Genomic DNA, 144,179 nt, shown 5'->3' with positions numbered 1-144,179 from the left:
AACTCCTCAGAGGGGGTGTGTGTGTGTGTGTGTGTGTGTGTGTGTGTGTGTGTGTGTGTGTGTGTGTGTGTGTGAGTGAGAGAGAGAAACCCTTCTAACCTTGGCAGTGTCATTCCTAAGTTGTACTCTGCAGGCCTGCTACTGCAAAGTTATCACTTTGCTGCCATCTAGTGGTTAGCCTGGGTAGCACTACCTTCTTGAAATTGAGTCGGTGCATATTTAGGGCCCGAGCACTGACAGTGCGAAGGCCCTATTGTAATTGCTCTGTTTATTATTATTATTATTATTATTATTATTATTATTATTATTATTATTATTATTCCGGCAAATGAATTGGCCGTTTGAGGGCCTAAACATTCTCGAAAACTCATGAAATTTTGCACACGCGTCAGGTCTGGTGAAAATTTACGTATTTTAATGTTCTCAGACATGGCCAGGGAAAATTAGCTCAGTAGCGCCACCTAGAAAAATGAAAAACGCGAGCCCCCGGTATGGGTATGGCCTACAAGTTTGAAAGTCGGTACACCTATATAACGTTCAGAGTCGAACAAAAAAGTCTATTATGGCAATGTCCTAAACCCAACAGGAAGTCCGCCATTTTGGATTGAAGGTGACATTTTGGCTCTGATTTTACCGTTTCCATGCCTTGTACTTTAACTGAAACCTGGTAAGCTTATAGGAGATATCAAGATGTACAAAAAAGTCTCTTGGAGCAATATCCCAAATCCAACAGGAAGTCAGCCATTTTAAAATTAATGTGTAATTTTTGTGACATTTTCCCCTCTTTCCAGGCACCGTTCTTTGACGAACTCCTCCAAGGGATTTCATCATATTGAACCAATCTCCAGTGTGTGGAATCTAAAGACCTTTGTGATGTTAAATTGCGAAGGTTTTTACGTTCAGGGAAACGGGGTGGTCATGGCGGCATGTGGAGTTTCAGTCACTCGCCAAAAAGCAGTAATCTGCTGTCACTCAAAATCAAAATGTCCAATATGTCCCAAAGGTCGCAGGCGTGATGAGACTCGAGCTCGGAAATGTTTGTTATGCCATTTGTCAGTAATGGTTAGAGCGCCACCTAGTGGGACGACTATAATCATGATTGAATGAGATGAAATGTTAGCTGGTGATTAAATGCATGAATTTCATCAATGTGACATCAGATCGGATGTGCTGGTTGTAGGTGTTGGGCGTAGCTCGACGCGCCGGGGGTGCGAGGGCCCTCATAACGCTGCTTGCAGCTTTAATTTCCTTTTGCTTTGCAGTGCAGTTTGTAGCATTAAATCAGTTTCTAATGTAAATGGGTTTTTCCATTTTTATCTCCTCAGTAACAAGAGTTTCAGTTCAATCCTCTCAACCTCCGCCTGGCATTGTTGAACTGGACGGGGAGAAGTTTACACTGCAGTGGTGAGATGAATGTATTCCTAGTCGTGCACAGTCTTAATTTGAATAAAGGAAAAACAGAGTTTAGTGTGAGGAAGGAGCTGCTGTGTCTCCCTGCTTTAAACCCTCTCCGTTGATGCTCTCTGCTTCTTCCAAACAGGCTAAATGCACACTTTGAGACGAACCCAGAGGGCTCCGTGTCTCGATCTGAAATGTACTCAGAGTACCTGGCCACATGCAGTAAAATGGGCCGCAGCAACATCTTGAACTCCACCGGCTTTCTCAAATGCCTGCGGTCAGTCCTGATTCCTCCTCCTGTCTGATCCTTTCTATGTTGCTCCAGTGTAAAACACCACTTAATGTCTGTGTTCTGAACAGAGATGAGCCACAACAGATTCTCTAGTTTTCTCATTTTATAGAGCAACTTTAATAAATCAGTTTAAGTAATAATTACATGCATCCTCCAGCTTTGTAGGACACAAGTTTCTTGAAGGTTTGAAGGACCAGAAAATGTGAAAATTGTATGCTTTAAATGTCTGATTTAGTCAAATATGGATGTGTAGATACACAAATCAAGTATTAGAATTCTATGGGTGTCTTTACTCCTGCCACCACAGGACTGTGTTCCCCAACCACACGATGCGGAGGCAAGAAGAGCCAAAGGCCAACGGGCAAGTTCAGATCCTCCTGGTGGGGCTAAGGCGGCGGTCGATCCCCCTGCCCATCCAGCTGTACTACCAGCAGCCTCAGCAGCAGCAACAGCCGGTTCCAGCAGCAGCAGCATCGGCGCCGCCACCTCCAGCAGCCCGACACGATGCACCTGGAGACCCTCAGGCCCCACCCCCAGGTAAAGCTATAACAGTGAATCACTTTCACATAAAAGCTACACATAAACCTGTACACAGAGCCAGCTTTTGCTTTCTCACTTTACATGCTGACCTTATGATTTGTTTGCCTGTGGCTCAGACTTGATGGGATTCAGAGAGGGGAAAAAATAGAAAAAGGTTTTGGTCAACAACTCAGAAAACATCTAAATGTCATAGGAGCTATAACACACACCAGAATAGTGATAGTGCAGAGGTGGATGCTGGCGGGGTTGTAGAGAGCAGAGCTGGTACCGCTGGGACTGAGATGGCTGAACTAATTACAAAAGCAAATATATTGAGGAAACGATCAAAGGAAAAGAAGTTACTTGGAGGACCTGGCTAGTGAAATTGAGAGAGTGCAGCTTTGCTGCGTCAGGTCATGAAATGAACAGTGAAGACATTATTTAGAGCTAGTCTTTTACACTCTTGCTGATAACTATTGTAACGTGTCAGTCTGTTTCTTTAACTGTTTGCCTGATCCACATCCAGCTTGGCAGATTTATTGAGGGCCTGCATTAGCGCAATGCTAACTTTGAGGCTGTTTGGATGAGCAGCTCTCATCTTTTGGCTAAAAGTTGATTTGTAAGCAGTGTGTCTGCTGCTCTACTGATGCATTCCCAACGTTCTGTTTGACTGAGTTGTATTTTATTTCATTTTATTTATTTATTTTTTCCTTCCCACTGTTGCCAAGCGCTTGCCCAAAAGTGGTCGTCTGATTGTTTTCTCCGTATGACTCATTTGACGCTAAATGAATAACGGATTTAACTGATTTGAATTACATTCGTAGCGTAGAGTCTTATATCTAAGTTTGAAGTCTTTACACTAACTTAAACTTACTTCGAGCTTTAACCCAAGAACCAAGATGATCCTGAAACGAGCCTTGTGAGGGTTGTAAAAAAAAAAAAAAAACCCTGACATTTAATCATTTTAATTGTGTAACACTCAAACTGGTTTTCTAAAGATAGCTGGACATATTTTTCTTCCTTGTAATTCTTATTTGTCAGTGGTTTGTGCTAACTAAACACTTGCATCACTGTTCTTTGTGTAAGTGCTTCTTGAGAATGCTGCAACTCACAAACTGCCTGTTTTGAACTGGCCCTAGCAAAATGACACACACATGCTGTGTGTGTGTGTGTGTGTGTGTGTGTGTGTGTGAGTGTGAGTGATGCATTTAGGACATGTCTTTTAAGTTGTCCCTGAACAGGCACTGCACTGCTGTTTTCTCTTTTGCAGGTGCAAAACCTGCCCAAATGACCAAAACTACACTTTCCCATTTTGTTGAAATTGTGGGGCGCTTCTGAACATCACAGACACTACAGCTGGTGCTGAATGGGGAAACTTTAATCACAAAATATGGCTTACGGGGTGATTAATCAAACGATGATGTGTGTTGAACAGAAATGTCTTCCTTGCGTTAATTGGAGGTCATGGGAGGCAGTTTATTTACTGATTTATACTGTAAGTAAATAGGACACGAGTTTCACCCTGTTCCTCAATGTTTTTGTATTTCTCTGTTCATTTGTTACCAGGCTTACCTCCCGGGCCCCAGTTCGTCCGGCCTCCAGGCCCCAGCCTCAACCTCGGTGTTTCCACCCCATCCATGGCCTCCACAGCACAGGAACCTCCTGCCGCAAGCCACCCGACTGTTCCCCGACACCCGGTGCCCCCGCAGGTGCCTCCACAGATGCCACCAAATCCTCTGGCAGCACTGCAGCCACAGCAGGTCCGGCCTGGTCCAGTGGTCCAGGTTCCAACATCAGCACCGGCCACCCAGAACCACGCCCCTCAAAGCCCCGCCCCTCCAGGAGCGGCCCAGCAACAACAGCAGCAGCAACACTCCCCCATGCTCCCCACTGGGGCACCTGTCACGCTATTTCAGCAGGTACCACAGGGCCATATCCTCACCGCCAGGGTACAAGGCGTGACTCAGCACCCACCCCTGCCTCAAACACCTCCTCTGTCTGGGCCTCAGGGTGGAGCTCCCCAGGTAGAACCTCAGTCTGCTGCTGCAGCTGCATCCACACCCGCCTCTTCCATCCAGGTGGGAGCTGCTCAGGGGTTGAGTATTACAAGCGTGCCCAATTCCCAGGGGTCACGAGTCACATTTCAGAATATCGCCCCCAAACCAGCTCCAAACCAGTCAGGTGGACCAGCAGCTACGATAGCTACTCCCAACCAGCAGCCTCAGCAGCAAGCGCAGAGTGTAGTAATAGTCAGTCCCAACCCCCAGCAGAGCCCAGCCTACACCCCTGCCATCCACCAGATTGTTCTCGCCAACCCCTCTGCCATCCCTGGCACCCAAACTATCCAGCTAGCAGGGCAACCCGGGGCTTCTTCCAATCCATGCCCACCTCCCACCTCTCACTCCAATACCCAGGTCCAGCCCAGTCAAACTGTCAGCCACGCACTGTCCATGAAACGGCTTCAGCAGCAGCAACAGCATCAACAGCAGCACCAACAACAGCCACCTCTCCAGCTTATTTCCCAGCCTCCTTCCTCTCAGCCTACCTCCACTGAGTCCAGCTTGATCAAACAGCTACTGCTTCCAAAGCGGGGACCTTCTACTCCAGGAGGAAAGCTAATCCTACCTGCTCCACAGGTGCCCCCTCCCAACAACACGATAACCCCCAGTTCACCGGTCATCTATCAGACAAGCTACACCACCCAAAATCCTTCGCCTCAACCTCAGCAGCTCAATGTTCAGCTAGTTCCAGGTCAGCTTCCAGCTGCTGGAGCTCCGGGCCTCCAGACGGTTCAGCTTTTGCCAGGCCAGCTTATTTCTGCAAGCAGTTCAGGGGGAGCTACTATCATTCAGGGCCCTGCCCCTCCTGGACAAGTCACATTCACCGTGGTCCCCAACACTGGCTTCACCACTTCTACTGCTGCTGTTGCTGCTGTCAGCCAGGGAGCTGGGGCCCCAGGTGTCCCTCCTCCTCCATTCTCAACTGGAACTGTGCCCCAACATGCCCCGGCAGCTCCTCCACCTCCGCCACCGCCACCGCCACTGCCAGCTCCACTCAGAGGAGACAAAATCATTTGTCAAAAGGAGGAGGAGGCCAAAGATGCCACAGGGCTGCACGTCCATGAGAGGAAGATAGAGGTGATGGAGAACTCCTCGTTGGCAGAAGGAGACGCCTCCAAGGGCAAAACCAGTAACGGTGACGTTGCGGAAGGTGCCAAGCTGCTAAATGGTCGGAAGTGCATGGAGTCGAATCTACCTCCATACCACTCAGGGAACAGCCAGGGAGCACTCAATGGCCCCGCTACGGAGAGTCACCCTGCTAACGGGAAGCAGGCTCTCTCTCCAGGCCCAAACACCCCTCCCGAGGGAATCCCCGACCCCAAAAAGACTCTTGTCAATGGGGTGTGTGACTTTGATCGGAGTGACAGTGGCGACAACTTTAACAAAAACATTCCAAATCACATCGCTTCCAAACAGTACTGGGGGAATGGGGAGGTGGGCCCCTCTGAGAAAGCCAACAGCTCAGATCCCCCTCTTCCTAGTCCTCCTCCACCGCAGCAGGACACTGCCAAAGCCCAGCAGGCTGAGCGCCTGGCCAACGGACCCCAGGCAATAGGCAACAGGCCCCCCTCGGAATTAACCAACGGACCTTTGGGGCCGGCCCATGCTGCGCCTGTGCTAAGACAGCAACTGCTCCCCAATTCATCTCTCCCTCCTTCTGTTACTGTTACCTCCCAGAGTCTTGCAGGCTCTCCTGCTAATGGGGTGGCCCCCGAGGCTCGAGGCCTCAAGAGGCCGGCCGAGAACGAGGACCGCAGCGCAACAACGGCATCCTCGGGGATCCCCAACAAAGTGGGAGTGCGCATCATCACCATCAGCGACCCCAACAACGCCGGCAGCAGTGCCACGATGGTGGCGGTGCCAGCAGGAACAGACCCAAGCACAGTAGCCAAAGTAGCAATAGAGAACGCCACTCAGCAGAGGAACTGCTCACCCACACAGGCAGCTGGCACAGCGGTGAGTCATTTGTAGGGTTAGTGTCGCCACAAACCGCTTTTATCCGCGCCGTCTTCTCGTAGTGTGACTGTGTTAGGTCTGCCACAAAAATGTGTCTTGATTTTTCTGTCACGCTAAGTAAATACTAAAGCATTTGTATCAGCAAGTCTTGTAAGTAGCTTGTCTTTTGTTAAATCCTGTGTCAGCTTTACTTAAGTTACATTTACTCTTTAAAATCTCCTGCTCCAAAACATGGTACAGATGGGCAGAGAAAGTGACTGGAAGAACATTTGCTTTTTATTCTGCATTGCTTTCTTTCTTGCCAAATACATGATACCAGATGCCTCTGCTGGATGACAAATGAGCCTGAAATGCATGAAATTATGTTTGTTCTTGATCTCTGTGACTGTGAAGTACTATAAGACGCTTCAATGACTGTCATGTAAAACATTGTAGGGCGATGTGACCAAAATCTCATATCCCGATATAAGACATCTATCGTCCCGATAACGACATAAATTGATTGATTGATTGATCATACTTTATTCATCCCGAGGGAAATTGGGTTGAGGCTGCCAGCCGTGCCAGCGCCATCTTTAACATTTTCTGTAAATTCTGTGAATCTCGGGCAGCTCGACTTGCGTGAAGTGTTTCCAACTGGGCGTCCTTTATCTAGAGTTGAGTGTTTTTAACTGATGCATGAAACGATACATTTTAGACATAAGTTGTAACGGCTGCCGTTTTCTTTGAGTATTTATTACACAGCGTGCTGCGGGGAAATGTTCTGTTCTAACGTTTGAGTCTAAGGTTTATTTTTTAGCACCTGACGGCTGTTTTTTGCCGTAAATACTCTGCATACTCTTTCACATGATTCAGTTTATTCTGAAAAGTCTCAACAGGATCTTGAGCTTTACGTGGAAGGTTTACGTGGAAAATAAGCAAGCGGACACACGATGGTTTTACCGTCATTGTTGCTAACGACAACGCATAAAAACAGGCGCTTGTCCGTCCGTATTATATTGGTTATATTAAAATATAAGAGAAAGAGAGAACTCTAAGAAATTAATATAGCCACTACTGTGACTATCAAAAGGATGAAAAAAATATTGCTGTAAACAGTTTATTTTGCGACACCACGAAACAAACGATAGCGTAAAATTAAACGATAGATGTTTTTATATCGTCATCCGATATATATCGTTATATCAAACAGCCCTAGAACACTGTAAAAAGGTTCCCTCGTTATGTTCTTGCTAGTAGCTTAAGATTTTTTATTTTTTATTTTTTTTTAAGTTGGCGCTGTAACTGTATGTATACAATTTGAGTGCACATTACATTAGGATAAGAGTAATGTCTGACAGTAGTAGCAGCAGGTGGATACAGGTTACCCTGCTCGTTTAAGCTGCTGCTCAGTGTAAAGCTTCTCATAGTTTCATAGACCAGAAAACCCAATTCTGAAAGCGCAGAGTTTTTGGAGGTTAAGAAGGTGAGGCCAGTTAAGACCATGTGGCTCTCGCTGATACCCACCTCCCACAGCAAAGCGGCTGAGAGAACAACTCCTGCCATTAGCCGGCCGTGGTTACATCTCAGCCAACAATCGCGACGCCTTCGTTTCTTTCTCGCTGAAATGAGCTGCTGTCTGTGATGCTGCCCGCAGCATTCTTCTAATGGAGCAGCTTTTCTGAAACCCTCTCTCTTCCGCAGCCTGCTGTTATCCCGTCCCCGCCCCCCACGTCCCAGCCTGCACCAGCAGGTAACCACAGCCCTCACCTCCCAGCACAGCAAGCCTCCGCAGTGCCGCCAGAGCAAAGCCGGAAAGCAGGGCAGAACTTTAAGTGTCTGTGGCAGTCCTGTAAACGGTACGGGCATTCACACTCTTGTTAACTTTCACTGAGCTTTTTTCAGGCTTCTCCTCATTTATTCCCAATTTCTCCTATTCAGGTGGTTTGAAACACCTTCCCAAGTGTTTTACCACGCAGCAACGCAACACGGGGGGAAAGATGTGTATGGAGGGCAGTGTCTGTGGGAAGGGTGTGAACCTTTTCCCCGGCAGAGACTGTCCTTCATCACACATCTGCAGGTAAATTTCCTTACTTTCTATTTCTTGCACTTTTTAGCTGTTACTTATTTGATAGTGGCTTTAAAAAAAAAAGAAAAAAAGAAATTAAGCTTCTGCTCCTTGTGTTCCCAGGATAAGCACTGTTCTCGAGAGGCTTTGCTAGCCGGACTCAAGCTAGAGGAGCAGCAGGCGCAAAGTCCCAATCAGACTTCTTCCCAGTATGTACACCCGTCTCTGTTTATCATAATGTGTAAGACTAAAAGACAAATCATGTTCAACATAGAAGGAAATGTCACGCTGCTCGAAAAATATTAATGCCTGATGTGTTGTGAAGGACCCCGCCAGCGGCAGGCAGCACTCCGGCACCACGAGCACCGAAAGCAATCGTCAATCATCCGAGCGCAGCTCTCATGGCCCTACGCAGAGGCTCTCGAAACCTGGTCTTCAGGGACTTCACTGTGAGTAGAACAAGGCTGACGCCTACCTTCATCTCTCCCTGCATATATGCGCGCGCACGCACGCACGCACGCGCGCACACACACACACACACACACACACACACACACACACACACACACTCTTATGTTTGACTGAGGAGGGCTTAAGCTGCTCTGAAGCTTCCATCATCTTGCTGCTTATGATTGACTGGAAATCTGAGGCTAAAGGAATTTGGTAGTTTTCTATTCTGTGAGGGGTTGGAGAAGCTCAAGTTGACACTTGTTTTCTTTTAGTCATGATTGAGGTATTTGAGGTAGTTTTAGTCGATTAAACGTCATAAGATTATAATAGACTAAATCTGAACTTATTCACCAACTAAGATGAGAGTTCTTATTTGCTCTTCTCTTCCTGTTGATATTTTGTCATGTTTTCATGAGCCAGGTGTACTGATCCTGAGGGCAGACTTCTGATTGGATCACTTCCAAACTTGTCCCGCCTTTCTAGACAACTTACTAGTTCTGATTGGATCTCGTCCGTTCCGAAAATTTTGTATCTAATTTTTATTTGCTGGCAAAAGTGTCAGCATACTTGATCATAATTTATGTCCTAGTGTATAAGTACGTGACTCTATTTCTTAACCGTTTCCTCCCCTAGGATGAGAAAGAGGGACCAGTGACCAAACACATACGACTTACTGCTGCCTTAACGTTAAAGAACATCGCCAAGCACTCTGACTGTGGTCGCACGTGAGTAACCTGCTGCATTAAGTGAATTTAGCATAACACCCCCCCCCAAAAAAAAAAAATAAAGCTGAAGGCTTTTCTTCTTTGTTTCAGGTTGTTAAAGAGGCATGAGACTCACCTCTCCGTACTCGCGCTAAGTAACATGGAGGTTTCCACCACGCTCGCCAAATGCCTTTACGAACTGATGCGCTCGCTCCAGGCTTGACGGCAAAAGAACAACCTCTACAACTCTCTGATCCCCCACCGACCCACCCGTCCCTCTCCTGTGACGAGAGGAGCAAGCCGCCGGTGAGCCGTAGCGGGTCCGCAGGGGGAGAGCAGAGGGTGGGAAGCGGAACAAGGAACCCTCCTTCTGCCACGTCTGCCGGCCCCCCCCCCCCGCCCCAAACCACGCCCCTCCCCTCCTTGCTGAACCTGTGTTTCACAACCCCCGCCCTCCATCTCCACACATGCAAACACACACACACACACAAAGGGGGGTGAAAAAAAAAAAAAAAAACTGCCATGGGGTCTTCCACCAGCTGTCCACCAGGGGGAGCTCATTAAGACTGCTTCACCGACGGGACTCCACCGACGAAACCCCAAACACGAGCACATTCTGTTCAAGTTTTATTTTTCTTAATTCTTTTTTTTTTTTTTCTCTGTCACGTGAGCTCATGTGTGGCGTGAGCGGCGGTTGACTGAAGATTACGGGTGGGCGGGGAGTCGAGCAAGGGGCAGGGCTACTGAAGGTGTCCCACTGGGTCGGGTGGAGGAGGACTCGGCTGGCAACTGGCGCAGAGAATTTTTTTTATTTGTTTTTTTGTTTGTTTGTTTGTTTGTTTTTCCTTTAGACACTTGGTAGCTTGGTTTTCTTACTTGAGTCAATATATTTTCACTTATTTATTATTGAAATAAATACCATTACAATTAATGAAAAAGAATCTTGTAAATATGTTGTGAATATATATAAAGAAGATCCTCTTTCATGCCGATGCAGCCACTGGAGATCTTGCTCTGTGGAGTAATAGAAGCATTACTTTGGCAGGATTGAATAAAGTAGTATGTTTTTGTTTTGTTTTTTGCTTTTTTTATGATCCCTGGTCACTTGTATCTAATGTGATTCTATACTCAGCAGTGGATGAATGTACTTAAAAACCTGTAAATAATTCTGCAAAGGTACTGATGCTGTAAAGCTTAGGGAGGGGGAAAACAGTTTTTTGTGGAACTGTGACATTTTTTGTATTATAATACCTTGTAGAACTCATTTTGCTGGCTGAAAGAGTATGGAATAATATATCTCATGTCATTTTGTAGAAGAAAAAAAAATATTGAAGTTATTCTCCTCCCTTCCTCTTCCCTCGCACACCCTCCCCTCAACGCACACAGGCACACACACACAGACACACAAACAAGTAACATATATCCACTGTAAGCGTTTTGTCATTGTACGGGCACAGTGCGCGTACCAAAATTTTTTTGTATTTGTAAATTGGTTTAAATACATGGAGTTTTTATACAGGTTTTCTCCTGTGTTCTTTGCTTTATGTGCAGGTATGATATTTTCTTCACTACTTTTTTCTATCTTAATATAGTGTGGAGTTTTATTGTACTATTTTTTCATTCTTAATACCATGCCACATTCCGGCTCACGTCCTCAGACTGTCCTCTCTACCGTGTGTTGTGTAACATTTATGACTGCCTGTCGTATTAGCATCTGACCGGGGCAACCCAACCATCCTCATTTCTGCAGTGTCAGTAGGATGTGTGACTATACATAGACCTAACAGTCTGTTAGAGATTGGCTTTATTTACTTTGGTGACTGTTTATAGTTTTTAAATAAAACACTGAACATTTTGTTTTGTTTTACTCTTGTTTCTTGCTTCATTTTCTCCCACTTTAGCACTGATTGCCACGATTAGCACCACGTATACTTCCTGTGTTCGGTGTGTTACGGATGTGGAGTAAATTGAACAACAATTATTTAAATTTAATAAAATTATATATATTTTTATAATACCATTTATTGAGGTGGTTCTAGTACTGTGATTGAGCATGTGTAAAGACTGTTGGCGAGTCTACATTTAGTTACTAGTGAGTAAAGGATTTAATTGCTGAAAACTGTATGTAAACATTTAAAATACTAAAACAATACTGAGGCTACGTACACAGGTATTTTTTGAAACCGGAGATTTTCCGTTTTCGTTTTAAAAAATAATCCCGTCCACACGTAAACGCAGAAATGAAGGAAAACGCTGCTTGGAACATGCCAAAGCAACAGGTGGCGATATATTCCTAACAGTGTAGAAATGTTGGCCAATCAGAAGTCTAGAAGCCTCCTTGGGAAATAATAAACAAGGATGGGGCCTAGAAGTACCACTGATTTCCTTTCTAATCCGATACCAAGTAAAATTCAGGGTGGTATCGACGATACTGATCTGTTACCGATACTTTGTACAAAAACGTATTTTATTTACTGTATCTCAAATTATAGCGTCATAATGATTACAGGTCATCAGATTACTTGTTCTCATCACTTAATAATGCAGAATTCATCATATAGAAATAAAAAAAAATGAAATTGTGCGCTATTTGAACATATCGCCTGCCTGCCGCACTAAATGACTCCGTGAGAGACGTCTGTCTCGCCCTAGCAGCACCTGTCCCTGTCCTCCTCTTCACTTCGCCTCAACATACGCTCGTCATATTCTGTGATATGATTTACTCTGAGGTGTTTGACAAATTTGTGGTGTTGCCACAACACCTCACTTTCTTGCCACATGTATCACAAACCATGTGTGTGGAGGTAAAATGCGTCAGCACATGACTCCAATTACGCTCAGCCATTGTTGTGAGTGCGCACGCAGTAATTTACACTAACTTTATCCGTAAGGTAGCTAAAATTAACTGACAGTGAATAAACTAAATATGAAATGCTTTTAATAAAGTGTGAAAATTATACTTAAGCGGACAGCCAAGAGTAGTGGATAACAATAAAGAGAGTAAATTGTTGAACCAGACTAGCAAAAGTCTAGAAGGTCGTTTCCAATATTGAAAATTCTGACACTTGGGTAGCTCTGCTGTTTTTGTTTTTTGTCAGGGTCACACAAAGCCTTTCTTGTAAGACTCATGGATAAACGGTTAAAGTGGTTACCCATAGCGGGTACTCCACATCTTTGATGGGGAACATTTCTCATGCTGCTTGCCCAAACAAATTTGTCTCCATCACAGCTTATTGAAAGAGACTACCAAGTGTTCTAAGTATATATCGTTAGCTTATGGTTATGAATAACTACTGGATAAATAGTGGATAAACTGAATGCTAAAAGTTAGCAATGAGTAGTTAAGAAATTGGGTAATCCTAAATATATATATTTTAACCAAGCCTCAATGGGGAAAAAATATAATTGATAAATGAACAAAGTAATGTTCTTCTTAACATGTATTCAATTCATTTCTCAATCTGCACTCGAATCAATAAAGGCAAAATAAAACCTGCACTGTTATTTGTTTTGTTAATTGAATTTATATCAATATGAGCTGTTTTGACATTCTTATTAGCTCCTTGAGTCTACCTGTGCCTAATGTCAAGCACTAGATGGAAAAGGCCACACACACACACACACACACACACACACACACACACACACACACACACACACACACACACACACACACACACACACACGTCTATCAGGTCTCAGTTAGTGGGAAAGGCATGAGGTCAAATGAATTGTCTGTAGATTTGGAAACAAGCTTATGCCAAGGAACAAACTGGAGATACAAAGGAATACAGAAAATACCCAAGAGCTCACTGGCCTCCATTATTCTGAAACGGATGAAGTCTGGAGCCTTCCAATTATCATTACATTTTTGCTGTCAAATACCAGTTTCCCCAGATCTGGCTGCCCAGCCAAACTGAGTGCTTGGGACAAAGAGCCTTTTTTTCAGACAGGTAACCCAGAACCTGAACGAACAGCATAGTCACTGAGTTCCTTTGTAGGCATGAGGGAACACCAGTGCAGTGTTTCACCAAAGTGACCTTTACAGTAATGTCCCAGTTGAAAGAATTTTTCACTAAAAGGCACGTGACAGGCTGCTAAGAGATAGCAAAAAAGCCCACGAACCAGCATGAAGAGTACAATCCTCCATTCTGATGAAACAAAGATTGAACTATTTGACCACAATTGCCAGTGGCGTACAGAAAACAAACAACCAAACAACAGACACTGAGCAGGAAATAGCATCCTTATAGTAAGACACAGTGGTAGCAGGATCATGGTGATGATGGCTTCCTGCAGCTGTGGCAGGGAGCTGTCAGGGGAGAGGAAAAGAGGAATCTTCAGGAAACTTCCACAGGCTTTGGGAAAAATGCTGAGTATGAGCACTTCCCATCCAACCTGACTGAGCTTGAACACATCCATCAAAAAAAATAGTTGTGAATGTCATTATATATGTAGAATAATGAAAGGAAAAGTATATCAGTCGACTGAGTGGTAACTGCATACTGAAACAAGAAACAGAAAAGGCTGAAAAATTCACACAACCACAGATAATTTTCAAAGGAATGACTTCAAACAGATGCAATTCAAAGATGTAACCAGTGAGAGGGAGGAGAATAGTAATGAATGAATGAGTGGGGAAAAAACATAAAAGAATCAAAGAGTGGAAGGATCCTGCTCCTGTTACTCCAAACCCATCTAAATGATCTACAATGAGGGACATGACAGTCTGTTAAAAACAGGTCTAAACAATTGGTAACACCGTGAACCTCAGACGACTCCTTCCCTGGGCCTGTCTCTCTGTTCAGAGAGATCTGAACAGATGCCAGTGCTTTTAATATTCAACCCTCTGTTTTCATGCTTGGTTGCTGGGACTTCAAACAGCACTCTTTTCTGATACAACCCAACAACCTCCATTTGCTGGTGAGCTCAACCTTTTGTTCCGTTTAACCACCGGACACTTTCTCTTGGCTCGATCCTTTTGACATAATTGAATAGTTAATGACTTTGCTCAGCGCTCCACTTCCCACAGCTCCCAAAACATCTTTTGTGCATAATGTGACACTGCAGAAAGCTTTCAGGATTCATCAAAAGTCACACTGTGTTGGGGCATTCAGCAGTAATCTGACACTTTGTGTTGGTTTTTGATTCTGCTCAGTGCCCAGCTGAGGCGCTAACCTGATTGCCGTCCTTATGATATTTGTGTGGGCAACAAGAAAAATGTTTGTTTTAGATTACATAAATGTAGGTTTAGTTTAGCAACAGGCAATGCAACTGTGCCACTAATCTTGTGGTTTGGATCTTTGGTAGGTTTCAGTAGTTCCTCTAGCAATTCAGTTCAATTTTCTAAAAGTAATGCCAAGTCACAACAACAGCGATCTCAAGGTGTTTTATATTGTAAGGTAAAGACCCTAAAACAATACAGAGAAAACCTTTACAATCAGACAACATCCTGCGAGCAAGCACTTGGCAACAGTGGGAAAGAAACCTCCAAAAGAACTAGGCTCAGGGGGAAGAAGTTACTACTATAACTACTGCCACACACCCAAAAACAAAATAAATAGAACAATATCAAGACTTCTTTATGAAGTTTATGTGTACGTTTAGTAAAGAAGATCTGTAGTCGCACATCTGTCTGCTTACCAGGTGTTTGGTGGCTAATCTAAGCTTTACATCACTTCTAATTCCTCGCGTGGTCAAGCTCATTGTGACATCACTGGTCTAGTCCAATCGTCTTCAGGCCAGTCAGCCTGGTGTAATGGTGCAGAGGATATCTTCTTACTTACTTTCTTACTGACAATTGAGCACGGTATAGACACCACAGCCTATCTGAGTACTGTTGCTGACTATGACCGTAACTTTATGACAGTGTACCCATCTTCTGATGGCTTCTTCCAGCAGGATAACGCACCATATCACAAATCTCAAACTGATTTCTTGAACCTTTCCAGGTTCAAGACACCGTTCTGGTTTCAGAATCTTTCCAGCATCTAGCTGAATCTATACCATGAAAAATGAAGTCAGTACTTGAAAACAGTAAAGTCCATTGTGTGTAAATCTACCTCTCCTGCCCTTGAAAAGCCACACTAGTGGATACATTTATCTACTTTATACCTGTATGGGTAGAAATGGACTTTTAATACCCTTATTTATAATAGCCATGTGTGTGGGGATCGTGAAACGGAAATGCCAAACTGATTAAGCACACTAAAACTTTAAAATGGCAAATAGAACTTTTGTTGGTTTTTCTAGTCCAAAGACAAAATGACAGATGAGACTGTAATTTATTTTCAGAAGTTTCAGTGGGTGGGCAGATGTTTCCTCGGAGTGTGCAGCCACACCCCAGCTCATCCTTAAACACACCTCTGCTCCCTGCTATAAAGTTTCAGTCGGTTAGAAAGTGCTGGCAGTGTTTTGACTGTTGTGGTCTTTGTTCCAAACAAATAATCTCATTTCAGTCAAGGTTGCGTGATTATAAGCACAGAATTTGTGGTTGTTTAAAATATCTGGCTTGTTTTTACTACTAGCACATGCTCTGCCTCAGGTAACATTAAGCGAGTAAGCGATGGTTTGTGTAGATGTGTGTTTTTCTAAAGTAGGCGGGAAGAGAAATAGACTACTGTGTAAAAACAGACATCTGTACACTGCTATTATGTTGTTTTCATCAGACTGGATAGAGTCAGTATAAAATGTATCTTTGATAGGACCTGGGACTTTGGACTAACTCCACCACACACTAAACTTCAGCTCTCTGTTTACTGCATCATGACTTATCATGTGTGCTTGATTGTATGTAAGTTTCATATGTATTTATTCACGTTTTAAATTACAGTAAGAGTTTTATTATAATTGTGTACTGATTTATTTGGCTTAATCATTTGGAGTTATTGGATTAATGAGATAAATCGGCAATATAGGCGAAAGCCCCTATAACTTCGAAGAAAGCGTAAGTGAATGCTGAAAAAAGTCTGCTTTCTCATCCACTTGTTGCTGCTTCTCTTTCCATGTAAATAAATGCCAGATAGAAGGTATTCGCTTTGTAATATTCGGCGGTTCCCATAGGGGGCGCCAACGGCACCAACTCGCAGCCCGACTGCAAGACATGTGGCTGGGACTTTCGGAAAGCTACACTCGCTCTTTAGTCCTAAACAATTCCCAGATTGTGTGACTGGTCAGCATTCCCTAGCAGGAGTTTGCACGCTAAAAAGCCGTTTACTAGGCGCAAACCAGCCGCAGCTGCGCTCAAACGGTGAGTAACGACACCTGACGTTAGCTAAGCGGAGCTAGCTGCTAGGAGGCTAAAAGCAACGTAAGCAGGTGCTGTTGTTCAAAGCCGCTAGTTAGCTCTCAGCTAAACTTGCTAGCTAACTTGTGACCTTCAGTACAATCATCGTGGCTGATATTAAACGGTAGTTAGCCTTATTTACCGCCGTGCTAACAGTCTGCTAGCTCCAAATGTAGTTGTGTTTTTAGCTAGCAGTAGCTCGCTAGCTAACCAACAACAACCGTGTTGTGGCCGTCGTGTTGGCACTGGTTGAACAAGTTGGAGCTAATTTTGTGTCTCCAGCAGCCAGGCCGTACTGGCAAAAACACGCAACAAGCTTTTCAAATACCCCACATTTTACTGATGCAGTATGACTTTTAGACTAAGTTAGCATTTACATTTAAAAGACTGACTTTCAAGCTGCCTTCGGGCTTCGCAGTTAACCGGTGTTCCGAGTAGAAACACTTGAAATGGCCTGTGTTGACTTCGTTTGTTTGACTTGTTCAGTAATGCGGCTGTGTTCTTAGTCCGTTGCAGGAGCTTTAGCTAAACAAATTAGAAGTGTTCATATTTGGAGGATAGGAATTTCCAGACTGATTCGGGGTCAGTTATGGGAGACTCTCAGAAGTGTGGTGGCCTGGCGGAGTTGGGTTTGTTCACAGTGACTCAGGCTGTTAGTTACTCAAGTGTGCGTTCAGGCTACAAACATTCCTTCAACTGATAGACGCTAGAACATGGACTTGGTCAAAAATCTTGTCTGTACCTGTTTGTATTGGTTTTAGGCAACTGTTACCCAACCAAGCGTGCCGGAATAAATCAAATCTAAACCATTTCACTTTCACTTCCTGGTCTGAGTGCAACACAATCTATAGTGGTGATTGTAACTAACAGTAGTAGGTTTGTAATAGTAAAGTAGTGAAAAATTCCCTCATCAGTTCCAAAAATACATCTACCACGCCAAGATATCAGACCAAATGAGCACAACACAGACGAATATTATGGAGTAATTTAAAAAAAAGAGGGGGGGGGGGATTCCTTGTTGCTTTAATTGTGTCTGTGGGGCCTTTAATGAACCTTTCACTCTCTCTCCCCTGTTGTGGCAAAAAAGTGATTTCCGGTATTTGCTCCCCCCCCCAAAAGAAAAAAGAAAGAAAGAAAGATTGCTTGTATTCAGACAGTTGTCACTGACTTGTTGTCCTATAATTTGTGAAACCTGTCAAACCCTATGTCATGAATGATACCAAGTCATTTCGAGCCACAAACAACATTCCTGTCACAAGGTAGAAGCTGCAGTTATTTTTTTTGAAAGTGGGTTTTATACATCCTTCATTCACCTAAACAGTCTTATTTACATTAAAAAAAATGTATTTTATAAGAGTGATCTGACCAAGAGGGCAGCAGAAATTGCAACAAATATAACATAATAGTTGTATAAACATATTTTAAGTGATATATTATCCCTCCATGAACCCTGATGACTACAGTCTTTTTTACTAATATAAGAAAAGACATTACACATAAAAACAGAAATCACTTTTTGGCACAAGGCCTTTCTCACTAGAACGGTAACAATGAAACTTACGAGAAATACAAATCTGTACCGTGTCACAACTGATAAAACACATTTAGCTTTTGACAGTCCCACCGATATGTTGTTATTGCATTTTTGGGTATCATATTGTTATTGACTGAGTTTTGATTGGTTAGTTCTTACAACACTTATTAGAATTTCTGATTTTACATTGTTAGATAGATTATTGCTTTAATACACATCTTATTTAAAAATAGATGTGAATTGCAAAAGTAGTTTTTTTCCACTTGACAGGTGTGACTAAGCTACAATCTTTTTGCAATAGATACTCAGTTCTTTAATGGTACTCCACCTTTTTTTTTTTTTTTTTTTTTTTTAAAGTTCTATTACAGCAGTAGAGGGGTGTATTATCTGTGATTAGGTCATATTGCACAGTGGCTATTTTTCTTCTGATAAATTATTTATTCAGGGATTTCAGCGAAAGTATCGTATTCTCTGCATCTGAGGCTTATCGCTTTGTTATTTCAAAAGAAATAAAGGAGATAAAATCTGGGGTAGATTGTGGCCCCAATAAAGTGCAAGATAACTTCATAATCTGTAGCCAAGTTGAGAGCAGCCGAGAAATGGGGTCACTACTGTTTATTGATGGTGTGACTTGCTGATAGAAGTGGCAGGAGGAGTTGGGAGTGTACAGATCTGTACGCTCTGCTCAGATTGCGTCAAATGCTGTAAAACTGATGAGGCAGTGCTTCACAGTGCAAATGAATAATGACCCAAAGCACACTGCAAAAGCAACCCAAGAGTTTGTCAAGACAAAGAAATGGGATATTCTTCAATTTCATTTAATCACCTTAACGCAACAGTTTACTGATGACAAAAATGAAGGCAGAGAGACCCACAAACACACAGCAGCTGAAGGTGGCTATAGTAAAAGCCTGACAGAATATCTGGGAAGTATTAGGACTATGTATAAAAATGGTTGTAATTCCTGAACAGTTAATCCAGTACTTCTGCTAAACCCCTTGAACTCAAGCTGAAAGTCAGCACTTCAGTCACGTCTTGATTGTATTGTTAAGACTTTAGCAACTTTACTTCTCCTACTTTACTGCTTCCAATCCAGTACTCTAACTGTACTCTTAAAAACTACTTGTGCTATTATTTGAGAGAATCAACTCTCTCAAACTCAAAGTTTTAATCAATAAGACAGTCAAACAAGTTTTGATCATCTCAGTAAAAAAAACAAACTCAAAAGTTCACAGAAAGTGTCACCATTCACTCAGTCTCTACAGTTATTAGTGGGATGCATTTAACTTCCACTCCTTATAAATACACCTTGGCTTTGGGATCTGCTCATACAAAGTACGGATCCCTCAGTGTTAGATCAACAAACTTTTTTCTTTACTGAGAGGAATAGATGGTGAATCATTCTTTAATCTGCAAGGCAACATCTGCCTCCGCAGGCATGTTTCATTCTGGACTGCTTTATGCTTTATACTTATGCTTAGCATTAAGATTCCTTATTCCCTTATGCTGTTTTTTTATGGTCATGCTTGATTCTCCTTTTTCTGCCGTCTGTTTTGATTAAATATTAAAGGTACAGCCCTTAAATGGTTCCAGTATTTTTTGTCAGATAGGAGTTTCTCTGGCCAGGCTGTGTTTATTCGTGTTTTAGTATTTATTGGTTGCTGATTTAGCGATTTAGCACACCTGCTCATGCACGAAGAGTTGAGCTGATACATGAGAAGCAATGATGATGTTAACTGAATTGAATCCAGCTAAGTCAAAGCTTTGTGTTAAGTGTTAAACCTGTGATAATATGATGAGAGAGTGAGAGGGAAAGAGCCATTGACTGAGTTTTTCAGTCTTGTTAACTCTCTTGAACACAGTGTTCATTCACAAATTTGCTGTGAAGACACAAAGAAATGTTTTTGTTGTGTGATGCAAACTCTGCATGCAAACATTTGGAGGCACCGTTCTCAGACACGGATCGATGCAGAGCAGTGAAAGATGCCAACCTCAAATGAGCCAGTGAAAATCGTGGTTGTTGTTGGTTCTTGTCAGTCTCATTATAAAGTGCTTTTAGTCCTTGTTTTTTTTTTTTTTTCTTTTCTTCTTTTTTTCCTTCCCTCCTCTGTAAAATAGGACAGTGTTAAAGCATTCTCTCTCTCTCTCTCTCTCTCTCTCTCTCTCTCTCTCTCTCTCTCTCTCTCTCTCTCTCTCTCTCTCTCTCTCTCTCTCTCTCTCTCTCTCTCTCTCTCTCTCTCTCTCTCTCTCTCTCTCTCTCTCTCTCTCTCTCTCTCTCTCTCTCTCTCTCTCTCTCTCTCTCTCTCTCTCTCTCTCTCTCTCTCTCTCTCTCTCTCTCTCTCTCTCTCTCAGTCCTGGAACCAGCTAATGGGCCCTAAAAATATATACAGAACTTTGCAAAAATATGATGGCAGTGTAAATCACACAAGCTCAGGTTGAAACTTGTCATAAAGATTTCTACTTTAGTGTTGCTTATTCTGCAGAATATGTGTTTTGTGAAAGTGGCAGTTTGATGACTCGCTGTATTTCCACTAAGCTGATGTTGCATTGACAGATTTTGTTTTTGTGTAAGACTGAATAAATGTGGATTTAAAAGTGAATGTACCTCTTCCAGAAAGGACAGTATCCTTTAATTGTATTGTGCAAATTCATGTGCAGGATGTTGATCCAGCATAATGTAATCATCCTAAAACGTAAATATACCTGCATGTCTCTATTCTACAGCATGAACCAGGTTTGATGTGCACAGTTGATTCCCAGAGAAAACTGAGCTTGGACATCATTGCTTATTTCTAAAATAAGAAAGAGGTTTACCTCAATCTTGTCTTATATTGTTTAGAGCCAGGTGGGAGTTTTCCTCTGCAGTTCATTTGTATTTTTCACTATTTATTTGTCAAAATTCAAGGGACCTGCTAGTAGGAAGTGTCTGACAGGTTTGTTCAGAGGATTTGATAAAAATGCAAATCTTTAACAAAGACGCTTCATAGTAAACTGATAACTAAGGCTGTTTATCTACCATTAACCTTCTGAGGGGGAAAAAAAGAGATTGTTTTGTTACATGCTACATTCAGTATCTTGCAGTATCTAACCAACTCTTCATTTCTGTCACCTTCCCTCTGTTGTAGTGGGGATCACGACAGCCAGGGGCCGGACATGATTGGAGCTGGAAGCGGTGAGAAATTCTAACCTTCGTTTAGCTGCATGTTGCATAAACATAGCAGACTCTATTTTTTTAAGACTGATTGGTGTAAGTAAATATTTTTCATACTTGTGTGTATCCTCTGCGGCGTATACAGGCGGCCAGGGCCCGCCTGATGGGGCAGACGGCGAGGAGGCGGAGAGGTGTCCTATCTGCCTGGGCGTCCTGGCTGGAGGCGAACTCGCCATGCCTGATAGCTGCTGCCATGTCTTCTGCCTCAGATGCCTCCTCACATGGGCAGAGGTGACACTCAGATAACGCTAATATAGTAGTGGCACTAAGTGGAAGTGATTTTTAGGTCATGTCATGTGTAGTGAACAATTATATATCTGGTCTGTCTGTGAATTAATCACTATATTCTGTCTTAGATCCAGAATGATATTTTAATTAGTATTAGTGCATTGACAACAAAGGTGACTTGGGATGTGAGAAAGCAACCAATGCCATCAAAGCCCGGTTTGATGTGCTAAAACTGGCTTTCTGTTTGTTAATGTTGGCTAACGTTACCTGCTAGCAAAGACACATATCAGTGTAACAGCTAGCAGGCTAACCGTAGTTTACTTCCTCACTAAAGTTGTTGCAGACAAGATGTTACCTGTAGCTCCTTATAAAAAGTTTTTGTTGTGCTGGGTGTTGGTTGACATTAGTGATTAGTGGATTTTTGAGCTACATTTAGCTAGTGTTGCTCACCTTTGACACTGGGCCCCGGTCCACATGCTGTTGGAGGAAACCAGGGAAGTTGGGGAAGGTCGGATCATTTTAGTTATGTTTATTCTCTTTAAACTTGGCAGTAAAAAGCCTTGAGTACAGAGGGAAAAGTTCAAAGGCGTTAGCAATGATATTCTTGTGCCAGTACTCATGCCAAAAATAGCATCTAGTGATTTCCCTCATGTCAGACTGGAAAAGCCCGTAAGCCTTTAAGCATTCATGCCTTTCATTCGTATTAGTGTACTAATGATGTTTTGTTTGCTTTAATTTGAAGCTGCAGATGGCTCCTTCCTGCCCCGTGGATAGAAGACCTTTCAGTCATGTTTACAGATGGGACAGGATTCTCGGCTGTGTGCAGGTCAATGTGCTGTTTTCTCTGTTTACTGCTGTTGTTTTAAGCTTTGTTGAAATTTCCTGTGCTGTAAAGCTGAGACACCCGCTGCCTGCTGTTAACGAGAAATACGGAGCGTTATTTTCCCATGATGTCAGTTTATTTGAAGTGTATTTAAGAAGAATTTTAACAGCTGAAAAAAAATTTGGTTGAAGTGGTTTTGAGTTAGCCTGGGATTGACCTAGAACAGGGGTGCCCAATCCCGGTCCTCGAGAGCTACCGTCCTGCAGCTTTTAGATGCATCCCTACTCCAACACAGCTGAATCAAATGGTTTGATCTCTTCAGCATGCCATCATGTTTGGCAAAGGCCTGATAACAAGCCATTCATTTGATTCAGGTGTGTGGGAACAAGGATGCATCTAAAAGCTGCAGGACGGTAGCTCTCGAGGACTGGGATTGGGCACCCCTGACCTAGAAGGTAAAGCCAGCAGTCAAAATTAGTTTTGTTTCCAAGTCACATGTAGGCCAGCTGTCAAGCCACCACACTGCCTCACATGACTTTTGTCTTTATATGTACTTAAAAAATAAATAAATAAATATGCTTCTATCCTCAAAGGTCCCTGTGAGGAAGCGACTGTCTCAAAGCGATGCTGAGAACTGCTGCTGTAGAAACCCTGAACAAAAAGTCTGTCTCAAGTGAGTGTTAGACTGTTTCTTTCTTAACATTACTGGGTCGCCTCTTAGGCCGGCCCTTGACATTTGACTGTGAGTGCAACCAAGAACTGATAAAATGGTTATCTTTTCAGAAGCAAGCCCACAAGAAGGTTGAGACGGCAAAAGGTGGAGAGGACGGCAGGCGCTAAAACAAAAGGACTTGTGAGGAAATGTATGTTAGAGCGCTTCTGCCCCAGAAATGTGGCTAGCCTTTTCTCGCATTGTGTCAGCAATCTCACGTCTTTAAATGTGTTTATAGGTAACGATGAGGATCCCTCCTCACTGAGCAGAAAAAAGGTAACTGCTTTGTTTTTTTTGTTTTTTATCTGTCCCACACACGTTTCACTGTTAGGTTTGATGTCACTGTTGATTCTTTGCATTTCTTTCTTCAGGTGAGAGGAACAGACTGCTGTACGTGGTCACCTCCTCCCTGTGTTTCATTAGTTACGTCAGCACAGGACGTGTAAGTGACACTGATTTAATGAAATAATATGTTAGTAGTTTTTTTTGTAGTTTGTACTCTTTGTCAGGATTTTTTTTTAAAGTGCTTACAGCGATCATGTTTAAAGTGCGCTCAGTCGATCAGTTGGAGAAGTCAAAAAATTGGGTTGAATTCTAAACATAGTAGGTGGATCTTTAAAAAGTTTTATGGTATTAAACACATTAACATTAAAATTTATTAGTGGAGTCACTGCACAAAACTCCAGCACACAGTGCCTCTTTGACATATTGCATGCATTAACGTCTTGCTGTTTTAGAAACAGGCCAGACTATGGTAAATGGTAAATGGCCTGCATTTGTATAGCGCTTTTCTAGTCCCTAAGGACCCCAAAGCGCTTCACACTACATTCAGTCATTCACCCATTCACACACACATTCACACACTGGCGATGGCAAGCTACATTGTAGCCACAGCTGCCCTGAGGCGCACTGACAGAGGCGAGGCTGCCGGACACTGGCGCCACCGGGCCCTCTGACCACCACCAGTAGGCAAACACGGGGTTAGGAAACATCTTGGGCAAGACTATGTTTCACATCCTATGTCAGTAAGGCTTTATTGATAGGACAGCTCTGAATCATGGTTAACTTCATTCACGTGCAGTGATGAATTATTGTGCTAACTGTGCACTATTAACATGTCACCTAAACAACCAAAGGTTGACTTTTTATGTGTAAGCAGGATTAACTGTAAGAGTAGACTGATACATTGTAGCTTAACAGTTTTAGCTCATGTCTTTAAAAATAGAAAAAATAAAAAACTTACAAAATTCTCGATGCTGGCAGAGGGTCTCCTGAGGCTGCAGTGTATAGACAGAAACTCTGAAAACGATAAAGAAAACATCCTTACCAACTCCGTCAGTGGAACTGTTTTATTCCCGTGGTTTTCAACCCACTGGGGATAGAGCAACTGAAGATGGAAACATCAGGGAAACTAAGATGAATAAACATTGATTTTGTAATGTGCTGACCTTCAGTTCACTCAAATTTGACTTCAGGCAGACATGCCAGAAAAAGTTGGTGTTTGGATATGGAAAGGTGCAAGTTTAATGACACTCCTGAAGAAAACCACAACTCGTGGTGGTTAAAACTGGTGCCTGAAAGCGTTTCTGAAACTCCCCACACTGTGTGTGGAAGATGTTTCGGTTCGGATATCGTTTGGAGTGGCAGTGATTTTTTTTTTCTTTTCACACTGATAAACAAGTTGGAAAAATGTTGTAAATTTAACCACATACTTTAGCTTCTTGCTTTTATTTTTGAACTATCATCAGTGTATTACATGAAAATTAGACAGATGTTTTTACATTTGTGTTTCCATGGTGATCTTGGTCATCACTGCATCATAAAGTGGTATTGAGGAGCACTTAAAAAGTAACTTGTAAAATTAGCTGTAAGTATAGACCTTTTTATAGATATAAAGTCTGCTTCTTCTAAGAATAGGTAACATCAAATAATTGACAGATTACAGTTTAGACCTATTTTAACTGTAGAAACCAAAAAATATCTCATGTTCAGAAGCTGGACGGCAGGGCAGATGGGTAAATCTACTTCTGAACATGAGATATTTTGGGTACCTGGGAACCATTTATTTTGGACTATAACTTTACATTTGAAATTCAAATTAGTGCTGTGTAGAAAGCACTTTTGTAACTCTTACCCTGCTTTCACTGTCCTTCAGTGCAGATCCTGAGTGGCTGGCAGAAGATATACCATATGACACTGGACTCAAGCAGTGCAAGCCCCAGGTGCAGCACTGTCCCTGGCTCTCTCCTGCTGCTCCCATCCCTGCTAATGGCACCTCAAGGTAATAAAATTCCCACTGCTGTGACCGTTTTCACAAACTGACAACATCTTTCATTAGATCCTATCCACAGCCTCAGTTTGACACTCGTGGTTTAGTCTGTCAGTCAGGACTATAGAACAGCGCACACAAGGAATTGTCCTGAGTATAAAACACAGGAGCTTTAAAACTGCACACTGAAATGTTTCACTTGGTAAATTCTTGAAAAGTTTGTTTTGGTAACATTGATTGGGGTCCATTCAAACAGGACATTAGAATGAGTTCTTCTTTGGGTTTTTGGGACTTTAAAATTGTGGAAAAGTAGGAATGAAGAACGCACTGAGATAAAATCTGACCTCTAGCTGTTTGTTGGTTTTACAGGCAGAGTTTCCATGGAACCAGTTGGAATCACAACACGTTTCCATTTGGATTTGGCTCATTTCCATTTACCTCCAGCTCACCGTTCACCCCGAGCAACTTTGGTGAGACACATTCGACACAGTTGACTTTTTTCTATGATCACAAAGCAAGAAAGCACGAGACGAGGCTAATCGAAACGTATTGGCTGAAGCATATGCTTATTACGCCAACCAGACAATCCTCATAGGGGATTGTCTGGTTGTTGGGGTTTTCTGTTTCATGTTGTATGGTCTCTAGGTGACTGTAGTGACTGTATGGATGGATGAAATGTAGAAGAACCATTAAAGTCTTGAACTAGATATCAATAAGAAGTAAAATCAAATGACTGTATTCAAACGGCAGCTGCTGTTCATAGGAAACACTGGACCAAAATAATAGTGAATCACAGGCTTCTATAACCAGTCTCTCTGCCGTGTAGTGTTTCAGGGTGTTGTCTGCGCCATCACGTGTCCCAAAGGAGGAGAGAAGAGAGGTGGCCGAGCTTCAACCTCCAAAGCCCCCACCAAAGAGACAGAGTCTCTACCGTCGAGACGATCAGGACGCAACAGCAGCAAAACTCAAGAAGAGACTCCTGCATCTGACCCTTCAACACCTCCACAGTCCAGTTTGTCAGACTCCGACTCATCTGCTAGCCAGTCCACAAGGCCTGGCAAGGCTTCTCAGGTGCCGGCCAAGAGGAAAGGGAAACGAGTGACAAACCGAAAGGCTAGCGGCAAACGGAAAGCCACAACGAGAAAAAAAAGCTCTCCGGAAGTTGTTAACAGTCCAGCAGCTAGCGAGGAGGAAGCACAGGAGGACGCAGTGGAAGAGGCATGTGAGGAAGTGCAGGAGGAAGCACAGGTAGAGGCACAGGAAGCATCACAGGAGGAGGAAAATGACGTGAGTCAAAACAGGGAGGAGGTGGAGGAAGAAGAAGAGGAAGATAAAACTGAACAGGAGCAGGATGGAAGTCACTCAGAACAGCAGCAGTCTGACGCTGAAGATGGTCTCAATGAGGAACAGGATGGTTTCAATTCCTCTGATGAGCAGCGAGCCGGAGGAGCTATGAATGATGTGGGACAGGAGAGTGAGGAAGCTCAGGAACAAAGTGATGAGCACGAGCAAGAAGAGAAAGCCGACGAAGGTGAGAGTGACGTCTCATGTCCCTCAGGATCAGCTGTTAGCAGCCCTGGTTTGTGCTCTGAAGGAGTCGAGAGCAAAAAAGAGAAGGAAGAGCAGGCCAGTCCAGTTTCCTCTGGAGAAAAGCATCCAGAGGAAAGGACTTCGCCATCCCCATCCCACTCCTCCACACAGAATGCTCTGGAAGATGTAGTGTCTCCACAGTGTGACGAGCAGGTGGAGCAGGATGATGAAATGGACATTTGTGCAGAGTCAGAAGATGCCAACAATGAAGAATCTTCAAAGAAAGTGAAGGCTGAATCATGTGGGAGTTTAGCACAACCTGGTTCTCCCTCTGCTCGAGAGGAAAATGTAGCTGACCAAGAAGCGAAAGTTTCAGAGGTCATTGAGGCAGAAATGCTGGCATCAATAGAGCATTCGGGAGTCGACAACTCTGTGGAAGAATCCAAGGATGACACAAGTGTTGTCCCCATGGACTGCAGTTCACCCACGAGCGAGCATGGGAACAGCCCCGTTTTGGAACCTCCGAGTGAGACTGCTTCCCCTGGTCCTGTAGAACCACCTCCTACAACTTCTGAAAGCCACGTCACCAAAGATGAAGGCGCCAAGGACAAAAGGGAGAGAGACAGGAGCCAAGAGAGGAAGAATGGCAAGCAGCGGAGATCTCGCTTCCACTCTCCAACTTCCACGTGGTCACCTAAGAGGGACTCAAAGAGAGAAACATGCAGGCGTTCACGTTCACGGTCTAGAGAACGTGACAGCAGCCCTTCCCCGAGGCGCTCTTCACGGGCTCGCAGCAGAGAAAGAGACAGGGACCGGGATGGAGACAGAGACTATTCTAGGAGAGATCGTAGTCGGGACAGAAGGAGGCGACGGTCCCGCTCAAGATCCCGGTCAAGGTCCCGGTCTAGATCTCGATCTAGAACAAGATCACACAGACGAGGGCCCAGCCCTGAATGGTCGACATCTAGAGAGCAGTCTCCTCAGAGGAAGGAGCGTAGAAGCTGGAGATCTGGAGCCGGTGGTGGGTCTGGCAGTGAAGGACGGAGGTATCACGGCAGCGCTGGCCACTTTGAAAATGGTGTCCCTGCAGAAAGTTCTCCTGATCGCCAGAGCTCAGACAATCCCGATTGGGTTACAGAAAAGATTCGAGGAGATGCTGATGGAAGGAACCGGGACTTCGGGTACAGCAGCAGCTCACGCTGGGAAGACCATCGTGGAAGTGGTGGGAACAGAGGAGAACAACGAAGTCGAGGGGGCCCTGGAGGGTTTGAACGTGGCCGGGGCGGAGGACGTGGTGGTGGCAACCGCAACTTTTACAACCAACAGGAAGAAATGTCTGACAGCCGCTGGCAGTCGAGGAACAACTTCTCAGGTACAGGCAACAATTCAGGGAACGACGCATACAGCCGATTCAATGAAAACCGAGGTGGCGGGCGCAGGAAAGAGCCTGAGCCAGGCGAGCCTATGGTTGACCGCTCAGGCTGGTCCTCTGCATCCAGCTGGGCTGTCAGGAGGACACTGCCTGCAGATGTTCAAGACTATTACTCAAAAAGGGAGAGAGGCCCGGGCACGTGGAGCCGGCAGGAGGAAGAGCAGCAGCCACCAGCTGCAGCAGGTGAGACCTCTTTATTTTGTCGATACACCTCCAAAAAATCAGGCATCACTGTGTTGTCTGCACTGCAGAGTTGAAAAGTAAAGAAGCATGTTATACATTATGGTGGTATGTGTTGAATATTCTCTTTGAGCCAACGAGAAGAAGATAATTTTAGTTCATGTGTGAGGAGAGAACAACTAGAAATTACCCCCAGGTATCTGCACTCCATTCGATTTAGAGGAAACTGTGATTTCTTTGAAGTTAATTTATTCCTTTGAAAGTCTCACAACATCTATTTTTGATATAAGGCGGCTCTTTTCATTCTGCCTTCTGCGAATCCTGTCCTGCACTTTTTTATATAAACCTACGTGAATAAGCACAGACAGAGTTTTATTTAGCCTCTCACATTCACTGTCCCCTCACATTTTTTCATTATTATTTGTGGTCCTTGTTCTCCAGATCCTCCAAAAAGCGATCCTCCTCTCCAGGCAGTCCCCGGTAATGCTCCGGTGCCTCTGATGAACGTGATTCCACCTCATCCTCCGCAGCTTAATGTTATTCATCACTACCCCATGCAGGCCCCACGAGGAGCCCTGCCGGTCAGCTTGCAGCCTGCAGCACCCTATGCCATGCCTCCTCAGGTCCCCATGCATCTCCACCCTGCTGTGCCGCTGCTGCAGGTGCCCGCTGTGGGTGCTCAGGGCCTCCCACCTCCTCCACCACCACCTCCACCAATGCAGCAAGGCAGCCAGACAGCAGCGGTTCAGCCAGACGGCCACGCTGCACAGGTATGGTAGTCTTGGCAGGATTAGTTTCCAATTCCTGAATGTCTAATGTTTTTATTTATTTATTTTATAAATGGGCACAATAACTGTCTCCAAGCAGTTCTTCCCATAATTCTCTCTGTGATTTTTCCATTTTGCATTAGATGGCCAATACCAAGGTGAGTTTTGTGAAACCAGCATTGCTTCCAACCCCAACCAAAGCTGGGGTTGTAGCAGTGACACAAGGCCAGCCGGCACCAAGCCAGGCGCTGCCATCCTCTACAACTCAGCCCGGCCAGCATAACAAGGCCCAGGCTGACAGCTCCAAAAAAGAAAAGGTAACTGATCTGTCACTCCATCAAAGGTCATTCAGTAAAGTTTTTTTCTTCTCTGCCCTTTTCTGTTTGTTGTCTTTTGGATAATCCAAGTTCCTCTTACTGTTGCAGAAACAACAGATCCAAGAGAAAGCTATAAATGAAGTGAAGACAGCCATCAAACCATTTTACCAAAAGAAGGAGATTACAAAGGAGGAGTACAAGGAGATTGTGCGCAAGGCAGTAGAGAAGGTAAACCCTCAGATTTCTTTTACTGTCATCTGCATTTTTAATGCAATCAGAGCCCAATACACGGCCTTTAAATTATATTGAATACAGACACCTAGCTGTGTGGTAGCCAGGTGTAATGTTCACACAAACTCTGAGAGCAGCTAGCTTATTATTGTTCTCATTATTGAGTGTATTTGCCAACAGTTGCTGCTAACATTAGATATTTTTGGTTTTGTGAAGGCCAAATAAAAGCCCGCTGCTTTTTAAAACAACCACATACAGACTGTTACATTTAGGGATCGGTATTTCCTGACTTTATGTGTTTGGCTTTTCTTCCACTTCAGGTGTGTCACAGCAAGAGTGGGGAGGTGAACTCTGGTAAGGTGGCCAACCTGGTGAAGGCCTACGTGGACAAATACAAGCATGCCCGCAAGAAATGAAACGTCGCCCTGCTGCTGAGGTGGCAAAAACCCTCAAAGACCCATTGAGCTGCTCAAGTGCAATTTCTTCTCCTTGGAATTTGGCCTCCGAGCTGAAAGATGATGGAGAGCCAGCTTTTTTTTTCCCCTTTTCTTTTCTTTTTTTGATATCTCTACCTTTTATTGAATGATGAAGATTTTTTTCTATAGATTTTCATATTTTGTCAGAAAAGAACAACCCAATCAGAAATTGTAATGCAAGAGCCCTTTATTTTGCATAGATCATGTGACTTGGGAACTACTGTAAAGAGCGCAGGCTAGTGTGGGGAGAGGGGGTGGGTGGGGTGGATGATGTTAAAGATGCACCACTCAGTGAAAGACATTTCCAGGGTGCCAGCTGGTACAACGAATTTCTCTGTTAGGGCATCCTGATCGCTTCTGAACTGAATATTGTCAGTGTCCTTTTTTAAATGTTAAATAATATTTCAGATGAGATCCTAGTTTATTGCCTTTATCAATCTGTGTGGCCCAGTGATGGGCTGGAATCTAATGAACGTGATTGTAATCAGGGCCCTGATTGGACCCAAACTGGGTTAACCAATCAGCAGTGAGTGTATAATGTGAGCTGTAGCTCCTGGGTGGGAGGGGGTAGTTTAGAAACTCCACCCCCTTGCTTGAATGTGTAATAAGTGTCTGAGTATACATGAACTGTGGAAGCTATCCAGAGAGTAGTTGAATAAATTAGCTGCCTCCTAACGTGCTTCTGTGTGTGTTGTGACAGGAGTTGCATGAAAGACTTCCTGTTAGAGCGCCGGGTCACTGTAAGATTTAATTGCAGGCTACACGGTGTGACATGAATCTAATAAACAATATCAAGGTAGATATATGTAGAGTGACCAACAGCGTTGGTGCGTTCATGGTCGTTGGAGAACAGCGTGACATGAAGAGAAATGCTCTTTTTCTTAGGTTTCTTTTATGGTACTGTGCAAAAGTCTAGAGCCAACAATGTATTGAAACGTGTAGACATACATGGATACATACTGGGTCTAAACAAAAAAGCTGACTGAGTCTGACTGTTCCAGTGTCTTTTTCTGTCTTTGCTTTTACTGTATTAGCAGTGTGTTTGGGATCATCATCATGATGGAACAGGAACATCACCAACACCACTGGCTGACAAGCACCCCAAAACCAAAGCCTCCCCCGTGTTTTACACGTGGTTGTAGACACTCACTGTTTTATCCTGTCTGCGCTTAGTGACAATAATTTAAAGCAGGAATGTGGAATTAACATCTCAATAAGACCTGATTTTCAGTCCAGCTCTTGAGTAATTTGGCATACCCTCAGTCTTTTCTCCGTTTCCCTTCCCTGTTTCTAATGAGGTGTAAGTGAACAGTAGACGGATGGATTTTTCTTTTAAAGACATGACTTTCAGAATACTGTTCCTCTGCTGTAGATCAGTTTTTAGGCTTTCCTTAAGTCTTCTTTGGCCACTTTTGTTTGTCAAATTTCCTCAAATTTGTAGAAGGACACACTAAACGTCTGTGTGTCCTTATATCGACTGGGATTTGCCAATTTTTCAGCTACTAGCGATACTATTTTTCCTGGGGTTTTTTTGTTTGTTTTGTTTTGGGGTTTTTTTTGGGCTGTCAAATGGTTTCATCTTTTCAGCTTTATAGATACACTAAAGAAATTTGGGGAAAATGTCTTTTTGCAACAGGCTGCAAGTATCTAAGTGCTTAAAGAAGTTAAAATGGGTTCTTTGCCAAGTTGTCTGTTACTCTGTAGACACAACACTAGTTCGTCCCTTGAGTTATGCTTGAATAATTCATAAGTCAGTGTTAAAGCATTCCTCTGAAAATGGTCAGGCACAAGGACTGGACTGACCTCTGCAGTGCTGTTGCTAATGACTGCTTTTAACAAAATTACAATGCAGTCTGGCTCTTTGGAAACAGGATTCTTGCAAAGTACTGTAAAACAGTCACACATTAGATTAGATAAAACTTTATTAATCCCTCGGGTGGGTTCCTCCGGGAAATTTGGTTTCCAATAGCACAGCACCGACAGAAGTTACAGAATGTGAGCAGAAATGTACCATATATACACACACAATACAGAGACATATATAAATACAGAGTATACAAAAGGGATAAATAGGAATAAGAATACAAGGGAATTGCACATTTCACAGTATTGTGAGTCTATTGCACCGTTGGATATTAACAAAAAGTATTGCACAGTGAAAAGGCACTACAGCTCTCCCTCCTCCTTTGTCCTCCTGTTTCCCCTCCCTCTCCCCTCCAGAGAGGAGTTAAACAGTTTGATAGTGTGTGGAACAAAGGAGTTTTTAAGTCTGTTGGTTCTTGTCTTTGGGAGAAGCAACCTGTCACTGAACAGACTCCTCTGGTTGTTTATGGCCGTGTGCAGAGGATGCCCAGCATTGTCCATAATGTCCAGCAGTTTCTTTTGTCCTTTTCTCTGCCACTATCACCAGAGTGTGCAGCTCCATGCTGACCACAGAGCCAGCCTGGATGAGTCCTCCTTTGCTGTGCTGCTCACCCAGCACACCACAGCATAGAACAGTACTCCAGCAACCACAGACTGGTAAAACATCCTCAGGAGCTTCCTGCAGATGTTGAAGGACCTCCGCCTCCTGAGGAAGTACAGTCTGCTTTGGCCTTTTTTATACAAGTGCTCTGTGTTGCATGACCAGTCCATCTTGTTGTCCACCCACAGCCCGAGGTACTTGTATGCGTTGACCACCTCCTCTCTCTCTGTCTGAACTGGCAGTGGACCTGATCTGGACCTCCCGAAGTCCACAACCAGTTCCTTGGTCTTTGAAGTGTAGAGTTGGAGGTGGTTTATGTGACGAACTCCACATTACCGTCGTGTTAAACCCACTATTCTTTCACATTAGTGTTCATGTTTTAGATTAAACATCCCAGTTTGCACGATTATGACACATTTTTGTTTCCCATCCAGACATAAACATGTTGAAGATGCACCTCTTTCACTTAGACATGCAAACAAATTGAGTCTTAACTCTGCTATCATCCAATTCATGTGTTAGGCACAGACTCATATTAAAGTCGACTCGTCCCCAAAAAGAACAAGAAGAAAGCATGTGGAGGACAAGGACCAGCCTGAGATAAGAGTCCTGCTGATGATAGGGCATCTGTTCATTGAAAGATGTTTGTTTTTTTCAGGCCGACATCATTTGTGTACCTAAAATTGTTACGAATTCACAAATTCAGGTAAGAAAATAATCATGAAATCTGCATTTGTGGGTGAGCTTCCGTGAACTCTGAGCCCATGTTTGAAGGAGGGAGGAGTATCTACAACTATGAACTACAACTCTGGTCTCCCCCCCCCCCAATTTGTGCTTAAAAAATGGCAGTCAAACCCTGCAAATATCAGAAACGTAACCTCTGGACTTTCAGTTACGATGGCAGATTGACCAGCTGTTAAAGGTATTCCTGCATCAGAATGAAGTTTCATTTTGACCTGCCCCTTAAAACTATTCAGGGTACACACCACACAAATCCTGAAATGAAGTCTCAACACACTTGCATAGCTTCAGTAAAACAAGTTGCAGTGAAAAACTCATCTTCCTTGGCCTAAACACACACACACAGAGCGCTTAAGCCAACTGAATTGGTGCCATGGATGAACCTCGGTGTCTGATCCTTGGAGCACAATGTCAACCTCCGTCAGCTTGGGGGCAGCATTGTCAAGCTGGTGTTTCAGCTCTGCAGAAATCTTTCTCTGGAGAAATAAACTAAAACTCAAAATTATCTGAGCCCACTGCTTCATTTTTAAAAGACAGTGGAGTTGAAGTTGTCTCCATGTGAACAAACACTCACTTTGTTAAATACTAAAGAATCTGAAAGACGTGTGTGTTTTAACTTTTCTTTTATTTGAATTAAACACTGCCTCCTACAGGCATTGATTGGCTTACATTTCTAAAACAAAGCCCTCAAAGGTACTTTTTGCAAATTGCAACTAAAACTTCATCCACCAGTGGGCAGTGTTTTTAATTTTTAAAAGGGCTGTTGCTGGTTTTTTTTTTTTTTTTTTTGACAGCTTGTTTTTTTAACTGCACCTTTCCCCTCATGAAGCTTTTCCTTTTCTCACACTGTTGTAAATAAAATTTTATTTTCATTGATAATAAATTTTACATTAACCTGCTGCACCATCTTATGGTACAGAATGGTATTACAGCAAAATATGGCCTGGGTCTATCTAAGCTGAACTTGGTCTCTCTCTTTAGCACGGTGCATAGGTGTTTTGGAGATTAAAAAAAAAACAACTAAACATAGTAGTTCTTCCACATTCTGTTGTTGGCTTTAGCTTGGAGGTTTTTTTTTCTTTGCTGCTGAGGTCAAGAGTTGGTTGACGTACTCTCAAGCGGAGATGTGCAGAAACAACATTTTCTGCACATCTCCGGTCTTCCATAAATAGATGACAACATTTCGGTGACGTGTGAATGTTGGAAGCACAGTGTGCCATCTACGACGGGCTCTCCACTCGGTGGGAAGGAATCCGCGTCGAGCTCTCTTGTTCGTTATTGTTTGGTTGAAGGTGTTCAAGAGTGCAACCTGTTTTTAGTTGTTTCTTAGGTTGTTTTTTTTTTTTTTTTTTTGCATGTTTAACAGGTATCACGGCATGTGGTCAAAATTCAAAGTATTCTCCCATAAAGAAAAAATTTCAAGTTTCCCACAACCCCTGAGTGGGGGAAGTGGAACCGGGAGGCTCGCAGGCCTTCTCAAAGCAGTAGTGTTGTCGCTGCGCAGACCTTCAGCAGGTTATAAAGACTAAATACAGTTTCAGGAGAGACCTCGCTTGTGGCGTTCTTGATCCAGTCCAGAATGATGAGGATCATGCTGCTGGACATGACCGTGATACAGATGAGGAGGAAGAGGCATGCCTAGAGAGCAAAATAAGATCACAGTTAGCTAATGTGTTCATTCACACCAAGTTAAATGAAACCTTTCACAGTTTAAGACGTGTAATTTGTTGTCTTTGGTTCAGTATAAAGCTAATTATCTTACTTTAGCTTAGCAATGCAGAAGATATAGTATTAGTTTGTTGCACTGTACTGTTTTGTAATTAAAAATATGATAATTAATGAAAAAACAAAACATAAGATTGTTTGCTTAATATGAAGTTAAACTAAAGGGCTAATTACTGCAGCTACAACCGTGTCGAATCCTTGGCAAGGAAACAAATAAGTGTAAAGTTCAAAAACGGTTCATTTCATCGAACTCCATCTTACCCCGATCTTTTGCCCAGACTTCATGGACTCTTTCTTGACCAGTCTGATGTAGAAAGCTGAAGGCAGGATGAAGATGAGCATGGCAGCAGCAGAAATGTCTGACATTGTAAAGACATTTGGCATTTTAGTCACAATCCTTTCTTTTACTGTTGCTCTTTAAGACGTTATTACAATATCTTGCATGCAGACATATACCTATAAGTCTAAAGATGGTGGGAACGAAAATAACCAGGGCATTTGTGCCAGCCAGCAAGAACACAGTGATGGTAGTGTGACGAACCCAGCTGAATCCCTTAGAAGGGCACAGGAGGTGGTTGACAGTGGTACGAATCTGCACAATGAGAAAGACACAGGGAGGTTATTCCACACGACCTATTATTTGTAGTAATTCATATTTTACAGTCCCTAACATTTTTTTCAAACTTACAGGGAAGAACAACATTTTTTCGTTACATGTATATTTAAGCAAAAGAGGTTTGCTTCCACACACACCACCTAAATTCTCTGGTGGCTTCTATGTTGTTTTAGGAGTATTTAAGTGGGTCAAACTAATATCATTTTGCAATGTCGACTCATCCCGACTACAAACTGGCAGGGTCGTTGAACTCTTCGTGAAGTTAACAACCATCTCTTTAGTCTTCTGAACATTTAGAGACAGGTTATTATTCTGACACCAGTCCACCAGGTCTTGTACCTCCTCTCTGTTTTCAGACTCACCGTTGCTGGAGATGAGACACACCACTGTTGTGTCATCTGCAAACTTGATGATGTGATTTGAGAATTACTGTGCAATACAGTCATGTGTTAGCAGGGTGAACAGCAGTGGACTAAGCACACAGCCCTGCGGCGAACCTGTACTCAGTCTGAGGACTTTGGAAGTATTATTTCCTATGAAGACAGACTGGGGCCTGTCAGTTAGGAAGTCCAAGATCCAATTGCAGAGAGTGATATCTATTGTCAGTAGGTCCAACTTCTTTACAAGCTTCTGGAGAATGACTGTGTTGAATGCTGAACTGAAGTCAATAAACAGCATTCTGACAAAAGTGTCCTTTTTGTCGAGGTGGGAGAGAGAAAGGTGAAGAGGAGACAAGATGGCATCATCTGTGGAACGGTTTGGGCGGTAAGCAAACTGTAGCGGGTCCAGATTCTTTGGAAGCTGAGTTTTCATGTGCCTCAATAGCAGCCTCTCAAAGCACTTTGTGATGATGGGTGTAAGTTCCACTGGTCAGTAGTGATTGAGGCAGATCACAGTGGACTTCTTTGGCCCTGGGATGAATGTTGTGGTTTTGAGGCATGCAGGTACCAGAGCTGAGCTCAGTGATGTATTCAAGATGTCCGTGAAGATGCCTGTGAACTGGTCAGCACGCTCCCAAAGCACCTGGTCAGTTATGTTGTCAGGTCCAGAAGCCTTTCATGGTTTTACTCTGCAAAGAAGCATTCAGTTTCTCTGGCAAAGAGGGATCACTGCTGCATGCCGGAGGTGTTGGCTTGTAGCACATGATTGTTTGAACGCCCTACCACATGCGCCGAGTGTCCTTTGAACCTGTGAAGTGTGTGTTGATTTTTTCTGCATACTCTCGCTTTGCCTGGTCTGCTCTGGCTGTAGTGTAAGCTTCCCTATTGTTGGACTTAAAGGCAGAGTCTTTGATTTTCATCAGGCTATGTAGCTTTGCAGAAAACCAGGGTTTATGGTTTGCACGTTTGATGACGATCTTGGAGACAGTGACATGCTCTATGCACTTCCTGATGTAGCTGGTCACTGAAGTTGTGTACTCCTCAGTTCAATTCAATTCAATTCAATTTTATTTATATAGCACCAAATCACAACAACAGTCGCCTCAAGGCGCTTTATATTGCACAGTAGATCGTACAATAATAGATACAGAGAAAAACCCAACAATCATATGACCCCCTATGAGCAAGCACTTTGGAGACAGTAGGAAGGAAAAACTCCCTTTTAACAGGAAGAAACCTCTGGCAGAACCAGGCTCAGGGAGGGGCGGGGCCATCTGCTGCGACTGGTTGGGGTGAGAGAAAAAAGACAGGATGAAAGACATGAGACTAATAACAGATATGATTCAATGCAGAGAGGTCTAGTAACACATAGTGAGTGAGAAAGGTGAGGAAAGAAAGGGAGGATTCAGGGTCACCTGGTCCAGCCCTAACTATATGCTTTAGCAAAAAGGAAAGTTTTAAGCCTAATCTTAAAAGTAGAGATAGTGTCTGTCTCCTGAATCCAAACTGGAAGCTGGTTCCACAGAAGAGGGGCCTGAAAACTGAAGGCTCTGCCTCCCATTCTACTTTTAAATAATCTAAGAACAACAAGTAGGCCTGCAGAGCGAGAGCGAAGTGCTCTAATAGGGTGATATGGTACTACAAGGTCATTAAGATAAGATGGGGCCTGATTATTTAAGATCTTGTATCTGAGGAGCAAGATTTTGAATTCAATTCTGGATTTAACAGGAAGCCAATGAAGGGAAGCCAAAACAGGAGAAATATGCTCTCTCTTTCTAGTCCCTGTCAGGACTCTTGCTGCAGCATTTTGGATTAGTTGAAGGCTTTTCAGCGAGTTTTTTGGACATCCTGATAATAATGAGTTACATTAGTCCAGCCTGGAAGTAATAAATGCATGAACTAGTTTTTCAGTGTCACTCTGAGACAGGATATTTCTAATTTTAGAGATTTTGCACAAATGGAAGAAATCAGTCTTACATACTTGTTTAATATGTGCGTTGAAGGACTTGTCTTGGTCAAAAATGACTCCAAGTTTCCTCACAGCGTTACTGGAGGCCAAGGTAATGCCATCCAGAGTAAGAATCTGGTTAGATACCATATTTCTAAGATTTTCAGGGCCGAGTCCAATAACCTCAGTTTTATCTGAATTAAGAAGCAGAAAGTTAGCGGCCATCCAGGTCTTTATGTCTTTAAGACATTCCTGCAGTTTAACTAATTGGTGTGTGTTACCTGGCTTCATGGACAGATAGAGTTGGGTGTCATCTGCATAGCAGTGAAAATGTATGCTATGTCTTCTAATGATACTGCCAAGGGGAAGCATGTATAATGTAAACAGAATTGGTCCTAGCACTGAACCCTGTGGAACTCCATAATTAACCTTGGTGTGTGTCAATGGAAAATTGTACTTAGTAGTCATTATAAGCTTTTAATGATATAAGTTTGCATATGATAGAATACTGCATTATGACCTTTTAGATGTGTTAGACTGTTGTTCACTACAAAAACTTGTTCTGTTCTCTTTCTTAGTTTCTTCCCACAGCGATAATAAGAGCTGAACCACTCTTGTCTCCACTCCCTTCTGAGTCCCACAACACACACACACACACACACACACACACACACACACACACACACACACACACACACACACACACACACCTGCATATGCACTAACATTCCTCTGTCTATGAACAGATGTATTCACTATTGTATTACTTTCTGTATATAAATAAAGACCAGAGTGGTAACAAAGCGCACTTCACAGGGCCCCCACTCTGATGTGAGCGCTCTGTGACCGCCCTTGCAACGTGTGTGTCTCCACTCTCTGACTCTCAGCTGAAGAAGTGTCATTTAGAATAAATCTCTTGACATTTATTTTGGTCCTTCGTAGCCGGGGCAGAAACATCAGAACTGTTATCTGTGACTCTGTTCCAGGATCCAGCACTGATTCCTGACGCCGTGGGAAGCCAGCACCGAAGTCTGTGCACAGCCCTCTTAGACGAGGACGAAAGCCCTGGGACGTGAATTCAGGTCCGGGCCGGTGTTTATAGTCTGGTCCACAGCGGTGGGATTTAGTCTGATGATCCGAAACACCACTGAGATGTCTGAGGGTGAGAAAACACTATTTTGGTCTAACCCGCCGTAAGGGTTTAAAGAAACGTGTAAAATAGGTTTAAGTTCACCAAAAGGACCTAAGTGTAGGCTGGTTTTAGAGGTAGCCGAAATTACTTCGTGACCAAATAGGTTTAAGTTAAATAAGCGCGCAAATGTCTATATGTGTGTATGTGTCTGGAAGTAAGTTGATTTTACAGCACAATACGCTGCTGAACTACTTCCATTTTTTGTTTTCTTTGCTGAGGCTCACGTACTGGTGACAAAGGAGAACAGTTGAGTTTCATCTCATAAAACTGATAGCGCTTCACCTTTAGGGTGAAGTCGAAGGCCGTATCAGTAAACCACTCTGAAGTCAAGTGTGCCAGTGACGGCCCAGCAAAATCTATGAAAATGGAGAATAAACAAGAAAAATTAACACTTGATTAGAAATGTTTAGAAAAACAACAAGCTGGAGCAGGAATAATCCAAAAGAAAGGGACTGTAAGACAGAGAACGCCCGACACGGAATGATTAGCTGCAACCACTGTGGCTGCCACCACCCAGACAGATGAAAGGGAGAGACAGACAAAAAAGTAAAAGCATTAAAAAAACGTAAGGAAGAGTATAGACTTTTCCAAGCATGAGAAATCGAAACTGAAGGGAGAACTGAAAATTAGAGATCAAAGTAGAGATCACAAAAACAGGATTGTATTATCAGCCGACTGAAGTTTAAAAAGGGTTGGAAACAGACCCGACTGAATAAATATAAATACAAGAGGAATAAAGTAAAATAAACAAAAGGCTAAATTACATTAGAGCTTATCTTTAATGTATTCAAACTAATAATAGCAAGGATAACAACCTGTAAACTGGTGTTAACAATGAAACATAGTTAGGATGAAGACCATGCCCAGAATGAATAGAATGAAAGAAAGCAGATAATTCACACAAACACATATTAAATGAAATAGAGAGATGCATAAAGTATATTAAGGTTGTGTCATTGTTCAGCCAAGGAAAGTGTGTGAAAAGGAAAATGTCTCCAGCTTGGGAAAGGGTGAAACTGCAGATCACCCACAGCCATTGGTGGATGCAAAATAAAATATAAATAAAATATTGTAATATACTATTGCTGTTATATGAAAAGATAATAGCATTAATAATGAAATAATATTAATATGATGTGAGGTGGATAATTGTTAAAAGTAGTCTGCATCAAGCTTAAGGTTTGCTCAAATTCAGTACAATGACATATGAGATGACGGTAATACAGAAAATATCTAAACTAATTAAGTGCATAGAGGCACTTGACCTGCTTGAAAACCTGTCATCCAAGATGAGACATTGCTGAAATATAGAGCACACCTATACTAACAACTAATAAGCTAAACCCTGTATGCAACAGCTAAAGCTACAAAATTGAGAAGCTGAATTAAATATGTGGTCACTGCTAAGCTGATGAGCAAGTAACACGTTTTTTAGAGCAGGAGCTGCATGCTATTAAACTCAAACATGCAGCTGTCTGTGAGCTCAGTTTTTCCCCTCATACTTCTGATTTGTTTTTGGCAGCATCCTTTATTTGCATCCTGACTGATGTGTGTAAAGCGTTCATGCCATCAGCAATTTGTTTTTGTTTTTTTGTTTGTTTGTTTTGTTGGATTGAAAAATAAGTAAATTTGTGATCACACTCGTGGATCACAGTGACATATAATGATTAGGCATATGATTTACTATTGCAGATGTAATAAGTTTATTCTAAAGTTCAAGGAGGACAAACAAGAACAGCATTTCCAGTTGTGTCTTGGCTGTTGTTCTCTGTGTAGTGTGCTGAGTTTAGTTTTTTTTTTTTTTTTTTTTTGAAATGTTGAAATGTGAGGAGTACTGTGACTTCTGAAGTGGCTCTCACCATGCGACCTTGATGATGATAAGTTCAGAGCCAGCTGGGAGATGGGTTGTCTGCTTTGCTTTAGGTGATAAGGCAGAAAAGTTAAAACTTAGTTTCTTGTCTCGAAAGAAAAAACAAAAAAAACAAAAGGAGGTTTTATGTTTCTCAGCCAAGAACAACTACAATTTCATTTTCTGTTTTTGAGAAAGGAGAATTTAAATAATAATAATAATAATAATAATAATAATAATAATAATAATAATAATAATAAAACAAAGACTGATGTTTTGTTTAAGTGGTGAAGAAAGCTAATACTGCAAAATACCGTCTAGTGCATGATCTGCGAGCAATAAATGAAATCACTGAAATGATGCCACCAGAATTAGCAAATCCCCACACTATACTGAATCAAGTCACTCCAAAAGAACAATGGTTCTCAGTGATAGACTTATCAAATGCCTTGAGGCGACTTTTTTTGTGATTTGGCGCCATATAAATAAAATTGAATTGAATTGAATTGCCTTTCCACCCCGACCCACAACACCTGTTTGGCTTCACTTTTGAGGGGCAGAGACAGTTTCTACTCTACGTAGATGACATTTTATTGACTGGCCACACAGAGGAAGGGTGTAAGCAAAATACTATGGCTATGTTACGTCACTTGGCTGAGTTAGGGCCACAAGGTATCTTTAAATAAACTCTAATTATGGAGACCCGAAGGCACATACCTAGGGCACACCCTCTCAGGTGAAGGCAGAAAGCTACTAAACAAAAGAAAAGAAGCTATACAAAATGCGCCACAGCCACAAACCAAGCATTCACATTCTTTCTAACTGTCAGTAAGCCTGAGTTATGACCTTGGCTCCCTGTTTTTCTGCTTCCAACAAAAGGTGGGTGTTGTTGCGAAATCAGTTTTACCCCGGTTCTTTTATTCGTCAAAACTTCCAGAGACGGCACCGGAACTCAGTCATTTCACAAAACCTTTATTCATCTTTATTCATCTTCATTTAAGCATGCACTTCTAGAAGGGAAGACGAGGCCGGTGTGTCCCTCTGCAAAAAATCTTCACCCCTTTGTTCGTTACAGCCAGCTTTATAGAGGCGTCCCCATCATAAAACCCCCACGGCGTGCTGCAAACTCTGTCTGTGTCTATGTGCACGAGCACATGAATGCCTACATGTGCGCGTTCCCGCGTGTCTATGGCTACGTTCACACTGCAGGTCTTGATGCTCAATTCCGATTTTTTGATCAAATCCGATTTTTTTGTCTGCTCGTTCACACTACAAATAAAATGCGACAGCAAACACGCTCTAGTGTGAACCCTCAAAGCGGCCCGCATGCGCAAAAGAAGACGTCACACACAACGCGCTCTGTTTAGACCCAGAGCAAACAATATTGTTTGACTGATGGCCATTAATATAAAGACTTCGGACTTTACGTTTCTCAATTTTTGCTTTAAGTTATTTACATAATAATGTAGATAACCTAATAATGATCCTTATTGCTGTTTTAGAGGAGCGGTGCTTCAAAGGATAGTTGCAGATTTCTGTCAGAATCTGCAGATTATACAGTACAAAAAATGTTCACGTTTCTCCAACATTGTCTTCCCAACAGTTTCACTGACATCTACACGGGATGGCCAGGAAGCGTTCGTGATGTCTTCTCCAGCGCTGATAATTGGCGTCTGTCTTGTGTCAGTGATGTAAAAGATGGATTTAATGCGACTTGACCGTTCAAACAGCAGTCGCTTTCTAAAACATCGGATATGTATCGGATTCAGTACCACATACGAAAGTGACCCAGATCGGATTTGAAAATATCGGATTTGTGCCGTTCACACTGTCATAGTATGATCGGATATGGGTCGCATAGGGTCAAAAAAATCGGATTTGATGCGCTTTCGCCTGCAGTGTGAACGTAGCCTATGTGAGTGCTCGTGTGTGACTGTGTACGCATACCTGTGTGTATGTGTGTGCACATGAGTCAGTGTGCGTGTGGATGTGTGTGCGTGACAGTTAAAACACTGTGGGTGTAGGTGACTCCCTAGGTCATAAAACCCATCTCCCTTCCAGACCACAGTTATCCATTTACAAATGTTGAGACCCCCACCCAAACATTCTCTGGGGAATTTCCACTCAGCATTAACTCCTCTCTGTTTTACTTTCACAGTTCAAGTGGGGGAGGGGTCTCCTACAATCTACTCCTAAGTTCACGACACAGTGAGGCCTTTATTATATCGGGGGCAGTGTCTCTAGTGTTCTACATTCTATGTTAACACATTTCTAAACTCTAAAATCAGCTCCTACAGTGTGAAGCTCCCGTGCAATGTGCTCTGTTGTCTCTACTATCAAAAAAAAAGGCCCTGACTCTCTGAACACAATATTCTCTTCATAACTCAGCAGTATGAAATGTCATGAAACAGTGTAACTCACTCACAGTAAGTCAGCAGTATAGGATAATAGAAACCTATCTAATAAATCTAATGATTTTCATATTCTTTTAACTCATAAGTATGATGCAAACTAAAACTATGTACTGATTACACAAGAAGTATGATGTGGCCTACAGCAGTATCAGTACTCATTTTGATTACAGGTATAATGTAATATATAACAGCATAATAATCTCTCAACTGCTACAAGCACATTTGCCTTTCTTAGCACACGCAAGAGCACTATACAGATGTGCCTATATCTCTCATTGGTGTTAAAGCAGGGAAAACTTAAAAGAGTTTTGTTATCAAATGCTGAATTTATCCACTGCTGACATTTAACTCTTCAGCAGGACAATAGGTGAAACGTTTGCAAAAAAATAAAAAAATAAAAAAATAAATAAAATAAAGACACAGAGAGTGTCTGGTATGACCAAGCAGTAATCAGACAATAAATTTAGTTGGTAATACAATAAAGTGTGAGATGCTTTCTGTTTGATTGATGCAACACAAGTAATTTACTGTATGAAGGAAATTCTCTTTTGTGATAATATTTTGAACGTGCATTTCTGTTGACCTATCAATTTAGCGCATTATGAGCTGATATGCAAATTAGTTAATTGATACTAGATTTGAAAAAATGACTGGATTATAAAATAAGTGAATAAAATGTAACAGAGGGTTGAAATTAGTTTCTTATTTCTAGTGTGTGGAGGAAAGTTTTATCATGGCACACATGTGTCTACATGGGAGGAAACTCCTTATGTGATGCGACATTTAGCAATTTGCAAATGTGCAGCACATCAGAAGGGAAACAATTTTGCTGACAAAGCTGCAAAAGCAGCAGCTATAGCAACCACAGTCTTATTAACAACTCATGAAAATGTCTGTGAAGGTTCTCAGTCATCCAGGTCATCATAGTCAAAGGAGCTTGCAAAGAAAAGCGTCTGGACTTCTTTAAGTTACTTGAAGACGTTTCACCTCTCATCCGAGAAGGTGAAACGTGGGCAGAGGCGGTGGTTTACGACACCAACTCTCTGCCATCTATAATCCAGTTTTGAGTTCCCTCCCCAGACGCCTTAATGCCCACTCACATCCTGGGCCATCTGACCTCAGGAATTCATATGATGAGGTGGGGCCAGGTTTCACAATGAACTCACCCGAAACTCTGGCTGATTGGGACCCACACCCAGTTTCACACCTTGGCTCAGGCGATTAGAGGATCATCAGGGGGTCCTTTTGTCCCTCTGTGGGGGGTTACTCCCACTAGGTTTATATCTGGGACTCTCCACCATTTGACCTTAGAACTGAAGAAACTTCTCGGATGAGAGGTGAAACGTCTCAAGTAACTTAAAGAAGTCCAGACGCTTTTCTTTGCAAGCTCCTTTGACAACTCATGAAAATCACACCATTCCACTATCTGTATTGCAGAGCAAACAAAAAGCAGCATCACCAAGAGAACAGAAGCAATGGCTAAAACACGGAGCAGTACTAGACACTGATAACTAGGGATGGGTACCGGTGTCCGGTGCCATGATGGCACCGGTTCTGACATAAACGGTAGTAACCAGACTGAAAAGCAGCGCACATTTCGGTGCTTTATTTCAGTGCTTTTTTTTCCTGAGCTGTGATACACTTCTAGCCAATCATTTTATGTTTCCGAGGATAGTAGGCGGGGCCAGGTACGTACGTTCTGTTAGAGCAGAGCTACAGATTAAAAATGCCCAAGGCGAAGCGGTCAAAAGTCTGGCTGTACTTCATAGCAAAATATACAAACTCAGCAGCCTGCAACAAGTGCTTTAAGCTGATACTGTGATACTGTCAAAGGAGGTAACACCAAGAATCCGATTAAACAGCTGGCGACGCATAGCGTTTTTTTTAAAATCCGAGAAATGCGCCGTATTTGATAGCTTGCTGCGAGACCTCACACCGTGCACGTCGGGTGGGTTGCCAGTTATCGGACCCGGAGCAACATCCCCCAAAAACCCGAAGAATAGAGTCCTGGCCCCTAGCCCTGCCAGTGTAGCAGAAATGATGAGGATGATGATGCAGCAGCAGCCGTTCTTCTCTGCGTGAGTAGCTTAATGTTGTTAGTGTGTAATTTACGTTGAGTAGGCTAACCACGTTATTACATTAATGCAGGTAAGGTGAACTAGCAAACATCATCATAGCTACATGCGGCTGTCTTCTTGTTTGATGGCAGATACTCCCTTCACCCTGCCAAAAAGGCTAAAATGACCAAAGAAAAAGTGGAAAACAGCTAAACATGAGAGGTTTTTGGACAAAGTTTGTGTTTTTTCCATTGATTAAGCACTGCTTCCAGCCAAGAGTGATACCATATATGCCACATAGCTGCAGAAAAGGCACACATTGTTATCTTTTTACAAAAAAAACCAGCTGAACATGAGAGGTTTTTGGACAAAGTTTGTGTTCTCCATTCTTTAAGCACCGGTTCGAGCACCATTTAAGCACCGGCACCGTTTCAAAAGTACCGATTTGGCACCGGTATCGGATAAAACCTAAACGATACCCATCCCTACTGATAACATAATGAAAATAACAGGAAAACCCATTCTTCCAAATCATTACACAAAACAGCTGCTCTAGTGAGCCATGGTTTTGAGCCATGGCTCATCAGGAGGGATAATCTGAGGGATGCCAACAATTCTACACTATAAATTTTGAAACTTCAGCAAAAGAATATGTGAGAACATGTATGACCTGCCAAAAACACAATACCCAAGGTAACTTAAGACCAAAAAGAGGACATTTTCCTACACCACCTCACCCATTTCATACAATTCACATGGACTTCATTGAATTGAATGAGTGTCAGGGCTCAAAATACGCTCTAGTAATTATAGATGTTTTCTCAAAATGGCCAGAAATCTACCCAGTGAAAAAACAGACTATGCAACCATTTCATTCCAACATATGGAATTCCTACTCTGATAAGATCAGATAATGGAACCCATTTTGTAAATGACGTGATCAGCAAAGTATCTGAAGCACAAGGTTTCAGTATAAAACACCATTGTGCCTACCATCCACGAGTGCAGGATTAGTGGAGAGAACAAATGGCACTATAAAACAAAGGCTCAGGAAAACAATGGAAGAAACTGGCAGACCATGGCCAGAATGTGTAGGCCTAGTCAAAATGTGGATGAGAATAACACAAGGAAATAACAAACTGTTCCCATTTGAAATTATACATGGGCGACCTTTTTCACTACCAGTTACTAGCGAGCCACTAGATAAATCAATCTGTGAAACCACTCTGGCAGATTGGATAACTCAATTGTTGACAAATAAACTGCTGCAAGATTCTTCTTCTATTTCCTGCAGGTTGAAGCCAGGTGATTGGATCCGTGTCCGAGTACTCCAAAGGAAAAATTGGAGCTCACCACAGTGGGAGGGTCCATACCAAGTGCTTCTGACCACTCCAACTACCTGCAAAATAGCGGAGAGACCCTCCTGGATACATCAGAGCCACTTCAACCAAGTAGTAGGGTGTGACGGACCTGTACGCAGCCATGGGAAGGTGGACCCTCTTGTTTACCTTGACTACGATGCTCACCCTTACAGGACCCCAGCTGATGCCGACAACAGCTGAACCACGAGGCAGACAGAGAAGATGGAGCATGACAACTCCCACCTAAGAGACATGACACAAGACCACATTCACCCTTGGATGAACAATGCCTGGTACCGATACATCCACGACAGGACCAGGGCAGAATCAGAAAATACAGACTGTTATGTCTGCTCTTATATGCCCAGCACGTCGACACACCCCACACTATATGGCAAATACATGAACAAGACTCAAGCCAAGTGTGCCGCTAGCTTCGCTGGCATTGGATTCCAACACAGCCAAATCATCATTGAAGAGACAAACCCATCTACCTTTTACACTCTTCACGTCAACCTTCTAGGAGGGTTACAACACAACAAAATCAGCGTTGAAGACGTTGTACTTGATAAAGGAGCATGTAATCAACTTTTCTGGATCAACTTCAATGTGACAAACCGGAATACATCCATCCATTTCCCAGTGTTCTTGGGCCCAACTCCAGGGAAGAACCACTCCACGTGCTATAAACAAAACAAAGGTAACAGGCCGCTTGGAAACACCACCAACTGCAACCGGACCGCTGGAGCAGGAGAAGGTGACCCTGTGAACACGACTGGACCATCTAATGGCACATACTGGGTGCAAGGAATGGCCTGGCTATGTGGACAACGGGCATATTTCATACTGAACAGCATGTTCTAATCGCTCTAATAGGATATTATGGTCAACAGTATCGAATGCTGCACTGAGGTCTAGCAGGACAAGCACAGAGATGAGTCCACTGTCAGAGGCCATAAGAAGATCATTTGTTACCTTCACTAAAGCTGTTTCTGTGCTGTGATGAGCTCTGAAACCTGACTGAAGATGATCTGTTAGCTGTTTGACAAATATTTCAAGGATTTTTGATATGAAAGGAAGGTTGGAGATTGGCCTATAATTAGCTAAGACTGCTGGGTCTAGAGATGGCTTTTTAAGTAAAGGTTTAACTACAGCCAGCTTGAAGGCCTGTGGTACATAGCCGATTATTAGAGATAGGTTGATCATATTTAAGATTGAAGCATTAATTAACGGCAGGACTTCTTTGAGCAGTTTTGTAGGAATGGGGTCTAAAAGACACGTTGATGGTTTGGAAAGAAATTATTTGGACAAGCTGGAGGGACTGAGACTGATGGAAAAGAAAACAAATTACATTTTAAGTATGTTGATTTATGTTCACACACACACACACACACACACACACACACACACACACACACACACACACACACACACACACATATATATATGTATCTCTGTGTGTGTGTGTGTGTGTGTGTGTGTTTGTTTTAGAATGTTTAAGTATGTTATGAAAGTAATATTATAAAATATATGTTCCTTGCTTGATTGATATGTATGTTTTAGACATCAAATAAAGATTTTTTTCAGTTGTTACATGTGAATGTGTTTACTTAGATTGAAATATATGAAGGGTAATATATATATATATATTTTTTTTAATGATTTTAGCATCCACGGACTCCTTTACTTTTCTTACAGCGTCGGTCTTTTCTTGCAGCTGGAATTCATAATTCTTTAAATGTTCACTTTGGGTGTCGAATTTACATACCAGTTTTTGGATAGCGTTGAGGAAAGCTGTGTTTGAAACTTCGTTTTGCGTCTGCGATTCAATAGCCATCATTTTCTTAGGATTTGGACTTTTAACCTGTGTGTGGTGAGGATCAGCTTGCGGTCTGTCTTGTGATAAGTCATGCTGCTGTTCCATCCGTTCAATATCTTCTTCGTCGCACGCCTGTCGAAGAGCCGCTAGGTGGTAGCCATGATCTTTGTTAATGTTAGCCATTTCGCCGCTTCGGAGAAGGTGGCCGAGAATGACGAAGAGAAACACAGGGAGGAAGTTTTTGAGTTTTAGAGATTAAGTATAACTAGTCTGCTTCTAATTCCGGTTTACTTGTTTGCGGTCAAGACATGAAGGAGGTTCTTTTCAGGAAAAGCCTCGGAGCCCACTCAAGTTGAACCGCTCACTCCGCCATCTTCCCAGAATTCCCCGCCAAACAAAGGGCTTAAGGAGCGAAAGCATCAACAATGGTTCGCCTTGCTGTGTTGGGGGTTGTAATGTTAGATGCATGATCGGGAAGGGAAAATTGGCTCACGTTTTATTCTTTCCCCACCTGGAAGCAACGTGAGGGAGCTTATGTATTGGATATTACCAAAAGAAGGCAACTAACCTGGATAGCAGCTGTGAGACAAGCTATATCCAGTTCTCTACCATCCACAGATATCTGTTGTTGTGCTACAGACATTTTCATTCTGGTAAGTTCTAAATAAGTTCATATTAGGGCTGTTCGATATAACGATATATATATCGGATGACAATATAAAAACGTCTATCGATTCATTTTACACTAGGTGTCGCAAAATAAACTGTTTACGGCAATATTTTTTTCATCGTTTTGATGGTCACTGTAGTGGTTATATTAATTTCTTAAAGTTTTCTCTTTCTCTTATATTTAATATAACCACACTAGGGATGGACAAGCGACTATCTTTATGCCTTGTCATTAGCTACAACCACGGTAAAACCATCCCGTGTCCGCTTGTTTATTTTCCAAATAAACCTTTCACAATTAAGCTCAAGATCCTGTTGAGACTTTTCAAAATAAACTGAATTACGTGAAAGAGTAGGCAGATTTTTGTATGGATGAGAAGCAAAAAAGAGCCGCCAGGTGCTAAAAAATAAACCTTAGATTCAAACGTTAGAACAGGTCACCAGTTTATTTACCAAAAAGTATCTCTCAATAGCATATTATTGTAGTTCAAATGTGTAGATGAACAAAGATCAGATTTTTGGAAATCTAAAACTAGTCAGACACTCAAATATTCATGCTTTTTATAGGAGGACAGAGCAAAACGGACATTGGCGCAGAGCGAAGAACTGCCCTTGATAAGGAAACTATGACAGGTATATTTAGTAAGTGAAGACTTTCTGTGTATCTAAAATTTTATGTAGCCAAGTGAACTAATACTACGCATGGAAAGGGTTTAAAAAGAGGGAATTGTGTTTTTGACTGGTTGCCTTTCTACCGGAGGTCTGTTGTAGGGTTGTCATGGTGATGACTAGACCTCGCGTTTTGGGGGTATACTGTCCCTTTAACAGCCGCCGTAAGCCAGAGCACGCATGCACTCAAGTTTGCGTCACACACTGAGCGCTGTGAGCGGGAGCACTGGAGAGTTAGAGACTGCAAAAGATTCTGTGGCTAGCTACACACGAGGTAAATGTGCTAGAAAGTGTAGCATACTGCAAAATATTGTCACCAGTGTTGTAGTAGACTGTAATTAGCTAAGTTTCTTTAGCAATGACTCCATGTTTGTGACCATTTCTGTACAGTTCTTAACGCGCGACGGGTGCATGTTTAATGGTCACGTGCTGTGAAAGGGACTGAAGAGCGGGTTGGCGTGAGTAGTTACAGTGTCCTAACAGATTTCAAAGTTGTTAAGTTTATACTTTTACTCACTTTGCATAACTCTGTATGTTTCTGTTTGATTCAGAGGGGAGATCACTTGCTGTGTGATTCCTGCGTGTGTACTTGTCCTAGCACAGTAGCTGTGTGGAGAAACCGAAGTGAGTTCATGATGTTCTCCCATAGAAATGTATGTTTAAAAGAGAGTTTACAGTGCACTTTATTGCCAGTTGACCTGTGAAGTTGTGGGATGTAAACAATGTGTTTATTTGTTTTGTTTTCTCTTTTTTTGTTGTATTTGTTTCTTGACAGGTCACTACTGTTGTCTATACTGTTTGGATTTAACATGTACATATGATAGTTACTGTTGTCTCAGACCCTGAAAGGCAGTTTAGGCTGAGCCAGTGGAATAGTTAAATTTTGCCGTTTCACTCAAAACTACAGAATTAAAACTGTGCTCCTCCGAGTACAGTCGGAGAATAAAAAAGCCCACAAAAGAGTATTTCCTGTGTCCTGTCTCATTCCCCATGACCGGGCCACATAGTTTGGTGTCAGAAGTGGGATTCTCAAGTTAGTTTTGAGTTTCAGTATAGAGAGACACAGTGAGTGGGGCTTTATAGACAACAGTAGTGGCTTAGAAGATCCCAGTCCTTCCCAGAGGGCGGCAATCGCAGTGTGGACGTCCTGAGGTGGTTCGGTGCAGTGGCAGTTGGTACAACAGGAGCCTGCTTCAGCCATTGGACGAGGAGGGCGCCTGACACAGATTTTGGACTGTTGAATCTCATCTACAAGTGACTGTGGGAATCTGCTGCAGTAAAGACTCAGAGACATTGCAGTATGTCGCAAGAGGACGAAGGGGAGGGTCCTTCAGGGGCCGGAGCTATCCCCACTGAAGACAGTCAAGCTGCCTCGTTGTTTGACAGTGCAGGTAACCCGTTGGTGGAGCTACAAACAAAGATTAACGAACTGAGTAGGAAACATGATGCTGTTATGTCTAGTATTGCTAACATGGGTAATGTTCCAACCAGATCTGTCGTGTACATTCCAAGAGAAAAGGTGATTGTACCTTTTAGTGGGGAACCAGCTAAAGATGCTTACACTGTTGATGAATTCATAGAAGAGGTGGAAAGAGCAATAAGAACTAGGGGTCTGCGTGGAGAGGATCAAACCAACTTTATCCTCTCACAGCTGAAAGGGTCTGCCCTAGAGGAAGTTAAGTTACGTATGGCAGGCCAGGTGAAGCAACCGAGTGATCTCTTTTCATATTTGAGGGAGGCATTTAGAGAGAAGCGCACCACACCACAGCTCTTGCATGCTTTCTATGCACGCCGCCAACTAGATGGGGAAGACCTGCGAGATTATTCACATGCACTCTCTCAGTTGCTCAATGCTGCAATACAGCAGTCCCCTAATGTAGTACCCAACACACAGCTGGCACTTTGGGATCAATTCATTGAAGGTGTGCATGCCCCAAATCTTCGGCGTGAACTACGTAGGCTCACTAGGGACAAGCCTGAGTGTAGTCTCTTTGATGTTAGAGAGGAGGCAATCATGTGGACTATGGAAGATCGTCCACGCAGCACTAATGTAGCCAGACATAGAAATATAGTGAGTGACAGGCCAGATGAAAGCTGTGAAAAGACAACCCCCACCAGTGATGTACAGACAGACTTTACCATGGCTCTGCAAGAGATGGTTAAAATAATCACACAACAGGGTAAAGCCATAGAGGAGTTAACTAATGCAGTGAGGGAGCTCACAACACAGACTGCCAGTTCTGAAGACAGTAGAGGTGTTAAAGCTAAGCCCAAGCCTAAGTACACTAGAGAGGGTCAGCCTATTTGTCTCCGATGTGAAGGGGTGGGACATATGGCCAGACACTGTAATGCACCCCGACAACCTACGAGCCAGTCTGCAACCATGTCCAGTTCCTCGCTAACGGGAAACGGGAACCCTCCATTGCTATGAGCCGGGCAATGCGAGGCAAGTCAGAAGGCTCAAAGGAAGCTCTAACCAAGGAACATTTTCTAGAACATGCTGTTGGTCAGTGCCCTGAAGTAGATATCCAGATAGGTGGTGTATCCCTTAGATGTCTGCTTGACACAGGAAGTAATGTAAGCACTTTGACAGAAAGCTTTTTCAGAAATCATCTCCAGGGAGAGGATGAAGATATGCACTGTACTGCCAAGTGGCTTAAAATCACAGCAGCCAACCAGTTGCCGCTGCCCTATTTAGGCTATGTAGAGTTAGATGTACAGGTCATGGGGCTCACTATACCTGAATGTGGTTTTCTTATAATCAAAGATGATAAAACAGAAAGAGACAATCCCAAATGGTTGGATTCGTCACCCCATGGCATTATAGGGATGAACATTGCAAAACGATGTAGACAGTTAGTACTCTCAGAGTTTGACACCACTCTAGGGGGAGAGCTGGAGTCCAGCTGGAGGAAGGCCTGCCACTGCGTACAAGCTGCTGAGCTTGTGGAAAAGGTCTCTACTGCCCGTGTTGCAAGCAAACACAAAGTGCGGGTGCCTGCCTCATCCCTGACCACTGTCTATGCAAGGGGCCATGGCAAGTAGTTTGGTAGCGCATTGGTTGAACCAGGGAATGTTCAGCTCCCAGGTGGCTTATTGGTGATCCCAACTCTAGTGTCAACTAACAGCCTGGTATTCCCAGTACAGGTGATGAACATCTCACAAGAGGATGTCTGGCTTCCACCTAAGGCTAGACTAGGCATTATTAGTCCTGGCCGCTGCATTGAGGGTGACCCATGCGAGGTGAAATTTGAGCGCATATCTGCCAACCACGTGGAGGTGACTCTTAACCAAAAGGACTGTCAGGGGGCCAACAGCTGCGTACAGGACTTATTGGGAAGATTACACATAGGTGGCACACCAGGACAACAGGTCGAGGTCAGAACTCTTTTGAAAAGGTATGCGGATGTTTTTGCACTTCATGATGAGGATTTGGGGTACACTGATCGTGTGAAGCATGAAATTCCTGTTGTAGATGAAGCCCCTGTTTCTCAGCCATACAGGCGCATTCCACCAAATCAGTACAAAGAGGTCAGGGAGCACATTTCTGAACTGTTGAGAAAGGGGGTGATTCAGGAGAGTTCGAGTTCCTATGCTTCACCAGTTGTTCTGGTACGCAAGTCAGATGGGAGTCTTAGACTGTGTGTAGACTACCGCAGACTAAACGCGAAGACCAGGCGTGATGCGTTTCCACTCCCTCGCATTGAGGAGAGCCTGGATGCCTTGAGTGGTGCAGAGTTCTTCTCAACCATAGATCTTGCCAGTGGCTACCATCAGGTAGCGGTACATGAGAAAGACAGAGACAAAACAGCCTTTACCACACCATTTGGCCTGTATGAATACTTAAGGATGCCTTTTGGGTTATGTAATGCCCCCGCGACGTTTCAACGTCTTATGCAGGCCACAATGAGTGATTTGGTCTTTCAGATTGTATTGATCTACTTGGATGATCTGCTTGTGTTTTCATCAACATTCCAGGATCACATTGTGAGACTGGAGACTGTTTTGAAAAGGCTGAGGGATACGGGGCTGAAGGTTAAGGTTGAGAAGTGCCATTTCCTCCAGCGCAAGGTCAAGTTTCTCGGTCATGAAGTGTCGGCTCAGGGAATAAGCACAGATCCTGACAAGATAAGCGCTGTGGCAAAATGGCCCATCCCTAGTACTGTGAAAGAGCTAAGGTCCTTTTTAGGATTTTGCAGCTACTATAGGAGATTCATTGAGGGCTTTTCCCAAACTGCGGGGCCACTCCATGATGTGGTGAATGTCTGTGTTAAGGAGATAAGTCCTGTCAGGGCTAAACAGCTTTTTGCTTCAGCCTGGACACCGCAATGCTTACAAGCTTTTGAGTTGCTTAAGGGAAAGTTGACTAGTGCCCCTGTTCTAGGCTATGCTGACTTCAGTCTCCCTTTCATGCTGGAAACGGATGCTAGCAGTCTTGGATTAGGCGCTGTCCTGTCTCAGAAGCAGGGGGGAAGGAATAAAGTCATAGCTTATGCTAGTAGGAGGCTCAGAGGGGCTGAGAAGAATGATCAAAACTTTAGCAGCATGAAGCTCGAACTCCTAGCGTTAAAGTGGGCAGTCACCGAAAAATTTAGGAGTTATCTGCTGGGGTCCAAGTTCACAATCATAACGGATAACAATCCCTTGTGCCACCTGCCCACTGCTAATTTAGGAGCCATTCAACAGAGGTGGGTAGCTCAGCTGTCTGTGTTTGACTTCGATGTTAAGTATTGCCCTGGCCGCTGCAACACTGCCGCTGATGCCCTCTCTCGACAACCAACAGTTGACACGGCAGAACCTGACAGTGAGGATGCAGAATATGATGGCTCTATAGCCATATGTAATGTGCTAAGGGCAGGTACAAGTCTAGGCTCAGATCTTGTCATGGCTGGAGTTGAGGCTTGTAGGATCAGACTGCTGCAGGCCTCCGAACCAGATGGGGAAGCAGTCAGTGAGGCTGTGCTGGGCAACACCCCGACGATGCCTGGTTATTCCAATGCAGAACTCTATCACTTCCAAGTGTCAGACCCAACAATTGGTGTCTTGAGAGAGTTTTGGAGCAGACAGAAGAGACCCACCTACAGAGAGAGAGGGGGTCTGTCTAAACCGGTACGTTCTCTACTGAAGCAGTGGCCTCGGATCAGAGAAAAGGATGGACTGCTATACCGTGTAATTGAAGATGCTCACCTTGGACAGTGCCATCAGCTGCTACTACCTGCCTGTCTTAAAGAAAAAGTGCTCAGGAGTGTGCATGATCACATGGGACACCAGGGAATCGAACGCACACTGGGATTGTTGAAACAAAGATGTTTCTGGGGAGGCATGTTTGAAGATGTTGAGCACTAGGTGAAGAAATGTCAGAGGTGTGTGTTAACAAAGATGCCTCAACCCAAAGTTCAGGCACCCCACGCTCCATTTTTGGCTACCCGCCCACTTGAAGTTGTTGCTGTTGATTATACCACCCTTGAGCGGGCTACAGATGGTCGTGAAAACGTTCTTGTAATGACTGACGTGTTCACCAAGTTCAGTCAGGCATTTGCCACACGAGATCAAAAAGCAGATACCACAGCTAAGGTTATCCTGAAAGAGTGGTTCATGAAGTATGGGGTACCAGAGCGCCTGCACTCAGACCAGGGCAGGAATTTTGAAAGCGCAGTGATTGCTGAGCTATGCAAACTGTATGGAGTGAAGAAAACTCGTACAACACCCCACCACCCTCAGGGTAACCCACATTGTGAGAGGTTCAACAGGACTTTGCACAACCTCTTGCGTACGCTTCCCCCTGAGAAGAAGCGGCGCTGGCCCGAGCATCTGTCAGAGCTGGTGTATGCTTACAATGTCACGCCGCACTCAACGACAGGGTATTCTCCTCATTACCTGCTGTTTGGGGTCCACCCACATCTACCCGTTGATGCATTGTTGGGCCGGGAGGAAGTGAAGGATGACAAACTGGACTGGTTAGCAGTGCACCAGGAGCGTCTCCAGGATGCACATGCCAGAGCCAGAGAATTTGCCGAACGGAAGGCTGCAGAGAGAGTGGTTCAGCAGCAAGGAAAGGTGTTCTGTCCACCTGTTGACATCGGACAGTTTGTGTATCTCCGTTACCGACCACCAGGAAGGAATAAAATTCAAGATGCCTGGGCAGCCCCTGTGTACAAAGTGGTTGATATCCAAGGGACAACATACACAGTAGTGCCACTGGAAGGAGAGCCGGTGAAAAGAGTCCACAGATCTAACTTGAGGCCATGCGTGGGGTCTATACCTGCACCCAACCCAAGGCTACGTGACCAGGAAGTCAGTTCTGCAGATGAGCACCAAGTGTCTGATACGGAGCTTGAGCATCCAGAGTTTGCCTTGATGGAGGAGGTCCAGTACCCAATGGAGCTGCCAGTGGCTCAGGGACCTGGGAACTTGGTTCCGACGGTCAACGAGCCTGGAAACCAATTGGAGAATGGAACTGAAAATATGGGTGAGGATCTGCTAGGGCAAGAGAGCAGCGACAACCCTGACCTCGAGGTGGAGCCAGCAGCTTACCTTCCACCTGGGCCAGGAAGCATTGGATTCTCCAGTGAAGAACCGGTGGCAAAACCTGTTCCAGCTCCTAGGAAAGGAAAGAAAGAGAAAGTGGAGGCAGGTCCACCCACACCTGCTACACGCAGGAGTAGGAGAGAAACTGCAGGGGTCCACACAAACCCATTTAATCTACCTAGGTCAGCATGCAATGCAGTATCCTTCAGTCCAGATGTACTCTCCCAGGTGTTAGCCGGTATGGTTCTCTACACCACCAAACTCAGGGGAATGGTGGATGAGCAGGGGGTCACCGAGGACGTTGACTCGTAGCAGGGGAGAATGTAGCCAAGTGAACTAATACTACGCATGGAAAGGGTTTAAAAAGAGGGAATTGTGTTTTTGACTGGTTGCCTGTCTACCGGAGGTCTGTTGTAGGGTTGTCATGGTGATGACTAGACCTTGCGTTTTGGGGGTATACTGTCCCTTTAAGAGCCGCCGTAAGCCAGAGCACGCATGCACTCAAGTTTGCGTCACACACTGAGCGCTGTGAGCGGGAGCACTGGAGAGTTAGAGACTGCAAAAGATTCTGTGGCTAGCTACACACGAGGTAAATGTGCTAGAAAGTGTAGCATACTGCAAAATATTGTCACCAGTGTTGTAGTAGACTGTAATTAGCTAAGTTTCTTTAGCAATGACTCCATATTTGTGACCATTTCTGTACAGTTCTTAACGCGCGACGGGTGCATGTTTAATGGTCATGTGCTGTGAAAGGGACTGAAGAGCGGGTTGGCATGAGTAGTTACAGTGTCCTAACAGATTTCAAAGTTGTTAAGTTTATACTTTTACTCACTTTGCATAACTCTGTATGTTTCTGTTTGATTCAGAGGGGAGATCACTTGCTGTGTGATTCCTGCGTGTGTACTTGTCCTAGCACAGTAGCTGTGTGGAGAAACCGAAGTGAGTTCATGATGTTCTCCCATAGAAATGTATGTTTAAAAGAGAGTTTACAGTGCACTTTATTGCCAGTTGACCTGCGAAGTTGTGGGATGTAAACAATGTGTTTATTTGTTTTGTTTTCTCTTTTTTTGTTGTATTTGTTTCTTGACAGGTCACTACTGTTGTCTATACTGTTTGGATTTAACATGTACATATGATAGTTACTGTTGTCTCAGACCCTGAAAGGCAGTTTAGGCTGAGCCAGTGGAATAGTTAAATTTTGCCGTTTCACTCAAAACTACAGAATTAAAACTGTGCTCCTCCGAGTACAGTCGGAGAATAAAAAAGCCCACAAAAGAGTATTTCCTGTGTCCTGTCTCATTCCCCATGACCGGGCCACATTTATACAGCACAAACAACTTACTTTGCAACCATTAAAAAAAATTGTAGAAATAGGTGATGATGCATTGTAGTGGTTGGTAAACAGATTTATGAATGCTGGAGGGTAATGAGATGACATAAAGGGGTGTTAGTGTTACTCTAATGTGAACTGGATAGACTTTCCATTGAGGGGAAAAAAAGAGGTAGAATTCTGTGTGAAATACAGGGAGTGCAGAATTATTAGGCAAGTTGTATTTTTGAGGAATAATTTTATTATTGAACATCAACCATGTTCTCAATGAACCCAAAAAACTCATTAATATCAAAGCTGAATGTTTTTGGAAGTAGTTTTTAGTTTGTTTTCAGTTTTAGCTATTTTAGGGGGATATCTGTGTGTGCAGGTGACTATTACTAATTATTAGGCAACTTAACAAAAAACAAATATATACCCATTTCAATTATTTATTTTTACCAGTGAAACCAATATAACATCTCCACATTCACAAATATACATTTCTGACATTCAAAAACAAAACAAAAACAATTCAGCGACCAATATAGCCACCTTTCTTTGCAAGGACACTCAAAAGCCTGCCATCCGTGGATTCTGTCAGTGTTTTGGTCTGTTCACCATCAACATTGCGTGCAGCAGCAACCACAGCCTGTTAGGAGGTGGTGGGTAGGTGTATTGTTGTTTGGGTTTGTTTTCCTTTTCGTTATAGGTAGGCGAGGCGGGGCTTGATGGCATTCCGACACACCTGCGACGCATCGGACGTCATCAGTGAGCGCTTTTAGGGAGCAGAGTCACGGACGTCTGGTGTCGGAGTATTGTCGCTGTCACAAGTGGTAACGAGTTAGCACAGGCTGAATCTGTTGATTCTACGCTGTGGAGCTGTATGTTTTAAGGATCCACGTTTTGACTGCTTCTCTTTTGTCTTAGCCTGTTCCATTGCCTGCCTGCCTACCTAGGATTTTGTGTTGGCTATTGTGGATCCGCGACGGAGTGCTACGTTCCATCAGGCTGCGGTCACTGCGGCAGCTGTGGTTTGTGTGTCAAGTAAGCTCTCCAACTCTCTCCGTCCACTTGTGTTTAACGTTCGGCCATCAACGGTACGCCGTAAACTCTGTTTTGTTCCTTGTTGTCAGGTAGCTCCGGTGCGTCACCTGCCTACCTGCATACCTCGGCTCCGTCTCATCTCCTCGGTGTTGATCTCCTGGCACATTTTTTATCTATCACTGTATATAGCCCCTTTCCTTGTAAATATTCCCTACTCGTGTATATAAACTTGCATCACAAACTATTTGGTGTCCGTGTGTGTTTCTGCCACGTAATCCATCCGTGTCAGTTTACCTAACACAGCCTCCCAGACACTGTTCAGAGAGGTGTACTGTTTTCCCTCCTTGTAAATCTCACATTTGTTGTTTTTTTTTTTTTTTTTTTTTTTTTTTTTGGCCTGTCCCGTTTGGCTCTTTTGCCATCAGAATTGTTGTCTAAAGGCAAAGAAAGATGCCCAACGGATTTACTTTACCAAACTGACCATCCCAGCCTTGCCGTAATGGTCCATTTGATTCACCTTTTATTGTTTATTTTATTTTCACTTACTGAATACGGGACAGACTTGACTGGGGGAAAGAAGGGGAGAAAGAAAGAGGGAAAGAGAAACTCACATTTGATGATGGACCACAGGTTCTCAATGGGGTTCAGATCAGGTGAACATGGTGGCCAGGTTTTTCTTTTATACCCTTTCTTGCCAGCCACGCTGTGGAGTACTTGGACGCGTGTGATGGAGCATTGTCCTGCATGAAAATCATGTTTTTCTTGAAGGATGCAGACTTCTTCCTGTACCACAGCTTGAAGAAGGTGTCTTCCAGAAACTGACAGTAGGACTGGGAGTTGAGCTTGACTCCATCCTCAACCCGAAAAGGCCCCACAAGCTCATCTTTGATGATACCAGCCCAAACCAGTACTCCACCTCCACCTTGCTGGCGTCTGAGTCGGACTGGAGCTCTCTGCCCATTACCAATCCAGCCACGGGCCCATCCATCTGGCCCATCAAGACTCACTCTCATTTCATCAGTCCATAAAACCTTAGAAAAACCAGTCTTGAGATATTTCTTGGCCCAGTCTTGACGTTTCAGCTTGTGTGTCTTGTTCACTGGTGGTCGTCTTTCAGCCTTTCTTACCTTGGCCATGTCTCTGAGTATTGCACACCTTGTGCTTTTGGGCACTCCAGTGATGTTGCAGCTCTGAAATATGGCCAAACTGGTGGCAAGTGGCATCTTGGCAGCTGCACGCTTGACTTTTCTCAGTTCATGGGCAGTTATTTTGCGCCTTGGTTTTTCCACACGCTTCTTGCGACCCTGTTGATTGTTCGATGATCACGCTTCAGAAGCTTTGCAATTTTGAGACTGCTGCATCCCTCTGCAAGATACCTCACTATTTTTGACTTTTCTGAGCCTGTCAAGTCCTTCTTTTGACCCATTTTGCCAAAGGAAAGGAAGTTGCCTAATAATTATGCACACCTGATATAGGGTGTTGATGTCATTAGACCACACCCCTTCTCATTACAGAGATGCACATCACCTAATATGCTTAATTGGTAGTAGGCTTTCGAGCCTATACAGCTTTGAGTAAGACAACATGCATGAAGAGGATGATGTGGACAAAATACTCATTTGCCTAATAATTCTGCACTCCCTATATATCTGTAGCTATATAAACAGAAATATCTGTTTGCTAAATGAAGCCAGCTAAGTTAAATCATATTTTTATTTGAACTCTGATAAAAGTAATAGAACTGTGACTTTTGTTTGTTACAGTGGCAGTAAGGAAGAGGTTTCCCAATGTGTCAAGAGGGGCTTTGGGGATTGCAGTGAATTTGAAGCTGGAGGAACTGAGACTGATGGAAAAGAAAACAAATTACATTTTAAGTATGTTGATTTATGTTCACACACACATACACACACACACACACACACACACACACACACACACACACACACACACACACACACACATATATCCGTGTGTGTGTGTGTGTGTGTGTGTGTGTGTGTGTTTTAGAATGTTTAAGTATGTTATGAAAATAATATAAAATATATGTTCCTTGCTTGATTGATATGTATGTTTTAGACATCAAATAAAGATTTTTTTCAGTTGTTACATGTGAATGTGTTTACTTAGATTTAAATATATGAAGGGTAATATATATATATATATATTTTTGAATGATTTTAGCATCCACGGACTCCTTTACTTTTCTTACAGCGTCGGTCTTTTCTTGCAGCTGGAATTCATAATTCTTTAAATGTTCACTTTGGGTGTCGAATTTACATACCAGTTTTTGGATAGCGTTGGGGGAGGCGTGGAGGCTTGGGGGTCTGGGGGTGCTCCGCCCCCCGGTCTGGGGGTGCTGGCCGGGCCTTGGGGGCTTGGGTCCTGGCTGTTGTGTCGCCGGAGCAGTGGGCGGGTGGGTGCAGGGGGGCTCAGCCCCAGTGCAGGGGACCTCTGGTGCATCGGCCCAACTAGGGGGCTCTCTAACTGGTGGGGAGGTTGTTATATCTTTGCAGGTGGTCTCCTCACTACAGAAGCTCACTCTGCAGGTGGGGGGAGAGATATAGGAGAGGTGGAGAATGAACTCAACCTGGGTGTCTATTGTCTTGTGTAGTTTGGGAGATGATTGGATGATTGGATGATGGGGCAAGCGGCCCCTCCCTGGGGCGTGCCCGCGGGCTGCCGGCAGAGCCCGCGGGCACGCCACTGCAACCCCCTCTGGCCTCTGCTCCGTAGCTGCGGGGTGACCTCTCGTTTGGGGCTCTACTCAGCTCTTCCCAGGAGGGTGGCACGGTTCCCCCCCCTTTGGTGGTCCTCCTCGGGTCCTTGTACTCTGAGGCCTCTGGATATCTGGGGCCTGGATCTCCTCCATACCTGCTTCTTACCCTGGTGGATGGGGCTATGGCTCCCCACACTCCCTAGCAGATCGTTACATGGAGAAACCTTTGGAATACAAGCATGCTGATCCACACAGGTATGCACACAGGTGTACACACGGGTGTTCACAGACGCGGACTACACCTTTCTTGGCTGCTGCCTCAAAGCACATTGTGCGCTGTCTATCTTGCGTGCTGCACAATATCGTTTAATATTTAGTATCTACTGTTATCTACAGCTAGCTAGTTTATTGTGATGGTGCTGTTTTTTTATTATGTTGCTCTTTGTTGTTTGCTTTCTCTACTGTTTTTTTTTCTCCATACAGGTGATCCAGGTGTTTTGTTTGTTTGTTTTTTCTTTCTTCCCCCTTTCTCACCGTCTCTTCTCCCCTTTGGTTTTCTTTCTCTGCCTCTCTTTCTTTCATTCTTTCTCCCTGTCCTATCCCCCAGTCATGTCTGTCCCGTTTGTAGCAACCGAAAATAAAATCAATTCATAATTATAATAAAGGTCAATCAAATGGACCAATATGGCAAGGCCATGATGATCCACTTGGTAAAATAAATCCGCTTGGCATCTTTCTTGGCCTTAAGACAACAATTCTGATGGCTAAAGATCCAAACGGGACACCAAAAAAAAAAAAGAAAAAAGAAAAAAAAGAAATATTTCAAAATATACAAAAAATGGCCAAAAAATATATGTACTAAGATACATTTTAGAATATATTTATAACATATTTTGAAATGTATTTTAGCACATATATGTTTTGGCCATTTTTTGTATTGAGTACAAATTAGTATTCATAGTAACTTTTAGTAAAGACTGTCTCAGCACCAATTATTGTGAAAGCCCGACTTCTGATGCAGTCCTCCCTACCCAACCAGATTGGTGAGCCTTAGGTGCCTATATGAGCAGATTTATTTCCTTTAAATTCACTAAGAATACGGTCAAACTGGGACAGTACTGGTTGATAACATCACAACACAACAAAGAAAGACCTAATCGGGTTCTCTGAAATCTTTGATTTAACCCTCGTGCTCCCCGTCGGGGCAGCTCCGGACCCCGGTGTTCCCAGAGTACCCCTGGGTAGCATTTCACAGGCCGCGCATCAGGGTTGGCTCGCGCCCTGTACACCCACATTTCCCTCCCTGAATGCCACTCCCGTTTCAATTTTTCTCCTAGTTTCAGGCAGGCTCTATCATGTTCGTCCATGGGAGGCCGCTGTTAAACTGCTTTATGTGTGAGAGCACCTTCCTTCTTTTCACAGGGTGGTTTAAGCCTTTGACATTCCAGCTTACAAAGTTTAAGCGACTACCCATAGTTTTGCACTAAAAATGTAAGAAAACAAGTGCAGCGGAAAACAGAGTACGAGAAAGAAGACAAATAAGAGACTGAAACAGAGAGTAGAATGGTTCCCGGATCCCCCAACTTGACAAAACAACATACAACTACCCTGGCTCTGAAGGGTGTCTCCCCCCTACTCCACCCCCCACCCACAAGACAGCTGCTAAGGAAAAAAAGCAGCAAGCTCTCCAAAACACACACTGTGTACCCTCCAGAAAAAGAAACTCTTCCTGTCTAACACTAAGAACTAACTTTAGCTCCCATAACAATGATTTCAGTAAACACAACACTCCTAAATAAACAGTAGAATTTTTAAAGCAATCAGCATGGAACCCCAACACAACCAATAACCAACTTTGGGGACAATAGAAGCAATGTGATATGAATAGCCTCCCTGCTAGTAAATAGCAGAGAAGAAAAAGAAGAACAAAAAAGAAAAAAAAAAAAAAAGAAGAGGCGTCCGCAATGTCTGAGTATGAACGAAAGTCCTTGCATATCCTAGGAGAGGAAGGTAGTCAGAACAGTCTACTCACAGGGCTGTCCTGCGGACAAACGTCGGGACCAGACAAACAGGCTCTCAGGGTGATTCGGCTGTAGCGGGCAGGTCGACCAAGTATCTCCTTGCTTCATCGGCCGAAAGAAGCCAGCGTCTTGCGCCGCCAGGAGACGTGATGCGAAGTTGTGCAGGATACAGCAGAGCGGGCTTGAGACCTTGTTTATACAGCTCGGACATCACTTCACGGTACTCCGCTCGCTTGCTCAGAACTTCCGGGCGGTAATCCTCCACCACGCGAATCTGCCGACCATGGTATTCTAGTTTCCCTCCTCGCCGGGCCTCTCGGATAAGAAGGTCCTTTACCTGGTACCGATGAAGGCGTATAATTACGGGGCGCGGTCTCTGTCCTGGGGCCGGCTTAGCGGCAGGTATATGGTGGGCTCTGTCGATCTCTGGGCGGGCCTCTCCTTCCCGAAAACCTCGCAGAGCAAATCTGCAAAAAATTCTGTAGGACGCCCACCTTCAGCACCCTCCTCGAGTTCCAGGATACGCAGGTTTTGGCGCCTACTTCGGCTTTCTAAGCCCGTAACTTTAGCCAGAAGTTAGATTTGCTGAGGTTGGAACAAACGTTCTCAAGGTCTCTAACCCGCTGGCTTAAGTCGTCCGCTGCTAGCTCTAAAGATCCGAGCCGCTGACCATGATCTTCTACCGCAGAGCGGACTTCGTCAAACTTCGACTCCAGTAGGCCAAAAGATGTTTTGAAATCACTGGCCAATGCCTCCCTATGCTGCTCCAGAAGGGAGGAGATGGCCGCCATGTTCAGCTTAGGTGCGTCGTCCTCCTTTTCTGCCGCTTTAGTGCGTTTTGAGGCCATGTTAGAACGAGCAAAAACCAATTTTGGAACCCGTAAAATAAAATATACACAGTTCAAAAGTTTTGTTGTGAATTGGCAGGTTTAGGAGTGGAAAAAGGTAGAAAAGTTAGCGGAGCAGTCTTCTCTTCCTACTACATCCCCTTAGCGACCGATTAGAGAAACTAATCGAGTCTAATAACAGATTAAATGCCATGTTGAGGCTGTCATTTTCAGCATCTACATGGATGTTAAAATCACCCACAATAATTATTTTATCTGAGCTCAGAACTAAATTAGATATAAAGTCTGAGAAATCAGACAGAAACTGTGTCAGGCCCAGGTGGACGATATATGATAACAAGTAAGACTGGTTTCTGAATTTTACAGCTGGGGTGGACGAGGCTAAGCATCAGGCTTTCAAATGAATTAAAAGTCTGTCTTGGTCTTTCGTTGATTAATAGGCTGGTGTGAAAAATTGCTGCCACACCGCCCCCTCGGCCTGTGCTTCGAGATCTCTGGTAGTTAGAATGACTCGGGGGTGTTGATTCATTTAAACTAACATAATCATCCTGCTGCAACCAGGTTTCTGTAAGGCAGAGTAAATCGATTTGTTTAAGTTTTAATATTTAATAATCCACATTTCACTGTATTGTTCTTTCTTTGTGATTTTTTTTATGTTTAAGTTGTTTATTGCTGTTTTTTAGTTTGTTTTTTGTCTGTTTGGGAGCTGACACAGTCTCAATGGAAATGGGGTTTTTTTTTTGGGGGGGGGGGGGGGGGGGTAACAGGAGGAGAGAAGCTGCAGAGAGTAAGACTGCAACTCTGCTTCCTGGTCCCAACTCTGGATAGTCATATTTTGGGGGGTTTAATAAATGTGTCCATATTTCTAGAGATGAGAGCTGCTCCATTCAAAGTGGGATGGATGCCGTCTCTCCTAACAAGACCAGGTTTCCTCCAGAAGGTTTGCCAATTATCTATGAAGCCCACATCGTTTCTGGGACACCACTCAGACAGCCAGCAATTTAAGGAGAACATGCGGCTAAACATGTCACTCCTGGTCTGATTGGGGAGGGGAAATTACAGAGTCCGACATTGTTTTGGCAAAGTTACACACAGATTCAATATTGATTTTAGTGACCTACAAGGCCCAGGTCCATGGTGTCCGTATATGTACCAGCTTCTCTAAACATGTGCCAGACTATGTGTTCAAAACAGTCTTGCAGGACAGGTATGGCCCCCTCTGGCCATGTCTTCACCTCTCTCAAAACTGGTTGGGTCTGTTTGTTGATAGGGTCTGTAGACCGGAATGAGAAGTATGGAGATGTGGTTCGATTGTCCAATGTGGGGGAGGGATATTTCTGTAGGACGATCTGATTTCCTCGTGTCAGCATTGTTCCCACATCATCATAATTAATGTTGTTCCAGGTTCAACATTGCAAGTGACCAATCACCTTCTTGTGACGTCATTCCTTTGCGACTTCGAAATACCCGCCTTCGATTATTTCGAAATACAAGTGAAGAAGCGAAAAACCGCCGCCTGTCCGCCGAATTTGAAGTCAATTCGCCTGTCCGCCGAATTTGAAGTCAATTTAGGATACTTTCCTTTAATAAACGGTAAGCATTATACGTTCCTCTAGTGATGGGCAGATGAAGCCCCATGAAGCACTGAAGCTTTTCATCCAATTGGTTCACCCCAACGCGAAGCTTCATGAAGCTTCATTTGCTCTAGCAGGGCACCTACTGGACGTAAAAATAATAGCTGGCATGAATTTGAAGAGTGTGGCATTTTGCACACAGCCTGTAAATGTCAACAACAAAAGGAGTGTGTAAAACATGTATATTGTAGTGATGGCAGTATACTGTGTATATTTATAGTGGCAGTATGGGAAATGATTATTTGGAAATGCTTGAAATGGAAATGATCATTTACTGTGAGGCGAGGTGTGGTTGGGGTGTGGACAGTGGTTGTGCTTTTGTAACGTTGAGGTATGGACAGCTACACACTGCCTGTTCACATTTTATTCTGTAAAAACTAAATTTTCACTGCTTTTATGACCTTTTTAGTGGGGAGAACATAGCTAGGATTTAATGATTTAACAAATCTTTTGAATCCTTTGTCCTCCACAATGCTAAATGGCTGGGAGTCCTCAATCACCATGCTGACCAGGTCTTCATCTATTTGAGATTGTTCTCCTGAGGAAAGACAATAAAGATAAAGCACAAATATAAATATCACATACGTAACTTATAACAGTTGTATAATATTGTTATATCATTTAGTAACATTACTGCATCCTATATTATCATTGCATTTGATGGCTCACCTGGTCTTGCTCCACAATCGGTGTCCCCCTTATTCTCATGCAAAGCTCTGTAGTGCCTAAGCATGGATAAGGTGTTGTTGTTGTTATATCCCAGCTCCCTGGCACATAGAAAACACTTCACCTTGTACAAAAGTCAAGACAGCTCAACATAAATTGTATTGCACCATCAGTATCATGAAAATACATCTTCTGTAGAAATTTACATACCTTGTTGGGAGGAATAAGATCAAAATGTTCCCACACAGGGGAGGACATCCTCCTCTTCTTAGCTGGCTCCATTCTCTCCTGACTTTCCTCACTCTCATAAACCTCCAAACGGTCTCCAAACTCTCACTAACCGCAACTCTCCATCAAACACCCACATTTTTGAATGAAGTCTGAGGGGTTTATATCGCTGTCATATCTCGCGGCAAAGTTCGAACCACTTCATGAACCAGTCACGTGGTACAGCCGGGCAGCGAGGCTTCGGACGTCATCATTTTCAGCTCCTCCCATAAATGAAGCAAGCCTCGATACGCGCTTCGCGGAAACGCCCCCTCCATTACTCGACACACGCTCCGAAGCCTCGATACAGAACGTCCCATCACTATGTTCCTCACTTGGCTTGCTGTTTGTTTGCTAGCGATAGGCTACTTGACGACAGCATTAGCTAACCAGTGTTCTCTAGACCAGCGTTCCCCAACTTTTTGGGTGTTTCGTGGCCCGGGGGTTGGGTCAGGCAAACTTGCAGTAGCTTCCCTGATCATTTTACAAACATAAGTGAAGAGAATCTGGACTAAAAGGCCTAGACTTATGGTTGTGTGCTGAATCTATGAATCAAACTATCACCTGGAAACATAATTAACTGGTCCATAGCTGTGAAACTGGACATGAGTTCTTGATTCTATGGAGATTAACAGTAATCCAGAAATTTACAAATTTGTCCTGGTACATCGCGTAAATGTTGTCCCAGGGACATCGCGTAAATGTTGTCCCTGGGACATTGTGTAAATGTTGTCCCTGGGACATCATGTAGAATTTGCCCTGGGACATCGTGTAGATGTTGTCCCTGGGACATCGTGTAAATGTTGTCCCTGGGACATCGTGTAAATGTTGTCCCTGGGACATCGTGTGATAGCTTGTAAATAATGGAATGAAAATTATTGATTGTTATTAACTTGTGAAAAAGAAGTGTAACAAATCCACATGTTATGTTCTTACACCCTTACAGAAACTGTGACTCCTTCACAATGTCAGGTAAATGTCAACTCATGTTGAATAATCAACCAATCAAGCCTTTTATTATCACATGCAATGTTACACGTACAACTGCAATGAAAATTTCACCCCCTTCTGACCATACATATATTGCTTAAACATCACATTGGGAAGACAGGTCGGAAACAGTTAGGAAGGTCAGAAAACAATTTAATTAATAGATGAGGAGGAGAAAAAAGAACTACAACCAGACAAAGCTCCTAGAAGACTGAAATGGATGATGGTTGCAGCATGCAAAAAGAAAATGATATCTGTTGACTACAGCATATGCTTTCTCACAGATTACCTTGTGGGAGTAGCTGGACCAAACTCTATTGGTATTTCAAGTTTGAAATCCCTGTTTGACCAGACTAACATTTCAGATGAGGTACCTCTTGACATAAAAATCCTTTTATGTTGTCATAAAACTAATGTTAAATTCTGCTTTAAATACACTTTATTGTACAATTTACTTAATGAATCGTATTCCTTAGTTCTGTTTTTATTTATATGTATTTATTTATTTGTTTTATAAGGTAATAGATGGCCTAATCTATTTGCAGTGTGAGGTATGTTGAAAAGCTTGTTTGATCATAATGACATAGCATGTTTACGTTTTTTGTAATGTATTTGAAAACATAGGTGTATTTATGTTATTTTTATAGAATTTCCCTCACATTTATCCAATACCAAGCCAAATCACTGGAAAAATTTTGGATGGGTCCACAAGAGCACAAAGTGCATACTTTTTGAAGGTATGACTTGGACTGTGGTAACTATGTTCTTATCACAAAGGGTTTATAAGTTGCCACTATAAACAAACAGCATTTTCCAAAATTGAAGCCTTGTCAGAAGAACCTGAAAAATACCTTTCTGAAACCTTTTCTGTGTAAAGACTTGTTCAAAAGCAATGCACACAGATTAAAACATTTCTGTCTTGGCCAACTGATAAAGAACACCAAAAATTGAGTGGTGCGTGTTGAGTCTGTGGTCTTGATTTGTTTTGTACACACTATAGAAATTAATTAATGTAAACCAAAAATGACACTTTCTATATGTTTGTGTATCTGCAGAATTAATCACAAGTCTCACCTGACAAGCTTTTGCAGTTTTGCAGTGTCATTCTTGACAGAAAAACATACTTGTCACATTATTTTTATTTCCAGAAAAACATCTTTCAGATGTATGAGAAATTGATTGGAGCCTGTCTGGAAAACGGCAGCCACTGGACCTTGTTTGTAAGTTGCACAGATTTTGCACTCTCTCTAGTGCATGATACTTTTAGATACTTTTTTAAAATTAGCTGCCTTCTTTTTCTCTAACATTGGAAAATGTAACTTGTACTTAAACAAATTATATTTTGCAGATCGAACTAGGAAGTGCAGTCAGTGCTGGTGTGTGATTGCAGCCAAAGACCGGGTACACTATGACATGTCCTTAGCCATATAGATTGTTTATTTAATGGACTTTGTTCATTAGTTTTTTGTTTATTTCTTCTTCTTTTTTTTTTTTTTAAATTCACAGGTGCAGTGCCAGAAATGTGGTGCATACAAGCACATGCGTTGTTCAAAGTCTGTTTGTGGCATCTGTATCTTCTGTGAGAGTAAGTCACAATATAACTAAACAATGTCCAAAAATGTTTAAAGTGAAATTTTTTTTCGTAATTTTGCCTTTGCACACCAGGACTGTGTAATTAAAGTGGACGTTTCAAGATCCAGTTTTTACACAAAACTATTTTAGACATAACTGTGTCGTATTGTGGGGATTTCTCTTCACAATTAAATTGATATAGTGCTGTTTATATCATTCTTCTTTATGTAACAGCACAGTGCAGCACAGCAGAGGGAAAGGAGTTGTGCAGCATAGTGGGTGGCTATACAGGAGGAGCAATAGAAGTAGCCAGTGAAGAATGTCATCAGGGAAAGCATCAGGCAGCGAATGACAAAGGAAAAGTTCCTAAGGGAGAGAACATCTGCAGCAAATCGACAAGTAACAGTGAGATAGGAAGACTGACAGTCAGAGATGAAGGTACACAGACTGAAAGAGATGAAGGTACACAGACTGAAGACAACGAAAAAGAAGCAGAAGTATACGGCACAAGTCTGAGTACAGATAATGCTGCTGCTGATGATGTTGACAGGATCGATGCAGATACAGAATTCCAAACTGATTCAGAAGGAACTAGTACAGTTTACAGAGTGCATGGTCGCTTATCTGTACCAAGCTCAAAAAAGAAAACCTACACAATAACAGAAGACGAGATCAAGCGCAGAATCAACGCAGAGAACATGTCAGTTCATGTTTTCAGAGGTTTGATTGGGGTAGGTATACATTTCGTGATTTTGATGTCACCTGAAATAAATCCGGGTTACTCATATCAATGAAGTGACAATGTGGCTGGAAATTGTGCATTTGCTGCAACATATACACAATTACACCATGTAAACAAAAGCATTTAACTTTGTGCGCGTGTGTGTGTCTCTCTCTGCTCTTTTGGTGTTTGCACTTTTTCTTTTTTAGGGCCGTAAAGCCAAACTGCCCGCAATGATTCTTGACAGGCCTAAGAAGGCCAAAACTAAAGTAACAGTGTTTAGTGTTCTGAGTGAAGAGGAGGCTGGGGAGCTAGCCCTCGGGTTTGCCGGAAGATTGGCCTGCGATGTCACAACAGACATGGTCTGTAAAGGCATCGACCATTCAAGTGCTGATATGACAAAGTAAGTTAGTAAAACAATATGAAAGTTGTATCTTTTTTGGTATTATTTGTCATTTCCCCGTATTTGGGTTATTGGTGTAACATTGTTAATCTTACTTTCTAATAACAGACAGACTCTTCTCAAAATCCAACACAATCTTAAACATGAGCTGACTGATTCCTCAACCTTCAGTTTGCTGACACACACCTTTGGCCCCGCTGCACTGGATTCTGTCATTTCATTCCTGTGTGAAAAACTTGATCTTGTCTCTTAAATAATGAAACCTTTTGTGACTTTTGTTTGTTCTGTAAATCAGAATCTTGAAAATTGTTCATTGTTGTTCTAAGTTTGTGTTAACTATTTGGCAAAAATGATTGGTTCCTAATCCAAACAGCATAATGACTGTTCTAACACATATCTTAAAAATGCTACAAAGAAAGAAAATTATCACATATGTTTCAATATGAATGTAATTGTGTCACACTCGGTTTGTAGTAGCTTTCCTGTTTTATTTTGAGTTTTGGTATGTTTACACTGTTATTTTTATTTCCCGTGTGTTCGTCTTCCCTTATTAGTTTTACTGTATTTAATTAGTCTGATTTAATAACTTATAATTATTTACTTTCCAGTGTGTATATATGCTCCTCGTTTGGATTATTGTTTGAGTTCTGCCTGTCTTTTCTATTAAAGATTTGGACTTTTGGACTATTAGTGGACCTCGTAGGTTTTTATTCTGTTCAATTGGTAATTGACTGGGTTTAATTTAGTGGCCTGGAAAACAGGCCGGAGGGGTCTGGTCATTTTAACCCCCTAAGACCCGAAATCTTCCACGGCATGCATTTTTAATTTCTCTTTGATATTTGGGCCGATTGGAACCCGATGAATGTAAAAAGAAAGAATTACCAGGTTTTGTTTTTTTTTACCTAATTTTTGTTTCTGAGAAAAATGAGAGCCACATATGAGGACATTAATTTGAAATTTTGATAGAACAGTTGCAGTATAATGTCCTCATAACTGTATATCAGGCACTTGTTGATCAAGATTTAGTATTTTGGTCTAAATAACCCAAAATGTGATGTCCACATGTGTGGACGCCAGGCTGGAGTAAAGTGTTAGAGCTATTTATACCTATGTAAACTTTTATACACTGGTTTTTACCTGTCTTGTTTCAGAAAGGTTTAAAAGGGTAATGTCCACAGTTTATTTGTTTATTTATTTGTTTGAATTCAACATATTTTATTAAAGTAATTGAGCTTGAACACAGAAAAAACTGAATCAAATAATCATAAAATCAAATCACTTGCACTATACTGAAGTCTAATCTACTCTGAGCTAATGCCGGTTTCCAACACTAATGATCGGGTGAAGGAGAGAGATGAGGGTGTGCACGGCCACTGGTGCTCTTATCCCTGTTCTTTGTGATACAATCCAACAGGAAAGCAGTCAAACCCTTGGACATTAGCCAAGTTAACGTTCACAAATATATACACACAGAGGAACTCTGAGCCCCAATGTCAGCATTAGCACAAACATGCCACTTCATACCAAATCTCAGTGTGAGGTCAGGTGTTAGTCTCATTCCATTATTCTGGCTATATTTTCTTACTCATTACTATTAAACTTATACTTAAGACTAACTATTAACAAAATCACACCCCAATAACTCTGTTATTACACTTTGTATTTAATCATAAAAAGGCTGGATGTTGAAACCTTTTACTTCTATTTTGTATGAGCCAGGATTCTCAACAGCTGATACTCTATGTCCAAAAAGTGACAGGTATCGTTTTATGGAGCAAAAAACTTAAGAGCGCATATTTTATAAATAATACCAACAATTACAAATGCAGACCTTTAATAGTAATAAGTAATCCTTTATTTATAATGCATAGCAATATAAAAATAGTAACATATGAAAATATTACAATGGGCACAGATGAATTTGTATCAAAAACAGCAACCAAGCCAAAGTAATGAATAACACACATAAATAACAACTGCTTGAGAGACCAAACAATTTCTTTTCATCTGTTCCTTGGCAGAAAGTTAAGACAGCTATTCAGCTTTAGGTTTCAATAAACAGAAGTAATGGATGCAGTCCCTTTGAAATGTCACACAAAAGTCTACTTGTGCATATACTTAGCTTTAACTCTTCTCTTTTTTGTTTTGTATTCCAAAAGGTTTTCATTTTCTCCAGAGGATGTCTCTCTTTCAGTGGTTATCGACTGTTCACATTCATTTTCACAGACTGTTGGAATGTCGATGCTGGCCGAACATTTCTTGCTAGAATACAATGGCCTAATTTTGCATGCATTATCTGTCATCTTTATTTCGTACTGGCATATACTTTTGCCTACTTGTTTTGTTTTTAAGACATTTGTATGCAGTTCATCTATCATTGCAGTAATACCCTCTGGAATGAATGCCCACTGTTTAACTGTGTCTAAAACAGCATTTAGTTTTCCAACTGCATCTTCTGTGCATTTTTTGTCTGTGCTTTCAACTACAGGAGTGTCATTCAAAGTTGATAGAGGACTTTTCAGAGAGTTTTTCATTTGTTTAAAATGGCTACAAGCCACCTTCAGGCAAGCACATGTGTTATAGTGAGAGAACGTACAACAAGTGCACTGAAGTGTTTCAGCCGATGCAAAAAAACACAGATTTCCAAACAAACTTGGCATTTTTATCACTTTCAAGTCCTCACAGTGTACAAAGTAATGCCTTTCTTTCACTGCAATTCTTGCCAAGGTCTGTTTCCATGTTTGGATAGATGTCATTGTCAGCCTCTGCTAATTTTGCAAGTAACACTAGATGCTTGCAAAGAAGTCCTCGTAAGCCATATGTACAGTTGCAGTAGGACTCAACAGGGCAGACATCATACACCATGTCTTCTCTTGACTCAGATGGGACTTGATATGCATTAACTCCATGGCTGTTCTTGACTGTAATTTTAAGAGCCCAACCACTTTCCATCAGTCTTGAAGCAGAGTCTGAAACTTGAGACAAGGTGTCAGCAAACCTGTTTTTCATGCGGCCCACATCTTGCAGGGTTTTTATGACTGAGAAGTAGTCGTCGGCCTTCCCTAGGAGCACTTCAATCAGATCATCCAGACGCCTATTCTTGTAGCCAGATAAAAACTGGTATTTCAGGCGGTGGAAAAATCTGAAAAACAGTTATTTGAAATGATTAGTAACTGTAATTGAAGGAATTTAAAGTTTTAATCAAGACTGTATTATTTTTTAAAAAATTGGAATACCTATTGCACACGTCTTTTATAAAGGAATGCTCTGTGCCGGTTTAGCTGATTTAGGCAAATCCACCTACTCTGTTTTTTGTTGTGATAACATAAAAAACGCTGCTAGAATTTAAAGGATTTGCCTAAAACCTGTTCTGGCAATGACATGACGAACCTACTCAGTTTAGCCTCTTGGATTAAAGCATAATATCTTTTTTTCAGCAATACAATTGAATGAGGTCAAAATAATAAATCATACCTTTCAATCACATTGTTTGTTTCAGAACGAGCGTGACTGAAGCGACGGCCGTAGTCACACCACATGTGGCCAATGCCTTCCCAGTGCTTCTGAAAATACTGGCACACCAAAGGGTATTGCTTAAATGTCTGGCAGAACTCTGCTGATGTGGCTTTAAAGTCGTCCTCCTAAGAGAATTGGATGCAACAGAATATATTTCAATCCATTTAACAGACCTATTGAAATCTTTAATATTATGTATTGAAGCCCTTTTCCTTTTATTGAATAACATTAAGAATTTTAAGTTATTAATAATATGTCGTGTTTTTGTATTAAGAAGCAATTATTTCTTCCCTTACAATGGCTAAGAAGGAACACTAAACCTATAAGCATATTTGGTTTCAGCATCTGTCTGTGAAAGAATCCCACTCACAAGTTCTACTGCACAGTGGGTGACACAATGATGTTCTGCACAGCTTAAGTACTTGTTTTGATAAGCAAGATAAGAAGCCAGTTTTAGAAATTGTTTCAAAAATCTATTTTGTATCTCTCTGTAGCTTTTTTTAGCAACTGAAAGTTATTATGCTCTTAGTGTAATCAAGAAATCAAAATGTGAAATAGACAAATTACACTTACAGATGTGCAAGCTTTCAGCTTACAAAAGAAAGAAATGATTTCATTTCTCTTTTGGGTGTTAGAAAGCCCATGGACCCCGGACTCTGATTTTGAAAGCCATTGATTAACAGCCTGTGAATGTAAGAGAAAAAAAAGTTAATCTGGAGAGAGAGACAGAGGAGCAGCTGTACAAAAAGCATAAAAGAAAGCTGACGTCCAAAAATAACTTTGTCACTCACTGGACAAGAGGACCTGTGCATTACAGAAATCAACCAGGCAAACATATTTTTAAATGTCAAAAAGAGCTTTGGGAAGCAGCCACCAGAAGATGAGTGCACTGTGGTCTTAAATGGATGGACATAGTCACTCAACATTTTATCCCTTTATATTCATTAACCTGAGTAGGTGAATATCACAATGAGGCAAATCATAACAACAGGACCCTGTTGTAAAAATGTGTTTCAGGTGCATCTTAGACAACGTGAAAAGAAAACAATGTGGTTTACCTGCAAGACATGGTACCAGCATAGAAGGATAGCTGACTCTGGAAAAACCTTCTGCAAAGCATTTATTTCCGCAAAGTCTTTGTCAACCATAAATGCTCTACAGAAAAAAAGAAAACACTAAATGAGATTAAACAGTATGAAAATGTTTTTGCTATCTCAAAGCACCACTTCAATGCCAAATTAAACATTTCAACTCACAAGTAGATATATAAAATACTGCATACAGCCTATAGGAATAACTTTAACAACTGGAAAGGAAAGTTTTTTGCAGCCCATGCTGCAGCTATAGCATTAGATTCTGGCATGTTATAACTTTTTTGAAAAGGAATTATTTCAAAATTAATAGCTGTCAATGTATTATTTACCTCGGGGAAGTTGGGAAATGCTCACAAACTATTCCAAGAACAGTTTCCAGGGTTTTCTGACTTTCGTTGCTGACAATAGCATAGGCCACAGGGACTCCATGCCCATGATCATCTCTTACAACAAGTGTGAATAAGGGAAATGAATACTGGTTAACGCAGTGCGTGGTGTCAACAAATACTAACTGTTTTGCATAGTTCTCCATGTTTGATTTCATTACAGGTGTCTGCAAAACAATCATTAGTTCTTGGTCAGATGTGTATGGTTGATAGAAGAGAACATGTTCTTGATGTTTTCCATTAAGTAAGGTATGTACACATTGACTGTCTCCACAGTTAAAGTGCTTCTTCCTCATCATGCAGGTTCTAACACTGTCAATGTCACGTGGTGTGACAAAATGCTCTCTGTTGTGAAGATCTCTGTGTCCATGTTCTTTGGCCCATTTATGACATTCGGTTAGTATGATGGCTGGCTTAGTTCCAAGGGAAAGCAGTTCCTCAATCTTCCTCCTCAAATCACTGGAAATATTGTTGAAATGTGCGTCTTTTGGGTCCGAAGGATCATGCCCATCATGCTTATCATATGTACGCTGCACGATGACTGTGTGGTCTTTCCAACATTTGAGTACTTTAAATGAAACATAGGCCTTACAGCCCACTGCTCTGTAGCTGTTTCGACTTTTTTCCCCAGCTCTGATGCAGTTGAATTTGTAATAGTCTCTTTTCCTGTCTTTACCTGAGGCAACATTTAAACATTTATAATGTCCATGAAGGGTTAATGAGTTCAATTTTTCTAACACAACACTGAATGGGTCCTCCTGGCATTGTGACACATGCACACAAAGTTGTGTGTCTTTTCCAGTTCTTTTTTTTTCGTCATTCAGAACACTTCTTCTAATTATGTCGTCCATTTCTGGTGGAAAAATAGCGAAGGTTTAATTAGTCAATATTCATTAATTCATTTTAACTTGTTTTGGGGTTTTTTGCAATACAATGTAAATATTAAATATAATATTAAAAAAAAAATATATATAAAATAATATAAAACAAACAGGGGCTAAAAGAAGCTAAACTTTCATATGGTATGTCTCTGGCAACTTTAACATGATGTCCCAGGGACAACATTTACGCGATGTCCCAGGGACAACATTTACGCGATGTCCCAGGGACAACATTTACGCGATGTCCCAGGGACAACATTTACGCGATGTCCCAGGGACAACATTTACGCGATGTCCCAGGGACAACATTTACGCGATGTCCCAGGGACAATATTTACGCGATGTCCCTGGGACAAATTTGTAAATTTCTGGATTACTGTTAATCTCCATAGAATCAAGAACTCATGTCCAGTTTCACAGCTATGGACCAGTTAATTATGTTTCCAGGTGATAGTTTGATTCATAGATTCAGCACACAACCATAAGTCTAGGCCTTTTAGTCCAGATTCTCTTCACTTATGTTTGTAAAATGATCAGGGAAGCTACTGCAATTTTGCCTGACCCAACCCCCGGGCCACGAAACACCCAAAAAGTTGGGGAACGCTGGTCTAGAGAACACTGGTTAGCTAATGCTGTCGTCAAGTAGCCTATCGCTAGCAAACAAGCAGCAAGCCAAGTGAGGAACATATGTATAATGCTTACCGTTTATTAAAGGAAAGTATCCTAAATTGACTTCAAATTCGGCGGACAGGCGAATTGACTTCAAATTCGGCGGACAGGCGGCGGTTTTTCGCTTCTTCACTTGTATTTCGAAATAATCGAAGGCGGGTATTTCGAAGTCGCAAAGGAATGACGTCACAAGAAGGTGATTGGTCACTTGCAATGTTGAACCTGGAACAACATTAATTATGATGATGTGGGAACAATGCTGACACGAGGAAATCAGATCGTCCATTTCTGTAAACAAGGTCTAACATGTTGTCATCTCTTGTTGCAAGGTCAATGTTTTGATGAAATTCGGGTAGAACTGATTTAAGTGCAAACTTATTAAAATTCCCAGTGACGATGAAGAAGCTGTCAGGGTGGACTGTTTGTACATCACTGATAATCTTGTAGTGTTCACTGAGTGCTCCACTAGCTTTATCATTAATGCTAGCACTAGGTGGGATGTAAACAGCAATGATGATCACCACAGTGAACACTCTTGGGCATCTGACTGCCAAGACCTCCACAAGTTCTGAACAATGCACTGAAACAATCACTGCATTTCTACACCAGCTGTTTTTGATGTCAGTAAACAGTCCGCCACCGCGTGTCTTACCAAAGAATAAGGGGTCTCTGTCGGCACGGTAGCTGGCTAGCTCATCTAGCTGAATAGGGCAGTCTGCGAGTCCGCGTGCCTCCGTGTAGCCATGTTTCAGTACAAATAAGAACACAGTGGTGTCCTATTTCTTTCCAGGAGTTTAGAAGTAGCCTTAAACAGTCCAGTTTATTTTCTATGGAGCACACATTGGAGAGCAGAAGAGATGGAAGCGCTGGTTGTCTACGGTTAGCTTTTATCCTAGCATGGATCCCGGCTTGCTTACTGCGCTTTCACATCCTTGCACACGGTTTTTGACAGACTTCCGGGCAGATGCTGAGACACGATGGGGCCATAAACCGTCTGTTCAAAGCTCACAAAATGCCGCAGCAGCACAGTTTTTCCAGTGTGTCTCCATCTAGTTGAGTTTGCTAGCGTTTTCTTAACTCTAAAAGTTGCTGGCAGTTATAGACGTGTTTGCCTGTAGTTCCAACACACATTACAACTTTACATTAAACCAGAATTTAAATAGAACTTTATAAAAATAAATAATAGCACCATAGTTTGGACCTGTTGTAGCCGCTGAGACCTAGCGCACCGCCATGTTTTTGTTGTGTTGATTTTGTCATGATGTGCGGGAACACAAACATGCTAGCACACTACTCCGTGGCATCAGGTGGGTTTTTTCCAGTGATGGGAATAACGGCATTACAAGTAACGGCGTAACTTTTTTCAGTAACCAGTAATCTAACTAATTACTATTTCTATTGTTACAACGCCGTTACTGTTACTAACAAGAAAAGGCAGTGCGGTCGCGTGTCCGCGGACGGCAATCACGATCACTTTTTGGCACAACACCTGGAGCTCAGGGGGGCAAAACAATCGCATGAGTGCTGCTGTTTGACTGAGGAAGTAGTCGTGGTAAGCCAATCACATGACCACTTCAAGATGGCAAAGCAGCAAGGTGACATATACCAGTTTTTAAATTGTGTTGATAGGCCTCGTAAAACCAGAGTCATGATAAACAATATATACGCGTTTTTTCCTCAATAGTTTCGTCACGTTTACTGTCAAAGGACAGCGCTAGCAAGTACTCTCTGCTTATGAGCAAAAACAAAAAACAGCCCGTTCGTGTTGGTGGAAAAATGTACCATGTCGACCAATCAAAAACTGATATGGCAACATGACATTTGGTTGTTTAGGAAGAGGGGGAAGTTTTTAGGAGAGAGAGCGAGAGAGACAGCAGAAAAAGAGAGAGAGCGAGTTTTGAGATGTGAGAGATTTGTGACGTTTAGCATGTTTGGAGTGTGTAGTTAGTGTGTAGTGTTGTGTATAGTTTTGTGTGTCAGAACAATGAGGCGACTGCTGTCTCCAGGTAGAAAAAGGAGTGATACACCTGCTGCTGTCAGACCTGCAGGTATCAGGCTGTGATGTTCTCCTTTATAGTGGACAGAAATTATTTTTTTGGAGTGGCACAAATAATTTGTGTGGCATCTTATTGAATGCAGAACACCTGATTGTTATATAAATGGTTTGAAATGGTTATTAAAAAAAGGGTAAAAGGTAAATGGCTGCAAATAACTTTGTTTGCAAAACTTGTGCATATGATTTTAAAATTGACCATTTATATTTGCATTTAAAGTTATGAAATAAGATTCAGTAAACTTGTTTGTGGTTGTTACAGTAAAAAAAATATAACTTTCTACTCGGATTTTGTCACGGTCCGGGGCAGCGGCCGTGTGGAGAGTGGAAGGAGGACTCAAAGCGCAGCACTTATTCAGATGTGAGGGTGATTTATTGTTAATAACAAACACAAAGTGGAGATGGCAAACAGAACTAAGGACGAAACTAAACTGGGATAAACTACACAGAGGAGTGGCAAACCTGAACATGAAGGGAGAACAGCAGGGAGAACACGCAGAGGATTACACCAGGTAGGAACACAGACGACGCGACGAGGAGCAGAGGAAATCACACGGTATAAATACACAAAGAGACACTGGGAAATCACACACAGATGGGGGAAACAGCTGGACCTGATTAACCTGACGAGACAGGGGAACACTAACACCAGGGACCAACAGAGGGAGCACAAACCCAGAACCCAGTGTCTAAAATCCCAAACACAAACCATCCCAAAACAGCCATGAATAATAATGAAAGTAATAACAATAAGTACATAAACATAAAGTCACTGAGTCATGGTCGCAGGACCATGACAGTACCCCCCCCCCTCAAGGGCTGGCCCCCGACAGCCACAGAAACACACCACCAGATCCGGGCGGGCGGCAGGGGGCCCAGGACGGAGGGACCGGACCACGACCACGGACGGAGGCCCCAGAGTCCCAAAACAAAGATGAACACAAAACCCACAGGGGAGCAGAGTCCAAAGCACAGTTCAGGAGGCCGTCCACGAAGAAGGCAGCGGCGGCACGTAAAGAGTTCAGGAGGCCGGCCGTGCGGAAGGCAACGGCGGCGCGTAAAGAGTTCAGGAGGCCGGCCGTGCGGAAGGCAGCGGCGGCGCGTAAAGAGTTCAGGAGGCCGGCCGTGCGGAAGGCAGCGGCGGCCAGTCAGGTGATGGTGGTCCGGGGGCCGGCCGTGCGGAAGGCAACGGCGGCCAGTCAGGCGACGGCGCTCGGCCAGTAGCCTAGCCAGCGGTCCAGAAAACGGCCGTTTAGCTCCAGACCCAAACGAGGCTGGGCCAGGCGAGGCTGAGGGCACGGAAGCCGGGACCGCAGCAGGCGGAGATGATGATGCAGACACGAAGGCTGGACCAGACGATGCTGATGGAGCTGATGATGGACCAGACGATGCTGATGAAGCTGAAGCCGGGCCAGGCGTGGATGAAACCGGGCCAGGCGTGGATGAAACCGGGCCAGGCGATGAAGAAGCTGCAGCTGAAGCTGGGCCAGGCGAAGCTGACGCTGTAGCTGAAGCTGGGCCAGGTGAGGATGAAGCTGGACCAGAATCAGGCGAGGATGAAGCCGGGCCAGGCGTGGATGAAACCGGGCCAGGCGAGGATGAAGCTGGACCAGAATCAGGCGAGGATGAAGCCGGGCCACGCGATGATGAAGCTGTAGCTGAAGCTGGGCCAGGTGAGGATGAAGCTGGACCAGAATCAGGCGAGGCTGAAGCAAAGGATGAAGCCGGGCCAGGCGTGGATGAAGCCGGGCCAGGCGTGGATGAAGCCGGGCCAGGCGATGATGAAGCCGGGCCAGGCGATGATGAAGCTGTAGCTGAAGCTGGGCCAGGTGAGGATGAAGCTGGACCAGAATCAGGCGAGGCTGAAGTGTCAGGCTGAGGCGTGGCAGTAGCAGGTGGTAGCGCTGCAGGTGATGGTACTGCAGGAGGCGGCGCTGCAGCCACAGGTGGAGAAGCAGCCACAGGTGGCCGGACGGGATCCTCGGGCCCCCCAGCCGACGTGGCAGCAGGTGTGGCATGAGGCTGGACGGGCTCCTCGGGCCCCCCAGCAGGCGAAGCAGGAGGCTGGACGGGCTCCTCGGGCCCCCCAGCTAGTGAAGCAGGAGGCTGGACGGGCTCCTCGGGCCCCCCAGCAGGCGAAACAGGAGGCTGGACAGGCTCCTCGGGCCCCCCAGCGAAAACAGCCGCAGAACCAGTGGGCACCGCAGCCCCCGGCACACACGAAACAAGACCAGTAGGCACGCGGGCCTCCGGCACACGTGAAACAAAACCAGTAGGCACGCGGGCCTCTGGCACATGTGAAACAAAACCAGTAGGCACGCGGGCCTCTGGCACATGTGAAACAAAACCAGTAGGCACGTGGGCCTCTGGCACACATAAGGAGGGCTGCAGCTGCGCAGAGCACTGACCCTGCTCAGGCAGTGACAGCCCGGTGCAGTTCACAGCTGGCATCTTGGCCACCAGGGGTCCAGAGTAAGCTGAGGGCAGCAACCCCGCCTCTGGGGAAGCCCCGGAGTGAGTAACAGTCACTAATGTTGCCAGCTGTTGAGGAACAGGTCCGTAATGTAACAGTTCATCTCCCTGCCTAGAAACAGCGGTGGAAAAACAGTGTGAAAACTGTGATTCAGCTATTACCGGAACAGTGGGTTGTAGCGATGCTAGCGGTGATGGTGGTGGCTGAGTGGCTAACTGGAGCGGCGGCAGAACAGGCAATTGCGCCCCCAGGGAGGCTAACGGCTGAGCTACTGACTGGGGAGCTTGTGGCCGAGCACTGAACTGAGCCGGAGAATGGCGATAAAGTCCTGGCTCAGAAGGGGTGGCAGAGACACAGTCTGTTAGTCTTGCAGAGGGTCTGTACACGCCCACTTGCGAAGGGTCCGTTACCACGAAGGTGGGTAAGCGATCCGAACAGTCTCCCATCCCGCTCTGAATAGCCCCAGAAAACAAAGTCCCGGAAACTGGGGAAGCCAGAACATGTCGCTCGCTCACCGCCTCGGGCTGCTCGAAAGTAAAAGCAGACGGGGGGTGAAGTCCGAGGTCCAAAAGGAGGAACTCCCGCTCCCACGAACAAAGCGAGCCCAGAAGCCATGGGAGACCGGTCACCAGACGCTGTAGCCGCCTCTCTATAGCGCGCTGGGACGTGCCACCCGGGCTTTCCAGCCACAGGTCGATCAGCTCCTGTGTGGCATCGGTTAGATTTTCCCGTAGCTCCCTGGACGGGTTAAGCGCTGCTGGGTCCATGTTGTGGTCGCGTCGTACTGTCACGGTCCGGGGCAGCGGCCGTGTGGAGAGTGGAAGGAGGACTCAAAGCGCAGCACTTATTCAGATGTGAGGGTGATTTATTGTTAATAACAAACACAAAGTGGAGATGGCAAACAGAACTAAGGACGAAACTAAACTGGGATAAACTACACAGAGGAGTGGCAAACCTGAACATGAAGGGAGAACAGCAGGGAGAACACGCAGAGGATTACACCAGGTAGGAACACAGACGACGCGACGAGGAGCAGAGGAAATCACACGGTATAAATACACAAAGAGACACTGGGAAATCACACACAGATGGGGGAAACAGCTGGACCTGATTAACCTGACGAGACAGGGGAACACTAACACCAGGGACCAACAGAGGGAGCACAAACCCAGAACCCAGTGTCTAAAATCCCAAACACAAACCATCCCAAAACAGCCATGAATAATAATGAAAGTAATAACAATAAGTACATAAACATAAAGTCACTGAGTCATGGTCGCAGGACCATGACAGATTTTATGTTTTTTGTCTGATTTTAGATCAATTGTGTTAATACAGTCTGTCAAAATGAAAACATAACTGTAAATTCAGACACGTGAAGTTGTGCTGAAAAGAATGATACCAACCAAGGCAAAGTAAATAGTTTTTAAAGGTAAAATGTAGAGGTAAAATCAAAAGTTGTGAAAAAATGGACAATTATACCCTGGACCCCAGAGGGTTAGACTTTTTTTTTTTTTTTTAAGTTACGCAATAGTTACTTTTCAACTAATTAATTACTTTTAGAATATTGTAACTCAGTTACTAATCAGTTACTTTTTTGAAGTAGTAACTAGTAACTATAATTAATTACTTTTTTAAAGTAACTTGCCCAACATTGGTTCTTGCATAACAGGCGTAATTACTGGGCTTGAAACCTTAGACGACCTAGAGAACAGAGCCCATTTAACATTTCGTATAACTTCTTGTGAACTGGTATAGGTGTGTGTTGACATTAACTGCGTCAAGAAACTAAATTTAGTTACATTTTTTCACACATAAAAATTTAGTGTACATATTTACATTTTTACTGTCTTGACTTACGGTTAAAAGTCAGGTATCCAAAAAGGGCAGCCAGCAGGTACATGATGAACATAGCCAGGAAAGAAACATTGGCGACATTCTGCATCTTCTTGCGGGAACGGCTGTTCAGCAGAGAGTTGAAGACATGTTTTATTTAGACAGCAGACAAAAATGACTGTAAAAAATTCAAAAGTGTGTTTTTTTTGTCAGAGAAATTTAAATAAATGGCAGCGTATACTCACTCTTTGAGCTTGTTGTAAATGGGCAGGATATCAGGGTGGCACACAAAGGCAATAATAGGGACAGCATAAACATTCTAGGGAGATCAAAAAAAAAAAAAATCATAACTGACATCCAAACACTAGAAATGATTCCCTTACGGTTTATTTCAGTTCTACAGATGTTCTAAGTTTTGAAGGCTTTTACCTGTGAATTGATGACAAAGTATTTTGGCCTGCAGGTGTCCTCGTCAGAAGTATTGTCGCTGTGTGAGCTGTTCAACGAATGAGTCGAGTTGTCATTGTGAATATCAGGGAGAGGGCATGGGATCTGGAACTTTTTGATGATCACCTTGAAGGAGCGGAGAGCAAATTTCCCATTTTAGCTCCTTATTGTGAAGGTGCAAAGGTTTATTTACAGCATGATCAGAAACAAAGACTTGACCGTTGTTGTGCTGTCCTGTTCCACTATTAAATTAATTCATTTGACTACATTTTTAGAAAAAAAAAGGAATCCTGCTCTTTTGTGTAGCAGGAAGAGATTTCACTGGAAGACTGAAATATGTTCTGACTCAAACTCAACTGGCAAACCAAGAACAGGCATTTGCCAAAGATTTGCGTAAAGGATGATATGGTAGCATGAGGAATGAGGAAAGGTGTGTCACTCACCACAATCAGAAAAAAGACCATGCATAGCAGTGGCAGACCACTTGTGTAACCAAGGCAACCTGAAAGAGGAAAAACACAATTAATAGCGATGCCCCCCTGTATCACGTCACTCTAAGCTATTAAAGTTTTAAAGGTTTTGAAATCTTGCATGTGTGCTAGTGTGTGTAAAGGGAATTTCTTTTCTTTTATGTATTGTTTATATGTTTTCGGAATATCACGGCCACCAGACTGGCCTTAGTCCATGGGCCCCTGGCGGGCACAGCCCAAAAGAGGGACACTGGACCAGCTCTGTATCCTCTCAAAATACTTGAGGTTTGCCCAACCAGTCTACATGTGTTTTGTGGACATATGGGGTGTATGGGGTGTTTGGCCCATTGCTCTGGGCCATTCAATCCTTATACAACCGTTGCAAGAGTGGTCCGCATAGCCAGCAATAAGTCGGACTCGTTACTTGTGGGTGATGGGCTCTGCCAAGGCTGCTCTTTGTCACTGATTCTGTTCGTAATTTTTATGGACAGAATTTCTAGGCATAGCCAAGTTGCGGAAGGCTTTACTTGGGTGGGCTCAGAATCTCATCTCTGCTTTTTGTGGATGATGTGGTTTTGTTGGCTTTGTCCGGTGATGGCCTCCAGCTCGCACTGGAATGGTTTGCAGCCAAGTGTGAAGAAGTGCGAATGAGAATCAGCACCTCCAAATCTGAGGCCATGGTCGTGGCTGTGGTGTGCCCACTCCAGATTAGGGACGAGTACCAGGAGAAGGAAGCAGGAGATCGAAAGTGGATTGGTGCTCTGGCTGCAATGATGCAGACGGTGTACCAGTCTGTCATGTTGAGGAGAGAGCTGAGTGTACAAGCAAAATTCTCAATTTACCGGTCAATTTATGTCCCTACCCTCACCCTATGGTCACGAAAGAACAAGATCGCAACTTTCCTTACCTAAGTCCCTGCGCAGTGTCAGGGGCAGGATAATGCAAAGACTAACCAGCAACACCAGGTAGTCACCATGATGTACCATTGTCTGAAATACAGGACAGAGCATGTCAGTGTTAGTTGACAGAGATCACCAATGAATCATCATGTAGGTAAAGATTTCTGTAGCTGTGTTAAAGGGGCAACACACCATGTTAGGTTGTTTTGCAGTGTTATACTGTGAAATCTACTATGAATTAGTTAGAGTTAGAATGTTCTGTTAGTCTTATCCAGGGGCGGAGCGGGGGGGTGGCTTACGGGGCTTAAGCCCGGGTTGTTTTGTCAGAAGCCCGGGGTATTTTGGAGTGTAATTTTTTCATAGTTAGATGCCTGGCTGACAACTGTATAAAACAAAAAGTACACACAATATTCGAAGCACATAGTGCACACTGTGGGAATTTACGACTGTGCGTGAATCCCCCCCTGATATTGGTATGATCCAAGCTCAGGCACTAAGCGACTGAGCGAGGGGGCGGGGCAGCTGCTGCCCGTGAGTGCGCTGTTGGAGAGACGGAGCCAGCCATACTAAGGAGAGCTTAAGTTTGACCAGGTACCAAAGCAAATCATTCGTACCGTACAAATAATGTAAATATGACGGTGCATCACGAAAGATTGATATGAAACTGATCACTTGACCAATATTACGTTACTTGCTCTTCAAGTGAATCAACAAATGGCAAAATGAAAAGCCGAACAAATGCTATTTTTTTTTAGAGAGTCTTAGCTTACGTGTGTTTATTTCATATTTTCAGTTCTTACCCTCCCCCGACTAAATCGGTTTCAGTTATGTACTGAAACATAAGAATGGACATTCGAGGGTTCTTTCAAAGAAAAAACTCAGGTAAATGTTATTTTATATATTATGCTTTGTATGTTGTTCAGTATATTTCTATGCAAAACAAGAGGGATTTCAGTACACAGCAGGATATTCACATTTGTAACCAGATATTTACATACACTTTAGGGAGAAAACATAAAACATTTTTACTGTACAACATCAATTTAGAGTAAATTTTTGTTTTAGATAAATATTGAAATATATTTTGAATTAGTTAAATTTCAGAATAAAGAGAGACAGAGCTATTTTTATCACTTTCATCAAATTTAGGAGTACATGTACACTAAATTTATTGTTAATTAATAAGAAAACTCCAGACGATTCCATTCTGAGCTGAAGAAGCTTCTGATAGGTTAGTAGAGTCCATGTGAGTAAATTGGTGGCACAGCTGTGGATGCATATAAGGCAAAACACAGAGCCTGTTTCTTTGACATGGGAAAATCAAGAGATATCAACCAAAACACCAGGAAAAGAACTGTGGAGCTCCATAAATGTGGCTCAAGTTTGAATACAATTTGGTGCCATTTGCAATTAAGAAATACAGATAGTTTCTCTCTTTACTCTTAAAGTTAACAAATATGTTTTTATATTTATCAATCTAAAAAAATAAACATTTAGTCTGATTTGATGTTACAATTAAAAAAGTGTTTTTATCTGAAGAGTAAATATCTGGTTTCAACTGTATATTTGATGATTGTCAGCACAAAGAGGGAGAGAGAGGAGAACGAGGACAGAGCAGATGAACAAGAGCAGGTGAGACACACATGTTAGTCAAATGGTTGTTTACCAAAAGTATCACCGTATCATAGGTCCTCATGTATCTCGTACCTAGTGTTTCTTTTTAGGTTTGTTATTTTTCAAATTCTGTATTTATTAAGTTCTGCAGGCTTGTTTGCACAACAAGGCTAAATAATTATATAAACTTTTCTCAATCTAAATAGTGGACTTTGGTAGAATTAAAAAATAAGTGTAGTGCAGGTCTATGATGATTTTTAGTGCTATCATCTAGTTCTGATTCTGGTTCTGTCTTGGTTAAGTCCTCAGTAGTCCTGATTTTGAACTGTTGTAGTCCTGTTTTAATTCTGGATCAGTTCTGGGTCTGGTTGAATTGGGGTTTAGTCCTCGTGTCTTGATACAGCCCCGACCTTGTTCTGCCTTGCTGCTTAATTAAAAAACTAGTTTAAGGTGTCCTGCACATGTGATATATATTTTTCCCTATATGAAGTCATTCTTTTTTGAACAGAGCCTATTAATCTTTTAGTCATTTCTACACCCCCCCCCAAAAAAAAAAAAAAAAAAATCCCACATGCATACTACTCTTTGGGCTAAGCCCCGGGTGTTTCAAATGTCTGGCTCCGCCTCTGGTCTTATCATCTTTCTCAGGTGTATCTTGCATATGAAGTAGCTTTGATCTCATCATAAACTGATGAACCAGGACTACAAGTAAACTAATTAGTTCTGTGACACAGAAAACCGCACACTGAATCCACTTTCTCATCAGACTCCTCTCAGATCCTCTACAGCTTTTAGTCCTGTTTAACACCGGCTACATCAACTGTAAAATTGAAAGCATTTTGTTTGTCACTAACCAAAACAACTACCATTTTCATCTCATAAGGCCCCCCTGGCGCCAGCTGGATGCTCAAGGCAAAAGCTGACGGGAATAACAAAATATTCTCCTTAGATAACAAGACTGTGTTGTGACTTTCTTCCTCCTCATTCAAGGTTACCTGCGTCGACTGAAGATTGTTGACTTTTGCCCAGCCGGGTGAAGGGACACTTTTTGGTGAAGGGACACTTTCTCTCGGCTGAACACGGAACACACACGCACACATATGCATGTACACTGACACAGACCTACACTCACCCCACAACCCCACTCCAAAGCTTATGCTTCGAAGCTTATGCCTTCTATGTTGTGAGATGTGATGATTCATGTGCTGAGGTGTTTTTTTCTGTTCTCAAACTGATCTCCCTGTGTGGCTCAGTCTGGGGGGAGTTCTTTTTTCTTGTCTTTCCTCATGTTGTGCATTTTCCATTGTTTCGACTGGGGTCGCTGCTCGTGTGGTCAAGCAGCCAGGGCTACCTAGCCTGACCTGTCTCCCCAATATGATGTTTGTGTATTGTATGTGTGATTGGCATAGTATCATCTATCTTAACTGCCCATTGGGGATAAATAAAGTGTCTCTGACTCTGACTGATTCCCTAAAAGGGCCCTCTGAAAGAGCCACTCAGAGAGATGGAACACCCTCCGTCCTTTAAAAACAGCCAGACAGTCCTCCTACACATCCCGCCTGTGCTCCAAGCAGAGCGACAAATGCCTATTTCACCTTCCCTCAGCACTTGAAAAACAACTGGCAGCCATTTTGCTTAACATGTCCACCTCAAGTGCTTCTCTCAGGTGTTCCTGGTCTCTTTCATTCCTTCTAGGAATTTTTGTTTTTCACCAACACCTTAGTCTTAGTGCAACCAGGAAACATTCCTTTTAGGGCGAGTAAACTATGCCGTATTGACATTTTGTTTACATCTTTGGCTGCACAACAAATGGTCTGGTGCTCTGATCTGAACCACTACCAAAATCAAATCAGATGTTCCTTGGACAGAGGCCAACCTGACTGATTTGTCCTCGGATATCTTGGAAATAAGTGTACAACCTCCAGGTCCATCAAATTAGATTTGGTAATAGTATTTATTTAAGTAATATGCCAGTATCAGCAGTGTTTCTTGTGGTAGGTGAAATAAAACAGTGAAACATGAACAAGAAAGAAATTTTGTGTGGAAGTTGCTAAAATATTTAAGTTACTCACTTGACATTGGCTCCTGTGAATGCTTTTATAACGGTGGGTAGTTCGTATGATGTAGAGGTAGCTCGACATGACTGTTGAGGGGGAAAAAAAGCAAAACAACAACAACAACAACAACAGCAGTTAGCACATTTTCCTGTAAAACTGAGGGAGAGAAAAGAAAAGGAGGAAACTGCCATAAAAATAGCGATCTCTAATATTTGGCAAGGGGCCCAGATGTTCCAAAGAAACGAATCACGACATGTTGTAAAATGACTCAAGGTTTTACTGGAAGCTGCTTCCAAAAAACACAAGCTGCTTTCCATCAACCAAGGTTTCCCCCTGTGCCTCCCCCCTCCATGCGCTCATTGCAGACACAGAGGAGCAGTGATTTGGCTTTCTGAGTGAGCACATGTTGGATCTATTACAGTCATGTAACATTCATTTTTCTTACCTCCAATATACCTCATGATGATGAAGAGGGAGGCTGTGAATTTTCCCAGTCTCCCAAAGACTTTGTAACACAACTGCTCGTAATCCAGTACACCTAAATACACAAAGAATTGTGGATTAAAAAAAATACACTAACAAGCATTTGGGGATGTTTGCCTGTTAAACTTATCTAATTCATTGGCTATCTTCAGCAACAAGTGCACAGAATACAACGAGAAGATGGTGAAAAACTTAAGGAGAATCCTGTAAATGGAAAAGGGAGTGCTCTGAGTCCCCGTGTTTTAACCCAGCGGGCATGATTATGGATGCCGTGCAGGTGCGTCCGCCCTCCCTGCACGGCACCGCAGACCACGCCCCACCACACTCTCTCCAAACAATATTGACCGAACCAGCAGCAAATGAAGATCCAAACTAAGCTTCACATAAACATCGTCAAGGACTCCCTCTGATTTTTGCTGTTTTGCTTCCACCACAATAAAATCACTTCACTCTCTCTCTCTCTCTTTCTCGGTGTACTTCAAGAACAGTTTCCCGTCTATCTCTGAAATCTGTTTTCTGCATTATTCACTTGCTTGTTACGCACAACACTACAGTTATTTACAGCGCTGTCGGCCGATGTTTTTTTTCCCTTTTACTTACTTCCGAAAAGAAAACCTAATTTCTGCCGTTCAATAGGCTTCTGAACAAATTTAAACTTTTTAAAATTATACAAAATGCAAAACGCTTAGCGTGTCTCTAATAAAACCGCTGTAACTTCAGAGGTAATGTTCATAAGTTGATTAATGATTTTCTTTCGTTTTTGATCTACTGCAGAATATTTTTATAAAATCCAGGCCAGGAAAATCACCTTCATGTTTTTCTGTGTTTTATCTTCAGCTACTTTGACACAAAGGCATCTGCTGTGATGCTCACACCTTTGATAAAGTCTTGCAAGTGTCAGCTTCCTTTTTATAGATACAAAAATATGTAAATATACTGATCTGAATTATAATATTTCTGACTGTCTGAGGCAAAATTTCCCAGATTCAAATCAAATTGAATCGAATCGTGGATCAAATTGATTCAGGAACTTGTGAATCGGAATCGAATCGATTCTAGAAATCAGTGACGATACCCAGCCCTAGTGCTAGTCTCTTGTCTCATTTTCTTAAAGAAAAAGGGGAGATTGTTAAGATGTATGTAATCTACCTACTGGCTATGCACAGGCGGGAAAGGGGGGGCGGAAGTTTTATGTGGGGACTTTCCACTTGTTGTAAAAAGGAAGGCGACCATTAAAGGTGGAATTCTAATGTCAATTGTCTGATTATTGGACCATCAATAGTACCAGCCAGCACTTCAGTATATAAACACAAAACAAGGAGCAAATAGCCAGCTTTGTCAGTTATGTAGGAGCCATTAGGCATATGTAATCCCCAGCTTCCTGCAGATGCAGGGATCAGATTGGTCAGCTGGAGCGCCGCTTCATTCACGATCTCCTGCGAGTGTACATTATCTCTCCATTTACGTAACTCATGCCTGGCGCAGCAGGATTACCTCAATTTAGCTGCTTTCCCCCTTGTGTCTCTGAAGGGACACCATTTGGGTGACTCCCAGAGATCTCAAGTACTGCGAGTAGACTCTCAAAAATATATATATAAATATTTTTTGACCCAATAATCTGATTTCTCTACAGTTGGTTCCTGACAAGCTGATTGTGATCAATTCCAGCAGATGCTGCCAGTGTGAGTAAGAAACAGAGGGCTAAAAAGCACCTGGCTGATGCAAGATGGCTTCAGTCTTTCTACACAAGTGAGCAGACTGACGATAATGTGCTGAATACCTAGCAGGGGGCACTCTCACTCACAATGAGATGCATTTTTAAAAAAAATATCAGGCAAACAAGACTGCTGGTACTTCAGCTGAGCAAAATTTGAACAATTGTAAACTTTTAACCCTGGCTCTCAGCATAGAGCTGGTATGCCCAACGGTGATTTTTTGTTTTTATGGGCTGATGTCTTTTTGTTTGTTTGTCTGTTTGCTTTTTGTAATGGTATAAACATTTAAAGGCGTGGATTGGCTAATTGGTCATGATCGACTCTAGGCTGGACCAATTACAGCCGATGAGGTTGAACTTTAAAGTTCTGTATTGAGGTGAAAAGGAACGCAATTTGTCCCATACTTCAGCTAGAATGAAAAAAAAGACGCAAAGCTGGAGTTTTTCTGCGTCTTTATGCTGCACAGCTGCCTCTTCTTCTCTCATTTTCTCCCCCTCCTTCTCCTGTTGCTATTTCAATCATGAAATTGATCAATGATCAGCTGATCGGCTTTTCTCTCTTGTTTGTTTATCGTCCCCTTTGCGCCAGAAAGAGGAAACAGGTGGAGGTCGCGCTAAACAACAGCAGCATGTTTAAGCTTGATCAGCTGTTGTTAGAATTTATTTAATATTACTTTCTAGTATCAGCTGATGTTTGCTGGAGCCACAGCTGTAAAAGCTGCTGGTCATGATGTCGGTTTGGATATGTGGTGAGAGGGAAACATGAAGATGAAACCAGGAGATGTCCTTACTGAATCATCAGAGCTGAACAGGTGATGGAGGAACAGGTTTACCTTTTAGGTGACATGAATGAGTTGAAGGGAAGTTATGACCTGTTTCTGAGAAATAACACCAGGATCCTTTTTTAACGTAGCTGGCGGCTGATAACTGTGCAGGGGCGAGTCTAGCAAAATTTTGCCAGGGGGCCAGGTAGGGCATTAACAGGGAAAGGGGGGCACAAAGAAATACTTTTCTTTCTTATTTTCATTTTAAATGTCTAGCTTTTAATAAATAATTATCTGAATCTTACAACCAAAGTGGTCATCTGATGTAAAATGTATAGAAATTCATTATTGCATATAGTAAATATCCATCCATCCATCCATCCATCCATCCATCCATCCATCCATCCATCCATCCATCCATTTTCTTCCGCTTATCCGGGGCCGGGTCGTGGGGGCAGCAGCCCAAGCAGAGAGGCCCAGACCTCCCTCTCCCCAGCCACCTCCTCCAGCTTATCCGGGGGAACACCAAGGCTTTCCCAGGCCAGCCGAGAGATATAATCTCTCCAGCGTGTCCTGGGTCTGCCCCGGGGCCTCCTCCCGGTGGGACATGCCCGGAACACCTCACCCAGGAGGCGCCCAGGAGGCATCCTTGTCAGATGTCCGAACCACCTCAACTGACTCCTTTCGATGTGGAGCATCTGAGCCCCTCCCGAATGGCCGAGCTTCTCACCCTATCTCTAAAGGAGAGGCCAGCCACCTTTCAGAGGAAACCCATTTCCGCCGCTTGTATTCGCAATCTTGTTCTTTGGGTCACTACCCACAGCTCGTGACCATAGGTGAGGGTAGGGGCATAGATCGACCGGTAAATTGAGAGCTTTGCTTTTACACTCAGCTCTCTCTTCACCACAACAGACCGGTACAGCGTCTGCATCACTGCAGCCGCTGCACCAATCCGTCTGTCGATCTCCCGCTCCCTTCTTCCATCACTCGTGAACAAGACCCCGAGATATTTAAACTCCTCCAATTGGAGGAGTTTAAATATTTGTATGTGTATGTATGTGGTTTAGAGACATCCAGGTGCCACAGGTAAGGGAAGTGATGGGTCACTACTCAGGAATCTGAGACCACGTGACCATGCTTTAGCTACGGCGGAGTCAGATGAGGAAGAAGAGAGAGGAGGGGTGACACCGGCAGTGTTTATTTTGACAGATGTTTTTAATTTTTTTAGCTGCTCTTTTCCCTCATGAAGCTTTTCCTTTTCTCACACTGTTGTTGTAAATAAAAATGTATTTTCATTGATAAAAAAGTTTACATTGACCTGCTGCACCATCTCATGGTACAAAATGGTATTACAGCAAAATATGGCCTGGGTCTATCTAAGCTGAACTTGGTCTCTCTCTTTAGCACAGTGCATAGGAGTTTTGGACATAAAAAAAACTAAACATAGTAGTTCTTCCACATCCCCCCCCCCCAAAAAAAAACAACAACAAACAAACAAAAAACAGTCCAACAGAGGACAAGAAAGAGTGCACACAGCTCAAGTTACCATTTGTCTTTGATTTATTTGGACAGTAATTACAGGATATACATAGTGTTTCATTGAAACAACAGTGTAACACTGATGGGCAAAGCCCTCTTTGCTCCTGAGGTCAAGAGTTGGTTGACGTACTCTCAAGCGGAGATGTGCAGAAACAACATTTTGCTGTGTTTGTGTTCAGGGGCCAAAAAGGAAAAGAAGACTGATACCGCTCAACAACGGGGCTTTCACACAGTTCCTAAACGAGAATTTCAGTCAGTCTTAACGGAGAAGAACCGCTGAAGCTCCGATGCACTGAAACAAATTTGGTATTAACCACCTTGGGATTTGTTTTGTTTTACAGCTCCAATACAACATTGTACAAAAAAAAAAAAAGCATATTTACAGGTGAACTCAATAGATATATATATATATATACACACATATACATGTACACGTACAATATTATATAAATATAGTAAAATATTTTAAATTACATTGATTTCACGGTCTTCCATAAATAGATGACAACATTTCGGTGACGTGTGAATGTTGGAAGCACAGTGTGCCATCTACGACGGGCTCTCCACTCGGTGGGAAGGAATCCGCGTCGAGCTCTCTTGTTCGTTATTGTTTGGTTGAAGGTGTTCAAGAGTGCAACCTGTTTTTAGTTGTTTCTTAGGTTGTTTTTTTTTTGCAAGTTTAACAGGTATCTTATAACCACGGCATGTGATCAAAATTCAAAGTATTCTCCCATAAAGAAAAAATTTCAAGTTTCCCACAACCCCTGAGTGGGGGAAGTGGAACCGGGAGGCTCGCAGGCCTTCTCAAAGCAGTAGTGTCGTCGCTGCGCAGACCTTCAGCAGGTTATAAAGACTAAATACAGTTTCAGGAGAGACCTCACGCAAGAACCTCTGCAGCGCCCAGTGCTGGGTTTGAAAGGGCAGGTTCTGTTGAGTGACGCACAGTTTTACAAGGAAAGCTGACACTGTTAACAAGGTTGCAGAGGCTTGGTACAAATACTGAAATAGGCTGTTAGGCCTTGCCTGTGAAAACTGACAAGTGTGCTGATTTTAAGTGCTTTTCACTATATAATTATGCTTTACAAACACAGTTTTGGCAAAGTTAAAAAAAAGAAAAACTGTTGTAAAGAACGTAACTAAGTCTGTTCCCACTTGTCAGGATTTGGAAAATTCACAAGGTTTTTCTTTTGTTTTGTCAGCAGGATCTATTGTTGCTGAGCTCAGAGGACAGTTGCAGCGTATCTGAGCATAAGCTCTATTTTGAACTCTATGACTATTTCTTCTGTGGCGTGAGGCACGTTAAAAGAATTTTGTTTTCAGCTGTACCTTTAGTAACTATTCAAAAATAAAAGCAAAACAAAGCCCCATACCTCAAACTATCAAAACACGAAGAATAAAAATGAGCAAAAATGACAATGAAAAAAGTTGCAATAAAAACAGAAACAAACAAAAAAAGTAAAACGCTGACATTGTGGTCTATCACAGCATACTGTACAAAGTTCAGATACATTCTCTTGGAATGGCATGGTCCGTCGCTCAGCGAGTCAATGCTGAACATGAAGCGAGTTCTTGTGTTTTTCTTGGTTTACAATAGGTTTGATGTTGGTTACAAGGATGTCGAAGAGCCAGCAGCAAACAGCAGGAGAGCTGGAGGTTTAGTGTCCGCTGTCGCTTGTGGCGTTCTTGATCCAGTCCAGGATGATGAGGGTCATGCTGCCAAGCATGACCACGATACCGAGAACGAGGAAGACTAATGCCTAGAGAGCAAAATAAGATCACAGTTAGCTAATGTGTTCATTCACACCAAGTTAAATGAAACCTTTCACAGTTCAACAAATGTGTAATTTGTTGTCTTCGGTTCAGTATAAAGCTAATTATCTTACTTTAGCTTAGCAATGCAGAAGATAAAGCCCATTTGTTGCACTATTTGTGTTATCCTTTAGTTAAAAATATGAGAATTAAAGAAAAAGAAAAAAACAATCAAACATAAGAATTGTGGTTTTGAACAGAGTTAATTCAAGTGTTTGCTTAATATGAAGTTAAACTAAAGGGCTAATTACTGCAGCTACAACCATGTCGAATTCTTGGCAAGGAAACAAATAAGTGTAAAGTTCCAAAACTGTTCATTTCATCGAACTCCATCTTACCCCGATCTTTTGCCTAGACTTCATGGACTCTTTCTTGACCAGTCTGATGTAGAAAGCTGAAGGCAGGATGAAGATGAGCATGGCAGCAGCAGAAGCTCCTGACAGAGTAAAGACATTTGACATTTTAGTCACAATCCTTTCTTTTACTGTTGCTAAGATGTTATTACAGTATCTTGTATGCAGACACATACCTATAAAGCCAAAGATGTCCCTGATGGTGGGAACGAAAATAACCAGGGCATTTGTGCCAGCCAGCAAGAACACAGTGATGGCAGTGTGGCGAACCCAGCTGAATTCCTTAGAAGGGCACAGGAGGTGGTTGACAGTGGTACGAATCTGCACAATGAGAAAGACACAGGGAGGTTATTCCACATGACCGATTATTTGTAGTAATTCATATTTTAGAATCTCTGTGACATTTTTTTTCAAACTTACAGGGAAGAGGACAACAGGGACAGTAAGGGTGACGGCGGTCAGCACGGCCAGACGGACAATCAACAGGAGCACATCAAACTTGTACACTTTGGTGTAGGTATGCAGCAGCTCATCTCCCACGTGCTCTATAGACAAAGACAACAGATGTCCTCCACTTAAGTCAGGGTTAAAGTCATCTACTCATCTAGAGGACTGTACATGGATAACTAATGGTTAGAACCTGATACCATTTTATAAATTAAATTTTAGAAAAAATTTAAATTTGCATTGTTAGTCAAAGATTTTTTATTATGAAGTTCTATAAACGCAAAGTAAGTAAAACCTTATATATTATATCACCCATATTTATATGTGTATATGTGCCATTAGGATTAATAGCATAAAAATTTGCTTCATGACAAGCTAAATTTCTTTCATATCTTTGCAATCAGTGTAAAGGTGGGAGTAGCTGCTAATTAGCTTATCTTAGTATAGTAATTTGGCTACACGCTATTTATATTTTTAAGAATCTGTACTACATAAATAGTAAAATAATAATGAGAAGAATGCTAGCGCTTCAGAGACGTCTCTGGATCGAGCTAAGCTAACCAGCTAATGAAAAAAGTAAACATGTTTTGACTCTGTTTTTTGGGGTCTAGTTTTTACATTTTCCTTTGCCTTAAGCTGTGTGCTTATTCAGATTTTTTAAATTTTCCGCATTTAAATTTAAGCTAAGCTAACTGAAACAATGGTTTGCTAAGCCTTGTGGTTTTACAAAGGTTTGCAGGTTGACATTAGCATGCACAGCAACAAAAAACATTTTGTTTCATTTTTAACACCCTGTTATGATATTTTAATGTAAAATAAGTGTTTTACTAGAACTAAAAAAGCATTTTTTTGTTAGATGTATATTTAAGCAAGAGTTTTACGGCCACAAACCACCTAAATTCTTTGGCGACTTCTATGTTGTTTTAGGAGTATTTAAGTAGGTAAAACAAATATAATTTCGCAATGTCGACTCATCCCGACTACAAACTGGTGGGGGGGGGCACGCCACACTGTCACAGTTTTCACTATCACTCTCTTGTATAACTGCTGGTAAGTTCCAGGAACATTTCTTGGTGGTCTATCAGTTGTTTTTGTCATGACGCACGGGAACACAAACATGCTAGCACACTGCTCAGTGGCATCAGGTGGGTTTTTTCACAGTCTTGCATAACTACTGTTCCTGAAAGTTTCTCGCTTAACCTTAGATGACAGAGCCCATTTAACATTTTGTATAACTTCTTGTGAACTGGTATAGGTGTGTGTTGACATTAACTGCGTCAAGAAACTAAATTTAGTTACATTTTTTCCCCACGTAAAAAATTTGTGTACATATTTACATTTTTACTTTCTTGACTTACGGTTAAAAGTCAGGTATCCAAAAAGGGCAGCCAGCAGGTACATGATGAACATAGCCAGGAAAGAAACATTGGCGACATTCTGCATCTTCTTGCGGGAACGGCTGTTCAGCAGAGAGTTGAAGACATGTTTTATTTAGACAGCAGACAAAAATGACTGTAAAAAAGTTGTAAATTGTGTTTTATATGTCAGGGAAATTTAAAAAGACGGCAGTGTATACTCACTCTTTGAGCTCGTCGTACATGGGCAGGATGGCGGGGTGGCACACAAAGGCGAAGGTAATAATAGGGACAGCATAAACAGTCTAGGGAGGTAAATAAAATTCATTAAACTAACGTCTAAAAAGTAGAAATGATTTCATTATGGTTTATTTCAATTCTACAGATGTTCTAAGTCTTTACCTGTGAGTTGACAATAAAGTATTTTGGCTTGCAGGTGTCCTCGTCAGAAGTATTGTCGCTGTGTGAGCTGTGTGAGATGTTCAACGAATGAGTCAAGTTGTCATCGTGAATATCAGGGAGAGGGCATGGGATCTGGAACTTTTTGATGATCACCTTGAAGGAGCAGAGAGCAAATTTCCCATTTTAGCTCCTTATTGTAAAGAAGCAAAGGTTCATTAAAACCACATTTACGGCATGATCAGAAACAAAGACTTGACTGTTGTTGTGCTGTCCTGTTCCACTATTAAATGAATTCATTTGACTACATTTTTTAAAACAAAGGAATCCCGCTCTGTTGTGTAGGAGGAAGGGATTTCACTGGAAGACTGAAACTCAATTGGCAAAACAAGAACAGGCCAAAGGATGTGTGTAAAGGATATGCGGTGATACGCTAACATGAGGAATGAGGAAAGGTGTGTCATACTCACCACAATCAGAAAAAAGACCATGCACAGCAGTGACAGACCACTTGTGTAACCAAGGTAACCTGAAAGAGTGAAAAACACAATCATTAGCGATGCCCTCCTGTATCACGTCACGCTACGCTATTAAGATTTTAAAGCTTTTGAAATCTTGCACGTGTGCAAGTGCGTCACTGACTTTGAACCCAACCCTGTTCAGAAATGCATCTGACTCGCAGCACCCACCCACAAAACACACACACACACACACACTTTCCTTACCTAAGTTCTTTAGCAGCGACAGGGGCAGGATAATGCCAACACTAACCAGCAACACCAGGTAGTCACCGTTGACGTACCATTGACTGAAATACAAGACAGAGCATGTCAGTGTTAGCTAATGGAGATCACCAATGAATAGGTAAAGATTTCTGTAGCTGTGTTAAAGGGGCAACACAGGTTGTTTTGCAGTGTTCTACTGTGAAATCTACTGTCAATGAGTTTGAATTGTTTGTTAGTTTTATCATCTTTCTTGTGTATATCTTGCATATTACGAAGCTTTGATCTTATTACAAACTGATGAACCAGGACCACAAGTAATTTAATTAGCTACGTGATGCCGAAAGCAGCACGCTGAATCTACTTTCCTGTGAAATCCTCTGCTGCTTTTAGGGCTGATCAAACCTCTCAGCCTCTGCACACTAGCTGACAAGAACTGGCCTCCGCAAGCATGACTGCATAGCTTACAAAAATAGATGTAACAAAGCGGCACAGAGGAGAGCGAACTACATCAATTTTTTAAACTCGAAGCCGGGTGGCGGTGAGATCATCCCGCGCTCCATCTCTGTGCGGCACCAGCTGCATTTTCTAAAAGGGCTCTTTGAAAGAGCCGCTCAGAAAGACAGAACACTGTCCGTCCATTTAAAAACAGCCAGACAGTCCTCCTACACAGCTTGTGCTCCAAGCAGAGCGACAAAGCCGCTGCTTCACCTTCCCCGACACTCAGCACTTGAAAAACAACTGGCAGCCATTTTGCTTAACATGTCCACCTCGAGTGCTTCTTTCGGGCATTCCGGTTCTCTTTCATTCCTTCTAGGAATTTATTTTTTTCACCAACACCTCCCTTTTGTAGTCCTAGTGCAACCAGCAAACATTCCTATTGGGGCGAGTAAACCATGCTGTATTGACATTTAGTCTACATCTTTGGCTGCACGACAAATGGTCTGGTGGTCTGACCTGAACCACTACCAAAATCGAATCAGATGTTCCTTGGACAGAGGCCAGCTTGACTGATTTATCCTTGGATTTCTTGGAAATAAGTCTACAACCTCCAGGTTCATTATTTGATTTGTTAAAAATATTCATATAAGTAATGCGCCAGTTTCAGCAGTGTTTCCTGTGTTAGGTGAAATAAAGCAGTGAAACATGAAAAAGAAAGAAATGGCTAGTATTACTATAAAGCTTGAAAATTCAGAGCCACCAAGCAGAGCGTTTAGCTGCTAGTGGAGCCATCCAGCAGTGTTTGTATGACTTTCCCCTCTTCATGTAAACACAGCTTATGTTTGTTTACAAGAAAACACCACACGGTGCATTTAAAGAGGTCATGTCGGCCAGTTTGAGGCGCTGTGTCTGTTGGAGCGGTGCGCACAGACATGCAGTCATTTCTAACTTTTCCAGACCTGCGTTTGTGTGTGGAAGCTGCTAAAATATCAAAGTCACTCACTCGTCGTTGGCTCCTGTGAAAGCTTTTATAACAGTGGGCAGCTCGTATTTCACGATGTAGAGGTAGCTCGACATGGCTGTTGGGGAAAAAACAGAAAAACAACAACAACACCAGTTAGCACATTTTCCTGTAAAACTGAGGGAGAAAAAAGAAAAGGAGGAAACTCTGCCATAAAAATAATGATCTCTAATATTTGGCAAGGGGCCCAGATGCTTGTAAAATGACTCAAGGTTTTACTGGAAGCTACAAAAACAAACAAAACAAGCTGGTTTCCATCAACCAAGGTTTCCCCCCGTGCCTTCCCCCCTCCATGCTCTCATTGCAGACACAGAGGAGCAGTGTTTTAGCTTTCTGAGTGAGCACATGTTGGATCTATTACAGTTACGTAACATTCATTTTTCTTACCTCCAATGTTCTGCATGGTGATGGAGAGGGAGGCTGCGAATTTCCCCGGTGTCCCGAAGGCTTTGTAACCCAACTGCTCGTACACCAGTGCGCCTAAAGACACAAAGAATTGTGGATTTAGAACAAAAGTATTTTTAAAAAAATACACACTTGGCATTTGGGGATGTTTGTCTGATAGACTTACCCCCTTCATTGGCCGTCTTCAGCAACAAGTGCACAGAATACAAGGAGAAGATGGCGACAGACGCAAGAAGAATCCTGTAAACAGACAAGGGAGAGCTTTAGCTGTATGTTTACCTGCGACCTTGATATAATTAGGAGATTTAAAAAAAAGAAAAGCAGAAAAATCAATGATGAAATGTTCTGATCAAGGCTGAAGTGCTGAACATGGGCCTTTGAAGGCCAGTTGAATGACAAATGTATTTTCCTGACTGGTGAACAAACACATTGACATTTGGCTGACGTGAAGGTCACATATTGCTGTGCAGGGTCTACTGATCATGTCTCACATCCCTTCTCTCTTGTGATGGCTCAGATCTCGTGTGTTTTGGGAGAATTTGCCGTTAGGATGATTTCTGCTCCAAGAGCAAAGTGTCAGTACCTTTAGTGTTTCCTTCGAGACCTGAGCGTGTGCAAGTTTGCAATCTGCCTTGTCAAAAACAAACCCAGAACTCTAAGTTCTTTGAGTCACAAGCAGCATCAGCAGGAATCCAAAGGACGAAAGGTTTCCCTGCCCCTGGGATGCTGCAGAGGCAGCACTGTACACTCGGCGTTATTAATAGTTCAGATGAAAGTAAATCTCTTGGCCTTCTGAGACTTGTCTTTGATAAACGCAATGTTCAGCTGTGTGTCCAGCTGCTTTAGCGGCTGCTCGTCTGTCTATGACGTCCTTATTCTGTCTCATCTTAGTTTGCAAAGGCTTGATCTGCTTTACTAGCACCAGACAGTACTTCAGCATATAAACACAGAGACATAAGGCGCAGGTAGCAAGGTTTGTCAGCTGGGTAGGAGCCATCAGGTGTTTGTAATCCCCAGCTTCCTGCAGATGCAGGGATCAGACTGGCCAGCTGCAGCTCCATTCATGATCTCCTGCAAGCGTACATTATCTCTCCATTTACGTAATTCGTGCGTGGAGCAGCAGGATTACCTCGACTTAGCTGCTTTTCCTGCCACTCCCTTTTGTTTCTGACTCCCAGAGATGTCGAATACTGCGAGTGGACTCAAAAAAATATTAGATTTTTTATTTGGACCCAATAATCTGATTTCTTTCAATTGGTTGCTGACAGACTGATTGTGAAAAGTTCCAGCAGATGCTGCCAGCGTGAGTGAGAAACGGAGGGCTAAAAAGAAAAAATTAAGAAATGCAGCACGCGGCTGATGCAAGGTGGCTTCAGTGTTTCCACACACACAAATAATGTGCTGAATAACCAGCAGGGGGCACTATCACTCACAATGAGATGCACTTTAAAAAAAATCTCAAGATTGCTGGTACTTCAGCTGAACAACATTTGAACAATTGTAAACTTTCAACCCTGACTCTCAGGGTCGAGCAGTTGCATAAAGGACACATAAACACTCTGCTGGCGGCGAAAAGTCGTCGTGCAGAGATTCAATGATTCAATGAGATGCTATACATCACAAGCTGTCACACCAATGCAACAGACAAAGCCATACCTGCCCGTGCTCATCTGAGCCGAATGCGGATTATGAAATAAAAACACACCAGTTTTGAGTCATGCTTATTTGGTTTTCTTTACATCTTAACCTCTTGACTCTGGTGTTAGCTTAAGGAGTTTCTTTGTTTGTTTCCTTTTGCCTCTTTGCATTGGACAGACGTAAGTAATAGATGCTTACACAAACAGGGCGATGCCAGTGTTGGCCATGGCAAAGGACAGACCCAGGATGCCACTGCCCATGATGGCGTTGCCCAGGTTGAAGACGGACATGCCAAAGGAAGCACTACCCTGGTGCTGTGGAAAAGACGCAGGACGGTTAGGACAAGATGAGACATCACATCACTGGTTAAAGGAGAAAGATAAATGTGCTGGAGGAAAAAGAGAAGCTCTTACAGATTCAGTAGCATACTTCTTCTTGCCCGTGTGTTCAGGGAGGAAGTTTTGGCACTCTGCGTCAAAATCGGGGTATTGGCTTTAAAAGAAAAGAGAAGAATCAAGAGTTATTTTTGTGAAGTGTGGTTTATACCATGTGCAGTTTTCAGTTCTTAAGTATATATTTTTCACTATAGTGTGTGTAAAGTGAGCCTTACCCATCCAGTGGCACCTTCTTTGGGCATGGGTATTCACTGCTGTTTGAGCTGCTGCTGTCATCTTCTGGAACATTGTTGAAATCTCTCATCTCGGGCATTTTAAAGCTAAAAAAAATAAATAAAAAAAGTTGTTTTAACTGTTAATTAACTGTATTTCTTATATTTCTGTATACTGCGTCAGTTCCTCAGTCTTTTCCCCCCATTTCTAGCTGTGCGCGTTCACGCTGCCTTGAGAATAATCAATATTATAGTGGCTCCACCGCAGCGTTACTCAGGAATCTGAGACCACGTGACAATGCTTTAGCTACGGCGGAGTCAGATGAGGAAGAAGAGAGGAGGGAGGAGGGGTGACGCACCGGCAGTGGAAAAATACCAGACCGGCATCACCCCAACTCTTCCATAGATACTGAATGGCACACACACACATACAAAAGAAAAAAGCCGCAGTACACGCGGACAAATGTGACACTTTGCGCACATTTCCCCCTCAAAAATCGTCTTAAAATCTGGACTTTTCACTTTCCTTTTTCTTGAAACATCCCATTTTAGAAACTGCCAATGAAACAAAAACGAGGTGACAATCAGACATAGCTGTCTAAATCGGGCATATAGTAAAATAACCTTCTTGGATGACTTTTACGCACATGAAGATCCAAACAGAGCCACAATGGCATTAAATGGTCAGAGCCATTTAATGCCATTATTCCCATGACCCGACCGGCTCCACTGGAAACAATGACACGTGTTGTCCCTTTATGGGCATGGCTCTCCCATTTTGCGCAGCGGCCGTGGCTCAGGCGCAGGGTTATCTTTAGAGCCTTTTCAGATTACACACAAGAGACACTTTTCTATGTCTTTCATTTCGCACTGTGTGTGTTTTGTGATCTGTGTGGCAGTAAAAAGCCCGTGTCCTAATACATGCCCAGCACTGCAGCATCACTGTCAAGCGGACACTCCATTATTCATTTATTTGGATCAGGGCTGACCTAATAAGAGAAAACGCCTCGGGATTCTCAGACAATGACATGTTATGAGTCTTTAGTGAGAGATCTGCACATGTACTGTGTACTGTGACAGGAAATCATTCTGTTTCACACTGATTAGCTTTTAACACCCGATAACAGACGATTTTTAATTAAAGAAAAATACCTCGCATTAAAAATAAAAAGGTAAAGACATAAAATGCTGTAATAATGTGCAATCAGAAACTGTGCAGTGTGTTAAAACTTGTAAAGATTTGATTTTTTAAAATTTCAAATACTGTTCCGCCCACATCCGCCAATTTTCCCTCTGACGGTAAACGAGAATGTCGACATTCTTACCTTTTGAAGATGTCTTAGGATGCCTGAAGATCCTTTCAGTAAGAAGAAAAAAACGTCCAGACGATTTCTTTATAAAAATCAGCTGATCCTTGAGAAGACTATGGTTTTTTTTAATATATATATGTATATATATTTATAAAGACTGAAATTTTGAATGAATGAATGAATGGACCTACTAGTAGACCAGATCTGACTTTAAAAAGCATAAACAGAAACAGGCCAAGGAGCAAAAAGATAAATAAACCGAAGCAAAAACGCGAAAAGAATTTCGATGTATTGACTATTTGAATCAAAGTCCAAGAAATGCGGCGCGCTCGGAGAGAAAACCCAGTTCTGCTAGAAAAAAGGGGCGAGGGCTCTTCCTTTTATAGATGCCACATTGCATCAGCCCAAACCAGCAAAGAGGGAGGAAGAGGGTGGAGACCTTTTACGCACGGTGACGTGGTTTGTGTACAAACAGATTGACTTGGGGCGATCGTGGCTCAAGAGTTGGGAGTTCGCCTTGTAATCGGAAGGTTGCCGGTTCGAGCCCCGGCTTGGACAGCCTTGGTCGTTGTGTCCTTGGGCAAGACACTTCACCCGTTGCCTACTGGTGGTGGTCAGAGGGCCCGGTGGCGCCAGTGTCCGGCAGCCTCGCCTCTGTCAGTGCGCCCCAGGGTGGCTGTGGCTACATTGTAGCTTGCCATCACCAGTGTGTGAATGTGTGTGTGAATGGGTGGATGACAGGTTGTGTAAAGCGCTTTGGGGTCCTTAGGGACTAGAAAAGCGCTATACAAATACAGGACTTTCCCTCGCTGGAAAACCACGGGCCCTCTCTGATACATTTACAATAATCAAACCACATAAACACTACACCAGTGCTACATAACACACACAAATGTCTAAATCCGTGGATAACTAGGCTTTACTTAATTTTTTTATAGTAACATATATATCAGTTCAGAATTTTCCGTTTAAACGTTCTCATTACTTTTATTTTATTTTATTTTTACTCTCAAGTAGCTCTACGCTGGAACTCTCTCATGGCTTTTTTGTGCGATTAGGATTGCTCTGTTTTGAAAGCAGAACTTGGCCTCGCTGAACCCCACAGATACACTGTGAAGCTAGTTAAACGCTTTTTCTTTTTTTTTCTTTTCTTAAATTAAGGTAAAGTGAAGACTCAGAGTGCACTCTGAGGGCCAGAGTGTCAGTCTAGATCAGGATGTGCCGGAGCTTCAAAGCAGACCTCCCCGTCTGAAGGAGATTACGCACAAACGCCATCATGTGACGGTTATCCTGATCCTTATTCACGCTGCTGGCTCATCTTGTCAGGTCAGGTGTGTGTGTGTGTGTGTGTGTGTGTGTGTGTGTGTGTGTGTGTGTGGTGTATAATCTTCTACTGCTCGGGTTTTAAGTTTATTATTAATGCTGACTGAGAACAGTACAGTTTATGGTCTGGCTTTTGACTTACCTGTAGATAAAACGTTTCCTTCTGTTGCTACACTTTAGATAACAGTCCAAACAGAAGTCATATACAACACATGGAAGGCAGTACTTGCATTAGCACTGTGCTGTTCACTACCCTCTATTTAGATTATGCTCACAGTATTATCATTACTCTTACATGTGTTAGATTTTCAACTGTTTCTTCTGTCCTTCTCTTATTTGTTTAAACAATATAAGCAATAAACCCATAATCACACATGTGGTTACTGAGTGACAGACAGGTGCAGTTCATCTTTAGTTGAATGGAAGTGAATTGGATTTAAAATTTCTTTTAGTCAATACACTCAATTAACGTCCCACTGACCTTTTTTGTGTTTTGTGCATTGTTTGGCTTTCCCCCCACCATCTCAATGGATTTGTTTTTACTCACTTTGGTTTTTTCATTTTCACCCACTGGCCAATAAGCAGAAACCATGCTTATTGGTAAAGTTGGTGAGTTGGAATGACATCCCCGTCTTGCCAATGCCATAAGCCCTTAAATACGGCCCAAGGACAACTTGTGCCTAAATATGGCATTCCAGAGGCTGTGAAGCAGCAACATTAACTGACGCCTAGAAGATGAGAACTGATTGTACTGATGCAACTGTACCGCCAAACGTTGAGTAGCCGACCACATGCACGCCATATTCCAACCGTTCAATGGTCAACAGCCAGCTCAATGACACCCTTCAATACATAACATACTAGAATATGCTAGTGAGGTTCAGAACCACACCTGGTGGGGTGTGGGCAACATATCCACTACTACAAGATCTACTACCTGCATCAGTGCTACACTCAGTAGTTCTTGTACTAGTACTACTTCTACCAGAGTACTGTTTCTATATATAAAACCACTAAATGTACTGATGCATGTGCAGAACTAGTTGTACTGTTAAAATTTATTAACGATTTTTGTCATTAATATGTGGTAAAAAGTAAAAAGTCCAAATAGAAGCATTGCAAGAAGTACACATACTAGTTGTAGTAGTGTTTGCAGCCCTTTACTTTTGCTACTTCCATCTAATAGACACTTTGTACAGGTTATACTACTTATAAAATGAGTTACTACTATCTAATAGTCAAATTGTAATATCGCTATCAACTTTATACTATTCAATACAATTTAATTCAGTTGTATTTATATAGCACCAAATTACCAGAACAGTTCACTTGAGGTGCTTTTTATTGTAAGGTTAGGGCCCTACAGTGATGGAGAAGAAACCCCAGCAACTAAGCATTTGGCAGGAAGAACTCTCTTCTCTTAACAGGAAGAAACCTCCAGGAGAACCAGACTCAGGGATAAGCACTTCCTACTATAACTACTTAACTTACAAAAAACATAGCATTATACCACTGCATGAACTGGACTTCCTACTGTTACTCTTAGCACCTTGTAGATTGTTTTTATTGGTAATATTACTTTTAAAACTGCTTATTACACCTTCTTGTACTGTCTCATTGCCACCCAGTTGCTTACTCATATGGCTAATACTATTCATTGAACCATGACTATCAGTAATACAACTGAAACTAGAAAAATTTGCATTTCCTGCGAAAATGCTGTGTGGATGCCTTAACGCTGAAGTTGCCAGCTGAAAAAAAAGGATTCGAACCTGGCCCTCCTTGTCTCAAGGCAGTGACTCATCTCACTAAGCCACGCTCATTCTCGCAAAGAATAGGTGGACAGACTGACAATTCTGCTGAAATGAGCAGAAGCCAGAGGTGGGACCAAGTCATTGTTTTGCAAGTCTCAAGTAAGTCTCAAGTCTTTATCCTCAAGTCTCAAGTCAAGTCTCAAGTAATGTCAGGCAAGTCAGAGTCGAGTCTCAAGTCACTGGTGTAAAAGTCCGAGTCAAGTCACAAGTCTGAAACTTTGAATTTCAAGTCCTTTCGAGTCTTTAAAAAAAACAAACGAAAAAATAATGTTGCAGTTATATGCTAAATGTAAATATTAGACCATGTAATTTTAAAATCTGTGTTTTTCTCAACACATGACAAAATAGTGAACTTAGAAAATATACACAAATTGTGAAATTGCACCTCTTTAAAATGCAGCTCAATTAAACCTAGCTCCTAGAATAATTTTCACCGACAGTTCTGAGATAAGCTGCATGTTATTCTTGGATGCGGTTGTAGGACCGGCTTTAAAATCGCATGACAAAAATATCATACACATTAAAAAAAAACTGTATCACCAACATAGCCTGGACAACATTTGCTAGTTAGATGAAGTCAGCTATCTCATCTTAGCATATTTATATGCATATTTATAATCATACGGTTCTTGGAGTGAGTGCACACACTCATGAAGTTTAGTAACTTCCGGTCACTGCAACAAGCCCAGGTACAGTTTACCGACGGATGGGTACAGGACCTTGAAATGCACCGTGTAGAACGAAAGACCATCGTACGTATCATAAGTTTACCAGTCTCACAAATTGTCGTCATAAATACACATTCGTTAACCGTTTATTAATAGGACCTTTGAGCTCAACGGTAATTAATTAGTAGTGGAAATAATTTCTGGTACCCATCACAGAAATGTAGCAGTGACAACAATATTGTATGCTGTAATCGTACTGGGCAATTAGTGATACAAAAAACCTGTTTTATCCTGTGAATAAAAGTATATGTTTTTGTCAATGTACCATAATAACAGAGGCGAAACGCAATATTGTGTCAGGACAATTCACTATTTATGCACAATAAATAAAGGAGCATAGCGCGACAATTTCTGTTCAGCGCCAGACTTGCTTGTAACCTATATCACCAATTATGTTATGAAAATGACGTATTAACTACTAAAAAACACTGACCTTCGTGTAAATGCTTGGAGCAGACTAACCTGTGAGCTGGAGTGTTCTGGGACGTTATATTTGATCTTTGAATGGCTGCAATCCAGGCCATCTGTCGCCTCTTTGTTACTTCGGAAACATGGCTCGAACAATTTCTCTTCAACGACGTAATCCGATAACAACCGATCTCTTTACCCGTCGGCTTCCCGTGGCTGTCATGCGACCGGCTATTGCAGTTAATAATACAACGGCTTCTTGACATTTTTGTGTTTCTTTTTATCGCTGTATAACTGATTTTAATTGAAAGCCTGCGTGCGCTAGTACCGCTTGCCACGAGTTCCCAGAATCCTTTGCGGTTCTACCCGTGAATGACGTCACATTTTCAATCTCTATATAATATGCATGTTAAATTTTATATTTGGGGTAAAATATCAAGTCTTTTCAAGTAAACCGGTTCAAGTCCAATTCAAGTCCCAAGTCATTGGTGTAAAAGTCCAAGTCAAGTCACAAGTCTTAGAACATTTTTTCAAGTCAAGTCTAAAGTCATAAAATTAATGACTCGAGTCTGACTCGAGTCCAAGTCATGTGACTCGAGTCCACACCTCTGGCAGAAGCTGCTGAGAATTGTGCTGATAAGAGGTGAAAAGGCTGAAAACTTTGCAGAAAAGAGGTGAATCAGCAGAATTTCTGCTGAAAAGAGGTAAAGAAGCAGAAAGTTGCGCTGAAAAGAGATGAATCAGCAGAATTTCTGCTCAAAAGAGTTTTTTTTCTGAAAAAAGCTGAGATTTGTGCAGATAAGAGGTGAAAAGGCTGAAAATTTTGCAGAAGAGGTGAATAAGCAGAATTTGGGCTGAAAAGAGGTGAAAATTCTGAAAATTCTGCTGGAAAGAGGTGAATGAGCAGAATTTCTGCTGAAAAGAGTTTTTTTTTTCTGAAAACAGCAGAAAAAACTGAAAATTTTGCTGCAAAGGGGTGAAAAAGCTGAAATTTGTGTTGAAAAGAGTTAAAAAAGTTTAACTGTTAACTGAAAGAAATGTTGCCATAAGCAGGATTTGAACCTGCGCCTCCCAGTCTGAGAACGGCTGCTCATCTCACTGAGCTAAAACACAGCTCAACCGGGCAAGGAAAACTAGTGACCAGACTGATAATGTGGAAGAAATGGGCAAAAAATATTGCATAAAAAATTCAATATCTCAAAAAGTATAGAAGTTATGAGCACCAAAAGTCATAGCAGAAACAGCAGAAGTTTAAACTGAGAAAATCGGCTGAAAACTGAGGGAGTAGTTAACGTCCAAAAAACGTACGGAAGCAACTTGTATTATTGGATTAAGATTAAGATTGGATTGCAACTACCAGCTGTGCAACATCTAACAATTTTTAGAAAAGGTATTGCCTGGATTTGTATTACTACTTATAATACTACAGTGACTACTGTGGATATTATTAAACACAGTGTGCTGAGTGTGACTTCATTTGGGAGTTGTCTGTGGTTATTTGTCCTCCCTTTAAAGTGGAATTAGAGGTCAACTTCTGGTTTTTATGGTTAAACATCTTCAGTGGAATTTAGTGATTCATGAAGCTGATCTGAATTGCAAAAAAGGAACAAGTTGTCTGTAATACCCGTTCACAACAAGCAAAAAGCAAGTCCAGTGCGCAGTCAATGTCTCAGCTGGAGGGGAAACGTTAGGAGCAGCACGTAAAGAGATCTTTCTTCTCCTACACATTATGCAACATTATTATCTCTTTACACCCTGAGCTGCTCTCCAATATGTTCATGGCCTCACATTTACTTTGGCTTTGTGATCTTGTGACACAAGTTCGAATTACACACATTCCACTTCTCTTAAGAGTGAACCGATTTACAGCCTGATGAGGGACACTGGGTTGGAATAAAAACAGCCCGTGAAAGCTGCAGCGAATTTGATTATCTAAAGCCACATTTTCAGTAAAAAAGGGCACAAAGCAGGAAAGCGACAGCTTAGTTTATTCTGGAAGTGGGCATATACAAACATCCATGTATTCAGCTATTATTGACTGAAGTTGGTTCCCCAGTCAGGTGTCATATTAGCCAAAACAGAGTCAGTCCCCCCAGACTTTATAAAAGACGGAACCAGCTACTGTGATGTCACACACTGGTCTGTGAAATTTTGAAGATTGGTTTTCAGCATTGCTATCTTGGTGTTTGGTGTTACTGGTCCTCTGGCTAGTGGCTTATCAAGGTGTCAGCCACTGATTGTCATGGTCCTGAGTTGTTCAGCCAGTTTTTGAGTTTGAACGACTTTAGTCATTCCTTCGAATTTCTGAAATGTTTATGTTTTGTTTTTAGTATGGGAATGCCCCTTTCGAGTCCAGTCTGTCCTAGTCTCATCTCCATGTTTTGTTATATGTTCTGTCTGCCTGGTCATGTCCCCGTGTCTGTCTGATCTCTCAGTTCTCCATGGCTTTCTGCATCTTGTCTTGTCTAGTTAATATGTCTGTAGTCAGCTGTGTTCGAGTCACTCCACCGTGTTTGTAATGCTGGTTCTTTTTGCAGCATTTTTAATAAATTATCTAACTACGCGTATCGCTCTTACTCTCAACAAGCAGCTGGTGCTGCGGTGGGCACCTCGCCCGAGCTAAAGCGCTCAAGGGTGGAGGATAGTCCTCCCCCAGCTGCTATCAGGGCAGGAGATGCTCACACCTATGCGGCCAAACTGCAAATGAATTGCGCTTGAGCGAAGCCGGCCGCTGCTCCCGCACTGACTGTAACGCAGTCAGTTCTTCTTTTACTGTTATGTTGTTTTGTGGATCACAAGGTTTAAAACTACTTATAAACACACAGACACAAAGTAACTCCACCAGAGTGCCTATTTCGGGTGACTTTTGCCGGTCCAAGGCCAGATAAAGGAGTAGGGTTGGAATTGTGACATTAACAAAACAATAATTGGTAAAAGAAATTTAATTTGTTGTTCTAAATAAATTCTAAATGCATTTAGGACATTTTTTACTCACTTTATGTCTCTTCCACGATGTGATTTTTTTCTCCTACAATGTAGGTTACTATTACATTAGCATGACCAATTATGCAAATTAGACAATGATGTCATTTAGCGACTTCTAGCGACTTTTAGGACAGCCAATAGCGATTTTCCTTACTGAGGAGTTGGCAACACTGTCTGTACAGTGCACAATACTGTTTATGGATGCAGCTTGTTTATCAGGCTTTTCTATATAAAGTGACTTCTGTCTAAAAATAAAATAAAATAAATAAAAAGAAAGAAACAACATGCCAATCAGAAACTAAAACCGATGGGTAACATCACAGTAGTTAATAATGCTAAAGCATTATGTTAGCATGATGGGTCTATTTAGCTGCTAGAAACCAAAGGTTAGCATGCTACTGTCATCAGCTTAGCCAGCTGCTAATCTAAAATTACTCAGTTTTTTGAATTACTCACATTCCAAGATAATACAAGCTGCAAACTTCCATTTTTCTCCAACGTATTCCACTTGTACCCAGTGGTAAGCAGGTAATGGTAAATTTTTGAATGCAACCGCTACAAGTGGGCCGAGTGTGTATACAGTAAAAAACCAAAATAGAGAGATGCTAGCTAAAACAGCTGCTGCATCTCAATAATTTGTCTGACTCCATTCTATGACTTGTAGTTATCTATTACTTATCTGATAAAAAATATAAAAGATATAGATGATATTTAGGTGTGGTTGTAGGAAGGTTGGTAGTCTGATCCCTGGTTGGTCAAGTCTGCATGGCAAATATTGGGGGCGAGATACTAACTCCAGTTTGCTCTCTGATGCATCCATCGGAGTACGAATGTGTTTAAATGTTAGATAGAAAGCACTTACATAGAAAAAGAATGAAAAGGTGCTTGTGTAAATGTGGTATGTTGTATAAAGACCTTTGAGTGCTCAGGTAGAGTAGAAGAGCGCTACATAAGAACCAGTCCATTTACCATAAAAACAATCAAATGTTTACAGTAATTTCCTTGTGAATGAAAGAGAAAGTGAACAAATATTCACACTCTTGGTGTAAAGACGAGACATTCATGAATGAAAGAACTTCTGTTGATGCTCTCACTCACTATTCTTCATAATCTCTTGTTCTCTCCCCCTCTTGCCCACACTCACACATTTGCATTCCTCTGCTCTCAGTCAAACAAGAATGAGACTGTGTGTGGCTCTCTGTGTGAGCCTTTGTTTGGGACTTTGGCTTGACCCTGCAGGTCTAAGACGGATCAGGAAATTGAAGTGGGACAGAGGTGCTTTACCCCATCCAAAGACACTGACAAAAAACAAAAGAAAACATGAAACAAGCATGTTATCATGTCAGGGACTGAATGACAGACTTGTAAGATTCCAGTGTGCAGTTATTCTCAAAGAAACCATAAATTGCAGGTTTGTCAAGCAGAATCTCCTGATTCACTTGTTTAACACTTTGTTTAGCTTGTTTTTTCTTTGACTTACTGAACTTAAAAAAAAAACACTTGGTCAGGTTTAGGAAGATTGTGGTTTGCATTAATTTTCTGGCCTTCATGCTGTTTGATAAATGATAAGCTGGGAGTGACCGTCATGTGTCTCTGATACAATAGAACACGTTGTACTAAATAAGCCACTTCACTACTATTCACAAAACAGAATTAAGTGACACCCCAGGGGAGAGAACTGACTGTACCAGATGTATGAACAACATTTATTAATTGACACGTTAGCCTTTATTTTTAAAGTGCACAGTAGAGTAGACAGGAAAGCAAAACTCAGGGCCCTGCTATGACCTTTTGGTATATGGGTACTTTGTAAGGCTGTTCTGGCTGACACACTTCTACAGAATTGCATGAAGATTTGGTGTGGTGCCTCTGGATTGGCAGATATCGTGGTTGAAGAACACCGGACCAGCTCTTTATCCTTTCACGGTATGTGGGAGTTAGCCCAACTAGTGTTTTCGACATTATCCCTCAGAATATCCTTTCGGCGTGCTTCTAAAAATGGGATAGCAGTGTCCAACATCCTCTGGGAATGAGCCTGACTTATTGCCGGCAATGCAGTCCAAGCCCTTGTAACGGTTGCACATGGACCGAAAAGCTCTGGCCCATTGATACGAGCTTGCAAGTCCTTGTGCAACTTTTGCAAGGGCTTGGACCACATTGCCAGCAATAAGTCAGACTCATTTCCAGTGGATGTTGGACACTGCTATCTATGGTGGAAGACTTCCACTCTAATGGCCTCAGAATGTCATCACTGCTTTTTGTGGATGATGTGGTTCTGTTTGCTTCATCAGGTGGTGGTCTCCAACTTACACTGGAGATTGTGGTGAACCTTTCTTGTGTCTATGACTCCACTCACCTCTGGTCTCACGATTTGGGTAGTGAAGTATGCAGTTGTATAGATCCAGGACATCTGTCGGCCGGCCTGGGAATGCCTCGATGCTTCCCTGGATAAGCCGGTGGAGGTGGCTATGGGGCGGGGAAATGTTCTTTTAAGCAGAAGAAAGTGAGTGGATGGTCATCTTCCACTCACTTTCACAATGAGTAATGATGTCATTACTCATTGTCATTACCCAATGATTAATGACATCTCCCATTTTCAATTACAATAATAAACAATTTCCTATAAAAATATTAAAGTAGAGCATAAGAGCTTTTAAAACTGAGGGACAGGGAACCTAAACAGGTATGATGGGGTCATCTCCGTGAAAATAGGTATTTTAAATAAACGTAAATAAATTTTTGGTGTAAAGCGGTAATACTGATGCTGCCACTATAACTGCTGACTTTGGCATGTGACAGCTCAATTAGATCCAGTTCTGAGAAGTTAAAGAAACAATGCTTTCACTGTAACAATGACTGGATCTGAGTGACTGCACAGAGACTGTACTGTAGCAAAAATGAGCTGTCTGTCTGCAAAGCCTGTAACAATGCAACTCAACAAACCAAAGTTGCATGGGCGTGTGTATGTGTATGTGCTCGGAGCGAATCATGAGGGATTTAGCGGCACACACACCTTTGCAGATAAAGGTGTAAAACACTGATAACTCAGAGTGTAAAAATGTTGATATTTCACTCACAAAAATAAATCTAATTAAATCACTTGTAAAATAAATCTCTTTAAACTGTCCAGAGTCATCTTAATTTTGATGTCCTCCCAGGAAACACAAGTTGTTTTTCACAAAGAACTGTGACCTTTCAGAAGCGCCAGTGTCACAGAGAAATGTGACCTGTGACACCAGTTCCTCATGGAAGGAGTTCAAATGGAAACAATGGTCATTTAGTCGGTAACAGAGAAAAAAAAAAAGATTACTTAACAGGAGAGATATGGTTGCGTAACACTGCTCACACAATAAGGGATTTCATTTTTTGAAGTATGAGTTTGGTGTTACTTTCGTCTTTGGACATAACAAGACCATACTCAGGATTAACTTAGCCAGCTGCTTCCAAGAGAAGGCAAGTTTCTACTTACACAAGCTAACTTAGCAAGAATGTGCAACTTTCCCAAACTATTAAACAGAGAAATGATGAATCCAGTAGTGCTTTTTGTCGGTATAGTTTGTTTAAATGCTAGGACTGCCGTTAGTAAGTACCAACAGATTCCAATTCAGTTCAGAAATCAGGATTTAAAAAAAAAAAAAGACACCTTAAAAATGGTTGAACAATGAATTGAAGTATTCGCTTGGCTCGTCTCTGTAAACATTTACCATCAGCAGGTTCTAAAAGAGAAACTGTGCTGGTACAACAGGAAAAATCTTTTTGTTTTCGCATCCAGCTGGTTTGACTGGTTCAGTAGTTCCTGGTTGTAGCCTAGGTGTAGTATTTCTGCTTTCCTACTCTAATAGTACGATTTGTTTTCTTAAAGTCAGCCACAAGTTCTAACTGTACTAAAATGCGTTGCCTTTTCTTTTGTCAGAGTAAAGTTCAAAAACATTAAAGCATTGTTCATTTCACATAATGACAGGCCACAAGCACAGTTCCCACCCAGTAAGTACCCTATTTGCACATGTGCCACAAAGGTAAGCTGAGAGCAGGTGTGCTCCAGTTTCATCCCACGATTGAAGTTAAAGAGAGGCGGGCTGGTGACCTTCTCAACATGAATGTGTTATAGTTAAAGCTAGAATATTTAACCTTTATGACCTATTCTTGGTTTAGTAGAACTTTACATATACCTGCGTTTCACTGGAGTCACTGCACCTGATCACCCCTGAGCTAATCACCTCTCAGGCAGCTTTCCATTTTCTTATGCAAGTCCATTGCACACTGCCAAGTGAACAGCTCTCAGTACATTACATGTAGTCTCACCAGTCTCCCACTAAGCCCCCTTCCTGAGACCAGCCCGGATCACTAACACTATTGCTCCCCACCTGCTCCTCCATCCCTCAAGACAATACTTATTAACTTTTTATTTTCCCTCACATTAAACTGGGATTTTCTTGTTCTTCAACCTTACTCACCCCATCCCTACTGCGAGTGTTCTTGGAACGGTTAACCTCCAAGGAGGATCTTTATTACAATATAGACGGGCAGCCTTTTTTCTTATTTGTTATCTTTTCCAAGAAGGAGATCTGACAATCGGTCAAGTTTTATTAAGAAAATAAAGGTCACTGGGTTTTTCATCCTCGGGTTCTTGGTGCAAACAAAAGTTAATGCAGGGAATGGCGGGTTTCAAAAAAGCGAGGAGATACCAGGTTATTTCCACCAAGAGAGAAGGGTGCAGCATAAGCTGGGATGGAGACACTGCAGGAGTCAACCTGGAAAGAATTTAATGTTCCCATGGAGCCCCAACCATCTGTAGAATTTTGGCCTTTTTCAGTAGAGATTTTTAATAAAGTAAACTCCTCCTTTCATCCTAGATTGCTTGTTCTATAAGTGCTTTTACACATGCGCGCATGTGTGTGTGTGTGCATCTTTTTTTGGTCGATGTTAGATGCCTTTAGACGTTGATGACACAAAACAGGCCATTGGCCATCAGACTGAAAGACAAACAAATCACCGAAGAGGAAGTGAGTTATCTTTTGGAAACCTTGTCATGTCGCCTACACACACACGCACAAATACACGCACTTGAACAGAGGCATAGTTGATCCTGATCGGATGTGAGGTCTCTGACGGGATCAGGGTCCCTACGTAAACATTCCTTAGCTAAACACGACCTCCTAACACAGTGGGAAAACCTATAAAGTCCAACAACCATCGCGGGAGCCTCTTCACAGTTTGTACTGAGCTCTTGGACATTTGCTTTTAATGCTGCATTCAAGTTTAATTTTACTGACAGGTTCCCAAGCCAAACCAAGCCAGTCCAATCCCACTGTTGGCTTAAATATCGCAGAGTGTCACAAGGCATTTAGGGTTGTGCGTTACACATCGTATCTGCTTAAAAATGTGGTGAGGGGTTTTTAATATGCCAAATGTTTGACTCCTGCACAAGACACTAAAAACTGATATGATTTTATCAATAAAGTTCCTGCCAAATCCAAAGAAACAGCAAAATCTTGCCCACTGTCTTTAGCAAATTCTCACCACCATTTGGCTCTGGAAACCACATTAGGTAGGAAATAAAACTTGGCTCCTTTAAATGTCAAAGTATGTGATTACTCAGATGGATACCTGGAAATGTTCTCGGTATGATAGATGATTAATGAGGACAAGGAACTAATACACTGCTTAAACTGGCTTGAGCTAAAAAAAAAAAACCTCAACTAAACAAACATTTAAATTGTTCAAATGGCCTAAGATAGCAGTAGTGATTGGTGGGAATCTACTGAGTGGTGATGCTGTTGTTGCTGCACTGCTGTTTACTTTCTGCACTTTTTTTCAGGGCAACAATGAATACACCGTGACAAGAAATCACAATCAGCTAATTTTGTAATTGAATCATTAGAAAAAGACATCAAAAATTAGTTTAAAGTCCAAAATCAGCACCAATTCCCTCCTTGCCTAGGCTGCCTAGCTGGTAGCCACACTGAACATCAAAGAAAGGCGCCAGTTTGATTCACAGAGATGAACTCAATCCAGCACTGTACATGGGTTATTAAATTCATCTTCACATTGCCCGCTTGTACCGGAGCATCTCTTGATTCTGGAGCATTACCTTGGTAATCCTCTTAGTGGTGGGAAAGTGGTTTAGCGGGTGCATTCTTTATGACAGGCGCACAAATGGGGGGATCACATTAGCCTTAGGGGCCCTGGAGGGGAGGGTCGGGCGCTCGTCTCCCTCACCAAAAAAACTTTCCACCCGAGATGGACCTCCGTCAGCCCTGTGAACCCGCTGACTCCCAGCTCGCCTCCGCTGCCCTGCTGTGGGATGTGTGTTTTATACAGTGACAGACAGGCAATGAAAGACACAGATAAACCGAGAAGTGTTTCAAAGGTCATGCCACAATTTAGCCTTCAAACATGTTTTTACCTTACAGGTTTCATCCAGCTAAGATTTCGACACCAAAGAAGAATAACAATGACCACAGTGACTGCATTCATTTATTCCTACTGTTTTTCTTCCTTGTTCCAGAAGAAACAGGAAGATACTGTCTTCAGGTTTTTATGTTCACAGACTAACCACCACAGACTGAGGAAAAGGACAAAGCTCTTTCATCAGAAAGGTTAAGCCTGCACAGAAGCGCCTTATAATGCCTTACACTGGGTGACATATTGGGGAGGAGTCCCCTGGTCCAGTAAAAAAGTGGGGTTCTATAGAAGTCTATTGGAAAATAGCCTTTACCTCGCATACTGAGATCAAACTAAACCATTTCTTGATGACGATGAGCTCAAGTTTCAGTTTTAATTCTTATTGCATGCAACACAAAGCTCAATTGGGTCCACATTTGCATCCAAGGGCGATAAATCATGATTTACTCCAAAGCAGTGCTATATCTTTGACAAGTCACTACCCACCCACGGAGAGTGCTTCAACTTCTCAGTCAGATCCAAAGATGGTGACTTCATGGTCACTACACTTTTTTATATCTAATAACCTGTTGTGTTAAAAAGAGAAACTAACACAATGGTGCAGTGTCTGGGCTGGCTAGTTTAGGATGGGTCTAAAATTCGAGCTAGTTATCTCAGTTTCACCACTCACACAGCTCCAGCTGCGTGGCTTTGTAAGGCAGTATATGCAACTTTGTACTCTTATGCACGATAGAGTAGCTTTTAAAACATGAATCGAGTCTTAACGTTTCACACTGCCAGCGGGGAGAAAAAGAAATTGGGAAATACAGAGGTTATTCGGTTCGCAGCGCAGGGGAAAGTAAGGACTCTGCTGTGGCACAGGAATTAGCGGAGCTGCAGCAACCGGGAGGATTAGAATAATAGGGTACAGGAAAGCAAACACATATACATTACTGTGCAAAAGTATTGAGACACCTATTATTTAAATAAACATTTTGCTTCCAAGGAGGCAGGCTTTCTAGTAACTTTTTTAAAAAAAAAGTGATATTAAACATTAGGCTCTGCAAGCATTCTGGAGGTCTTTCAAAGGTTTTCTTTCAAAGGTTTTCTTTGGTCACTGTCTGCTTTCTCACTTATTTTCAGTCCAGTCTTTGTACATGAAGATTTCAAAGCAATGTCTTTTTGTTTATTAAGCCTGACCTAACTGAAAGTCATGTCCTTAAGAAAAAGGAAAATTCCAGCAAAAACTTGACACAGTACCCGATAGATGTATCTGACTCTTCAGTTGATACATCTTCTAGTGGTTTCAGCAGAGGGGTGACCATCAGAAGCTATTCTTAGGGAAGGAAAATTACAAAATTACATAAAAACAGGACTAAAAATCAGTGGCAACAGGGCTATGGAGGAGATCAGGAGAGAAATACAACAGTGAAGGCTCTGTCATGGTTTGGTGCTGCCTTTCAGCCAGTGGTGTTGCAGAGTAGAGCCATCAGGTTTTGATCCACTCTACAATACCATCTGCAAAGTGTTTCTTTTGTTTCAGCATGACAGTGATCCTAAATACACTGCCAATGTATGTCAGGGATCGGCCTATCAGGTGGCTGAAACGCAACATTATTGAAGCATGATGGCATCATCCTGACTGAAAACAAACAAAAGGGAACCAACATCCAAACAAGAGCTTTGAATGTCCTTCCTAAAGACTACTTTAAGAAATGACAAGAAAGCATGCATGCAAGAGTTCAGGAGTTCAGGATGATTTTAAAGCTCATTATCATTACTGTTTTACCTTATTTACTGTATTTGAATGAATGCTTGCCCATATATCTATAAATTGCTCCTCCTTGGAAATTATGAAGAAACAAGGGGTGGGTCAAGAGTTTAACAATGTTCTGTATTATTTGTCAGACATGAGGTACAATGACAGACTTGTGACTGTCACTGTCCATTTTTAGCCTGCAGCTGATATATTAGGGCAGAGTGTAAGGCACATCTCTGCCAGCAATGTTTCACAGGTACACTTATTACAGTACCTTTAAACAAAAAACAGTGTTTTATTATACAGTACTTGAGTACAATAATAAGGATAAAGCAAAAACCTCTGTCATGGTCCTGAGTCTGATGACTCAGTGTTCTGTGTTTCTTTATATTATTCTGTGTTCTTGTTTATTCTGTTATGTCTTTGGGTTCAGTTTGCCATTCGTTAGGGTTTGTTTTGTGCCTGCCTGCTCCCACTTCTCTGTGTTCCCTCTGTCTGTCTAAATAATCCACACACGCTTGCCCCAGTAACCCGTGACAGTACGAACCAGCCAGCATGGACCCTGCGGCATTCAATCCGTCCGATGAGCTCCAAGATGACATCATCTACAATGTGGAGATTCTACTTGGGCTGTGGCTGGAACACCCTCCGGAAGAGCCTCGCCGCACAGTTGAAGGCCGGCTACAACGGCTCTTTTCTGACCTTCCGTGGCTGTTTGGATCACTTCCCCCGACCATGCAGGCCTTTCTCCGGAACACTCCACACCTTCTCCAAGCTACAATTGCTTCGCTACCCGACCCACCGGAGGACGTTCTGTCCGGCCCGTCGGTCCAGCCTCCAGAAAGAAAGCGGCGCTCACGCCGCAGACGCTCCTTGACACAGTCAAAAGATAGCAGATAGCAATAAGAACTGCTTATCCCCTGCCCAGCAGCCTTCGGCCCAGCTAGCTGCCCAGCAGCCTTCGGCCTAGCTAGCTGTACACTCGCTCTCAGCTCAGTCTCCAGTGTCAGCTGCTCACTCGTCCTCAGCTCAGTCTCCAGTGTCAGCTGCTCACTCGCCCTCAGCCCAGGCTCCAGTGTCCCCGCTATCCGTAGCCCAGACTCCAGTGTCCCCGCTACCCGTAGCCCAGGCTCCAGTGTCACCACTAGCTCTGTCACTCATTCTGTCACCAGTCTCACTCATTCGTTCTATGCAGGGAGAAAATCTAATTTCCACCCAGGGTGTTTCTCTGTTTTAGCTGCTATGGGCACAGTTATGCACTCCAGGGCCTCCCCAGAGGCTAGGTTTCAGTCCCCAGCTAATTCTGGATCCCTGAAGGTTAAGCAGCCCCCAGAGAACTACACCATGTCAGCGCTGTCTGGGCAGAGCCAGTGCTCAGCGCAGCGCCAGTTGCCTTCATGTCTGCCAGAGGACTCCATGCCTGCTGGCTTCGGGATAGCCTCCACTGGAGGGTCCGAGGGGGCCGTCCCGCCTTCGTTTCCTGTCTCCGCTGGAAGATCCAAGGGGTCCGGCCCTTTTTGGGCTGTATTAATGACCCTCTGAAGTGCCTTTTTGAGTGCCATGAAGATGTCAGCACACTTTCAATGGAGCAACGGTAGAAGACGATCAGCAGCTCCTTCTTCAGGTCCATTTTTCTGAGGATTCTCAGAAAACGGAGACCCTGTTGGGCCTCCCTTACAAACGCTGAGGTGTTTGAGCTCCAGTGGAGGTCTGTGTCTATGTGCACACCCAGGAACCTGAAACCTCGACACCCTTTCCATGAGCTCCCCATTGATGCTGATGGGCTGCAGCTCAGACTTCCTCCTTCTGAAGTCGACTACCAGCTCTTTTTGTCTTGGTGGTATTGAGGTCCAAGCTGTTGTCTGCACACCAATCTGACAGCCTCTGAGCCTCCGCTCTGTATGCCGTCTCATTCGCCCCGTGGTGGGGCTCATGTCTGGGGGCTAAGTTTGCAGATTATACCACGGTGGTAGTGGTGTAATCTGCAAACTTAATGACTGCGTTGTCTGGGTGGGTACTGGGTGGGTACTGACACAGTCATGTGTAGGCCTGCACAATAAATCGAAAATTTATTGTCATCGCGATATCAGCCTGTGCGATGGGCCCATCGCAAAAGACGCCATAAACTGCGATAATTGGGTACCCTAAAATGTTTACACACGTGCTTTAAAGAATTTACCAATCAAAGAAACCCCTTTACACATTTGACCAGTCGAATAGAGCCCTTCACGGCATTAACCAGTCAAATGGATTAGAGGCCCACCTCCTACGCAGGTGGGGAGTGAACAACGCTGCAGCAACGAGTCAGAGTTGTAAAGGCTGAGAGCGAGACGCATGACGAGAACGCTACTGACTATGAACTCGTGCCTAAAAAAAAAAATAGTACCTCGCTTATTTGGAGGTACTTTGGATTTGATAAAGACGACGTTCTCCAAACACAGGTGCTCTGCAAAACTTGCCAAACACTCGTGGCAACCACCAGAGGAAACACGACTAATCTCCACCATCATCTTCAATACAACCACAGAGAACTGTTTGAAGAGTTCCAGAAAGATAGGGCTAGCCAAGCAAAGGTTGCTAATGTTAAGACAAAGAGCACAGCAGTCCAACAGCCGTCTCTGTATCAGAGTTTTTCAAGTGGAACTCATGAGAAAACGTCGAAGCGCTACAAAGAAATAACAGAGGCCATTACACATTTTTGACAAAGACATGATGCCTATAAATACAGTTAGCAGAGAGGGCTTCACCAGTCTGATGTAAAGTGGACCGGAGATACCGCATCCCCTCACGAAACTACTTTTCCCATGTCGCCATTCCACAAATGTATGAAACATGCCGCATGACCGTCATGTCAGTGCCGCCTCTGTCAGTGCGCCCCAGGGCAGTTGTGGCTACAATGTAGCTTGCTATTGCCAGTGTGTGAATGTGTGTGTGAATGGGTGAATGACTGAATGTAGTGTAAAGCGCTTTGGGGTCCTTAGGGACTGAGTAAAGCGCTATACAAATGCAGGCCATGTTTGAACTGAGCCAAGCTGAAAACTACGCAAGCCCTACAGTAAAGTTTCCTCTTCAGCTTTGACTTAGATCATAACTACTTGGTGAGTGGTAAAATGATGAACAACTGCATTGAGATAATTTGCAGTATAATTTAAGTTATGTTTATTTAAAACTAATTATAGAGACTGGGAAGGATGTCTTTCAGAATTCAAGCCTTAGAATTTTTTTATTTTTTATGGGGGCAATGTTTCAAAGTTAAAGTGCACTTTGTTGCTACACTGCTAATACAGCAGCTTTCATTAAATACAACTGTTGCAGTAAAATGGAAATTATGTATTCGTGTTTTTTTTTTTTTTTTTGGCTATTTATTTTATCGCAAGTCATATCGTTATTATAGTATTGATCAGTTATCGCACATCGCAGGTTTTCCTAATATCGTGCAGCCCTAGTCATGTGTGTAGTATTTTTGTGGTGATCTGACTGTTGAGATTTGGTGAAAGTGTTGTTTCCTTTTGTCAGAATTTGAGATAAAGTTTTCAAGAGTGCTAAAAAAGCTTGCTGAGAGCATCTTGTTTCCTGTGTGGTCTGTGTGGCTCAGCTCAATCCAACACAGGAAACTAAAGAAATGCCTTCACTGTGAACAGCTTCCTGTTTGAACTGAAGTTAACGGTACACAGTCAGTATGCTGATGCTGGGAAGAGGTGTCTTCTTAAAAATATCCCTATAATTAACTAGAAGTAGTGGGATTTTCATTCTGACAGTAAGTTGTGTTACTTAACTTCCACAGGCTTAGTGATGCAATTTCATACATTTATTCTGAGAAGCTGTTGCAGCATATTGCCAAAGTTTCACAATGAAGCTCAAGAGGGCTTTCAGTTTTAAATATTGACAGAGCAGTGGGACTGTGCTAACACAATACAGCAAACCAATCAAACAGAGAGAGTAAAAAGGAAAGACCTGCAAAGTAAGAATAAAGGTCTGCTGCAGTCTGCAGTTTAGGTAAAATAAAAAGGCCCCAGACACTATTTGATGAATCATCTATCTTACTTGGAAAAGCAGTCACTTTCTAAGAACAGGAAGTTATTTCAAAGGAGGCTCTTAACACAAGAATATAAAAAGAATTAGACATCAATCCTAGTCCCTCAGCCCCCCCTCACTTTTGCAATAAGTACCACATCCTTACTAAGAACATCTGCTATGATTAAATATTGCAGAAGAAACTTCTGGACAGTTGGTTTATATTAAAATATTAAAAAATATATTTAAAGAAACCCTACCTAAAACAGCTAAGACCTAAGAATAGGCTATATATATATATATATATATATATATATATATATATATATATAAAAAACACCCAGCACGCCCCTGCGGGCGGTTTATCCTTCAAGCTCGGGTCCTCTACCAGAGGCCTGGGAGCTTGAGGGTCCTGCGCAGTATCTTAGCTGTTCCCAGGACTGCGCTCTTCTGGACAGAGATCTCCGATGTTGTTCCCGGGATCTGCTGGAGCCACTCGCCTAGCTTGGGAGTCACCGCACCTAGTGCTCCGATTACCACGGGGACCACCGTTACCTTCACCCTCCACATCCTCTCGAGCTCTTCTCTGAGCCCTTGGTATTTCTCCAGCTTCTCGTGTTCCTTCTTCCTGATATTGCTGTCATTCGGAACCGCTACATCGATCACTACGGCCGTCTTCTTCTGTTTGTCTACCACCACTATGTCCGGTTGGTTAGCCACCACCATTTTGTCCGTCTGTATCTGGAAGTCCCACAGGATCTTAGCTCGGTCATTCTCCACCACCCTTGGGGGCATCTCCCATTTTGACCTCGGGACTTCCAGATTATACTCGGCACAGATGTTCCTGTACACTATGCCGGCCACTTGGTTATGGCGTTCCATGTATGCCTTGCCTGCTAGCATCTTGCACCCTGCTGTTATGTGCTGGATTGTCTCTGGGGCATCTTTACACAGCCTGCACCTGGGGTCTTGCCTGGTGTGATAGACCCCAGCCTCTATGGATCTTGTGCTCAGAGCTTGTTCTTGTGCTGCCATGATTAGTGCCTCTGTGCTGTCTTTCAGTCCAGCTTTGTCCAGCCACTGGTAGGATTTCTGGATATCAGCCACCTCCTCTATCTGCCGGTGGTACATACCGTGCAGGGGCCTGTCCTTCCATGATGGTTCCTCATCTCCCTCCTCTTTCTTGGGTTTCTGCTGCCTGAGGTATTCACTGAGTCAGTTGGGGCTTGGTTCTATACAAAGACTGGCATGAATGAATAAATACTACATACATACATACATAGCCCCAAGTGCGATAGGATATATATATATATATATATATATATATATATATATATATATATATATATATATATATATATATATATATATATATATATATATATAATTCAGTGCGACCATAAAACATTGAATAAAGTCTAGCACTCATGCCTGTCCAACATAGAAAGCTGAAACCAAGATACAGCTAGCATAATCTAGCAAAGAAAAAACAAGCAGGTATAACTGCCGGGCTGGTCTCCATTTAAATATAGCACAACTATAATTCACCAATTATACCTTTACAACTGACTTCTTTAATTAGTTGTACTAACCTTAACCAGTAAATGAAATGTTAAAAGGTAAAACTAGCATATTTTAGCTATGTGCAAGTCTTAGCTAGCAGCTCAACACCTTGTGTCGCTGCAAGTTTGCCAGTTGATTTTCTGTTCCTTTTTAAAATTAATTTGCTTTTTATGTAATTCATTTAGTTAGTATTTATTCATTCATGCCAGTCTTTGTATAGAACCAAGCCAGCCATTCCTTGTCAAGGTTAAGCTAACCCTCTTTTGGCTCTAACTTCATATGGTTAATGTATCTCTTTTTTATTTGCATTTTGGCGTCACTAAAGTTTAAGCAAACATGAATTGTGCTTTCATTTGAAGACATCATTAATGTTGCAACATAGAACAGCGCTATGCCACAAATACTACTTTGGCAAATGGTGTTTATGGCACAAGCAATATTGTTTTAGTCTTATTATATAAGCCATTTTTGAAAGTGACTAACTACAGGTCCTCACAGTTTGTTGGCCATGTGTGTTACTATGAGTGCAGCTATTTGGCAGAGTAGTGTGACAGTACAACTCGCCGACTGATTTCAAGTGTGCATGTTAACCTGCTCTTTTATCTCAAGGCCTGTTGTGTGGACTAGCTACAGATGTCCTGGTTTAACCAGACACTAGAATTATGTAATGTTTTCCCAAGCAAATATGAAAAGAAGCAGCACTTAGCTTTTAGCAGTGAATAGCCTGATGTCACAAGAGTTCAGGCATCATTTCTCTTGTTATCTGACCCTATTCCAGCCTGGTGTAATGTACATTAAACTTTTTGAATGTGACGAAAGCAAGGGTAACAGATCCTTTAAATGAACTGTTAATGTCCCTCACTGAATCAATATTAAGTGTTATTGCTTGCATAGTTTTTATGGATAGAATTGTTAAAATGAGTATGTGTTGTCTTCACTCAGCCTGCGTATCCATGACCCTTGTCAAATTGACCCAAGACTTCTTTTTTAATGAAGCCAAAACACACACACACCTCCCCACAAGTTAAAGGCCAGGACAATGACATGTGATGCAATACTGCACACAGTGTGATAGTAAACAGAGACAGCAACTTGTGTCTGTTGCTGTCTCTGTTTGCCATTTTGCCAATTTTGCATTTTTGTTTTGCAAAATTGGCAAAATTATTAAATTATTGCTTCTGTAAGTTCTCTCCTCTTTGTTCTCCGTGCTTCTTTTTTTCTTTTTTTTCATCCTCCAGTCAGTTACACCAGAGGCCTGCATGTCTATGAGCCTGGTTGTGTTTCACAGAAGCAGATGTTTTTTTTGTAGCTGTCAGATTTAATTTACTCATTTAACCCTTTGACATTTGAAGGATTTGATACATTTTTCTCATAAGTAGTTAGCTATTGCTAACTGTCATTTAGTAGAAAAAACTTGCACAATCCTGATATTAATGAGTACATTTGTATGTGCTATTATTTAGTATTAAAAAGCATAATTTTTTTACCGGTATTATTTTCAAAAACTGTGTGAAATATGGAAATATAGGATGAAATATATGCATAAGTAAAGCTAAATAAATAAAATAAAACAGAGTTCATATATGAACAGCACCTAAATTATATACAATATATAAATAATAAAATGTTGCTTTTTTCTGCAAAGTAATTATAAAGCTGCAAAACTTGTTACTGTGTTGCAACAAAGACAACCGAAGCATGGAGTAATTTAGTTTTGTGCCTCATGCTTGAGTTTACCTGTTGTGCTGTGATTTTCATATTATTACCTAATCATGTGACTTAGCAACAGCAATTCCTAAAGTGATCTTTACGCAAAATGTTATCAAATGCTCACGCGCTGTTCAACCATAACTGGTTTACCACGTGTCTGCCCTGCAGTGATGTTGCAATGGTCAAAAAAAAGAGAAAAACCAAACTGCTCAAACACCTGCTGCAATCTCACAGGGACATTCATGTGTATGTGTAGTCTGCCCTGTCATCATAACACTACACACAATCAGTACAAAGCTCCTTGCAGCTTGGCTTGGTTGTGACTGGAAAATTTAGCTTTCAAGGTTTGTAAGTGAAGGAGTGGGGCAAAGTCTGGGCCCCGATGATCTGAGTCTCCACGGAGACTGAGAAAATAAAGCTGGGCTTCCAGGTGCAGAGAAGCTCTGCAATGTTTTGGTGTGGTTATGTAACGCATGGGAGTGCTGGCTTATCACTTCTCAATATTCAGCCCTCTGATTTGTGTGTCGGTTAATTTATCACATGTTTTGAAGTCAAAGGAGGAGACTTTTTACAAATATTTAATTTATTTGTCACATACACACTACAACATATAGTGTACTGCTTGTGTCCTGAACTGTGGACAGGCTGCAGACGTAGCCGCGCCATTTCAGGGCTGGTTTTTAGCATGGGGGGTTTAGGCAGGACCCTTACTGGATACTGGGTGTGAATTGAACTTGATTGATCCTCACAATTAGAGACACATGCAGCTTGCCATTAGAGACGGATTAAGTTGTGGTGGATAAATTTGACTGTTACAAATCTGTTATGAAGCCCAATTAAACAGAAAAGGTCTGAGAAACAATGACTTTTTAAGCATGTTGGCTAGTGCATTTAATTACTGGCTTTCTTCCAGCTCTTTTTTTGTATTATCCTTCAAATCACAAATGCTTCTCACCTGCATCAGGGTGGAGCTCAGGTGGTACTTTCTCACTGTCGTTTGTAGTTAGGTATTTCTCTAACTCTACAGTTAGAGGGATATGAAACCTATGCAAATGTGCCTGTGTGCAAGTCCTAAAGTCCAACAAAACCTTCTATGGAGAAATCTACCATTTCATTTTTCTTTAGGCCTATGGAAAATGAGTTAATCCTGAGGACAACCTGATTAAAGCACCATAGGCTTGAACTTGTTGGCCTTAAAAGCTCGGCTAGTAAGCCTACTTCCCTGTGTGAATTATGTTTTTATTTCTGTTCTTTATTTGCTCCAGAAATTTAACACTGCCTGGTTTGCAGCTGAAAGCCTAAAGCTAAGACTGTCATCCATGCCATAAGAATACATCAAAGCAACATGCAGTAGGGGAAATAATTATTTGACGCAGTGAACACATAAATGACTCAGAAAAGTGTTCAGATGAAACCAAAATCAACCCGCCATGTTTGGAGGACGAGAATTTCAAGTATGAGCCAATGAACAGTCGAGCACAGAAGTGGAAACATTATGCTTCGGTCAGATGACTTCACTGCACCGAGGGGCCATAAAATCTTGGACGCTGAAAAAGGGCTGTGGACGGACCTTGCAGCATGTCAGCGACCCAAAACTTACTCTAAGGCAGGGGTCCCAAATCCCAGCTCATGAGGGCTGGTGACCCTGCAGGTTTAAATGTGTACTTGATCCATCACAGCTGATTTAAATGGATAAATTACCATCTCAACATGTCTTGAAGTTCTCCAGAGGCCTGGTAATGAACTAATCATGTGATTCAGGTGTGTTAACCCAGGGTGAGATCTAAAACCTGCAGGGACACCGGCCCTCATGGACTGGGATTGGGGACCCCTGCTCTAAGGGAACAAAGGATTGGCTAAAAAGGTCATGGAGTGGCCCAGTCGGTCGAGAGACCTGAATCCTATAGAAAATCTGTGGAGGGAGCTTAGACTTTCTGCAAAGAGGGCCAAAGTCCCTCCTGAGACGTGTGCAAACCTGGTGACCGTGTGAACTACATGAAACATCTTACCAGTGTGGTTGCCAACAAGGGTTTCATAGTCATTCAAATTCATGTTTTGCATGAATTTGCATGAATACATTTATAACTTTTATCTAACGTGTTTTTTTTTTCTGGATTTTTGGTTGATATTCTGTTTATCTCCCTTAAAATGAAGTTGCCATACAATTAGAGATTGTTTATTTCCTTGTAAGTGAGCAAACGTACAAATTCAACATTAATTCCCAACTGTATCAATTTAATGGAATAAAATTGAAAATATGAGATGTATTTGCCTTAACAGTGGGTCAGTACTGTTATTAAGTTATTTATCACAATATTTTCCTGGTTGTAGAATTACTGTTTCTTTAATTCTCCATTATATTTAATATTATTATTATTTAACAGCTTGTCAGCTAGTGATTAGTAATGTAATGTCACCACCACCTGTTTTATGAGAACACACTCATAACTAGAATCCTGGTTGGACTTACCAACTATCGCTCAACCATTTAGCATTATTGCATCATCTGGGTTAATGAAACCAGACAATAGAAAAAATAGCCTCGATATGCCAGACTTCCTTGTAGTACAGGCTTTGCTGCTGTTCTCATTAGCTCTCAGTGTACAGACAGATCCCAAAGCAGCGGCAGTCACATGCAGCTGCAGCAGTAAAGCCGTCGGCTCTGCGTCTTTTACTTTTTGCTTTAAAAAAAAAAAAAGTAATCCTAAATCATACTGAAACTGAAATTTTCAAAGAACACATCATAAGTTTTGACTAAACTCCAGAATGTTTTCTATGATCTTGCTTGCTTACTTTTGACTCAAACTACCGAAAGTAATGTTTGAGCATTTGTTCAATTTACATACATTAACAATAACATGACAGTCAAATTTCATCTGCATTTGAATGTGTCACAAGCATTTGCATTTCACTGCTTGATAAAAATTGTATTTTATGAGAAGAGTAAGTCTGTTTGTTAAACTGCACTGTGCGCGCCCAGACTGACTTCCTGGTTAGAATGGTGCAAATACTCAGAGGATCATAGGTTTAAGCATTCCTTTTCATAAATAACGGCATTTACAGAACAAGTCAGATTCAAGACAGCGGCATTTTAATGAAAGATTTACTTTAAGCCAGATATTTTAACCCTGCTGAGTGAGATTTCATTTCATAAGTGACTGCTCAATATGGTCAGTACTTCCTGCAACGTGGAGAAGACACCTCATTCAGCTAATGTGGCATCTTTCACAACAAAAGTGATCACACATACTCACAAGAAGCAGTCAGAGTTTCAACGGTTTTATTTTCTTGACTTTTGGTTGATATTATGTTATTGTTTAGAGATTGTTTATTCCTTTGTAAGTGAACAAACTCATTCAACAGAAGTTCCCCACTGTATCAATTTAATGGAATAAAATTGAAAATATAGAATAGAATAGAATAGAATTCAACTTTATTGTCATTGCACATGCACAGGTGCATGCACCTTGCAACGAAATGCAGTTTGCATCCATCCAGAAGTATTTTAGCCATGATATAGATATATTACAATATATATTAGCAATAATATAGATATGTAAGTATATTACAGAAATGGGTCTATTATGGTATGTTATAATGTACACGGTATGAAGTATGTTATGAATATTCTATAAGTACGTACAGGCTGTAGTGAGTACAAGCTATGTACAGGATATAAATATGAAATAAAACACTATACAGAAATATGAGATATACAGTTATACAGAAATGTGAACTATGCAAGTTATAAACAGTTGTAGGGTTAAAAATTATCGTATGTACAGAATGATTATTTACACAGAACTATACAGTAGTGCAGTTAAGATAAGTGAGATATGTGGATAATTTCTACAGAGGCTATATAAAGTGCTAGTGGTTGTGAGTGGTGGTTCAGTCCATGTTATTATTGTGTTTGAGGGTACAGTTGTCCATTGTGTGTGTGTGTGTTCAGTCCATGAGTTTAACATGGGTCAGATGTCAGGAGGCAGAGTTCAGGAGTCTGACAGCTGTGGGGAAGAAGCTGTTCCGGTACCTGGTGGTCTTAGTCCGGAGGCTCCTGTAGCGCCTCCCAGAGGGCAGGAGGGTGAAGAGTCCATGTGATGGGTGACTGGGGTCTTTGATGATTTTCCCAGCCCTTTTTAGACACCGCTTCCTGTAGATGTCCTTTATGGCAGGAAGTGGTGCTCCGGCGATGCGCTGGGCAGTTTTCACGACCCTCTGCAACGCCTTCCGGTCCGAGGCAGAGCAGTTCCCGTACCAGACTGTTATACAGTTGGTCAGGATGCTCTCGATGGTGCAACGATAGAAGTTCACCAGGATGTCTGAGGACAGGTGGTTCTTCCTCAGAGTCCTCAAAAAGAAGAGGCGCTGGTGAGCCTTCTTGACCAGCTTGGAGCAGTTGGTCGTCCAGATGAGATCCTCGGAGATGTGGACTCCCAGGAACTTGAAGCTGCTCACACGCTTCACAGCCGTCCCCTTAATGTGGATGGGTGGATGTGGGTCAGCATTTCTCCTGTAGTCCACGATGAGCTCCTTAGTCTTCTCGGTGTTAAGCAGCAGGTTGTTTGTGTCGCACCACTCAGCCAGACGATCCACCTCCTCCCTGTAGGCGGCCTCATCGTTGTCACTGATGAGGCCAATCACCGTGGTGTCATCTGCAAACTTAATGATGGTGTTGGAAGCATCAGCAGGTCTGCAGTCGTGGGTGAAGAGGGAGTAGAGGAAAGGGCTCATCACACAGCCTTGTGGTACCCCGGTGTTCATTGTGATTGTAGATGAACAGTGGTTATCCAGCCGGACATGTTGGGGGCGGTTGGTCAGGAAGTCCAGTAACCATTTGCAGATGAGGGACCTGATGCCCAGGTCTGTCAGTTTCCTGATGAGTTGTGAGGGGTGGATTGTATTGAATGCTGAACTGAAGTCTATAAACAGCATTCTGGCGTATGTGTTGTTGTTGTCCAGGTGTGAGAGGACAGAGTGCAGTGCGATGGAGAGTGCATCCTCTGTGCTCCTGTTCTGGCGGTATGCGAATTGGTGGGGGTCCAGGGTGGGGAGGAGAGTCAGAGGTTGGTGGTCTGGCGTCATGTCTGTTTTGGGTGTGGTTGTGGGGTTCCCTCGCTCAAAACGTGCATAAAAGTTGTTGAGCTTGTTGAGGAAGGAGACATCAGAGGATGCGGGGGAGGGTTTGGTGGTCCTGTAGTCTGTAATGGTCTTGAGTCCTATGGTCTATGAGATGGATTCGCCGTAATAAAGGGTCAGTACTATTATGTCAGATCACAGGACACTTTAGCTTTTGTTCACACTGAACTTTAAACTTTAAATACTTTGCTACTTACCTATAGAAAGGAATGTGGTTGTCCATCTCCATATCTTTTGTACAGGTCTGTCTTGACAAAGAGATCTTAATCTCAGTGAGACTACCTGTTCTAAAAAGAAAGAGTGACAAAATATATTTTTACCTATAGTTATATTTTTTTTATGTACTATGTAAAAACCAGTGTAAAGTAACGCTTTAGATAGGCTCGTTATTCATTACTTCGTGTGGTGGCTATCGCGGAGCTTCCACAGATTTAGTAACATTAGCAAGTGGTGGAAGCCAGCAGGTGGATGAAGGAAAGGGGAGGCAGGAGGAGCAGAGACCCGAAGCGGCCGCCGGTCCGAGTGTCAAGTGAACTGAACTTCATATAAGAAGTTATGACCTGCAGTCTATCCGGGTCAGATATAAACCAAGTTTAGGTGGAGTTTATTTTCGTTATGCTGACTTTTTCGTACTGCGTACTAGCTAGCATGACGGACTTTCTATACAGCTGGGTGGGTGCTATGATGTTGCTGATGTTGAACTTTATCTTGTTCATAGAGTTCATTATTAGAGTTTCCAACCATCCCGTAAAAAATGGAATCGTTCGGTATTCAGAGAAAATATCACGCGTTTCGTATTGAGGTGAAAAGAAACGCAGTTTGTCCCGAACTTCAGCTACAATGAAAAAGACACAAAACTGGATTTATTCTGTCTTTGCTGCACAGCTGCCTCTTCTTCTCTCATCCTCTCCTCCTCTCTCTCCCGTTGCTACTTCAGTAATGAAACTGATCAATGATCAGCTGATCGGCTTTTCTCTCTTGTTTGTTTATCGTCCACTTTGCGCCAGAAAGAAGAAACCAGCAGATGTCGCGCTAAACAACAGCAGCACGTTTAAGCGTGATCAGCTGTTGTTAGAATTTATTTAATATTACTTTCTAGTATCAGCTGATGTCTGCTGGAGCCACAGCTGTAAAGCTGCTGGTCATGATATCGGTTTGGATATGTGGTGAGAGGGAAACATGAAGATGAAACCAGGAGATGTCCTTACTGAATCATCAGAGCTGTGATGGAGAAACAGATTTACCTTTTAGGTGACATGAATGAGTTGAAGGGAAGTTATGAACTGTTTCTGAGAGACAAATAACACCAGGATCCTTTTCTCAGTAGCTGACAGCTGGTAACTGTGCAGGGGCGGGTCTAGCAAAGTGTTGCCAGGGGACCAGGTAGGGCATTAACAGGGAAAGGGGGACACAAAGAAATACTTTTCTTTCTTATTCTCATTTAAAATAATAGCTTTTAAAAAATAATCATCTGAGTCTTACAACAAACGATTGATAGATTCATACATATATACCATCAAGACAGTGTACATCACTGTCACAACAGCGTTTGTTTTCATTCAAAGGCTTTATGATTTTTCCTATAAGGGTGGGCCTGTCTCTAGTCAAAATGCCCAGGACGATTTTTTGTCCCAGTCCAGCCCTGTAAGCAGCTCATCAACAGTCTGGTAGTTAACCTACATCTTCCTATTCAGAAGGCAGAATTTCCGAGTTCTGAGTACAATCGAAAAGCACCACGACTGCAGTTTTTGTGTTGGATGTAAAAAGCGCACATGATGCTGTGACGTAGGCTAGAATCATGTCAACGATCAACGACGGTCCAGGCGTGGGATTTCTCTTGTGGAAATATGCAGACAATTTTTTCCTTTCTATTGGTAGGTGGCACAGTGCACTTGTGGCAAGTAAGCAAGCTAGAAGACTGGCAATCTCGCTGGGTATCCAGTTACGGAAGCAACACATTAACAAGAGAATTCTGAGTAAAACCAAAGTTACTTTCCCTAGTAACTAGTTACTTTGAAAGTAACGAGTAACTTGAAGTAACTGAGTTACTTTTGATAGAAGTAACTAGTAATGTAACTAAATTACTAATTTAAAGTAATTTACCCAACACTGGTAAAAACATATAGCTAACAACAAACCACAAAATGGAGACTTGCCAATTTATAATCTGCATGAAGGGTACTATATTTTTGGCAAGTGGTCTCCAAATACTTTTAAACAAGAAATATGCACAGATTCACCACACAAAAAATGATACACGGGCTAATAAAGTAAGACAGTGCTGGAATTATCAAGTATATGTATATATACTTGATATATATATGTATATATATATATATATATATATATATATATATATATATATATATATATATATATATATATATATATATATTAGGGGTGCAACGATATTCGTATCGATATTGAACCGTTCGATACAGTGCTTTCGGTTTGGTACGCATATGTATCGAACAATACAACATTTGTAATTTATTTTATCAACTTTCCTTCTGACGATGCTGTCTGTGTTGAGCGCTCAGTGAATCTGCGTTCGACTACTCCGCCTAGGCTGCACTGTCTAGCGCAGATCCACTGAGCGCTCACAGACAGCACAGTCAGAAGGAAGAGCGCAGGGCAAGCTAGCCAGACAGAAGTTAAGCTCTCCTTGCAACATGGACCTCCCCCACCCTCATTCAGATCTGGCGTTTGGAATTATTTTGGTTTTCATGTGACGTATGACCCTGAAGGTAAGTGCGTCATGGACTAAAGTAAAACAGTATGTTGGATGTGCCACGCAATGCTCAATTACATGGGTGGGAGCTAGTGTGTTAGCGCAGTTAGCTCGTTAACGTGTTGGCCGTCTAGCCCCATGCACGGGGCTATCAGGGGTAGCTCGTTAACGGAGATTTGCCGTGTTGTGGCGTTAAGGTCATTTTAACGAGGTTAACCTGAAAGCACTAGTGGGAACACAACGAATATGACTGCACATTTACGCCGACATCATCGCTAGCCCGACGTCCTGGGGCTAGGACGCTAGCGATTTTTCCAGTCGGGCTACCAAAATCTATCTCTGCCCTGCCCGTCCGGCTATTGTAGGAAGGAAAAATATATGTCAATGCTTTTGCATTCTTTCAGAAATGTAGCTGGGTAATTATGTCATTGGCATCGGTGAGCCACTGCCAATATGTGACATATTGAAATCACGTTTGAATTTGCGCTTGTTTTTTTGCTTTCACTTTGCAATCGCGTGAACTGTGTATAGAGAGCGACAGCACTGATCTGTGAGTGATGATAATTTGTGCACCAATTCCTCTGACATCGTCTTATCAATCGTTAGCTTACTATGCAAACATGACAAGTGAAATCTCCCGCAGCAAGCTTAAACATGTGAGAGGTTGATCGCGCAGAGAATCGCTGAGCTTATGTGAGTGCCTGTGTAAAAGCAGCAGGATTTATATTTCAGTTCTGCTGAGCCAAATAAGACAGGTCAGGGTGAAGAAGTGACAGCCAAAGAAAAGCTTACCACAAAACGGAAAAGTTATGACAAATCAGACTATAAGGCAAAAAGAAAGTGCAGCTTTATGATTTCATGGACAAAAGAATTTCTGTGGCTGCAATATGACGAGCTAAATAACCAGGGCTGCACATAAGTGGTCCGCAGGTGCGCATTCGCTGTCAAAATAAAAAAACACGCACAAGGGTTAGGGTTAAATTTAAAAACTGTACTTTTGAGTTAAAATATATATTTATAATTTTAATAAATGACAAATTAAAAAGGCATGAACATTTTTTTTGTATCGAAAAAATATAGAACCGTGACACCAAAGTATCGAACCGAACCGAGTGGAAGAATCCGCGAGTTTCTCTGTGAGTTTCCCATTACGTCGTTGCGCACTTGGTGCTTGTTTGGAAGGTTAGGGTTTTTTTTCGCTGTAAAAAGAAGTTTTCTTCCCACGCACGATGGACGCTAATGTTTTTGTCACTTTTTATGGAATCAAACTCAAAGTAAGGTCAGTACTTCCACGCTTTAAACGCTGCACGCTCATACTCTCTCCCACAATTGATATATGATCCATTGTTGATCTGCACACAGCTGTTGTCACTAACGTCTCACTCGCTTACGTCACTGTAGTGAGACATTCTCGCAAAAAATCACGGTTTTAGTAACGCAGTAACGCAGTGTTCCTACGGGAAAGTAACGGTAATCTAATTACCATTTTTGCAATAGTAATCCCTTACTTTACTCGTTACTCGAAAAAAGTAATCAGATTACAGTAACGCGCCCATCTCTGGTCCAGACCAAGTTGAAAAACAGTAAAGTATGTTTTCTTTAAAAAAAGGCCATTGTTTTTTTTTATTCTTGTGAAATATGCATGTCAAAAGCTTTATATGTTTGTATGTGATGTTCTAGCTCTTAATCCAATGTTGACATGATGGTCTAATGTTGTGGTTTTGATTGTAATTAGTGATTGATTTTACTTTTCACATGTTTTACAACAAAATTAAAATGTGTTCTTTTATTCCTTTCCATGGTATCCTGAGTGATGCATCCTCGTCCAGTTTATTAGTTAAGTTTGAAGCAGGCTTTTAGAAGAAGCTCAGCTTTTTTGAGCCACCATACTCACCTTGACAAAGCAAACTTCCCTCAAAATTCTGACAAATTATAAGGACTCAGGTATGAATGGTGTGAATCCACCTGGGATTTATTTAATTTAAAACAATAAAGCACTGAACCTGATAGAGAATAGAACAAAAGGCAAGCAACATACAACAAGAAGAGGAATGCACATGTTCCAATACATTGTTGCAGCCATTTACCATTTTGCTATATAAATAAAGAAATGAGTTACTCAACAAAAAGTACTGGCTCAGTACTTCTTCTTTTTGCACATTACTGCAAACAGGGGTTTAACTGCATCAGAAATGCGACCTTTTGTGTGAAATTAGGGAACGTGTAGCTCTGTCCAAAACTCAAATTCCATTTCCCAATATTAAAAAATACTGACCTAGCATCTGAGCCATCTGGGAATAAATATAATAAAAACATTCACAGGCTAATGTTAAGAACTAAGAAGCATGCAAGCTCCAATTTTTAATCTAAGTAGTCACAATGACATAAGCATTGTTAGTTAAAAGATGTAGTAGCTTGTGATCAATTATATAAGCACACACCTTAGCACATGCACTTTGCAGGTGATGAGGCATGATGACATAGCAAAAATCCACCTTAGGTAAAATGCACAGCAGACTAATATAGGGTGGGCCATTTATATGGATACATATAAATGTAGAATAAAGGCAGTTTGTGGGATTCGTAGTTTTTGAGAGTCTTCAACTAGTAAAAACTAAAGTTATAAGGAGATATGTTGTTGTGTTGCATAGACACCAAAAACAGGCAACTGAATTTAGCATGCTAACTGGCTAATTAGCTGCAAAAGTCTCTCATGTTGCTGGTGAGTTCATCATCAGACATCAAAATGACAAATTTGACTGGCAAATAAACGCTAGCACAAAGATTTCACTTTGACATGTTTCAGTCCCAGTACTCACTTATCCTTTCCCTCTATCACAGCCGTTATCACGTGAAAATTGTGCCAAGTCATGCTGTGCAGTACGTGGGTTTAATTGCCTGAAGGAAATACAGCACCTTACCAGGAACATCCAAAATCACATGGAGCTTGAGAATAAAATAAACAGCTCCATGCAGCTGAACAAACACAACTCCAGAACACTGTATGATTGTCTGTGTATGATTTATCCCCCCCTCTTCCTCTTCATGAGGTGCCATCAGAGGGTCAGTCCCATTGTGTATTTACATTGTGAATTCCATACTGACCCTGTCTAAGCCTCTTGAACCTGCTTATCTTGAACCAGCTTATTTCCTTCTGGCTGTGACATGAAAATAACACAACTACACCTTTTTTTACATGACAACTTCAAAAAGATTGTTTTCACATCAAAAGGGTTTAATATTACATTCATATATGCCTGCAAGAGCTTCATGAGTCCGTAGTAATACGCTTGGCAGCTGAAGCTTTACTGGACCACTGGCCACGGGTTAAAACATTAATGAAACACTGCTGCCTTCTGTGTGCCGATAGCACAGACAAGTGTTGACACTGACTCAGGCTCAGATGCTATTTCCTCGTGTGTGCTTGCTGTAACTTTGCCCAAAATGAATGAATGTTGCCACATTATAAGAAGAAAGCACCTGTCTCTTTGTGAACCAGAGTGATGAGCTAAACCGTACCTATGATTATCAGTATTATCATCTGTTTAAACGTGACCTTTTGTGTGAAATTAGGGAACGTGTAGCTCTGTCCAAAACTCAAATTCCATTTCCCAATATTAAAAAATACTGACCTATTTCATCTGGGAATTAATATAATAAAAACATTCACAGGCTAATGTTAAGAACCATGTCATTTCCTAAAATAGTTTTGGAGTTGGAGAAATACTAAACAAACCTGACCTTTGAACTGTACGATGTGTTCATAGAGAGATGATTACCAGCACAGCAAACTTTGTCATTGTTTGGCTGTTAATGTGAAATGCAAAGTTTGTATCAAACACAGTGAGTCACAAATATTTTTACAGTCAGGAATATCTATTATATCCACAGGAAATACTTACAGGATTGATATCATTCACAACATTAGGATAACAGCCAGCGTTTGAAGTCTGTTTTATGATGTGGCCATTAAGATAAACTCATATAGATGAAGAGTAATCAGTGTAGGTTGTTTGGATAGTTCAGCTTTGAATCATCATCATCACAAGGCTGTGTTGCAACCACTACATGCTGATCATGGATACTTTATTTGTTTGTCATTTCTATTTAATAGAGTTATGAAATGCTGCATTACTAGTAAATTTAGCAATGGTTGATTTCATATTTCGCATAGAGTTCAACAAAACATAGGCTGTAAGAAGACGGTAAAAATAAAAGAAATTGACGAATTAAAACATAAAGCTTGGCTGTAAGTTTGTATCAATTTTCACAGAAAAGAATATTGCTATAGAGATTTCCATCTAGACCAGGGGTGTCCAACATAAGGCCCAGGGGGCCTTAATCAGCCAGGAAAAGACTCCCATACTGGATGTTGCTAGAGTATGTGAAAGAAGCATATGTTTTAGACTTTAAACTGTACTTTCATACATTTTACACCTCGCTGATGGCCAATTAAATCTATTTTAACTTCAATTTCATTTCAATCTGTCCAATTACAGGAAATCACAACAGCAGTTGCCTCAAGGCGCTTTATATTGTACAGTAGATACAGAGAAAAACCCAACAATCATATGACACCGTATGAGCAAGCACCTTGGCGACAGTGGGAAGGAAAAACTCCCTTTTAACAGGAAGAAACCTCCGGCAGAACCAGGCTCAGGGAGGGGCGGGGCCATCTGCTGCGACCGGTTGGGGTGAGAGAAGGAAAACAGGATAAAGACATGCTGTGGAAGAGAGACAGAGGTTAATAACAGATATGATTCAATGCAGAGAGGTCTATTAACACATGTTGAGTAAGAAAGGTGACTGGAAAGTCACAGCTCTTCAAAGGAGAAGATTATTTCACAGTAGCATTTACTCACCTTGTGCTTTCTACCTTCAGCCATCCGGTCAACTTCCCCTTAGATCCTCTGACTATACTCACCTGCATCCAGACGTTGGTCTGTACTCGGCAGCTCACATCGGCTTAACTCACCTGCCTGCCCTCCTGTCACAGTACTCTTAGAATCACCCTCACCTGGAAACCATGCTGCCTCACCTGGACCACTTGGCCCTCCCTTGCCATTTCTCCACCTGCCTGTTATGATTCCTATCCACCAGGACTTCACAGACTGAGCCACTAAATCTTGTCTCCTCTCATTCTAGTGTTCAGAGCCTCCTGTTTGCTTTACCTGATCCAAGACCTTGTACCTACTCCCCTCGTCACCGCTCCCAAGTGCTTTTCTTTTTTTTTTCTTTTTTTTTTCAAGTAGCAGATCATTTAATTTTCTTAAATACTTAATTTAATTGACCTATTTTAGGATCACAAGACCTGTCTGAAGATATTATTATCAAAGTGTTAATAAGCATATATAAGTATATATAAGGAGTATGAGCAATATATTGATATGGTAATAATATAATTTATTTGTATCAAACTTTAAACAATAGTTCACCCTCATTACTATTAAATTATTAAGTTGAGTGTGTGTGCTGAGCTCACTGTTTATACAGGAGGTATTCTTTATCAGTTTGAGTCATGAATATTTGGCAGTGGTACACTTTCCTAGATTTATAGCATTATCTTCTTTCTTTTTTTTTTTTTCTTTTTTTTTTGCCTGTCCCGTTTGACTCTTTTGCCAGTTATAATTGCAGACAGCAAGAACTTCAACAAAAAGGATATACTTACTTTTTTTGCCAAAAAAGGCTGATGCTGATGGACTACAGCAGCAGAGAAGACCAACACTGGACAACAGAAGTTTAGAAAAATGTTGTCTGATAAGTCACGATTTTGCTGCAACATTCAGAATTTCACATAAACAACCTGAAATAATGGATCCCTCATGCCTTGTATTGGCAGTCCAGGCTGCTGGTGGTGGTGTAATGGTGTAGAGTAGAGCTTTCAAACAAAAGGACTGGGAAAGACTCCAATCCGGTGCACCGGATTGCTTTGGACCAAGTGAAAGAGAGCATATGTTTTGGACTTTTGAACTGTATTTTCAGAGGTTTTGTAGCTTTTCCTGCTTTTCCTGCTTTCCACCTTCCCCATGAACATTCATACTATGATAAAGTCATTAACTAATAAATAAACAATTACATGACAGAAAGCTCCTGTTTTGACCATCTAATGTAGAAATTTTAGTTTTTCACAGTGAAAAAAGCAAACAACTGAAGCTTATGAGTAAGTTCAAAGGAAGATCTGTATTCACTTTTCTGCCTCATTTCCTGGGTGTTAGGCTGCTTTCTGTTCTTTACATAACTACCACTTTCCCACGCTATCAGTTTCAATACTGACATCATTATTCCAGTCCAATCATCTTCTCGTCCACCTTTGAGCCAATCAGCCTTTGCTTTGCATGATTTAAATCTGTGTGCTCCATCATTCTCCCTTTCAGACTCTCATTCGCGCAGCCCACCTCCTCCTCATCTCCACCTCACGCACCTCAGTCAGGGCTCCATCCATCGGTCTCCAGCTTTACCGCCACCAGCATCTAGACTCGGGGGAGTCCTATCATGGCTGGGATTCTGTTCTGCCCTGAGGGGTCACTGGAGTCTAATGGGAAAATGTGTTAATTTCTATATCTTGATAAATCATGTTTAATTCTTCCAAGTCATCAGTTCTTCTCAATTCTTCCAGATGAAGTTACTGAACTTAAAATATCTTTACGATGAAATGCCTAGCATAGGTACTTTCTCTGGTCCAGCCCACTTGAGATCAACGTAGGCTGCATGAGTGATGTCACATCCCTGGTGTAAAGAAGATTGTTCTGTTTCAAGAAATGACTGTTGTTTAGGTGTTTTTTTTAATTTATAATTTTAAATAAAACTGAATTAAACTGAACACTTCATGTATATAATATGCCAGTTAAACATTATCGATCTTAATGACAGACATTGAGTGACAAACATGGAGTGGATGGCACTGTGCTCCGTGTGAACACACTGAGGAACAGAATGTACCCAGAACTGAACTGAACCAACATATTGACTGAGGTTGATTCGCACAGACATATGAAACTGCAGAAATCGAGCTCAGTTGTTTGCACACGTAGCAAACATTCATTTTCTTAGAAAGGGTGTGATGTACTCTCACTGTCCTGGCTGTTAGTAAAGCAGATTTATTTTCCATCACAGCAGGTGAAGAGCACAGAGCTAATGAAACACATGAGTGAAGGCCGTCGGCTGGACTGGTTCCCAGGCCGCTGAGTCTGTAGCAGTATTTTACCTCATTGTGTGTTTAGGTTAAGTACACACTTTATTCAGTTTTCATAGTTTGATTTTCAGAAATGTCTAACTGTGCTTGTAAGCAATTTCTATCTCTTTCGTTTCTCAGGAATAAAGACTTTCATTTCTTTTCAGACATGCGGGGCTAGCATAACCTCCCAGGCAGATTTAACACACCTAGGTTTTGCTCCACCACGCCTACACGGTCCCCAAGAGGTCACGATCAATACCCCCCCTTTTTGCATGCGTAGTGTACTGCATGTCTGTGGTTGGAGGTGGTTATTTCTCACACCTAAATGTAGTTTATGTCACAGGGTTGCCATCTTTGCCACTGTAGGCGTGTCATGCAGCACCTTACAGTCAGACACATAAAATCATCCATCTCTGATCTCAGAGACCGAGCCCTGCTCTCCTGAGCACATCCTTTAAGTGATTAAAAAGAGATAGTGTTTGTGTGTGTGTGGTTTTCCATGTTGTTGTGGCTATGGAAAATGTGTGTATCCTGTGTGTGTTGTGCTGATGCTGCTTTCAGATGAGTCATCAGCATATGGTGAGGACCCCGAGCTTAATTACGTCCTCTAATTCTAGTTTTAAGTCATTTAAGGTCATTTAGTAAAGTCGATCAGTGGTGATGACACTGACATTTCCCTGATGCACTCAATCAATGAGAGCGGGGCCTTTTTCTGACTCTGCTCAGCTGTTCTAAAATTGAATTGTATTTCATAAAAGTCTGTTAACCACATCTAGACAGATGCTTGTTCAGAGTGGGTACTGGCATCCACTCTGAGGCCACCGAGAGCATCCTTGGTCACACACACACACACACACACACACACACACACACACACACACACACAGACACACACACACACATATGTATATATTAGGGGTGCAACGATACACAAAATTCACGGTTCGGTTCGGTTCGATACTTTGGTGTCACGGTTCGATATTTTTTCGATACAAAAAAATGTTCATGCCTTTTTAATTTGTCATTTATTAAAATTATAAATATATATTTTAACTCAAAAGTACAGTTTTTAAATTTAACCCTAACCCTTGTGCGCGTTTTTTATTTTGACAGCGAATGCGCACCTGCGGACCACTTATGTGCAGCCCTGGTTATTTAGCTCGTCATATTGCAGCCACAGAAATTATTTTGTCCATGAAACCATAAAGCTGCACTTTCTTTTTGCCTTATAGTCTGATTTGTCATAACTTTTCCGTTTTGTGGTAAGCTTTTCTTTGGCTGTCACTTCTTCACCCTGACCTGTCTTATTTGGCTCAGCAGAACTGAAATATAAATCCTGCTGCTTTTACACACGCACTCACATAAGCTCAGCGATTCTCTGCGCGATCAACCTCTCACATGTTTAAGCTTGCTGCGGGAGATTTCACTTGTCATGTTTGCATAGTAAGCTAACGATTAATAAGACGATGTCAGAGGAATTGGTGCACAAATTATCATCACTCACAGATCAGTGCTGTCGCTCTCTATACACAGTTCGCAAGATTGCAAAGTGAAAGCAAAAAAATCAAATCAAATCAAATCACTTTTATTGTAACATCACATGTGCAGGTACATTGGTACAGCACATGTGAGTGAAATTCTTGTGTGCGAGCTTCACAAGCAACAGAGTTGTGCAAAATACAATAATGTAAACAAGCAAAATACAAGAATGGCTACATCTGAAACTAATAAATATATGTACAATATATAATAGTATATGCATTTCTGGATGTGTATACTAAATATTTTTCTACGTGTGTGTGTGTGTACACATATTTTACAAATTAAATAGAGTAAACAATAAATAAAATATATAAAATAAAATATACAGAGTGAGACATGTGCAAAACAGTGGCGTTACTGTACAGTATGGAGTGCATAATGTTAAAGTTCCAGTAGTGAAGCTGAGGTGTCTATGAAGTGTTCAGCAGTCTGATGGCCTGATGGAAAAAGCTGTCT

At 42.3% G+C, this 144,179-nt stretch overlaps 5 protein-coding genes and 2 long non-coding RNA genes across 11 annotated transcripts in view; 3 read left to right on the top strand and 4 right to left on the bottom strand.

Moving 5' to 3' along the window:
• The window catches only part of arid2 (AT-rich interactive domain 2), a 36,027-nt gene extending 24,746 nt beyond the window's left edge, over positions 1–11,281 (top strand). Inside the window, exons 6-15 of the mRNA XM_080888003.1 lie at positions 1,326–1,404; positions 1,541–1,675; positions 1,998–2,227; positions 3,776–6,225; positions 7,909–8,063; positions 8,146–8,284; positions 8,396–8,481; positions 8,598–8,721; positions 9,356–9,447; positions 9,538–11,281. Of these exons, the coding sequence (XP_080744129.1) occupies positions 1,326–1,404; positions 1,541–1,675; positions 1,998–2,227; positions 3,776–6,225; positions 7,909–8,063; positions 8,146–8,284; positions 8,396–8,481; positions 8,598–8,721; positions 9,356–9,447; positions 9,538–9,649 (3,602 nt within the window). The 3' untranslated portion in view covers positions 9,650–11,281. The remainder of the gene's footprint in view (positions 1–1,325; positions 1,405–1,540; positions 1,676–1,997; positions 2,228–3,775; positions 6,226–7,908; positions 8,064–8,145; positions 8,285–8,395; positions 8,482–8,597; positions 8,722–9,355; positions 9,448–9,537) is intronic.
• Positions 11,282–16,495: 5,214 nt separating this feature from the next.
• On the top strand, positions 16,496–31,096 carry scaf11 (SR-related CTD-associated factor 11). Of its 4 annotated transcripts, none has more exons than XM_080887802.1 (15): positions 16,496–16,675; positions 21,371–21,417; positions 21,542–21,687; positions 22,433–22,510; positions 23,101–23,180; positions 23,291–23,370; positions 23,458–23,495; positions 23,591–23,661; positions 25,375–25,500; positions 25,858–25,958; positions 26,315–28,633; positions 29,072–29,400; positions 29,541–29,714; positions 29,823–29,942; positions 30,266–31,096. In XM_080887802.1, the coding sequence occupies exons 2-15, from the start codon at positions 21,399–21,401 to the stop codon at positions 30,359–30,361; spliced, it is 3,777 nt and encodes a 1,258-aa protein (XP_080743928.1). In that variant the 5' UTR covers positions 16,496–16,675; positions 21,371–21,398; the 3' UTR covers positions 30,362–31,096. The 4 variants fall into 4 exon arrangements, with proteins under 4 accessions (XP_080743928.1, XP_080743927.1, XP_080743926.1 ...); XM_080887801.1 differs by having other exon boundaries at positions 22,427–22,510; positions 23,294–23,370; XM_080887800.1 differs by having other exon boundaries at positions 22,427–22,510.
• Positions 31,097–33,693: 2,597 nt separating this feature from the next.
• On the bottom strand, positions 33,694–78,812 carry LOC308399700. 2 transcript variants are annotated; one of them, XR_013972241.1, is made up of 4 exons: positions 78,246–78,812; positions 35,808–35,943; positions 35,613–35,710; positions 33,694–35,264 (listed from the first exon to the last, which is right to left on the bottom strand). It is a non-coding gene; the product is annotated as an uncharacterized lncRNA (long non-coding RNA). The 2 variants fall into 2 exon arrangements; XR_013972242.1 differs by lacking the exon at positions 78,246–78,812 and having other exon boundaries at positions 33,696–35,264; positions 35,808–37,967.
• On the top strand, positions 66,248–71,733 carry LOC308399623. The gene is made up of 9 exons (XR_013972220.1): positions 66,248–66,387; positions 68,308–68,333; positions 68,636–68,721; positions 68,870–68,902; positions 68,999–69,088; positions 69,500–69,571; positions 69,700–69,752; positions 69,858–71,047; positions 71,156–71,733. It is a non-coding gene; the product is annotated as an uncharacterized lncRNA (long non-coding RNA).
• On the bottom strand, positions 72,880–77,885 carry LOC308399698 (uncharacterized protein). Its single transcript, XM_080887072.1, has 6 exons — positions 77,627–77,885; positions 75,987–76,896; positions 75,622–75,718; positions 75,137–75,247; positions 74,522–74,688; positions 72,880–74,189 (listed from the first exon to the last, which is right to left on the bottom strand). The coding sequence occupies exons 1-6, from the start codon at positions 77,877–77,879 to the stop codon at positions 73,727–73,729; spliced, it is 2,001 nt and encodes a 666-aa protein (XP_080743198.1). The 5' UTR covers positions 77,880–77,885; the 3' UTR covers positions 72,880–73,726.
• Positions 78,813–80,845: 2,033 nt separating the features above from the next.
• Positions 80,846–89,982, bottom strand: LOC308400358 (uncharacterized protein; the record flags this gene model as incomplete). The annotated part of the gene is made up of 8 exons (XM_080888002.1): positions 89,888–89,982; positions 89,458–89,528; positions 84,846–84,904; positions 84,385–84,528; positions 84,201–84,274; positions 83,980–84,080; positions 81,075–82,903; positions 80,846–80,935 (listed from the first exon to the last, which is right to left on the bottom strand). The coding sequence occupies exons 2-8, from the start codon at positions 89,462–89,464 to the stop codon at positions 80,846–80,848; spliced, it is 2,304 nt and encodes a 767-aa protein (XP_080744128.1). The 5' UTR covers positions 89,465–89,528; positions 89,888–89,982.
• Positions 89,983–93,945: 3,963 nt separating this feature from the next.
• slc38a2 (solute carrier family 38 member 2) lies at positions 93,946–104,819 on the bottom strand. Its single transcript, XM_080886506.1, has 16 exons — positions 104,465–104,819; positions 103,143–103,247; positions 102,946–103,024; positions 102,731–102,846; positions 101,061–101,134; positions 100,877–100,969; positions 100,472–100,547; positions 99,031–99,113; positions 98,776–98,834; positions 98,309–98,461; positions 98,132–98,211; positions 97,910–98,010; positions 96,525–96,649; positions 96,281–96,425; positions 96,090–96,187; positions 93,946–95,699 (listed from the first exon to the last, which is right to left on the bottom strand). Exons 2-16 carry the CDS (start codon positions 103,238–103,240, stop codon positions 95,598–95,600), a joined length of 1,482 nt encoding a protein of 493 aa, XP_080742632.1. The 5' UTR covers positions 103,241–103,247; positions 104,465–104,819; the 3' UTR covers positions 93,946–95,597.
• Between the last annotated feature and the right edge of the window lie 39,360 nt (positions 104,820–144,179).

Source organism: Rhamphochromis sp. 'chilingali', assembly GCF_963969265.1.
Source record: "Rhamphochromis sp. 'chilingali' genome assembly, chromosome: 7".
Taxonomy (NCBI): Eukaryota; Metazoa; Chordata; class Actinopteri; order Cichliformes; family Cichlidae; genus Rhamphochromis; species Rhamphochromis sp. 'chilingali'.
This window is presented reverse-complemented; position numbering and strand designations above follow the sequence as displayed.

Bases quoted from the DNA above. Each gene is read 5' to 3' on its own strand.
- scaf11 (XM_080887800.1), top strand. The intron at 21,688-22,426 runs GTGACACTCAGA...TTTAATTTGAAG, and splicing joins GCCTCCTCACATGGGCAGAG to CTGCAGATGGCTCCTTCCTG. The intron at 23,371-23,457 runs GTATGTTAGAGC...ATGTGTTTATAG, and splicing joins AAAAGGACTTGTGAGGAAAT to GTAACGATGAGGATCCCTCC.
- LOC308399698 (XM_080887072.1), bottom strand. From the start codon at position 77,879: ATGGACGATCTGATTTCCTCGTGTCAGCATTGTTCCCACATCATCATA. The intron at 76,897-77,626 runs GTAAGCATTATA...TTTTTCCACCAG, and splicing joins ATACTTTCCTTTAATAAACG to AAATGGACGACATAATTAGA. The intron at 74,689-75,136 runs GTAAGTGTAATT...CAATTCTCTTAG, and splicing joins AGCTGAAAGCTTGCACATCT to GAGGACGACTTTAAAGCCAC.
- slc38a2 (XM_080886506.1), bottom strand. From the start codon at position 103,240: ATGCCCGAGATGAGAGATTTCAACAATGTTCCAGAAGATGACAGCAGC. The intron at 102,847-102,945 runs GTAAGAGCTTCT...TCTTTTCCACAG, and splicing joins AGAAGTATGCTACTGAATCT to CACCAGGGTAGTGCTTCCTT. The intron at 100,548-100,876 runs GTAAGAAAAATG...TTTCCCCAACAG, and splicing joins CACCATGCAGAACATTGGAG to CCATGTCGAGCTACCTCTAC.